Source organism: Neolamprologus brichardi, chromosome 23 (assembly GCF_056152115.1).
Source record: "Neolamprologus brichardi isolate AB-2024 chromosome 23, ASM5615211v1, whole genome shotgun sequence".
Lineage (NCBI taxonomy): Eukaryota > Metazoa > Chordata > Actinopteri > Cichliformes > Cichlidae > Neolamprologus > Neolamprologus brichardi.
The window spans coordinates 32,195,415-32,334,617 of record NC_142125.1 but is presented as its reverse complement, the minus strand read 5'-3'; the positions used below and the strand labels follow the sequence as shown (position 1 = coordinate 32,334,617).

Here is a 139,203-nt window from a genome sequence, read left to right as displayed (position 1 = left end):
AACATCACAAGGATTTGTATAAGAATATTTGCTAAGAATATTTTGAAGGTAATTATATATTTAAAAAACAACAACAACAACAACCCCTGATCAGATCTATTTAATGAAGAAAACTCACCTCTCCACTGTTGCTGCTCCCACTGCTGAGAGCAGCAACACAAAACTCATTCCCACACAGTCAAGCATTGTCTCTTTGTGAAAGTAAAGTCCTTGTCTGTACTGGTCTGCTTTACTGATCCCAGGGAAGCCCAGTAAAGAGATACACGTGTTGCATGCTACCACTTGTTAATATTTGATCTGAAATGACTAAGTGAATTACTTTACAATGGAAAGTAATGTATCCGTCATCTATTTATATCATTAACTGCCCATGATCATGGCCAAAAAATTCGGTGATTGTGCTGAAGTGTAAAGTCGCTCTGTTTTCTAAATGCAAACTTCTTACTCTTCATTCTTGACTGCTGCTATCAGCTTATTATCTTGGCCACTGTCATGTTTTGTCTGCATATTTTCTGCAAGAACTGACACATTTGTGGAAGTTATGTGGAAAAAATATAACACGATGGAACTGAATGAAATTCACCCCCTGCAGAAGTAATAATGAGATGTAGAGAGAAATATCTAGGACATATAGATGTATATAACTAGATGTCAACTGTCTGTCTTCCAAAGTTTATCTTCCTGCAGAGTCTTTTTAATCCTACAGAAAAAGAAACAGAGTGAGTTATCAGCTAGATTGCCCTCGAGTCCCTTTGTAGAGGCCGAATGAAGAATCAGGTCAGCATTCTTTCAGGTATAAAGTGGGATCACAGTGTAACACACACCTGGCAGGTGTCTCGTCTGTTATAATTCAGAAAACAAGTAAAAGTAGTATCTGGTGTTTTATATATTTACCTTGAGTCTGTCTCTTTAAGAACAGGTTATAATGTGTCAGTCTGGCAGAGAGCTGCTTGAATGTCATTGTGTAATCAAGAAGTTTGAGAGTTAAGTTTTACTATCCTGATGATAACAATCTGGAAACTGTAATGGCTCTACAAACTGATAAAAAAAGAGCAAAGGTCTTCAGAAATTTCACAATAAACCTTCAGAAAACACAACAGTACATCAACAAGAAATTACAATGTTACCAGGGACTTCCTTCCAATCCCAAACAGCACTGGACAGAAGAACATGCCTGTTCATGTCTGGAAAAGTCCTGTCACACACTTTCAGTATCAGCTGATGCATCAACAGCTCCAGAGTCAGAGCTGGCTGATGTTTCACAGCTTTCTGATGATGCTACAGTTTTTATGTTTGATGTTTTATAGGTATTCAGTTATCTGCCTTGTTCACAAACATTAGGCAGCTTGTGTCTTCTAGCGATGTGTCGGTCGAACGAAATGGCTCTTAGAGCCGGGTCTTTGACGTGAACGATGCGAGCCGGCTCCTTATCGCAAGCCGTGGGTTATTTTTTGGTTTTTTTTCTTCTTTCTCTCAGCCTCTCTCTCGCACTTTTTTTCCGCTTCACTCCGCACGTGACCCTTGTGCTTTGCGCTGGGCAGAGGGGGGAGGCAGTGGTGTGTCTAGAAAATTTTTGTTGGGGGGGCCAGGTAGGGGCACAGATTTGGAGAAGGGTAGCAGATGTAATTGGCAGATAATGTTAAAAACAATTCTACCAACCGTTAACCATAATTCAATAACCCTATAAACCTAATAACTGAATGCGCTTTTAACTCTTATTAGAATGAGATTTTAACCACTACGGTGCAACATTTTTAGATACTGCGTTGATAAAGTACAAGAGATACAATCAGTCAGTGTTTATTCAGCAGTCAAGGAGAGCAATATTTGCATAGTATTTTTACTGACATATAGTGCACATATGTTTTGGGCAAAAACATTTTTGAATATTAAAATACGAACATTTTTAACATACAATTGGCAAATTAGCCAATGCCAATGTAAAACTTTATCTGCCTATTAAAAGAAAAGAAGATAATCTTCCACAAACTGATGTTTGATTTTGAAACAGGAAAAAAGTGGGGAAACAACTGAAAAGACTAACATTTGAATAAAACCTGAAAGCAAGTAAATACTTTATATGCTACCTTATGGTAAACTTTGGTAATATTGATGTATAAAGAACAACACTGGCTGATGATGAAATACAGTCAGCTGGCATGGTGACACTGCCACACTGTTCCAAAAAATAGTAATGTCAAAGTATCTTACTGTATATTTTACAGTTTTGTACTGTCTTTCTAGGATATCATTAAATTTACATAAGTAGACTGTGATCTTACATGTCAAAGGTAAAATAACGTAACAGCTCTGTAAATATAGTAAAACACAATTTACTTGTTTTTTAAATATATTTTTTTGTACATATGCATATTTAGATTGTAAAAATACATCCAGAAATGTATCATAATTTCACAAATATTTGTCTGTTATGTGAGAGAATGATCTGTTAAATTCAAATGTAATACTATGGAAAAATATATAAAATGATCGGAAATTAATGAGAATAATCAATAATTAAAGGAGTATTTGAATTATAATTTTGCTGAAAATTTCATGTCACCTAGGTCTGATTCAATAATTAAGAGGTAACAAGTGAAAATATAATTAATAGGAATAAAATAGGAGAAAATATATAGGAATATGAATAAAAACTAAAAAAAACATATTGTGGTGTGTTGGGGGAACAGCTAGTTCTCTCCCATCATGCGTTGGGACATGTGCTGCTTAGATGTTCTTGTTTTATTGTTTATGGTTACGTTACTTTTAACTGTTATCTTGAATGTTGTGTTTATGCTGTGGTGCAGAGTCACTGACAGTTGTTGTTTTGTAGAGGGAGTGCTGTACCATGAGTGACTTCTGTTGTGCTGTTGTTGAAGCTTGAGGCACATCGTAGCACCAGCAAGTGTTTTAATAAAGAGCTCCCCCCTGCCAGCTTGGGGTTGGATGACAAGCTCAATCTCTCTCTGTGAGCTTTTTTTGTTAAGATTCCTTTGCATGCCACAATGTAAAACATTGCATGGCCACGCTGTGCTAATTATAAATTTTGAACAAGAAATGTAGAGTTAGGAATTGCAATTAATATTAAATCTCAGAACAGAAATAGGCCTCTGCACCTGGGGTGAGGGTGTGGCCATGAAAACAATGTGACATGCCATTGGATGTTGGGACACATAATAAAATGACGCTAAGCATCGGCCAATGAATGTGAACTAACAACAACCAGGAAAAAATCGTAATATGAAGGTATTTTACTGCATTTTACAGTAATGTTCTGTTTTTCTAGAATATCATTAAAGTTACGTAAATAGACTTTGACTTCACATTTCAAATGTAAATTAACGTTAAATCACTGTAATGTAATGAAACATAATTTTCATGATTATTAAATGTATCTGTCTGTACATATGCATATTTAGATTGTTAAAATACATTCACAAATGTATCATAATTTCACAAATATCTGTCCGTTATTTGAAAGATCGAACTGTTGAATTCAAATGTAATGCTATGGAAAAGCATATAACATGATTCCTATAAGCTTGTGTTACATCACATAAGTATTATTATCATTGCTATTTAGGGCGATCGTGGCTCAAGACTTGGCAGTTCACCTTGTGATCAGAAGGTTGCCGGTTCGAGCCCCAGTTCGGACACTCTCGGTCGTTGTGTCCGTGGTCAAGACACTTCACCTACCGCCTACTGGTGATGGCCAGAGGGGCCGATGGTGCGATATGGCAGCCTCGCCTCTGTCCCAGGGTATGCAATCCATTATTATTTAAACCAACTGTTAACTGTATATTTCTGTACATTTACGTATTATGATTCATATTGCCACATTCATTGACCTTGTTTATAGGTAATTTCATTGTTTGATCACGTTAAAATGTCCCTAATTTAATGTCTAAAAGCACTTGGAAAAGGCAGAATCCCATGTAAAATTAGCACAACAAACTCTATTTTCATTACTGAAAATGACCGTATTTTTATGGGACAGTTATTTTCTGTTATTTTACGGTCGTATTTTGGCGCCCCAGCTGCAGGAATATTACTGTTTTTTTAAGATGTTTTTTTTTTCCTATTTATAGATGATTTCATTGTTTAATCACATTAACATGTTCCTAATTTAATGTTTAGTGGCACTTGAAAAAGGCGAGATCCCATGTCAAATTAGCGCAACTAATTGTATTTTCATTACTGGAAAAAAACGTATTTTTATGAGGAATTATTTTCTGTTATTTCACGGTCGTATTTTGGTGCCCCAGCTGCCGGAATATTACCGTTGTTTTAGGGTGTTTTTTTTAACAGTGCAGTATTAACCTGCAGGGCTGGACTGGGACAAAAAATTGGGCATTTTCACTACAGACCGGCCCACCAGGTATTAAAGCCATAAACCCTTTGAATGAAAACAAACGCTGTTGTGACAGTGATGTACACTGTCTTTTTGGTATATGTATGATTTCTATACATTTTACATCAGATAAAAACTTTGTTCACAAGATAATTATTTAATAAAAGCTAGATATTTTAAATGAGAATAAGAAAGAAAAGTATTTCTTTGTGCCCCCCTCTCCCTGTTAATGCCCTACCTGGCCCCCTGGCAACAGTTTGCTAGATCCGCCCCTGCACAGCTATCAGCTGTCAGTTACATAGAAAAAGGATCCTGGTGTTATTTGTCTTTCAGAAACAGTTCATAACTTCCCTTCAACTCATTCATGTCACCTAAAAGGTAAACCTGTTTCTCCATCACCTGTTCAGCTCTGATGATTCAGTAAGGACATCTCCTGGTTTTATCTTCATGTTTCCCTCTCACGACATATCCAAACCGACATCATGACCATCAGCTTTACAGCTGTGGCTCCAGCAAACATCAGCTGATACTAGAAATTAATATTAAATAAATTCTAACAACAGCTGATCAAGCTTAAACGTGCTGCTGTTGTTTAACGCGACATCCGCTGGTTTCCTGTTTCGTGCGCAAAGTAGATGATAAATAAACAAGAGAGAAAAGCCGATCAGCTGATCATTGATCAGTTTCATGATTAAAGTAGGAACAGGGGGGGCGGGGGGGGGGGGGGGGGTGAGAGAAGAGGCAGCTGTGCAGCAAAGACAGAATAACTCCAGCTTTGTGTCTTTTTCCATTCTAGCTAAACTCCGGGCCCACCTGCGTCTCTTCTCAGCTCAATACAAACGCATAAAATTTTCTCTGAATGAGGGACCATTCCATTTTTAAGGAGCCGTTTGCAACTCTACTAACTAACCTTATGAATAAAATAAAGTTCAGGAACAGCTGTATAGAAATGTTATGCTAGCTCACGCAGTACGAGTTATTGTAACTGACTGTAAAAAGTCAGCACAACGAAAATACCCTCGACCTAAACTTGGTTTATATCTGACCCAGATAGACCGCAGGTCATAACTTCTTACCTGAAGTTCAGTTCACCTGATCCTTGGTCCGGCGGTTGCCTCGGGTCTCTGCTCCTCCTGCCTCCCCTTCCGTCATCCACCTGTTGCCTCTGTGGAAGCTCCGCCATAGCCACCACCAAAGACCTGAGTTATTTTTACAAATCGGCCAGCATCTGGCTAATCCACCACCTCTCATTGTTCATGCCGTTACAAAAAAAAAAGAAAAAAAAAGCCATCAGCCCACCGTGCAAATGTCCGATGGCTAGTCCAGCTATGTTAACTTGTTAATCTTTCCCCGAAAAAATGTTTTCTGCTGTGCCGTCTTTCGTGCTTGGCGCTCTCCTACCTTTGCTAACATGATGCTCATAGTGCAGAAGATGATTTATTTATTACATTTTATGTGGAGTGAATAAATAAAAGTATATTTACGGTGGCCCCAAGAGACAAAGGACGTACAAACGCCAAAACACGAATGAACCCTGAAGCACGTACAAACTCCAAAACACGTAAAAACTCAGAAGCACATAAAAACTCCAAAAAAATGTACAAAACACAACAGAAGTGCTCCAGGATGCTAGGCGCAGTGTTGAGCTTTTGTTACCTAGTGGCTACACAAGTCAGCAAGTACCAACGACCGGATTTGGTGTGTCGTAGTAACAGGTAAATGAACTTTTTTTTAAAGTTATTTGAATGAGTGCTTGTGTATAAATACACAAACAATACACATATGCTTTCAATTGTGTAATTTAAGTGATTTAAGTAGCTCTGTTTTGGAAGTTCAGTTAACTCTAGGAATGTGTTTTGTCTCTAGGGGCCACCACATATATTTATATATAAATAAAACCACTTTTTTTTTTTACATTAGTAATTCCTTTTGTGCATAATTTTATATTATTGTTAATAATAAATTAATTAAGCAACAAAACAACCTGAAGAGCCGGTTCGGAGCCGAAAGAGCCGGCTCTTTTTAGTGAGCCGAGCCAAAAGAGCCGGTTCTGTAAAAAGAGTCGGAAATCCACCGCATCGAGTTCACAGTTAGCAGCACACTGGAAATGGCTTCGGTTCAACATTTCCAGTTTGAACCAGAGCAAACCGAGAGAGAGAATGAAAATAGTCAATCAGTACTTAGTTTAGATGAAGATGAAAACAATCTGTCACACGAGGACGCGAGAGTGAGGGAAAACTACTGGTGTCTATGCCGCTACTGCTTGCCAATGGCGACAGGTGTCGTGCCAAATTATGGATCCCCGACAGAATTTGTTTCCCCTGCATTGGGACCTTGGCACAACATCGGACGGGATTATTTAAATAAACCAATGACATTTTGACTGATTATTATTTGTATCTTTCTGTAACTGTACAACACTGTACTGAGCTAAAACCTCACAAATTTCAGGAGCGTTAAGTCTTTGGACAGGGGAACAAATTTGTGGCATGATCAGCCTGATATTATTTGTATCCCACTGTAACTTTACTGTATAAAGAGCTAACATCTCCCAAATTTCTGGAGTAGTTAGTCATTATAAGAAGTGTTTATGAACTAAAAATCACCAACGTGGGATACTGTTAGTCCATGATTTCGAAAGGCCAGTGTATGCTCCCCGATGCAGGGGAAACAAATTCTGGCGGGGATACCTAGTTTGGCATGACGGCTTCAAAGTTTTGGTGCACTGTGTTGCATGGAGAATCTGTAAAAATAACGATATCGTAATTTCACTGTATAATAAAACTTAGAATTCTAGTAATGTTTTTATCATGCAGTTATGTGATACCATGGATAGCTGCTGCCATAAAATTGAGCTCTTTGCAACAAACGCTCTCAGTCGCCGTTGCCACTGGCAAGCAGCCGCATAGACACCAGTAGTTTTCCCTTACTCTCGCGTCCTCATGTGACGGATTGTTTTCATCTAAACTAAGTACTGATTGACTATTTTCATTCTCTCTCTCTGTTTGCTCTGGTTCAAACTGGAAAGGTTGAACAGAAGCCATTTCCAGTGCGCTGCTAACTGTGAACTCTATGCGGTGCAAAGATGTGACGTCACTGCCCGGAGTGCATTGAGAAGTAAATAACAATGGCGGTCTACTGGTAAATCGGTTTTATATAAAATGTGCTTAGAAGGAAAACATTTGGTGTATTTTAATACCACATATATGTTATTGAAAGCAGGGGCGATTTTAGCCCAGTTTTGGAGGTGCTTCAGCACCCCCAAAATGAATCAAAGCACCCCCAAAGATGTCTTACTTTTTTGAAAATATTTGCTGTTTGTGGGACACACTACTAAAAGTATAAAAAGCATACAGTACTTAATTGAGATGGAACATTTTAACAACAAAAGTATAGATAACCCCCCCACCCCCAAATGGTTTGTTCCAGCTCGGCTCTCTCCTACTTGCTCTAGCGCCGTTGCTGCCAGAGCGATGGTGGCTGAGACACAGCAGAGCGGAGGTGGAAGTGACTGGCTTAAAACAGGACATATTAGCTGCATTTCACTTTCAGTTACTCTTTATATAGTTAGGTAGGAGTCAGACCATGTTTCTTTTTAACTGAAAAACATTACACCAGGTAACCTGCTGTGTTGAAAATAGGGCTGCCACGATTAGTCGACTAGTCACGATTACGTCGACTATCAAAATCATCGACGACTGATTTAATAGTCAACACATCGTTTGAAGCTTTGTAAGATCACAAAAGACGCAGGAACAAGTAGTAGGATTTAAGAGTGTAATAACGGACTGAAACAGAAGATGGCAGCACTGCATGTACAAGGATGCCAGCTGCCGTTAAACCCCGAAGAAGAAGAAGAAGCTGTGTCCCAGAATTCATAGCGCAGCCCAGCTCAGTTTCCAACAATGGCGGCAGCTAGTTAGTTTTAATATTACTCTTATTATTCTTTCTGGGTCACAAAATAAACGTTTAGCATATTTTCAGGCGAGAATGTAGCTGTGTAAACCTCAAATATCTGCTCAGTTTATCAAGACACCACATATTTTCAAAAGCGCTCCGACGTTTTCGGAGACGTCTGTTACCCACTAGCTTGATAGCTAGCCGGGGGCTAGGCTCACTAGAGCCGTGAGAACACCGGACTCCCGCAAATCGTTTTCAAACCCACTGCCGTCTTTCGCTACTCGGGTTAAACATATATAAGTCACTTAGATAACTTAAAAATGTTATTGTTTGGCTTTTTTTTAGTATTTTATTTGTTCCTGAGTAAATCGGTTAGGCTGAGATTAAAGTTATAGTTTTACACAGCTGAATAAACGTCAAGCAGACAACTGATTATCAGAAGTGTGAGATGCTCGAGAATATACTCCGGTGTCCCGTTATATTTTAGATAACAATGAGTTTATTAAACTTCACTGAAACAATCTGCAAATTTCATTCAAATTTAATAAATTATCATCTTGTCTTTATTTTTAGTTAGCACATACCTTAAACACTTAGAGCTGTAAGCTAATGATAGTTATATGAGAGCAGACGCTGCTGGTGCAATAAGCTGTACGCTGTACATCCAATGGATGCATGATCTGATTAGTCGACTAATTGCAAAAATAATCTGTGACTAGTCGACTATCAAAATAATTGTTTGTGGCAGCCCTAGTTGAAAACGTGTCTTCCGACGATGTTTGCTCTGTAGTAAAATTAGCCATATTTGACTGCCCTGTTGATCTCATTGAAATGTATACAGCCTGTTTAAAATGTAAAACTTAACATTGTCCGTAGCCTGCTGTTGTTACCACTGTCCTGTTTGAAATGTAATGAGAGAAACTGGTTATTTTGCCATATGTGCCGATATTAAACCCAAGGTACTAACTAGCTAACTGACTGGATGCCCATTAACCTTATAACTCCTGTTGTGTGTGTGTGTGTGTGTGTGTGTGTGTGTGTGTGTGTGTACAGATTGTCAGTCCAAAGAGGGAGAGAGGAAAGAGGGGAACATGAGGACAAAGTACAAGATCAGGAAGTACCAGGTAAGAAAACAGACAGGGAGTACTAACAGGCAAAACAGTAACTGTTAAACTGGCAAAGAAAAAGAAAGACAAACAACTAATACAAACAACTCATACAATCTGGAAGTTGTGTTCTCCCTATATTAAAGCTGGTATACAGAATCTGCAAAACAAACTGGGTTGTCAGCCCTGGCACTGCATTACCATATTGAGCTTCAGTCAGAGGAAGTCACGGTTGCCAAAGACTTTATAAAGCTCAAGAGTGAGGCTGGTGCCATTCCAGATATGTTAACATTGTACAATCTTCTGGATAATCAGATCTTCCCCACACTGAAAACTGTTATTCAGGTTGCCCTAACAAACCCAGCTAGCAGCTGTAGCTGTGAGAGGTCTTTTAGTGTCTTGAGTCAGCTCCATACCTGGCTGAGAAGGACCATGGGTCAAAGCAGACTCCAGCACCTGGCTGTGATGTCAGTTGAGAAAGAGATGCGTGAGAGACTTGACCACCAAAATGTGACAGACAGATTTACCAACCTCAAGGTGAGGCGACATAGGTTAAGGGAAAAGAAAAAATCTGCAGAGCCACAGTAGTATCTGCAGTAAAGATATTTTCATACATTGTATACATTGTACCAAAGGCCAAGTGTCTCCATTTTCTAATAATATTTTGTATATTTCAAGGACTCTTCTATTTTTGGAGTGTATTTTTTATGTATCTGTATTGTATTATACGCACACTTTAGAAGTGAATCTCTGTCCAAAAAATGCACACAGTTTACTTTTTACTCACTATGATCATCATTCATCATTTTTCCCCAGTAATTAAGGTTAGGATATGTATTTTTTTTTTTTATTCCAATCCATTCTTCTTTGGCAGCATTTTAATAACCTTGATCAGATTTGATGGTTTTGTTACAGACTTTTCAAAAAAGTGTTTTGCTATTCTTTCAAAAATGTGGGGATTAAATTGTGTTAAAATGTACAAAACAGTGATGTCATGTTTTGTGACGAGGACCCAGGCACAGAGAGACTTGATGAATTTAAGAAACTTATGATTTAATAAAGAAATTTGCAGACTTGCACAGAGGGTAAAATTATGATGACTGATAATGGAGATGAAGTCAGCAGACGATGAGGACAGGGAGGAACAGGGGTTTAAATGCACCAAGGAGGCAGTCAGAGAGAACTCGGGACAACTGGAGGCATTTAGGGATGCAGGGACTGACAGAGACGGGGAAGAAGTCTCATTGTGATGAGTAAAGTTTACCTTGCCTGGATGGGCAGCTCTCTGGGTGCTCAGCACCCCCAATGCTCTGATCCTAGAATCGCCCCTGATTGAAAGCACAGTACATATTTTAGCGCAAATATGTGTTAATAGCTGTGGTTCCCTTTAAGTTCAACTTGCTGTTTCTGAGTCCTTCATATGGGCCCTCCCTGCTGCCTGCCGCGTAGCACTAACCATGACATTCTTCTGCTTTTGTGCAATCACACAATTGAGTGGATTGGTGGAAAGGTATTCTGGAGCTATATGATTGGGTGTTCCAATTTTTTTCCCATTAGGATTTTTTTTTCTCTTAAAAACATCTGGTATTTAAAGTGCTGCCTGCACAACAGTTGCATTACTCAGGCCAAAATGCATTGACCTCTGTAGACCCTTTTCTTCTCCATGCACCTCTGAACGTAGGTGAAGTTATGCTAGAAGTCTCTGTTTTGTTTTCAGTAGGCAGAAGACTATAGAATATAGAATATAAAAATGTTAGCATCATAGGTGAAAGGCACAGTGGATAGGTAGGACTTCCACAGATGTATGAACCTGCATGTTCTTGACAGACTGACCGCTGTCCAGTCCTGTTTGTGACTGGAAGAAAATCCCTGTTAACAGGGTAATGTGGTGTAATACTTACAGTTGTGTTTTTTAAAAGTTCATTGGGACATTTCTGAAAAGACCTTTGCTCTTTTTTTTTTATCAGCTTGCAGCGTCATTGCTGATTCCAGCTTGTCAAGAGATTTATTCAAAAGACACTTCTTCAGCTAAGTATCTAAAGGTAGAAACACACAGACGCTGCAGTTTTTACTTGCAAGGGCATGATCACAGAACGCTCACACCAGAGTGCGAGCCCTGTGATGTGCGCTTTGTTCCTGCACTTGCCTTTATTTATATACAAAAGTAATACAACAGTGAATACGTCTATTCATTAACAGATGAATGTTAGTATGTAGGGAGTGAAGATAAAAGTGGTTCAGGTGTATGTGTGTGTGTGTGTTATTCTGAAGGACGTGGCCCCTCTTCTTGAAGATAAGAGCTTCCAGCTCCCCTCTTCCTGGCAGGAGTGAAATGATAACAGCTTGCTCAGCTATTATCACTGTGAGAAAGAATTTATAAAGCAAGTCTTGATTCCAACAACAGTAATAAAAGGGTCATCATGCAATATTCTATAATATGCAAACTTATATATCACAAAAAGATTATACTGACTACTAAGTACAATTTTATATTGACACACCTTTTCCAACAGACTCAAGTTAAAAATATAAACCAATCATTGTTCATTCGTGAATAAAGGACAAACTAGTTAACTGGTCACTCTGTGTCCTTTTCTGGGGAATCAGGAAGACTCTCTGCATCTCATTACTGCTTCTGTAAGAGGGTGAAGTCCATTTTATTCCATAATGTTTTGTGCACATATTTCACTCCATGTTTAATATTTTTTCCATGTTACTTCTGGAAAATATGTGCATAAAGTATAAAACTGAGAAAGAACGTGACAGTATGCTTACAGTGGTCAAATGTGTGTCTTTTTATAGGGCTTTCCTGCGATCAGTATAGCCGACTGTTACAAGGACTTTTTACTTTCACAAAGATGCTTATCTCTGTAAGGCTGAGCTTTGTGGTGCTGCTCTCAGCAGTGGGCACAGCAACAAAAGAGAGGTGAGTTTTCTTCATTAGATAAGTTTGATAATTTTTGTAAATAGATGAACTACCCTTAAAATATCAGTTACTGTACTTTCAGGTTCTTAGCAAAAAAAGAAAATCCCACTCGCCCCTGTGGGCGGTCAATCCTTCAAGCTCGGGTCCTCTACCAGTGGCCTGGGAGCTTGAGGGTCCTAACTAAACATAATTCATAATAATTAATAATTAGTATGTATATATATATAATTATATATATATAATTATACTAATTATTAATTATTATGAATTATGTTTAGTTTCGTAATGTCTCAAATGTGGGTCACATAGTCCTGTTTTCTCGCCGAGCTTTATCAATCCATGAAGTCCAACGACACTCAAACTGCAGAGATGTCTTAAAGACAAACACCTGAATGAACTCTTTCCTGAATTTTCTGCTTCTGAAATCAGATAAAACTGAGGTTATTGTACTCGACCCCAAAAATCTTAGAAACATTGTCTAACCACACTGGATGGAATTACCATAAACTCCAGTAACACTGTGAGGAATCTTCTAGTGATCATTTATCGAGGATATATCATTCAATGCGCATAAACTGTATATAAAAATATGTAGGACCTGTTTTCTAGTGTTTATTTAAGGAGCTTGGAAAGAAAAGCTACGACTTCTTAAAATTTCTTGAAGACATTTGTGTGACCTATTGAGATCAACTGACGCAAGGTGTGAGTGGGCTTTAAGGCGCCTGGGAAGGAATCTCAGAACTGGATTGTAGGTGGCAGACAGTTGGTACCGTAAACTGTGTTTGTGCAATATCTCTACAATTGGAAGCATCCTGCCTCACGGTGATGCTGAAAAACTAGTTCATGCATGTATTACTTCTATAGGCTGGATTATTGTAACTCACTATTATTAGGTTGTTCGAAAACCTCCATGAAAAGCTTTCAATTGATCCAAAATGCTGCAGCAAGGGTATCTGCGGATGACAGCTTTTTTTTTCAATTAATTCTAGGTTCTAGAATAATCAGAGTAATCAACAACAATATTTGGTATTAGAAGCTGTAACAGAAATCTGCCTTAGAGCTAATATTGATGACTTTACATAGTGCTCATCTATTTAATCTACAACTTTGAATCATTTATCATTTACAACATCCCAGAAATTTGAAATAGTCAAGTAAGTTTCTTAACATTAAAATTAAGAACAGTACCTAATGTAGAAATGTATGATATTTTAATGCCTTTAAAACTGTTAGAAATTGAGTATTGCAGCCTTGTAACTAAAAACTACAATATTGATAAAACAGCAGACTATAATGAGGTATGATCTGTCGAAGGTTACTTTTAAAATGTATTCCACTACAGATTACAGAATACATGCCCCAAAATGTAACGTATTCCGTTACCGGAATACGTTACAAAATATTACTCAGTGAGAGTAACATATTCTGAATACCTTGGATTACTTAATATATTATCATGCTTTTTACAACTACACGAATGTGCTATTGCTGTGTGATTTATTATCGCCATACCGATACCAACTAGATTTTTAAATCTTAATATAAAATGAGTAACAGCATGGTGGACATTAGGTGAGGCTGCACTTTTAGCAGCGATCTGGTATAGAAAACAAATCCGCGCATATATACAACAGGGACCTCTGGCTAATACGTCGGGTTCCGTGTCAGGCTCGTAGCTGAAAACTAGCTTTACTTTGTTGTCTGGGTCAGTGTTGCCAACTTCGCGACTTTGTCGCTATATTTAGCGGGTTTTCAGACCCCCTTAGCGACCTTTTTTCTAAAAAGCGACTAGCGACAAATCTGGCGACTTTTTCTGGTGTTATTGGAGACTTATTTATGATGACTTTTTGACGTGAAAGGGCGTGTTGCTCTTACTCTCAACAAGCGTGGGCACCTCACCCGTGCTAAAGCGCTCACGGGCGGAGGATAGTCCTCCCCCAGCTGCAGGAGATGTTCACACTTACGCGTCCAAACTGCAAATGAACCGCGCATGAGCGAAGCCGCTGCTTCACTGCACTGACTGTAACGCAGTCAGTTCTTCTTTTACTGTTATGCTGTTTTGTGGATCACAAGGTTTAAAACTACTTATAAACACACACACATAAAGTAACTCCACCACAGTGCCTATTTCGGGTCACTTTTGCCAGTCGAAGCCCGGATAAAGGAGCAGGGTTTGAATTGTGACATTAAAAAACAATAATTGCTAAAAGAAATTTAATTTGTAGTTCTAAATAAATTCTAAATGTATTTAGGACGTTTTTTGCTCACTTTATGTCTCTTCCACGATGTTATTTCTCTTTCCAACAGCATAGGTTACAATTACATTAGCATGACCAATTATGCAAATTTGGTGATGACGCCATTTAGCGACTTCTAGCGACTTTTAGGACAGCCAATAGCGATTTTCCTTACTGAGGAGTTGGCAACACTGGTCTGGGTATGGCAGTCCATTCTCCCTGCAGCACGGACTACACTGCAACATCAGGCTACATTCTTTACTGCGATGCCTGTAACACTCTGCCTATTGCCTTCATATTAAATAGTCAAAGGAGCTTGCAAAGAAAAGCGTCTGGACTTCTTTAAGTTACTTGAAGACGTTTCACCTCTCATCCGAGAGGCTTCTTCAGTTCTAAGGTCAAATGGTGGGGAGTCCCAGATATAACCCTAGTGGGAGTGTCCCCCCACAGAGGGACAAAAGGACCCCCTGATGATCCTCTAATCGCCTGAGCCAAGGTGTGGAACTGGGTGTGGGTCCCAATCAGCCAGAGTTTCGGGTGAGTTCATTGTGAAACCTGGCCCCACCTTATCATGCGAATTCCTGAGGTCAGATGGCCCAGGGTGTGAGTGGGCGTTAAGGCGTCTGGGAAGGGATCTCAAAACTGGATTATAGATGGCAGAGAGTTGGTGTCGTAAACCACCGCCTCTGTTCAAAGATGGTCGCTCACAGTGGACATAGATGCTTCTTTCACTCCTCTTTCAAACCATCTGTCCTCTCTGTCCAAAATGTGAACATTGGCATCCTCGAAAGAGTGACCTTTGTCCTTTAGATGCAGATGGACAGCTGAGTCTTGTCCTGTGGAGGTCGCTCTTCTGTGTTGTGCCATGCGCTTGTGAAGTGGCTGTTTGGTCTCTCCAATGTAGAGGTCTGGGCATTCCTCGCTGCACTGTACAGCAAACACCACATTGTTAAGTCTGTGTTTTGGCGTTTTGTCTTTCGGGTGAACCAGTTTTTGTCTGAGTGTGTTGCTGGGTCTGAAGTACACCGGGATGTCATGCTTGGAGAAAACCCTCCTGAGTTTCTCTGATACACCGGCTACATAGGGGATGACAATGTTGTTGCGTCTGTCCTTCTTATCCTCCCTCGCTGGTGTCTGATCTTCTTTTCTGTGCCTCTTTGCTGACTTTAAGAACGCCCATTTAGGATAGCTGCATGTTTTGAGTGCTTCCTTTACATGTGTGTGTTCCTTCTTTTTCCCTTCAGGCTTAGAGGGAACATGTTCTGCCCGGTGGTGTAGGGTCCTAATTACTCCAAGTTTGTGTTCCAGAGGGTGATGGGAGTCAAACAGGAGGTACTGGTCCGTGTGTGTGGGCTTCCGGTAAACTTCGATGTTGAGGTTGCCATTCTCTTCAATGTGCACAGCGCAGTCCAGGAAAGGCAAACAGTCATCCTTCGTGTCTTCCCTGGTGAACTTGATGTTTTTATCCACAGCGTTGATGTGCGCAGTGAAGGATTCCACTTCTTGTGTCTTGATTTTGACCCAGGTGTCGTCTACATATCTGTACCAGTGGCTGGGTACTCTTCCTTTGAAAGAGCCAAGAGCCTTCCTTTCCACTTCCTCCATGTAAAGGTTGGCTACAATAGGTGACACGGGGGAGCCCATGGCACAGCAATGTTTTTGTCTGTAATAGCCTTCGTTGTATTTGAAATATGTAGTGGTGAGGCAGAGGTCTAACAGTGTGCAAATCTGATCGGGTGTGAAGTTGGTCCTGTCTTCCAAGGAGCTGTCTTCTTGTAGTCGTTTTCTGACAGTCTCCACTGCCTCCGTGGTGGGTATGCACGTGAAGAGAGAGACTACATCAAAGGACACTATGGTTTCATCTGGATCCAGGGTAAGTTTCTGGACCTTGTCAGTGAAGTCGGTGGAGTTCTTGATGTGGTGTGGGGTGTTCCCCACGAGAGGAGCAAGGATGGTAGTGAGGTGTTTTGCAATGTTATAAGTGGCTGAGTTTATGCTACTGACTATGGGTCGGAGTGGGACAGCTTCCTTGTGGATTTTTGGAAGTCCGTAAATGCAGGGTATGGCATCCCCTGGGTAAAGGCGGTGGTAAGTAAGGCGGTCAATGATTTTGTCCTTTTCCAAGTCTTGAAGGCAAGCTATAACTTTCTTTTTGTAGCTGCTTGTGGGGTCTCGCTTTAAGGCTTCGTAGGTATTGTTGTCACTGAGGAGAGTAGTGATCTTTGTATGGTAATCTGTAGTGTTTAGGACCACGGTGCATCTTCCCTTATCCGCTGGTAAAACAGTGATGTTGTGGTCTTTGCTCAGGGAAGCGACGGCCTTCTTTTCCTGTATTGTGAGGTTGGACGGAGGGACTTTGGCACTGGAGAGGGTGGCTGAGACTTTCATCCTGATTTGTTCTGCTTCTGTCTGTGATAATTTATTAATCCGTATGGCAGATTCTGTGGCTGTGATGAGGTCCACTATGGGCAACTGTTGTGGAGAAATGGCAAAATTGAGACCTTTGGCTAATACTCTCTTTTCAGGTTCAGTGAGATTCCTGTCTGAAAAGTTCTTAACCCATTTCTCCTGACTGTCTTCAGGTGTGTTTTCTTCTATGGGTTGTGTAGGTTCAGATTCAGAATGAGGAGTGTGTGTTTTTGAAAGCAAGGTGTGAAATTTCCTGCGTTGTCTTTCTTTTCCTTTCGAGTGTTGGGCCCGCTGAGCCTTGTCCACAAACTTGTAAACCTCTTCTAAGATTGGAGAGGGTAGAAGGGTTTCCAGTTCCTGCAGAGTCTGGCTGATCTTGATCTGGAGGGCATCTATAGTGAAATGGACCTGTCTTATCCTTTCACTTAAAAGGTGATTTTGCGCTCTCTGTAGAATCAAGTCTGCTCTGTATCCCCTGACAGTGGATCCAAGGCGCAGGCTCTTGGGAACAACTCTGGTTTGTCTGCATCTTAGGTTGAAACGGAGATGGTTCCTATAATAGTTTCCTTGATTCCCTTTCATACTCCCGCACCAGTTGAAGGGTGTTCCTCCCTCAACCTCAACATCGATTGAGGTTTTGCTAAAAATAGAGAGGGCATAGCCTAACATATCAAACAGGAAAATACCGCCGTGTAATCCATTTATTTCAACAAAGTATCTGTATTCTGAATACCACCTTTTTAAACGGTAACTGTAACGGAATACAGTTACTCATATTTTGTATTTTAAATACGTAACGGCGGTACATGTATAGACTATAGCTGTGTCCCAATTTAGGGTCTGCACGCTTGAAGTACAGGCACTACACGTACTACGTACGGTGCGTACTATAAGTACGAGAAGTGAGGAAGTGAGAGGCTTGTGAAATGGGACAGTCTAGCCTTCGTCGCGCTGTTCAGGTTGCCTAGCAACCATGATACTAACCGCAAGAAACACGAGATTGTGTGACATAAATGAAGGAGAAAAAAATGTTTTGTTGGTCATTCATTTTTGTCATGACATCACTGTGATTAGTTGAGTATCTGAGGCTGAAACCACAGGACTGTAAAACATGATTGTTGGGCTTCATTTCTGTACTGAACAGTTATTACAAGAGTAGTTAGTAAATAACAATCAGCTCTTGTTGTTCATGAGACTAAAGTCATTTCACTGTGGTAATGTAAATATAATATGGCCAATATTATAGTATTGTCAGATTATTATGATATATATATATATATGTATATATATATGTGTGTGTGTGTGTGTCACATAACTTTGCCAACATGTGGCCAACAGCAATGTTTTAATGTTCTTCGTTATTAAACATTCGCACATAAATAAGTGACGTCATATTCAGTACTTACTTTTGACAGTTCACTCTTCGGCCGCTCCCTTCTTGCGGCAAAATTATCCACACCCACTGCCGCGCTATGAATTGTGGGATATATGGGACCACGAAGCGTGCACTGGACCACGCTTGATATTTGGGGAAATCGACGGCGCATTTGGAGTATGCATTTGAAGTACACTTCGAATTGGGACAGCCATCGTCGCGTGGCGGTGACGTAACCGCACTTAAAATGCGTACTTCAAGCGTGCAGCCCCTGGGGGCCAAGATGGCGGCGCTGTGAACGGTCTGTTACAGAACTCGCTCTGTCTTAAAATTCCTTTATAAGCAGCAAAGCAACCTCTAAGGTGCAAACTTCTAGTTGTATGTGATGGCAAAAAACCTGGGCTCAAATAAGAGAGCTCTTATCACTCCTACTTCCTCCCCGTCAAAACATTCTGGTAAGAAAAGAGTGATGGAAACTGACACGGCGGAAAGCATTATTACGACGCTCAAGATGGCTATCGAAGAGCAAGGAGCTAGCATCGAGAAGAGTATTAGCGACCTGAAGGTTACTATTAACTTTATCTCAGAAGATCTCAGGGAGCTAAAAGGAAAAGTGTCTCGTACTGAAGTAAGGGTGGATAAAGCAGAAGAGAAAATTCAAACACTGGAAAACAAAGTGCTGGAGTTGTCTCGGTATAAACGAAGATGGAACCTGTGACTTCACGGGCTACCTGAAGAAGAAGGAGAAAACGTACGCAGTAAGGTTATTGAAATCTGCCAAAACATGGATCCTGACCACCGTGATAAGTTCCCGGAGGTACTTGATTCAGTCCACAGGATCGGTCAACGACGTGAGACCTCTTCTGCGCCACTGCATCGCACCATAATCTTGCAATTTACCATGAGACACTTTCGAGACATCATCTGGAAGGCGGCGAAGCGGTCTGACTACCTGAAGACAAGGAAGCTCCATTTCAAAGAAGATCTCTCTCCTGAGGACCGAGAGAGACGCAACCAGCTATGGCCACAGGTGGAGAAAGCACGTAAGGAAGGGAAAATTGCCTACTTCGTGGGAGCCCGTGCTTTCGTGAACAGAAAAGAAATTCACTGAAATTTCTTCCAGTCCTGTTGTGGATATACCTCAAGGTCTCGTTTCCCTATTGTTCTGAAGACTTATAGTATACTGTTGCTGCTAAAATGTTTTGTGAAGCACTTTTTAAGACAGAGTAGTTCTGCTCTCTCTGAAGCTTACACACTCTTCTCAGGGTAAAAAGTTAATTTACTTTTCAAAATTTCATCTTTATCCTTTATTTCTTTTAATGCTCGAGGACTAAGAGACAATACCAAAAGGAAAGCTCTGTTTTTATATGCTAAAAGTTTGAATACTGACTTTTGTTTCTTACAAGAAATGGTAAATGGCCTGCATTTGTATAGCGCTTTTCTAGTCCTTAAGGACCCCAAAGCGCTTTACACTACATTCAGTCATTCACCCATTCACACTCACATTCACACACTGGCGATGGCAAGCTACATTGTAGCCACAGCTGCCCTGGGGCGCACTGACAGAGGCGAGGCTGCCGGACACAGGTGCCACCGGGCCCTCTGACCACCACCAGTAGGCAAACACGGGGTTAGTATCTTGCCCAAGCAAGCAAGATATTTGGCATGCAGCCAGGAGGCAGCCTGGGATCGATCCACCGACCTTCTGATTAGTGGCTGACCTGCTCTGCCACCAGAGCTACAGCCACCCCACAAGAATCCCATTCTGAACCTAAGGACGCTAACTTCTGGAAATCCCAATGGGGCGAAGATTTATGGATGTCTCATGGCACAAACCATTTAGCGGGAACTCTGATTTTAAAGCACAGATTTAATGGAAAAATTATATCTTCAGAAACTGATCCAAAAGGACATTTTATTTTGCTAGTTGTTTTTTTAATGATCAGACCCTCTTACTGGGTAACATTTACGGCTATAATAACAAACAGGAGAATATTGACCTAATACTTGATGTAAATGAGAGTCTTTAATAAATAAATTTGCTAATCTAAAGATTATATTAGGAGGAGACTGGAATCACTCACTCAATAACATGATAGATAGATGGCCAAGTAAAAGTCAGGAAAGTAGTAATTATATGGTGGATTTTATAAATGAAAGAGACCTAATTGATATTTGGAGATTCAATAATCCAACAACTAAGGAATTTTCGTGGAAAAATAGATCTGGCTCTTTACAGTCTCGTATTGATTATTGGCTAATTTCTGATCCTTTATCCGAATATGTTTCTACATCAAAAATGTTGCCAACACCATTGACAGATCATAAAACAATTTTTTTGGAGATATGTTTGTATGCCAGTAAACCGTCTAAAAGAGTGAATGCTTATTGGAAATTAAATAATTCTCTTTTACTGAATGATTCTTTGGTAAAGGAAATTAAAACAAAAATAGATGAGTATTGGAACAAGGCATGTATTGAAAATGCTTTTTGTAAAAATTGGGAGCTTATGAAATTTGAATTGAGGTCTCTTTTAATGAAAAGGGGAGCTGAAACAGTTAAAAATAGAAAAAAAGAAGACTCAGAAATAATTTCTGAAATTATCACTTTGTCTAGATCACCTGATAATTTATCTGAAGATAACCGGAACAGACTTCAAATTCTACAATTAAAATTAGATAATATATATATTTACAAGGCAAAAGGTGCCTTTGTGCGGTCAAGAAGGAAATGGCTTGAAGAGGGAGAACAAAACTCTAGCTATTTTTTCAAATTAGAAAAACACCATAATGCTTTTGCCAGCATGACTAAACTTTGTTCAGATGGAGTCATCACACAAGACCCTCAAGTGATTTCCAAGACTTGTGAACTTTTCTATAAAAATTTATATAAATCTAATCTTTCTACAGAAGCCATGGAAAAATTCTATAATTCCTTAGGTAATATTAAAAAAATTAGTGACAATAATAAAACTATGTGTGATGCCCCCATCACAATACTAGACATTGAAGGTGCTATTAATAAAATGAAACTTAATAAGAGTCCAGGGAATGACGGTTTGACTTCTGAACTTTACAAATTATTTTCAAAGGACTTATCACGCTTTTTACATAAAGTATATATTGAAAGCATTGATAATGAAAAACTCCCTCCTTCTTTGACTCGGGCTAATTACTTTGATTCCGAAACCTCAAAAAGACACCCTTTTGATAGAAAATTGGAGACCTATTTCACTGCTGAATAACGATTATAAAATAATTGCTATGTGTTTGGCTAAAAAGTTAAAATGTGCACTTAATGATATCATTGATGAAACACAGTCTGGTTTTATGACTGGCAGACACATAACTAACAACATAAGAGTGGTAATTGATATTTTGGATCATTCAGATTTAATCACAGATAATAGTTTCATTCTTTTTTTGGATTTTTATAAAGCTTTTGACTCCATTGAACATGAATTCATGTTCAGAGCACTTGATATTTTTGGTTTTGGAAATATCTTTAAAAAATCAATTCAAACTTTATATACAGATGCAAATAGCTCAATCAAACTCCCTTTGGGTACAACGAAAAGATTTGATATCAACCGTGGGATCCGGCAAGGTTGTCCAATTTCTGCATATCTTTTCCCTTCCTATGCAGTTACTCTCTATTCATTTTAAAAACAGCAGTGTAGTGGGTCTCTCTATTGCTGGCAGAGCATTATCTATTACTCAACTAGCGGATGACACAACACTATTTTTAAAAGATAAATATCAAGTTGATGAAGCTCTCAAAGTTGTCAATAATTTCTCAAAAGCCTCTGGTCTTAAACTCAACATCCCAAAATGTGAACTTCTCCCTGTTAAATTCTGCACAGATACTATTATATCAGGTGTTTCTGTTAAAAATAAGGTTAAATATCTTGGTATTATCATTCAAAAAGACCAAGATGCCAGATTATCTGAAAATTTCGACCCTCTTATAACTGCAATACAACAAAGATTTAATCTATGGCTTCAAAGAGATTTGTCCATTACTGGACGATCCTTGGTAGCCAAAGTCGAAGGCCTCTCCCGACTTATTTATGCAGCTATGGCACTTGATGTTTCGAAAGAATTATGCACAAAAATTGATAAAATATTATTTAACTTCATTTGGAAAAAGAGAATACATTATATTAAAAAAAATGTAATGATAAACAAGTTGTGTTCTGGTGGCCTAAATTCTTTAGATTTCACTTCCTTAAATGCGTCTTTTAAAATCAAATGGATCAAACTCTTTTTTAAAAATCCCAGTTCAATTTGGAATTTTATTACCAGCCATATCTTTAACTCACTTGGAGGAATGCACTTTCTGCTAAGATGCAATTACAATATCTCTAAATTACCGATTAAACTCTCCAACTTTCATAGTCAACTCTTATCATCTTGGTTAATGATATACTCTCACAACTTTTCTCCCCATAAATATCTCATTTGGAACAATCAGGATATTAAATTTAAGAACAAATCATTATATATTCAGAAATGGGTTGATAGAAATATTTTACTTGTGAGTCAATTACTGAATGATAATGGTCAATTATTTTCTTATAAGGAATTTTTGTCTGTTTATGATTTTCCTGTCACTCCAAGAGAATATGCTGTAGTTTTTGATGCGATACCAGATGGAGTGAGAAGGTTATTGGTGTCTGCTCCTAAGGGTAGAAATTGTATTATTCCAGAACTAAATCCCGGTAGCATATACATCGGTAACATCTGTCCTTTATTGAGTGATAAAGCCACAAATCAATGTATTAGACAAATCATTCAAAGAGATATTGTTTCCAAACCTGCAGCTGTATTTTACTGGAACAATATTTACAATGATATAGACTGGAAAAACACTTGGATTCTATCAAGGAAATTTATTATTACTAATAAGATAAGAGAAGTTACTCTTAAGTTGATCCATAGATGTTATCCGGTAAAGACATATCTGGTTAAATTTAAAAAAACTATTGATACTCTTTGTACTTTTTGCAGCAATGCAGAGGAAACAATATGTCATTTATTTTGGGAATGCACTTATACACATGTATTTTGGATTGATCTAAATAATTTTATAAACACCAAAATTGATTCCTCATGTAAACTGAAGTTTCAACATATTCTATTTGGACTCTCACATACCGATAAAATAAATCCAGGGAAAAAATATATTATTAATCTTCTGATTATTTTTGCCAAATTTCACATACATTGTACAAAATTTTCTCAACAGCGTCCAAACATATTTGCTTTTAAAGCCTTGTTTTCCATTTATCTGGAGAATCTTAAGAACAGTACTAACTCCAAAGCATGTAAAACACTAGAGCTGTGTCAAATGTATAATTTCACTTGACTTACGTGTTGTTTATTTATACCTTGAGCACTTCCCTTTTTCTTTTTTTTTCAGTTATTTTGTTTATCTGTTTTCTTCTAAAGTATACCTTTTTGTTTACGTACTTATATACGTAACTTGTTCAAGACACTGCAAACTGTGGAATTTTTCATACCCTTTCTATATTCTACATTACTATGTATGTTTGTTGTTCAATTGTCTAAATAAATGATGGGAGAAAAAAAAAAAAAAAAGCGTGCAGCCCCTGAATTGGGACACAGCATATGTGCACGTTAGCATTTGCTACTTCCGGTGCGGAAACTCCTGTGGGGAGCTTTGTTTCCGGTGTCTTATTCGCGCCCTGTTTACGGTCCAAAACAAGTTAAGCAAATGAATGAATCAAGCAGCGATTTACATTTCTATAGATGTCTTGGGCATTTACCCAACATATCTGTAAATGATGTTCATCGACTTGTCGATATTTTTTCCCCGTGCCTCAGAGCAAAAGAGAAAAGGGATTCAAATGTTATATTTCTCAGCTGTCCCTCGTTCATCGCAGGTGTTATGTTCTAAAAATAACCAGCGATAGGTGAAATCAAGTAGCCAATTTTATTTTTTGACGGTGCAAAACGTGTCGTGGACATCGTGGACATACAGCACTGCACTTCAGAGTCACACTGCTAGCATCGATGCAGTGATTCTGTACGTACAGGGGAGACGTCAGGGAGGAGATCGTCTGCAGCGATCAGCACGCAGGACACAATGTGATGTAAAAATAAGCATGAAAACTTGCACTAAAAAATCCGCGAAACAGCGAGGTGAAAGGTGAACCGCGTTATAGCGAGGGACCACTGTAATTTTGAAGGTAAGTCACAACATACCCTTTGTAAATACTAATGTATAGAAACCCTTACCAGCAATCATTCATTTCTTGTGTGGCTTTTTTTCACGGTTTGTTAACATGCTGTGTAGGTGTGTACTTGACTAGCTGATATCGACATAACGGGAAACATCTGGTTTGATTATTCTTCACCTGTAGTTTGAATGCTGAACATTTGCCTGTTTAAATCATAAGACCAGTCACTATACAGAGATGTGCTTCTGAATGTGGACGATGTGTCTTCTGCTGCAGTTCTGCTTGTGTTGAGTGATGTAAACAACTGATCGATCTAAACTCTTTAAACGTCAGAATTGATCATTAGATTTTTTTATGACACAACAGTGGTGAGTGTTCCCACCTTCTGCTCTTTGTAACTTAACGCCATCTTTCAGTTTTCGAGTTTTGGACATGATTGTGGAGTATATCTTCGCAGTAGCGATTGACCGCAAAGTAAAGCTACCGGAAATGTACAACCCCACATCCGGTCTCAAACCAGGAAGTTAGCATTTTCTCGTGCACAGGGTCTCCGTTACTCCCCAACACTGGGTATGATTAGGGATGGGTATCGTCAGTGTAGGGACTAACGCGTTATTAAGTAACGCGTTACATTAACTACATTATTATTGTGGTAACAAGCACCGTAACTAGTTATTATGCCAAAATCAGGAACGCGTTAATCGTTACTGGGATTTAGGCTCGTTATTCGTTACTTCGTGTGGTGGCTATCGCGGAGCTTCCACAGATTCAGTAACATTAGCAAGTGGTGGAGGCCAGCAGGTGGATGAAGGAAAAGGGAGGCAAGAGGAGAGACCCGAAGCGGCCGCTGGTCCGAGTGTCAGGTGAACTGAACTTCAGGTAAGAAGTTATGACCTGCAGTGTATCTGAGTCAGATATAAACCAAGTTTAGGTGGGGTTTATTTTCGTTCGTACTGACGGAGTTTCTATACAGCTGGGTGGGTGCTATGATGTTACTGATGTTGAACTTTATTTTGTTCATAAGGTTAGTTAGAAGAGTTGCCAACCATCCCATAAAAAACTGAATCGTCCCGCATTCAGAGAAATTATTACGCAGTTCGTATTGAGGTGAAAAGGAACACAGTTTGTCCCGTACTTCAGCTACAATGAAAAAGACACAAAGCTGGAGTTATTCTGTGTTTGCTGCACAGCTGCCTCTTCTTCTCTCATTCTCCCCCTCCCTCTCCCGTTTCTACTTCAATCATGAAACTGATCAATTATCAGCTTGTTTATCGCTCACTTTGCGCCAGAAAGAAGAAACCAGCTGATGTCGCGCTAAACAACAACAGCGCGTTTAAGCTTGATCAGCTGTTGTTAGAATTTATTTAATATTAATTTCTAGTATCAGCTGATGTTTGCTGGAGCCACAGCTGTAAAGCTGCTGGTCATGATGTTGGTTTGGTTATCTGGTGAGAGGGAAACATGAAGATGAAACCAGGAGACGTCCTTACTGAATCATCAGAGCTGAACAGGTGATGGAGAAACAGGTTTACCTTTTAGGTGACATGAATGAGTTAAAGGGAAGTTATGAACTGTTTCTGAGAGACGAATAACACCAGGATCCTGAAATAGCTGACAGGTGGTAACTGTGCAGGGGCGGGTCTAGCAAAGTTTTGCCAGGGGGGCCAGGTAGGGCATTAACAGGGAGAGGGGGGCACAAAGAAATACTTTTCTTTCTTATTCTCATTTAAAATGTCTCGCTTTAAAAAAAAATAATTATCTGAATCTTACAACAAACGATTGATAGATTGATACATATATACCATCAAAACAGTGAACATCACTGTCACAACAGCATTTGTTTTCATTCAAAGCCTTTATGATTTTTCCTGTAATGGTGGGCCGGTCTCTAGTCAAAATGCCCGGGACGATTTTTTGTCCCAGTCCAGCCCTGTAAGCAGCTCATCTGCAGTCTGGTGTTACCTACATCTTCATATTTAGAAGGCAGAATTTCAGAGCTGTGAGTACAATCAAAGCACCACGACTGCAGTTTTTGTGTTGGATGTAAAAAGTACACATGACGCTGTGACGTAGGCTAGAATCATGGCGGCGGTCAACGACGGTCCAGGCGTGGGATTTCTCTCGTGGAAATATGCACATTATTTTTTTCCTTTCTATTGGTAGTTGGCACAATGCACTTCTGGCAAGTGGCAAGAAGACTGGCAATCTCGCTGGGTATCCAATTACGGAAGCAAGTTACTTGAAAGTAACGAGTAACTTGAAGTAACTGAGTTACTTTTGATAGAAGTAACTAGTAATGTAACTAAGTTACTAATTTAAAGTAACTTACCCAACACTGGGTATCGTTTAGGTTTTATCCAATACCAGTACCAAACCGGTAATTTTGAAATGGTGCCGGTGCTTAAACGGTGCTCGAACCGGTGCTTAAAGAATAAAGAACACAAACTTTGTCAAAAAACCTCTCATGTTCAGCTATTTTTGTGTAAAAAGATAACAATGTTAGCCTTTTCTCCAGCCAAGAGTGATACATGGTATCACTCTTGGCTGGAAGCAGTGCTTAAACAATGGAAAAAACACAAACGTTGTCCCAAAACCTCTCATGTTTAGGTGTTTTCCACTTTTTCTTTGGTCATTTTAGCCTTTTTGGCCAGGGTGAAGGGAGTATCTGCCATCAAACAAGAAGACAGCCGCATGTAGCTATGATGATGTTTGCTAGTTCACCTTACATACATTAATGTAATAACGTGGTTAGCCTACTCAGCGTAAATTCAACACGAACAACATTAAGCTACTCACGCAGAGAAGAACGGCTACTGCTGCTATCATCATCCGTCACCCTGCTACACTGGCAGGGCTAGGGGCCAGGATGTTGCTAACTCCGGGTTCGAGGCACCACACCCGCAATAGATGTGCCCGATGTGAGGTCTCGCAGCAAGCTATCAAATACGGTGCATTTCTCGGCATTTAAAAAATGCTATGCGTCGCCATCGCCAGGTTTGTCGTCAGATTTGAGGTGTTACCTCCTTTGCACAGTATCACAGTATCAGCTTAAAGCACTTGTTGCAGACTGCTGAGTTTGCATCTTTTGCTGTGAAGTACAGCCAGACTTTTGACCGCTTCGCCTTGGGCATTTTTAATCTGTAGCGCTGCTCTAAAAGAACGTACGTACCTGGGCCCGCCTACTATCCTCGCAAAGGTAAAATGATTGGCTAGAATCCAAAGTGTATGACATCTCAGGAAAAAAAAAAAAGCACAGAAATGTGCGCTGCTTTTCGGTCTGGTTGCTACCGTTTATGTCAGAGCCCACCGGTACCTATCCCTAGGTATGATCCACTTCCACTGCTTCTCATGTTTCTCTTGTTTTTTATGTGCAGCAGAGTGCAGTACGACCACTATAAATACCACCCATTGACAGAGGTGAGGTGGCTGTTACACACACACAGACACACACTTATAAATATATATAATATCATTTTATTTCTATATACGTATATATTGCAATAGAAGTCTGAATATATTGAATAAAAGCTAACTACAGAGGCTCTGGTGTCATGCTGTATTTTAGATGTGTATTATAGCGTGTTATGTCGCACCCCCCCCCCCCCCCCCCCCCCCCCCCCCTTCATGAATAAGTAAACAGGGAAGGAGTATTCAAATAATAATAATAAGAATAATAAGAATAGTAATGACAGGGTTCATTGTTGTACTACTGGTGATGAAATTTAGTCAATAAATCAGTATATTCTGTCAGAAGACCAGATGTACAGATTTATTCCCAGTACCTATAACTAACTGGCCGTTGAGCAGGCTAGGGAGGGTCCAGCTTTACATAGTTCTTATTTTTGCATGTTTAGCACTTCCCTCAGTAAGGTAAACAAAAGGTTCAGTACATTCGGTCTTCCATGATTAAACAGCACCTAAATTCTGTCGTCTGCAGTACCATACTGTACCCTGTTACTCGTATTAGTTTGTACATTACAAGCATTTCTATAGATTTATGTCTTCTTTACATAGGAATACTGATTCCCTGCTAACTTATTCACAGAGCTACTTCTTGCAGCAACATCGCATGCTATAATATTACACATCTAAAACACAAGATGGCGCCAGAACTGCTGGAACATCAGTTTTCATTCAATATATTCAGACTTTCATTCAATATATTCAAGATTATAATAACTTCCTAAATGGGATATACAAACACAAACAGGCTTCCGTGTGTTCTCCAGGCTTAACCAAAGACATTTAAAGCTCTTCTTCGGATGTTGGTTGTCTTTTATTCCATCAAGATGATTCCACACTGCTTAAATAAGTTTCAATTTCAGGGTCTGCGGACACTAGTCCATGACCGATAGTGTTCTATTGTGTATTTGTCTATCCAGGTATGCTTGACTGCATTGGCACTGTGTTCGGGATTATTTGGGGGCTGAAAAATAAGTTTTTTGATGCTCCTTTTCTGGATTTAGATGTTCATTCAAATCTGACTAGATCACCAATAACACTGGCTGAAATACAACTCCAAACCACAACGGAGGCTCCTTCACATTTTTCAGATAGTCCAGGACTGTTGCATCTCTCTCTTGACCTCCTCTGTATAGATTGATGACTATTTGGCTTCAGCATTCCATAAGTTTAGTTTAAAACTGGTTCTTTGCTAATTTGTTTATTCTAGAGATGCAACACTGGTTTACCCTTTGAGTTAGGCGTCTTGTTATACTTGAATAATTTATAGTGGCTTAGACTGAAAATGAGTAAAAAAAACAAAGAAACCATTGTCCAAATGAAACTTTGAAAGACCTTTGGAAAGTCTGCAGAACTATTAGTCAAGATCACTCCAAAAGTTTCAAATAAACTCTTGAATCAAAATGTATGTATGATGGATGGGCAAATTCATGGATAAATAACCAGTGAAAATTTAGTAGAGTTTTCATATGCTGTCAGTGTTGGTACTACACTTTGCAGATCACTGGCTGGATGGAACAGATGGTAAAGGATCACACTGATGTTGTAACCGTGGTGAAATATGGAAAGACCTATGAAAGCAGGGATATTAGCTTGCTCAAGGTAAACAAAGTTTCAGATCACAAGCTGGCATATGCCAAACGGATACTGATGCACACGGATGTTTGATATTTGTTCTCCAGATTGGCCTGAATACTGGAAAGGAAAAGAAAGCTATCTGGATGGACTGTGGAATACATGCCAGAGAATGGATCGCTCCAGCCTTCTGCCAGTACTTTGTTAGAGAGGTAAGAGAGCTGCTGTCAATATACCTCCACCAGGACTCGTGGGATCCTTCTAGGGGTAAAGTTAATGCTAGGGGATTTTGTTAGCCACATTTATTCTAGAAACAAGAAAATTTCATTTTAAATAATGTCTTATACATTTTGGTATTACAGGTTTTCCAAACAGGCCAAGCTTCTTTCTACTTTTAAATGTTCTTTGAAATATTTGAAAAAAATTAATATATGAACATATGAACTTATAGTTTGGTCGCCAATGTGGATGTGGTGGACGTTAAAGAGTGAAACAAAATAAAACACACACACACAAAAGAGAGATGAAAAAGAAAGAGGAAAAAAGAGATTTAAAACAAATCTCGTTATTCCATTTGTTGTCCTGATTTTTTTTTCTGTTGTGAGGAGAAAACATCCTGTCTGACAAAATGAATATAATTTAATAACTAACTGTCCTCCAGTGTGTCAGCCTGCCCCTGATGTGTGTTCGTCTGTTCCAAACAGATTCTGCAGACATACAAAACAGATGCCAAAATGGAAGAGATGATGAAGAACGTGGACTTCTACGTCACTCCAGTGCTCAATATAGACGGCTACATCTACACGTGGGAAAATGAGACAGTCAGTCCTCGTATTTAATAGATATTTATCCAATTACATTTCTAGGGTTGTGCACTCAGGATCTCAAACCACAGATGAACAGGATATAATAGGATGATTATCTGAGTAACTGAAGATGTAACTGATTAAATGAGCCATAATTCAATCTTTGAAGAAATGTATTTCTTGTGCTCAAAAAACCTTCAAGTGCAAAATAATTGAATGTTTTACAGTAAGACATATGGAATAATAACAAATAGCATCAATCACAGGAAGCATTTAATATCTACAAAAATGTTGCGCTGCCATTTTATTTATGACTGACTGAACATTTTGCTCCACACAGACTCGACTGTGGAGGAAGAACAGGTCACCAGGTCCTGAGGACTGCAGCTGCTATGGCACCGATCTCAACCGCAACTTTGATGCCAACTGGGGAAGTGAGTGATGTAGCTGTTCTTACTTTGACTGAACCATTGAAACATCTTGTTTCTTTTCTTTTTCAGCTATTTTTACTAATTTGCTGATGTGCTTGGAATCACTGTCCTGTTGCATGACCCAATCTCATTCAACCTTTAGCTTTCAGATAGAGGTCTCATTTTCACTGTAGAATACTTTGGTATACAGGCGTGTATGGCTGACTCCACTCAAACCATCACCTCCCTGACCATGTAGTGAATTAGTTAAGATGACTACTTCTGGGAAGATGCAACACTTATGAATGTTTTCCACTTGAATAACCTTTCTCATTGTGTAATGATGGATTTCAAATTATGTGGAAATGGCATTATAACTTTTCTCAATAGATAGGAACAATTACTTCTCTAAGCTTATATCTTAGCATTTTGTTAACACACACATGAATGCTCCAGCAAACTTCCAAAACCTCTGCTTCTTTAGAGGTGTTTGCACTTGCTGATGATCAGTGTGCATTTGAGTAGCAGGACCTTGGTGCTAGTTACCCTTCTAATTCCACAGAAGCAGTAAGACATGCTTCTTATTTTTACACACTGCTTCTGCATTTTGGCTTATTTCTCATAAAATAAATAAAATGTAATATGTTGTGTATTGCTGTTCATCTGAGGTAGGTAAGACACTGTTTAACTACTTGTCTCTTTAAAAAAAAGGAGGTGGAAAAAGCCAATATGGTTTTTAATGTTCTGGACATTTTAATACAGGAGTCACACATGAAGCAGCCTTTAGTGGCTATTAGAGGAACTGCAGCTTTTGGCCAAATTTTACAACCTAACGGGTCACACTATGTAAAAAGGTTAACCTTTGTTAAAAGAATTTGACAACAGAGGTATTATTGTTATATGTCTGTCATATCATCCTCCTTGGCCTCTATTCACAGCTGTTGGGGTTTCATTTAACTGCTGCTCAAAATTCTACCCTGGAAGCAAAGCTATGTCTGAGCTCGAGATCAGGGCTGTAACTGACTTTGTAAGAAGCCGAAAGGACAGCTTCCTGTGTTTCCTCAGCATCCACTCCTATGGCCAGAAGCTCCTGATTCCCTACGGACACCCCAAATACACCGCTCCCAACTATGATGAACTGGTATTTATGGCAACAAATGCAATGATGCTTTTTTTTTAAATTAACATACACACATATGCATCTTTATAGCCTGACGATGACTAATCGTGCATGCATTTATATTAAAAAGGCAAACAGCCAGCAGAATGAGTAATTATTGTTAATTCATCTAGTAAAAGAGTAATAGATAAAAGTGGAATGGCAAACAGGTAAATGGACGTTCAATAATGACGATAACAAGATTCCACACAAACTATAGAGTTTAAAATATACATAAGGCCTAGTGCAATCATGTTTGAGTGTGCATGCGGACCAAAACACAGCAGGCAGGATGAAAACATAACCAGTGCCTCTAATAAGTATGTGCAGAGCAGCTTTTTGGAATTTCTGGACTGGCATTTTGGAATGCCGGAGCACCAGTAAAACACAGAAGCAGAAAAAAAACTAACGAGGAAACAGCACAGGAGGGATAACTATGCACCAACAGAGACAGATGGAAAACTACTAAGACAACGGGATACTCAAGGAACTGATAACATTTAAATCTGTATTTATTGCCTACTGAAATCTCCATATCACCATTACATTTTTCATACAGAACAAGAGTCTGGATCCATATTTCATTGACTGTATGACAAGTTCTTTGTGATTCCTCAGATGATGGTTGGTCAGGGAGCAACAGAAGTAATGTGGATGGTTCACCGAACAAACTACACTGTAGGAACCCCGCCCGATATATTATGTGGGTTTATATATCAATTGCTAGACAGTTAAATTTATTGCCAGAATCTCTGTGTTTTTAAAAAACATATAACTGCTGCTTTTCTTTCTCCAGACCCCATGAGTGGTTCAACCACTGACTGGGCTCGGATGCAGGGGATCACTTTATCCTACACCTTTGAGCTGAGAGACAATGGGACATACAGGTTTGAGCTTCCTGAGGATCAGATCCAGCCTACATGCGAGGAGGCCTACAGAGGAGTTTTGTACGTCATCACCTACGCCCACGACAAGACATTTAACGGTGCTGTAGCCAACACTGCTGTGACCCTTTCAGGCATACTGTTAACAGCAGGCGTCACTGGAGCCACCCTGAGATGAGAGCTGTTTGATTTCAGTCATTCTGCAATTTGTGGCACTCATATTTAGTTCTTCAAGTAATTTTTCAGAAATAGAGTTTTAAAGTTTCATTGATTTCTAAAAAAGTGCATTTGATGTACAACTCTTTGTGCTCAAAAATTCTTATAATCCATGAAGTGTACTTGCAGAGCATCTCTTCAGCCACTGTACTTTTTCACATAGTTTAAAGAAAATGATTAGAAGTTATAGTAGTTTTAATTAGTTGCCAATACTTATTCCCAAGACTATCAGGACTTTTTTTGTGTCCATCTAAGGCTACGTTCACACTGCAGGTCTTGATGCTCAATTCCGATTTTTTGATCAAATCAGATTTTTTTGTCTGCTCGTTCACACTACAAATAAAATGTGACAGCAAACGCGCTCTAGTGTGAACGCTCAAAGCGGCCCGCATGCACAAAAGAAGATGTCGCACACAACGCGCTCTGTTTAGACCCAGAGCAAACAATATTGTTTGACTGATGCCCTTAATATAAAGACTTCGGACTTCACGTTTCCCAATTTTTGCTTTAAGTTATTTTGTTATTTACATAATAATGTAGATAACCTAATAATGATCCTTATTGCTGTTTTAGAGGAGCGGTGCTTCAAAGGATAGTCAGAATCTGCAGATTATGCAGTACAAATAAAATGTTAACGTTTCTCCAACGTTGTCTTCCCAGCATTTTCCCGGATGGCCAGGAAGCGTTCGCGATGTCTTCTTGGGCGCTTCTCCGGCGCTGATAATTGGCGTCTGTCTTGTGTAAGTGACGTAAAAGACGGATTTAATGCGACATGACCGTTCACACAGCAGTCGCTTTCTGAAACTTCGGATATGTATCGGATTCAGTACCACATATGAAAGTGACCCAGATCGGATTTGAAAATATCGGATTTGTGCCGTTCACACTGTCATACCATGATGGGATATGGGTCGCATAGGGTCAAAAAAATCGGATTTGATGCGCTTTCGCCTGCAGTGTGAACGTAGCCTAAGTCTTTTGAATGCCTTATATAAAAAGAATGTAAAACAAAATAAAACTACATAAAACTTATTTAACAACATTGATATTTACATGATATTTTCAGACAAAGGAGGGACATTTGAGACAACAACAGTTTTAAAACAATGTGCCTGTAATTATTCTTGATGATGGATATTGTTTTATAAAATGACATATAGAAGATATACAATTAATCTATGTATATTAAGAGGCTCCAAGTTCTTTCTGTCTCCTTCATGTATCATATGTTCTGTTCATTGAGGGACTAAGTCTAAAGGAATGCACAAATGATTAAAATAGACATTCTGTACTGAAAACAGATTTCAGGAGTGATGCAAGGGACAGATAACATAACCGTCAGCACAGTGACTGCAGATTTTTGTGTTTTCTTTTACATAAATACATTTTCTAACACAAAGTAAACAAAAGATAAATGAAGCATTCAAGTGAGTCAAAATTCTGCATAAAGTTTCCAGGGTGAGCATCCCTCTGGTCCCCACTTAATGCCCAACCTCCTAATGTGCAAACAAAACCTTCACCCATGGCTGAAGACAGTTACTAATTAATATGAATCCACAGCAACACTGTAAAAGCTTATTTGGCTTTATTTGAAATGTTCTCCCATTTTTGAGTTGATGAAACTGATTGTTGCTAAATAACTGAAGCTACTTTGTAGAGTAAACAAGGCCCACTTTAATGTGTGACTTCAGAGAATGTATTTGTACTGTGTGCATCGACTGCACTGTAGCGCTTCAGCTTTTTAAATGCATTTCCCTTCAACTTCCTATAGTGTGGAATTAAAGATTAAATATCATAGTTTATTCACTGAACAACAGAGTTTTTGCTCAAAATGTGTCATGTTTGATGTAAGCTGGTGGACTCAAAATGCACAACGATCATTCTGCTTGGAGCTTCAGTCACCGCTATCTCCATTAGCAATCATCTTCTTCTTGACTCTCCACAAGACAACTCTCTCACAAGGTCTGGTTTCCTGCGCAGAAAGAAACAGAAGGTAAGTTAGAATCAGAGCCAAAGCATACAAACATGCAAACACCAAGCACCAATCAGCACCAATCCCACTAACAGTTTCCAGTTTAACAATCAGGCATCAACTGGTTGTCTGGCAGTAAGTGTCTGATCGCACATTTAGTCACAGGTGGGTTAATTATTGTAGAAATGTTTAGCTTATTTTAGAGTTTAGAAATGTGTTAACATAGAATGTAGAATTATTGTAGACATACTGACACTGCCCTCAATGTAATAAAGGCCTGACTGTGTCATGAACTTAGGAGTAGATTGTAGAAGACCCCTCCCCCAGTTGAACTGTGAAAGGTCTCAACATTTGACCTGGATAACTGTGGTCTGGAAGGGAGATGGGTTTTATGACCTCTAGGGAGTCACCTACACCCACAGTGTTTTAACTGTCACGCACACTCACTCACGCGCACACACATGCATACAGGTATGCGTACACAGTCACACACGAGCACTCACATAGACACAGACACAGAGTTTGCAGCACACCGTAGGGGGGTTTTATGATGGGGACGCCTCTATAAAGCTGGCTGTAACTAACAAAGGGGTGAAGATTTTGCAGAGGGACACACCGGCCTCGTCTTCCCTTCTAGAAGTGCATGCTTAAATGAAGATGAATAAAGATGAATAAAAGTTTTGTGAAAATGACTACTGAGTTCCGGTGCCGTCTCTGGAAGTTTCGACGAATAAAAGAACCGGGGTGAAACTGATTTCGCAACAGTTTACAGAGAGAGAGAGAGAAAAATGGAAAACTGAGTGAGAAGCTGGGTGATTAATTAAACACATGAGGAAAATTTATTATTTATTTATTTTTTAAAACCCTCCTGATTGCAAATGGCTTTGTGGTAAAAACACAAATCTGACACAGTGTGGGGATAATGATCCGTAGGTAAAAGTGCATTATTTAGTGTTCTGCATCATCTAAGTTAGGAGATGAAATTACATTACATTACATTAGGTCTACTGATTGCATTTTTTAACCAGGGAATTAGTCACTAATCAGTTTGTAAACTGAAGGGAAACAACACGATTAACACGAAATGAAAGCTGCTTTTTAAAAATAATCACTCATATTTATGAAAAGATCAATATTGAACAATATTGAAGAGGAACAAAGTTAATAATAATAATAGTACCATTAAACACAATAGGGTTTAACACCTTATCTGTTTATACCGGGTCTGGGGCCAGGTGTTGGTGCCATCTGTAGCAGTTTAACACCTCAGCCTGGATGATTCAGATGTGGAAAACTGTGTGCTCTTACCTCTGGCTCTGGCCGGTTTGCTGAAGACGGAGCGGTTCGTGTTGCTCACGTTGTAGTCGCTAACTTCCACGCTGAGGTTCCCCCACTCCGTCACAGTCCCGTTCCCTGGCCGCAGAGCCATCCTCTCTTCGCTTCTGGTTTCACACCTGCGCTGAGTAACTGAGCCGATCAGCCCGCCAACAGCCGGAGAAGAGGCGTTTAGGAGTTCTATTTGCTTTTCTTTTCCTTCTTCTTCTTCTCTTTTTATCAGATTTTTATAAATCTCGAGCACGATGGAATAAATGGAGACCAGGTGGAGTGTGACAGGGTTAACTGATGGGGAGCCGTGAGGGAAGCCCTGTGAAACGCGCAGCGGACTGAAGCCCGACTGTGGAGGACAATCTGCGATGGCCTCCTATATGCTAATTTCAAAGTTCACTGCTGTTCAAGTTACACTGTAGAGGGCCTGAGCTGGGCCTTTGTTTCTGATCAAAACTAAATATAATGTTTTTCCCCAGGTACAGGTTGTTTGACGTGTTAATTTACAGACTATTTTTTTTGTAATTGTATTGATGTTTCACATATTTTAAAAAATAATAGGAACAGTCTGTACAAAATTAAATGGGAAAAAAGTTGTTAATTTATGAATATTTTTTACAGCGTAGAAAATATATTACCAATTTAAACTTAAAGTGAAGCATTTCTCTTTTTAAAAAGTAAGGCCATTTTTAATTTGGCATCCAAAAAGTTGGAACAAGGTCTACAAAAGGTAAGTAAGTGACACTAAAAAGAGCCCGTTTGTGGAACATTTTGCACCTGCTTTGGTTTATTGGGAACAAGTAAGTAACATAACCAGACCTAAAAAGAACATCTTAGAGAGGCAGAACATCTGAGGAATAAGATCACCAATCTCCAAAAAATATCCATCTACAAATTGTGGAACAAATTCAAAATAATGTTCCTCAGTGTAAAATTCTGAATATCATTGTTGGGTCTGTGTTTCCACAAGCCCCGCTAATTCTAGAGACTTATTCATCATGAAGAAAACAAGACAGTCGATCGATCGATCACTTGCGCAAGGGAGGCCTCGTCTGTGTCCACCACGAGAATGACCCCAAATCTGACCTCCTCCTGCTGCCTTTTATTGAGAGACAGTTCACACAAAACACACCACAGCAAAGCAACGCCCACTTGGTTCTAAGACAAGGCAGTGTGAACTTCTGTATCTAAGTAAGAATGTGTGTGTGTGTGTGTGTGTGTGTGTGTGTGTGTGTGGCAGACCTCCTGCTGACCAAAGGGTCGTAAACACAGGAAGCTTGCATCAAAAAGCACAAGGATGTGTCTGTAATAAAAGACTACAGCCCCCCACCCAGAACCTCGAGAATCTGGGGGGAAGGACAGTGGAATTCCTTTCATCAGAGTTGGCAAGCATAAAAATGACAACATTTAACAATTCACTCTAACAATCATCTACCGCATTAATATTATCAAAACATTCCGAAAATCTGGAGAAATCTCTTTGTGCAAGGGTGGAAATCAATATTGGATGTTTGTGATCTCTGAGCCCTCGAGAGGCACTGCATTAAAAACATATCCGTAAATGTTGGCTAAAGTTCTGTCATCTAAAGAAGAAACCATAAGTGAACATGATCAAAAAATGCTTCCTTCTTCTCTGGAACAAAGATCATTTAGAGGCACAACAATTTTGTGGACAGACAAATAAACTGACATTCTTTTTAGAAAACATGAATTCCACCTTCTCTAGATTTAAGGGCAAAGGGTCCATCCAGCTTGTTATCAATGTTCTGTTCAAAAGGCTTTATCTCTGATGGTATGGGGGTACACTGCCCACCCCCTGCCCCCTCTGAAGGACATCCACTGGTCCAGATGCGGCAGAAGAGCCACTAACATCATGAAGGACACCACATATCCCTGTTACAGTCTGTTCTCTCCTCTCCCCTCCGGGGAATGGTATAGGTAACTAAATTCATGCACTGCAAGATTGAGGAATAGCTTCTATCCACTGGCTAACACTGAACTGACTCAATGTTATAGGACTGAGGAGCAGCTGGCATCCTATTTCCCATTCCTTCTCAGATGTCAAGCAGCTGATCTCCTCGGTTCACAAATGTTTACAGACATTTTCAAAGAAGAGGGGATGCTACAGGTTAAACAGTCCTGTGCCAATTTTCTGAAAATTTGATGGCAGCAAATTCTAAATGAGCCAATATTTGTGTTAAAGAGGTGCATTTTGAACCTTTCATTGGTTTTCTGTGTGCTTTCATCAATAAAGTGTGTTCATGAGATTTGCAAATCATTGCATTCTGTTACAGAAACACTGTTGATGTTTTTGTCAAATAAAAACTAAAATTTATTTACTTGTGGTCTGTCATGTTTTGGCCCCAGTCTTTGGACCATGCAGTGATATAGAAACCTTTATATTTCTGCGCCGAAGGACAGAGTATGAAAGCATACCAGACACTTTTCCAAGTGTACATCAAAATAAAGATGATGACAGTGATGAGGAATGAGTGGGGTCAAATTATTGGTGCAACTGCTCCTTTATGCCAAGAGAGAGTCTGCTATTTAAAGAGGTTATGCTATGGATCAAACTATCATTTCATAATCTAATCTAATCCACTTACAATAATTTCAAATATCATCATCCACCTTTGTTCTGTGGACAAACACATACTTGCACAAATGCGAGTGCAGCTCGAGCAGGCACTTGACTTCCTAAAACTATTTGACCTATAAGAACCCTACGGCGTCCAGGAATGTGCATCAAAAACTTGCCCGTCTTCTCAGCTTTTGCAGGCTGCTCAGATGTTGACACAGCTTTTCTTCCCCACATGCACGCTCCAAATTAATCCCCCCACATAAAGCAAGGCTGAGATAAACTGTTGGAGTGACCAGAAAATGTTTGACAGAAAACTGTCAGGCAGTGCAAACTTTGGCTGAATGTGCCTCCTGAAACGAGTCCCAAATACCCTGAGTGTTTTATCCAACTTAATGCAGCTCTAATCCTCAAGATTAATCTTTTTTCTCAGCTCTGCACGAGCCAAACTTTGACATATCACTGGACTTGAGGTATCGTGTGTTTGCACACACACAGTGTTTTTAAAATGCTGAGGCTTGTGTCTGAGTCCAACTGAACTGCCTGCCTCGCTCATCCAAGAGTAGTGCTTTCATCTATCATAATGACGAAAGAGAGCATGATGTGAGATTTGATTCTCTATCTGGGACACACACACATACTGAGTTTGAGGCCAGAGCTCAGACAGGTCTTGTCTCTACATCTTATGAGCAGTAGCTCCCAAATAGACACAATGCACTTGTCAGCAAAGGCGCGGGAACAAAGGCTGGGGTTGCTGGGGTGTAGTTAACATGCAAACATTTTGCTGTCAGTGTATAACCACACAGCAGACAGACTGAGACAGAGAGAGCTCAGAATAAAGAAAATACAGCATTCCTACTCTACACATTGGTGAGCATTACACAACTTTAGTTCTTTATGACAATATAACAATTATAAACACTCAGGAGACCCTGTTTGAGAAACCTTTAACTTTTGAACTTCAGATGGTGATTTTAGTTTAAAAAAAAAAAAAAAAAGGTAAATTACAAATTTTCTCTGGCCTGCTGCAGTGGAGGGGTGGTACAGTGAACTCAAGGGACAGCAGATATAGCTATCTATCTATCTATCTATCTATATATAGAGAGAGAGAGACAGACAGACAGACAGAAAGACAGACAGACAGATCAATCTATGGGGGAGACTGACGGGGAGAGTGTGTGCAGTGGAGGAGCTGCGAAAAGACCTGACTCCTGGCCCAAGTGTGCCCTGAGCAAACTTTTTAGCAAAAAGAATAAAAGCAAACAAAGGAGACCTGCTGTTAATGAATATGACTGGAGCATTGTACTTGACCGTCAAGGCCACCCAGGCCATAACACCTTCAGAGGGAGCGGGATAAACATTTGGAGGCTGTTCAGGGGGGTTCGAAATCACGGCTCCCTCCAAGCTCTGTATTGCCTACTGGCTGATACTCAGAGAATCAGATCACCTGTGCCTGACACAGACATGCCTTTGTTCATGTGCATCATTGCTACATTAATAAATTGTATATTGCAACAAAATGCATTATTCTGCTTTTTTTTATTGTGAGAGTTAAATAAGCCATGTCTGTCATCTACATAAGAAATCATAATATTTTAGGGTTTAAAGAACAGCTGTGCTCACACTGTTGATAGGCTATTACTCATGATATGTAACCAATCAGATCCAAGACAGGACAGTGCTCGCAGCTACAAACAGAGAGAAGCAGCTGCATCAGTTCATTTTTTAATCGCTTTAAAGGGGCATCAAAACAAAACACCAAGTATGTTCCATTGCATTGCTAAAAATAAATCCAAAACAGGATGCAAACACTACATTGAGGACTCTACAGTGGAGCTTTCAGGTTATACTGAACCCCGGGGATTCAATAATGGCATTACTTTGAAAATGTAAAGCCTCACTGGATAAAGCCAAAAATGCCTTGTGTTCCAGCTGAGCTCTGCAGATGTTGACCAGCTTCATATCAGACATGAGGAAAAGGTTGTTTATGCCTGTGGTATACTGTACCTGAACTCTGCTGTATTTGAAAGTATTAGAACCTGTTTTATATGTTTTATCACAGTTGCTGCTGTGGTTTGTCAGTGTCTGCCTGCTAATGTGAGGCTGAATAACACTGAAGCTTAATCTTTATCCCAGGATAATGTTCTTATGTAACAATATTTTAACAACATTTTTTTTATTTTACACCTATTTTTTCACTTTTTTTTTTCCACTTTCATTTTTGTGTGTTCGTTAAAGTGGATGTTTGTAACATCAGATGAGGAAAAACTTGAAACTCCACCCCAGATTTATGCTCTTTATGTATAAATCTTATATCACATGACCACACACCCAGCCCATCTTTCTTGGTGCTCCATTGGTGAATAAATACTAATGACTGGGAGGGTCCGGGGCAGTATCCAGGACACACTGGAGAGATTATATCTCCTGACTGGCCTGGGAAAGCTTTGGTGTTTCCCCGGATGAGCTGGAGGAAGTGGTTGAGGAGAGGGAGGTCTGGTCTTCTCTGCTCAGGCTGCTGCCCCCACATCCTGGCCCCAAATAAGTGAGAGAAGATGGATGGATGGATGGGTGTTTAACATTTGTTTTTCTTTTTTCCAGTTTAATCACACAATTGAGTGGATTACTTTCTAAAGGTTAATTGTGAAATTTCTGAAAAGACCTTTTCTCTTTTTAATCAGCTTACACTGTTTCCAGATTTTTCTAATGCATTTTCTTATCTAACCTTCTCCCTGTTATGCTCATAGAGTGACAACATGTTTACCCGTGTAGTTAAACATCTAGTTAACGCTTTAACTTCTGAACTGAATAATGCATTTCAAAGAGCTCTCTTCTAGAGGGGAACGTTAAAATTATGATTTAGAAACTCAAGGGGATAGACTGACCTGACTTGATCGTTCTTCATTTGTGAGTAAAGGACAATCTAGTTAATTGGCCACTCTGTGTCCTTTTCTGGAGGTCCAGGAAGACTCTCTGCATCTCATTGTTGCTTCTGTAAGAGGGCGAAGTGCATTCTATTCCATAATGTTTTGCACACATATTTCACACCATGTTTAACATGTTTTCCGTGTTACGTCTGGAAAACATGTGCATAAAGTATAAAACTGAGAAAGAATGTGACGGAGGCTGATGGCAGCAGTCAAGAAAAAACTTTGTACATACATAATTCTGACTAAGAAGAGGTGTCTCTTTTATTGGCTACATCAACAACTGGTCCAATCAGGGCAGACGAATCTGCTCAGAAGGCATTCAAGAGACTTAAGGAACTGTTTGCTTCTGCTCTGATCCTCACTTAACCAGACTCATCCAAACAGTGAACTGTTGGTAGCCACGTAAGTTCTGGAGGAATGGTGGCATTGGCTAGAGGGCACTGAGCAAACTGATCACAAGGTCCAGACGGGCTCTGTTCTTTGCTTGGTTTCATTTTATCATCACTGACATGGGAAATTCCAAATTCACCTGTCATACCGGTAAAAATTGAACATTAACTTTTTGCTTGCATTTTGTTAGAGAATATCTGTCTGCTTCCACCATCTGTGCAAGAAAAAACGGTCTAAAACTCCTTCACCTGGTCTACTGCATCCATTTCCAACACCTGGATGCCCTTGTACCCACACTGTACTGGATTTCTTGGCCTGACTTCCACCATCTGTGGGTAATACTGTCATGCTTAACATAGTTGACTGTTTTTTAAAGTGAGTGCATTTTGTTGCTTTCTTAAATTGCCTTCTGGCTTAGAGACTGCTCAGTTGATCGTGTTTTCATCTGCATGGGATTCCTTGAAACACCCCACACTCTATATCCCGCATCTGAAGGAAGTTCTGTGCCAACCCAGTCTATGCTCTATTTTCAATCAACAGAATATCAGGCAGACAAAGCAGGTCAACGAGGAGTTGGAAGCGGCTGGAGGATGCAGTTGTAGTTTAATTAAACTGAAGTACATTTAAGTTGTTTAATACAGGCCTGGAGCACCAAATCCAGGTTTACTGTCAACGAGATCCAAGAATGCAAAATAGGGATTCCCATAGGAAGGCACTGTATGCATCAGAGAAGCTATGGAGAGATAAAACACAAAAGCTTAACTGGAACTCTGCAGCCACTTGTAATTCAGATGCACTGACATAAGGGGGCAGTGTTTCACAGCTAGAGCTAGTCAATCTCAGAAGATCTCAGAGCTTCCCGAAATACAGACTTTGCTATAAACAGCGTTTTAGCTCTGAAGAGAGCTCATAACCATTTGAAGAAAAAATTGGCAGAGATATTATATTATTAATACTGACTGACTACAGCCAGTGTTGTACATGAACTTGCCAGTTCTGACACAGAACATAGAAGACACTAGTGATGGGATTTCCGGCTCTTTCGGCTCCGAACCGGCTCTTCAGGTTGTTTTGTTGCTTTAATTAATTTATTATTAACAATAATCTAAAATTATGCACAAAAGGGATTACTAATGTAAAAGAAGTGGTTTTATTTATATATGTTTATATATAAATGTATGTGGTGGCCTCTAGAGACAAAGCACGTACAAACTCCAAAACACATTCCTAGAGTTAACTGAACTTCCCAAACAGAGCTACCTAGATCACTTAAATTACACAATTGAAAGCATATGTGTATGGTTTGTGTATTTATACACACACACACACACACACACACACATATATATATATATATATATATATATATATATATATATATATATATATATATATATATATATATATATATATGTATATATATAATTATTTGAATTATATATTCAAATAATTTAAAAAAAAAAAGTTCATTTACCCGTTACTACCACACACCAAATCCGGTCGTTGGTACTTGCTGACTTGTGTAGCCACAAAAACAAAAGGAAGATGCATATTCTCTGTCATATGGGCCTGCATGAATAAACTTTCTGAATCCTTTATCATCCGCAACTGAAAATAGTTGTGGATGATTACTATACCTTTCTAATGTGACGTTGTTGTCCCTGGCTCTCTTTCTCTTTCTTTCCCTCCGGCTCTGTTCCTGTGCTACTGCGAGTGTAACTACCGCCCCTCCCCCCTCTGCCCAGCGCAAAGCACAAGGCTCACGTGCAGAGTGAAGCGGAAAAAAAATGCGAGAGAGAGGGTGAGAGAAAGAAGAATAAAGAACAACCCACAGCTGGCGATAAGGAACCGGCTGCATCGTTCGTCAAAGACCCTGCTCTAAGAGCCATTTAGTTCGTGACCGACACATCACTACTTTGCTGCACAGCTGCCTCTTCTTCTCTCATTCTCCCCCCCTCCCTCTCCTGTTGCTACTTTAATCATGAAACTGATCAATGATCAGCTGATCGGCTTTTCTCTTTTGTTTGTTTATCGCCCACTTTGCGCCACAAAGAGGAAATGTGGCGTTAAACAACAGCAGCAAGTTTAAGCTTGATCAGCTGTTGTTAGAATTTATTTAATATTAATTTCTAGTATCAGCTGATGTTTGCTGGAGCCACAGCTGTAAAAGCTGCTGGTCATGATGTCAGTTTGGATATGTGGTGAGAGGGAAACATGAAGATGAAACCAGGAGATGTCCTTACTGAATCATCAGAGCTGAACAGGTGATGGAGAAACAGGTTTACCTTTTAGGTGACACGAATGAGTTGAAAGGAAGTTATGAACTGTTTCTGAGAAATAACACCAGGATCCTTTTCTAAGTAGCTGACAGCTGGTAACTGTGCAGGGGCGGGTCTTTTATTCTTTCTCACCTGTCTTTCTACACTGTAAAAAAAATATTCCGTTGAAAAACGGAAAATGTCCTGGTAATTTTCTGCCAGTACATTTTCTGTTTTTTTACGGAAGTTTGACGGACTTTTCTGTAAATGATAAAACGGAAAATTCTGTAGATTTTGTTACGGATTCAAATATTGGGAATGGATACAAGAGGAAAACCCAAAATAACCACACTGGTCCGGCCGGGTCAAGTCAAACGATGATTTAATGAACACACGCGTGGGAGATGGACACCATACAACAGACAGCATCAGATCTCAAAATGGTGGAGCCTTGATCAAACTCTTATAGCCTCTAGTGGCCCCCACCTCATCATCAGAGCCTAAACATTCTTTCTCACACAGCGCCTAAGCTACGACCTTGGCTCCCTGTTTATCTGCTCCTGATGAAATGGGGCAGTATGCTCTGTTCTCTTCTAATCAGACAAATGAGACGATGACTTTCTGTGAACAGTATTTCTTATAACCCAGCAGTATAATGCATCATAAAACAATATCATTCATTCACAATAAATCAACAGTCTAATGTAATGCAAATCAATTTACCAAATGTAATAATTATCACCTTCTTCTAGTTCAGGAGCATAATGCAAACTGAAACTACATAATAATTCACAATCTTTAATTAGGGGTCTAACATGGCATAAAATAATATCATAATCCCACAATTCCCCCTGATGAGCTCTTTAGACATAAAGAGCTCACTTACACCCTGCAATCCAGTGTTGCCGGGTTCATTTCTCCTTACTCCTGAGGCCCTTTGTCCCCCTGTTGGGTGAACCATATGTGAGATGACCTCTGTGTTTACGCAGTTCAGATGCAAGAAAAACTTTTATTACAACAACAACAGTAGGTACAGATGATACTCCCATCACTCCCCAGTTCTCCCACAGCTTTATTTCGGTGCTACCTTATACCCTCCAAACATACTCGGACTAGAACCTCTGTCCGAGGAGCTTTTAACCTTTATTTTATTGCTGTAGGCACCAGTGTCTTCCAGTCGGGTGATCCTCTGCTCTTGTTTCCTTCAACCTCAGGGGTTAGACAACCCTTCAGTCGTTGCACAGATCAGGGGATTATTCTGCCCCGATTTCAAACAATGATCTGTGTATTCTGGGATCACAGCTGTGTTCCCCAGGAAAAGGAACAGAAAGGTGTTCTCCTTATGACCAACAGCCTCTCGAACGTCGTTGGTGTGGTGTTCCTGGATTTCCGTTAACCCCTTCGTGGTTATCGCTGTGTTTATTTGATCCATCCTTTTTAGGTGACTAACTGGAGCCCAAAATGCCATGACACTTGAACCCAGTTGATGTTTCCGCAGTCACCGTAACTGTCTCTGCTGCCAAGGATCCTCGTATATCTGTGACCTCGTCTGGTGTCTGTTCCTTTCTCTGTAAGAGACAGAAAACCAAAACACCTCTCTTCCCAGCTCTAACAATCTAATGTTGCTGTCTACTGATCTTTTGGTGATTCAGAATTTGTTTAGAATATTCAGAATGTCCCAAGGACTTATCCTAATTTAGTGTATGTGTGTGTAAGCGTGTTTGCATTTAGCCCGCTGCACTCAAGGCATTTCTTACACTTTATCAGTCCGGACTATCGCCGAACGAAGCTTATGACCTTCAAAAGACCGAGTGCCAACTCATTATAAGCACATTTGCAAGATATATATAAAAATGATTAAAACCACTCATTCTAATAAAAGACATAAAAAACAAATTAGCCATTTCTAATTCTAACATGTGTCCATTCAATTAAGCTAGAAAATTAAAAGAAAAGGTTAGTGACCTCATGTCTTAGAAAGTATCAGACTTTCTCCTATCCAGTGTCGTTGCTCCAGTCTTGTTATCCTGTGTTAGGGAATGAAATCAATTTAATTGTCATGTTAGATCTGTTCAACACCTGGCTCCGCCCAGAGCCTGCGTCTTCACAATCGTCTACAAACAAAACCTGTATTATTATGAACTTCACTTCAACATGAACTTGTTGACTACTTTTGACACCTGTAGATAGAAGATTAACATGGGGTTATAACAATCACTGTAATACAAATGTTAATATGTCAATAGCTTCAATAAATGTTCAATGCAATGCTTGTTATATGATTCTGATGTAACAATAATGCTGATGCTAAAATAACAGTAAAACACACCCTTTTTATCCCTTACTGACCACAGCAGGGGCCTCTATGTTTTGATTCAGCCATGAAGCTCACCTGATTCATCACTGAGCCCCACCGGCACTGACATCTGACAGGGTGGTGCTGCATGTTCTTCCTTTAATGTCACTATTTTCAATCTGTTAATTAGAGTGCTTAAACATGAAGTAGACTACATCCACTACAAGTCAAGACAACTGTGAATGTGGCCAATTATCAATCTATTACCAATCAATAACAAACGACAGCTTTTATTTTATGCAGGCTTTTAGTCAACCACTCACCCACAGGATCTCCAATCCCAGAAAATTCCTTCTCTTCCTTTAATAAGTCTGTCCTCCTTCCATGCCCTGGTAACTGGTCCATCCAGAGCTGTATCATCTTGAAATATACATACAACAAGCCAAACCACACTTTGGTCACACCAACCCTTTTCCGCCCTGAAGATGTCCAACGCCATCTTAGTCTGGACTGTCAAAGGTGACTTTAACGCTGACTGTTCCGACAATCCATTTATAACATTTCCTGGTCAGATTAGCCAATCCCTACACACTGGAATAAACATAATCAACATGATCAACATTTTTCCTGCGTGTTTTTCACCATCTTATTTATTCCAACGCTCCATCCTTATGTGGTTTGCTACATTATGTTTATCTAGAACTCCACTCTGTCTCTAAATGTTTTTAAGAATTTTTCATGTTTGGGGTCAAGTTTTAAGAATTTGACCATACGTGAAATTAATGGTGTTATTGTAACATGGTAGACTAGTGTGCCTGTGTTAATTCAGCTCCATATTATTGTGTGAAGTTGCACTGGGTTGGGAGTGGTTTTTTGTGTGTGTGTCACATTTTTGGTGAGCCAATGGCTGGAATGGGGTTGGACTAATTAGAGGCAGGTGTACTTGATTGCACTGATACACTGGTCTACTTATAGCCCACACTACAAACACTGCTGTGTCATTTTGTCTCTCTGTGCATGTATGTAATGTGATAATCTGATATGTTTGGGATGGATGGGTTTTGCACTATGAATTTTATACTGAAGGTGTCATTTTGTCTCTCTGTGCAGGCCAGGGCCTATTATATGCCACAGCCTAAAGGCAGCAGAGTTGCACAGGCTGGAGTGATCACTGGCTATATGCTTGCAGGGTAGTGGGTCTCCAAGGACAACTTCTACCCCTGTTAAAGGCAACATGTGGAGTGCAACTGGCCGTGTGGCATAGCTGGCTCTGGCCTTGGGACTGTGTGTTTTTATTTGATTCATGAATGGGACACTGGACTGTTTTATCTTTTATCTCTTGATATTTTTTTTTTTTTTCAATAAATTATCTTTTAGAATTTTATTGACTGTCATCGTTTTGCCCACGACTGAGACGGTTGGTCAGACCTAAAATCTTTCTTTGGGTGTGTTACATTATCACCCCCATCGGGGCTTACCTTTCCCACTTCTGATGATATTCCTCCCTATTCTTTGCAAGTACCCCGTTTTGGTGGCGAGAAACTGTTGGTGTGGTCAAGTGGGCGCTGTAAAAACAAAAGCTCAGGACAGAACAGTTATCAGTCATGTACTTCATACAAAATTAGCATATATTGAATTTCATATTGATCCTCTGAGTGTAATGGTACATTTTAATTTTAATTTATCAAAGCTAAACACAATAATTTTTCTTTATTTTGCTCTTGTTCTTGTGCAGCACCACATGCCCCTGTCGGTTCTATCTTACTTTTCTAAATTATTCACTATTTCAATGGAGAACCTAAATGACGTGGACCAAGGTTTGTCATTACATATCTCTATTTTGAATGTGACAAGTCTATCATTCCCCTGTTATTAGGTATCAATAGAGTTTTTTCTTGCTTTTTCTATCAAAATTGATTGACTTTTTACAGTGGCCTGCTATGGTTAATAATAACATGTTCAGTCATGAGTGAAATCAAAGCTTCTCTTCACTTTAGCATTTAACATTCCCAACAATATAATGTGCTGCATTAATCGAAACACAGCTAATAAAACACAATTTTCTTGATGGAAACATCAGTAGCTCAAAATTAGCAACCAAAGGGTTAAGTCTGCAGTTCACACTCATGTGAAGCTACAGCCTCCCCCCCTAGTCTCTGTCCTCCTACTCCTGCAAAAACAAAACAAAGCGAGACAAAACATCCACCCTTCTTTTACAAGCTGGGTGAATTGTTTGTAGACATGCACTAATCCTAAAGTCGGTATCGTTTTTGTCTCAGTGTCAAGTCAGTTTAAACATTTAGTCGTCAGTCCATCACAGTCCAGTCACATGCATACATTCACACACATTCTTACCAGATATTGCTGATAATGGAGTCTCACACGCAACCTATTCGAGGCTCCATCACCAGCAAGATGACGTCATCATTTTAAAGGAAAACAGTTCCTTGTTTTTTGGACTGGATTGACTCGCTGCAATCCTTTTAGGCTCAGGACTTCTCATGTGATCAATGTCCCATATAAGTGAATTTCTCCCAAGCCCATTATAATTATGGAGAAAAATACTTTGCGACTGTTTCTAGTAATCATGTTTTATAGCGCTTTAAAGTTCAATCTCTCAGGCCTGGATTAAAGAGCTGATTTGTTAAATCAGGAACTCACAAAATACCAAAATATCACCACCGGTGGATCACTCCTCTCAGATGTTCTTATTTCAGTGCACTGTAACAAAAGCAAAGACAAACGTAACCAATAAAATACTCATATAATAACAAATACTGGGGCCCGTTGGAAACATGTCCAAACATAAAACCACCTTTCTCTCTCTTAGAGAGAGAAAACAATCCAAACCTCACTGATAAAATCAACCTAGTGTTAAGCAAAACCCAAAATCAACCAAAACTTCACCAGAAAGTTTTTCTCCGTCCCGGGACAATATTGTGTAAGCATACAGGTACCGTAACTTCTTTTTGCACTGACAAAAACATGTTGGACTTATTTCAGTCAATAGTGGACACTAGTTGCACACAAATGTTTTGCTTTGGTAGAAACTTAAACAACTGAGTTAAATCAACACAACCTTTTCATATTCAGTAAACCTGTGCATTTTGAGTTCATATTACACGATTAAGACATGTTCAGATGGAGTAAGTTGAGCTCCTGGAATATTTTAATCCTTCACAATTCTGTCATTTTTTCAACACTATTCACTAACTTTTATCCAAATTCTACTTGGTCCCTTAAATACTACATGTTGTCTTCATATTGCCTACGGTTCAACAAAGTCTAAATTCTGATTACCATAAAAATTGAATGGGTCTACAACAACTACCATCCTCCTATCTTTATCCTAATTGCACGAGGGCTGGGAAATAACTCTAAAGTGATAGGTTACGAGGCAGGGTGCACCCCGAACAGGTCACCAGTCTATCACCTAGAAACAAACAACCATTTACACTTACATTCACGGATAATTTAGAATCATCAATTAACCTAGCTCTAACAGCTGCATGACTTTTCACTGTGGCAGGAAACCAGAATACCCAGAGAGAAACCACTGCAAACTAGCCAGACTGTGGACTTGCACCCAGGACCTTCTTACTGTGGAGCAACAGCACTCACCAGCATGCCAACAATGTAGGAAATACAGGGAAGCTATGATTTCCTGTTGAATTTTGTACAGATCTTTAAAGCCTGAGGCAATTGTGTTAAATACATGTGGGATGCTTACATAAATCCAAGGGCTGGCCCCCTTTTCTTTTTTTTTTTTCTTTTTTTTTTCTTTTATTTATTATTATTATTTTTTTTTCTTCAGTGTGTTCCTCCTTCAATTAAATCTCAATCACAAACATGTGACTCTCCGAAATAAGGCTCACACCGTTAATTCATCATTTTCACTCTGTACCACTGCTCCTTATCAGGCTGTGTGAAGCACAGTAAACAATTCAGTTGAGGCCTTGAGCCATAAACAGACATCACTCACAGACATTGTTTTCATAACCAAACTGCTTTAGACCCTGTCCCCTAAATCTACACAAATGCCCTCTGGGTGACATGAAATGCATTTAACCAATTAACAATCAATGGCTTCTTGTTGTTGTAACAAATTCTGTATTTGGACGTTTGTGTGCAGCATTTTGCGTATCAGCATAGCATTTGATAGTAAAGCATTCTTCATTGCAACAGCGTGTGTGTGTCACTCTTCATTGTACAAACGTGTATGTGTGTGTGGCTCACTTCTCAGTGAATTGAATCAGCATTTCGATTTGTGTGCGTGTGTGTGTGTCATTTCTCAGTCAATCAACGAGTGCATATGTGTTCATATGTGTGTTTCTCTTGCTTCTGAGTCAGTGTATGTAGATGTGTGTGTTTGTGTGTGTGTTTGTGTTCATCACTTTCCTGTTCTGGTGTTCTGGGTAAACCATGGCCTGAAGCGTGCTCTGGGGTCCTGCCCTCCCCCTTTTCAGTCCGTTTGGGTCCATTGGTGCTGCTGCCCAAAGTTCTCTCCATACTGGTTCTGACCCCAATTGAGGCAGTCCTTTTCTCCAGTGTCCTGCATCTTCTCCTTGTCCAGCTTCTCCTTAACTTGACCCTTTTTGCTTCTGTAGGTCCTTCAGGGTTTGCTCCTGCTGTTGGAGCTTCTCGTCAGGTTTGGCAACCTCCTGCTCCAGCAAGCTCCGGGCTGATTTCAAGTCCTGTATCTGGGACTCTAAGCCTGACTGATGGGTTCGATTAGCAGCCAGCTCCTCCTGAGCCATGCTCAGTTTCTGCTCTGATGTCTCGAGCTCTCACTGAGGGCAGAAACCTCAGAGTCTTTTCCGTACACGTCAGATTGACGTTTATTGATGTTTTCCTTGCTTTGCTCCACGGCCTTCTGCAGCTCTGCTGTTCGGCTCTTCTCAGAGGTCAGCTCCTGGCCGAGCCCCGACACCTGTGCCTTCAGCTTATGTTCTTCTGCTGCTTTTGTCCAATCTGAGGTGCCTTCTGACCTCAGTCACTCCTCATGTCTCTGGCACGCCCTTTTTGCTGCCCGATCCTCCGTGTTGGTCCATCACTGTCCTGCACAGTTTTAATGCAGAGTTGTTAAGGTCAGCATTCTTTTGCTCGGCCTCACTTTTCATCCGGGCTTAATAGGCGTCTCGTCACAGCTCTGTCAGCTGAAGCTGTCTGGAAATCTCCCCCGTGTAGTGAAACGGGCCTTGGATTTAACGTTCTCCATCTCCGCTGCATGAGATCTCTTTCCTGCAGCACTGTTGACATTCTCAGGCTGTTGTTGTGAGTCCAGCTGCTGTAGCATTTGGTCAGGGTCACATCAAAGATGGTAGAAGGGAGAGCCAAGATGGTAGAGGGGAGAGCAGGAGTCCAGGTCAGTCTCGGCTTTCCGGGCCGACAAAGCAGCCTGTAATTAAGCATAAAGAGAAAAAACAAAAACAAAACAAAAACAGACGAACAGGAAAATGATGTTGTTTGAAAATAATGTTGTTTTGGCTATGTTATTCAGAGAGGGGCCAGGCCCTGTGTCAGCCTTCTCCCCCCCTTTTTTTGTTTTTTCTCACTATATAATCAACTCATAACCCACCAAGTTGACAGGACAACACAGGTACACGTTAAAATTCTTAAGATCATGTTTAATAATTCAAAAAAGGAATTTTATTTCATTCAGTAATCTCTTGTATTATTCAATCAGAAAAAAAAAAACATGTCACAATTCGACTCTTTTAACCACTAAATTTGTTGTTTCATCACTGGTTTGTGATTTACCAGTGTCTGTCATTTTGAAGTCAAGTTGTTGTCCTGCAACCCAGAGAGTTTAATTGTTAGTAGTGGATAGACTTTATCATTTAACATCAGGTGTATGTTAAGTTTCGCTGCTTTAAACTTGCTGGAAAATCTTCACGTGTTCATGAATGTAAGCTGTTTCTTCATTGCGTGTATGTGCGTTTGTGGGTGGGTTATTTTAACTTTTTTCTCAAACAAGGCATTTCTCTAATTGTGTATGTTTTTAATTTTGTTTCCCAAATTTTGATTTCCCACCTTAAATAACAGCATTCCATGTCTTCAGCCAGGAATTAGAGCTTGCTTGTGAGATTCAGGGACACATGGTGCCAAAAACAATTCAGTGAAAAACTTGCCTGAAAATTTCCAGTGATGGTAGCCGATAACTGGAGGAGAAGATATCCTTTAAGCTTCTTTTTCGGGTGGGGACAAAGTGAGAGGTCAGACTGTAAAATTTTGAGCCAGAGCTTGGCCTGTGTGTCGTCCCAATTTTATTAATCTATCCTTTTGCCGCTGTACTCAGGTCTCCAGGTTGAGAGAAATCCACCTGTATTAAGAGACTAAAACATTCATTTACTATTTTTCTTAAAACATCCATTTGGTTCATCTGCCTAGATTTTACTCTCTCTCTTGGTGCATAGTTCACACAGTCAGGCAGTTGCCTTTTATGGGCATGCAAGTTTCCGGTCACTTACCCCCAACAGCTGCGAAGCCGTCTCTCCCATATCAAAACTCAGCCAAACATCAAACATTCACCGTAGTCATTCAAAACTTTATTTGTAATATTATAATCAGCAAAATCAGCGTTTTAATTACAGGCATGTATCATTGTTTGCAAATTATACTTATAAAACTCAATAACACGCTAAACAGGAAGTCCTCTGTGGGCTTCACAGCAGCCACCTCATTTGCATGTTCACACACTATCTAAAAATAGCTTGCAGCGCTGCAGCGCACTGTCGTCACACACAGCCTCGTTTCACACTCAACTCTCTATTATATTACAAAGACGTCTTATATTTACAATCACTCTCAGGCCTGAAAGTTTTAGCGCCTACACAATTTTGACAAATTTAAGATAACGGGTCCAACCGAAGAAAGTCCAACTTTTTTGTAATCAATTAACCAGTATCAGACTCTAACTGTATCTGGCCTCATCTCTAAAATCCCTAAGTCAATTTACAGTGCCCAAAAAAGCGCAGATAAGGAGACTCTAACTCCTAGCTTGTTCCAGGATGCCCTGTACCCCACAGTCAAGCCAACTGAACTAACCCTGTTCGCCGACAGGTCAAGGTCGCGCGTCCGCGGCCAGGAGGGAGCGTAACCTCCGGGCTATGCGCCTCTTAGTGGACTCTAACCACCGTTCTAACAAAATTTATAATACTTTTAAACAACAGACAACACCCAAAAAACAAGAGTATGACTGAGGCAGATGCAACGTTATGGACATTGGAGACTCTAACTCGCAAAATGACCAACACAGATGCAATCTTTAGACCAATGGAGACTCTAACTCACAAAATGACCAATTCCCTATCCAACTACCTGAGACTCTAACTCAGTATTATTTTCCTTTACCTTGGGACTCTAACCCAGTATTATTACCTTTACCTGAGACTCTAACTCAGTATTTTTACTTGTAACCTTACTTCAAATTTCAACAATCATGAGATTTTTCTTCAAAATCAAAACAGACACCCACCGGCAACTTTTACTGAATAGACATTTAATTTCATCGTCCAATTCAGCACACTTCGGATAAAATCAACAGGCCTGTGCCTACCTCTTTTATAAAGGCGCCTGTCCACTCACTTCGATTGGCGGATAATGTCTGCCCGTCTGACCACCTCGGACCGTCCAAGCCTCCAAAACTTCCATCCCAATACCACAGGACGAGCCCCCAAAACTGTTACGGATTCAAATATTGGGAATGGATACAGGAGGAAAACCCAAAATAACCACACTGGTCCGGCCGGGTCAAGTCAAACGATGATTTAATGAACACACGCGTGGGAGATGGACACCATACAACAGACAGCATCAGATCTCAAAATGGTGGAGCCTTGATCAAACTCTTATAGCCTCTAGTGGCCCCCACCTCATCATCAGAGCCTAAACATTCTTTCTCACACAGCGCCTAAGCTACGACCTTGGCTCCCTGTTTATCTGCTCCTGATGAAATGGGGCAGTATGCTCTGTTCTCTTCTAATCAGACAAATGAGACGATGACTTTCTGTGAACAGTATTTCTTATAACCCAGCAGTATAATGCATCATAAAACAATATCATTCATTCACAATAAATCAACAGTCTAATGTAATGCAAATCAGTTTACCAAATGTAATAATTATCACCTTCTTCTAGTTCAGGAGCATAATGCAAACTGAAACTACATAATAATTCACAATCTTTAATTAGGGGTCTAACATGGCATAAAATAATATCATAATCCCACAATTTACAGTATACTCTCTGTACTATTTACGGACATTTCCTTCAGCTATAAAACAGAAAATTACGTTTATTCGCAGTATATTTTCTGTATCATTAACTGATATTTTCTGTTAATAGAAAAATTGAAATTTCTGTTTATATTACTATTTCCAAGCACTTCTTTTCACTGTAATATTACGTTGAAGCACAGTACGTATCACTCCGTGAGGCTCCTCTGTAGCCGTAATGCTCCGACAATCCATCAAGCCGGTGCAGCTCCGTAGCTTACCAAAGTCGTACTAAAACATTTTTTGACAGATTGCTGAGCGCCGTGTTCTACATAAAATCAGTTCGCGGTCATCAAGCACAACCAGAATTCATACATAAGACGCACTGTTGATTTTTGAGAAAATGAAAGGATTTCAGGCCATGCATGGCGTTAGCGTGGTTAGCTCGTTAGCGCGGTTAGCTCGCTAACACGTTGACGCCGTCCAGCTCCACGCACGGGGCGATGCGCAGTAACTCGTTAACAGAGATTTGCCGTGTCCATCTTGTCGCTGCCTGCAGGTGAAGCGATGGGGGAGGAGGGGGAGGCCGAGTAACGTTGCGTAAAGACAAAAGCGGACAAAAGAGAGGCAAACTTGTGGCTCCACAACTATAATTATAACGTAACATAGACTATATCGATATAAAAGATATTGTCACATCTTATATCTCGTATAAAAATATATCGATACTTTAAAAAAACTCGATATATCGCCCAGCCCTACCATGTACTCAAAAATTCATAAATTAAAACTTAAATTAATTTGTGCTTCGTACACAACAACATTGGTACAATTAATGTTAAATATTCTTTTATTCTCCTTAACTCAAACACTATACTAAAATATAACGACAGCATCCATCTTGTCATAAAACAACTAAATAGCTGATACATGAACAAAATAACTCACAAGCCTTCAAATTTGAGCATTTTTATTTCATTGAAATCAGGTTGCCCTCATGTAAATGTGTTTATTTACATTCATTCAAGTGGCTACCAAGTGCTTTCTTCAAACAGGACACCTGACAAACAAAAAATGTCATATTTAACGATATGTTCACATTTAATAATATCCAGAGTACCTTTTAGTTAGGATCACTGCCTTGTGGTAGTTTTGCCTCAGACAAATGGTTAAGGTGTGGTTTACATCCATGTCTGTCCACTTATGATACAGTATACATATGTAGTCAGTTATAGCCAAACACCTTTGATTACTGAATTACATTCACTTCATTAATGAAGTGAATGTAATTCACATTTGTCTGAACATTTGTCTGAGATTAAATCTTTGGGGTCTTTACCTTACATACTATAACATACTTGAGTCAAAATTTGTTGACTGTTTAAGTGGTGCCACATGAATAAAACTGAACAGATCTAAAGAAGGGTTCCTGAACTTTGGGTTTATTCGAACAGGACGGATGGATAACCACGGGACTTTTCCCCATATGATAACTACAACACAAAATAAATTAAGACAGATTACTGTCCCAAACTTAAAGATAAAAGTGTATTTACTGGACTTGTTTTGTCAGTGAGGAGCAAAGTACAATTAGAAGTGCTTGTTCTGATGAAAAGTTAAACTGTAAACAGCAGCGTAGTGAATAAGGATCTGTGTCCACGAATCCTCAGCAGTGACAAGACTTAAACATCATAGTTCAAAATCCTTAATGCACACCTTTTTCTCAACGGTGTTCAAATGCTCTTAGTTGTTGAAGTAGAGGAAAAAGTCTGACATATTTCATGACCATTAAATGTTAGACAAGACTCTGAAAACGAGGTTACGGTTACAAACAAAAACCTCTGCTTGTGCGCACACACCCTAAATCACAACAAATAAGACAATAGTAAGACAAATTACTACAAAGTCTTGTTACCACTCTTCATGTACCAGTGTGACAAAGTCCTGAATGCAGCCTGCATGTTAGTACATCAAGGTCCATCTGAGCTTTAAATAAACTACACTCAGCTTTTCCTTGGATTTTTAGAGTTGCGCAGTTCATACAGGAACTGCAGCAGTCGGGGTTAACGTGTCGCTGTGTTGCTCCTCCATGTCAGCCATTGAGACTAGTCGCAATTTATTCTGAGGAAAAAAAGAGAAACAACAAGACATTTTTAAAAAGTTTGTATTTTTATAATTTTTTTACCTAGAACATAAACAACATAAACAAAAAAAGGATTAGGGCTGTGCGATATGACGATATATATCAGATGACGATGTAAAAATGTCTATCGTTTCATATTATACACTATTGTTTGTTTTGTGGTGTTGCAAAATAAACTGTTTACGGCAATATTTTTTTCATGATTTTGATGGTCACTGTAGTTGCTATATTATTTCTTAAAGTTCTCTCTTTCTCTTATACTTACAATAACCACACTATGGACAGACAAGTGACTGTTTTTACGCGTACTTTCGTTACCAACAATGACGGTAAAACCATTGTGTGGCTCCGCCGTCCGCTTGTTTATTTTCCACATAAACCTTTTACAATAAAGCTCAAGTTTCTGTTGAGACTTTTCAAAATAAACTGAAATGATATACATTATTCTCAAACATAAAATTTCAGAATATGCATCAAACAAATGACCTCAAATAAAAACATCAAGTAACTATAAATGGCGCTTACAGTCACCACGCAGGTGAAGGCACAGAGAATACCAGCATGGCCAGCAAGGATGAGGCAGAACCAGCTAGCTCCAAACAGAAGGACCAGTCAAAAGAAATCGAGGCAGGACATGGTTTGGTTATGAAATGTCTGACACGCCCCAGAAAACTGTACTATGCAAATTATGCCACAAACTGGTCCCCACCACCACTCAAACACGACAAACCTCTTTAACCACCTACACAAGAATCACATGAAAGAGTTTCAAGAGAGTTTACGAATGAAAAGCAAAAAAGAGCTGTCAGGTGCTCAAAATAATCCTTAGACTCAAACGTTAGAACAAGCTTTTCCTCGCAGCACGCCGTGTAATAAATACTCAGAAAGAAAATGGCGGCCATTTAAACTCATGTCTAAAAATTTATAGTTTCATGCATCGGTCAAAACACTCGACTCCAGGTACACGACGCCCAACTGAAAACACTTCACATAAGTCGAGTTGCCCGAGAATCACAGATTTTACAGAAAATGCACTATTTTGTGATATATATCGTTATCAGGAGAGATATGTCTTATATTGGGATATGAGATTTTGGTGATATCACACAGCCCCACAAAGGATTATAATTCACGTAGAGTTGCATAAACATAACAGCATTCTGTTGCAACAAAAACAGCTTATAATTAAAGTAACATACATACCTTGAAAAACTAAATCAACCACAACATTAAACTCACCTTGTTTCTGTAGAGAAGGTGATCAGGGTTTTTCTTCATTTCCTGAGACTGTTAGGACGCCTGGGTCGTTGACCCAGGGTTTTGAGTTTATTGTATTATTTATCTTTTCTATTCTTTGGTTTCTTCGTTAGAGTTATGTCTTATGGTTTGTCTCTGTGTAATCCTTAGTTGCTGTCTCCCCTGTTTGCTATATCCCCGTGTCCAGTCAGTGTCTGTGTCTGCCCTGGTCCCACGTCTCTGTTCCCTCTGTTGCAGTGCATGCGTGTTAGTCTGTGTCTTTAGTTCAGTCTGTGTCATGTTTCCTGTCTGATGTTAATGTATCTGGTTTCGCTTCCCCTTGTCTCATTAGGCCTGATTTGCCCCAGCTGTGTTTCCCTCCTGTTACCCATTCCCTGATTGCTCCCTCTGTGTATTTAAGCCCTGTGTTTCTCTGTGTCCGTGTCGCGATCTACCGGTTATCTAGCTGTGTGTTCTGTCAGTCTTCTGGTGTAAGTTTATTTTGTTATTTTCAGTTATGTTATATTTGAGTTTAAGATTAAAGCTGTTTTGAGTTCAAGTGTTGCCTCTGAGTGTCTGCACCTTGGGTCCTATTCCTGTCTGCACACAGCCGTTCCATAACAGAGACCAGCTGCTCTGGATTATCACCAGCTTGTATCTTCATCTTTTTTTTACTGGGGGAAGTCTTTCCTTTTCTTGGCCATTGCTCTGCACTGGAAAACCAAAGTGTGTGATCAAAGGTGAAATAAGGGATATTTTTCCACTGCAGGACTTAGAGTGCTTCTAGTAGTGATAGCTGTTGATCCATTTCTCAAATAATATGTAAGGATCTGAATTTTTAAGAAAGATACAAATATCTCTGCTTATATTTGGCTAAAAGCTTGATATAGACACAACAGTTTATAATATGTCAGCATCCCCCACAAGGCATATAAAGCCCCTGCACACCAGCACTGCGCTTACATTATTGTTCAATCAAGAAATTGTTATTATTGATTTATTATTGAATTTTTTTTAGTAATAATTATTAGTATTTGATCACATTAGCACAGTGGGGTGACAAAAATATTCCACATACTAGAAATGCTGCTCAGCATTTCATAAATTACATTTTCAACAAATGTTGGAGTAAAAACACAGTTACAGGGAAAATGTGTCTGTCTGTAAATACTAACTAAACATTTCTATGTGCTACAAAATAGACATAATTGTAAATGTGCTGAGGTGAAACTATACTTTCAATAATATTACCACTACAGTCTGTTAACCACAGAAATAATCTATGCTGGTCAGCTAGCTAAAAGTATTTACTTTAGCAGCCCAAATCAGAGGCTAACATTAGCATTTGCTAGCATCAGCCAGGAGGGTCTGAGGCTTAAACTAGGGTTAGTGTAACTTTGCCTGAAACCCTTTAAAGTGTACAGTAGAGCCAACTGTAAAACACAGGTATTGATACAGTACTTATTAGAGTCCTAGAATAATTTGTAGAACCATGAAGTTCTCACTTTTCCCAGTTGTCCACATCGCTGACTTTCGCTAATTAGCTAGTTAGCAGTCACAGCTGTGTAATACCCAGAGAGACACAGACAGCTAACTGTAATATTTATGAAAACTGGTTCAGCCACTGAAGGGCAAAACTGGTGGTATCACAGTAAAAATTATTTTAACATTAACTAAAATGGAAAGCTTAAGTCATGTTAAACCTAAATAACAATTATTTTAAAAAATGAGTCAGCAAAATATTCCTGACTTGTCTGGAGACAGCCGAAACCAGTTAACAAATAAATTAACAATTCTTTCTAAATAAAAACGCAGAGTCTTTTGAAAAACATTATTTTACTAAAAGAAAACATGAGTTTTAATACTTACCACAAAAATTTGAAGGCAGTTTCTCCAACTTCAGAGTCCAAAATCCAGATGAAGCCTGAAAGAAGCCTAATGGCTGCTCTTGCGCTTACTTTTCCCTCCTTTTCGGGTTCTTTTTCCCACAATGCATTGCAGTAGTTGAGAAATACAGAAAAATACCTGTAAATGACTAATACGGAAAATTCCTTCACGTTTATACAGTAGATTGTACTGTATTTTTGCAGATTTTTTTTTTTACAGCGTATCTCCTTTCACTTATTAAAGATTGCTATGTTAGAAAAAATATTTTGCCCTGCCATGCTGTTTATTGATGTGGCAAATGAATGGTTTATGAAAATATATCTAAATCTGTCATCAGTAATCAGTAATGATCATGTCTCACCTCTAGTCTTCTCTGTCTTAATTTCAGGTTTTCACCAAGTCTTCTAGATAGTTCAGGAGGTTATAACTCGACCAAGCAGTCTACTTCCGGGTGCTGTTTAGAATACCAGAATAGGGAGGATGGTGTAGGTTTAAGTTTATTAGACTGATATATACCAACAAGACTGTGTACATCACTGTGACAACAGCGTTTGTTTTCATTCAAAGGATTTATGGGTTTTCCTATAATGGTGGGCCGGTCTCTGTATCGGTGCATGCGTCGCTTTAAGAAAACGTCACGTGATCGATACAGCTGCTGTATCGATCATTGCCAACGCGCCAAACTGTGTTTAAAAGGTACCCCATCCGCATCTGCCAACAGAATGAGTCGCCATCAAAAAACAAACAAACACAAAATTACTCTCGCAAAGATAAAAAAAATTACATATCTCTCCATAACAAAATGGAGCCCGAAAGAAAAAAAAATGTTTCTGCTGTGTGGGATCATTTTGATCTTTTAACTGCAAATAAGGTAATAGTTTGTCTGTCTTTGTTTCAGTGTAATCTATCAGAATAGGAAAAACAGCAATGTGACTTCCAGTGTAAATTATTTATTTCATTTTATGCAGGCTAAATGTCACATCTGTTCTGTGGAGCTTTCTTACACAAACAAAAGCACCTCCTCAGTGTTTAGGCATTACAGAGCCAAACATGAAAATGAGGAGACAAACACACTGAGAATGAACACAGGTCGGGCTATATTGACACTGAACAGCTTTATCATTTCTTTTTTTTTCTTTTAAATTAATATGTGTTTTATTATTTTGAAATCAAGCATCTAGGAAGACTGTTCTGGACCAGGCAGTCCTGAATTTTATTATAAAGGACTGCCAACCCCTTAGTATTGTGGAGAGTGTTGGAGAGAAACATTCCAAGATCAGAGGATCCTTTAACGTACTGGGGGAATAGGAAGACATCTTATCCGAACCTTTTCCACCTGGCTTTACAGTTTTTGTGTACCACAGCTTCATCTATGCCTGTGAGTTTTCCAAAGCTGGGAAAATGGTGTCAGAAAAACGCAATAGATTGAATGCAAAAACATTGGATGAACTTATTTTTCTGAATAGAAATTTATAATAAACTCTTGAGTCAATTACATTTAAATGGGTAATATTACATTCACAATACTTTCATTTAAATTTTCACTTAATGTCATTCACAATACATTTTAAAGATGTCTACAATATTTGCAATGTAAAAGATATAAAATGATTCCATGGAGTGTACAATACCTTATAGTGTATACAAGTATGACTAGGTATTTGAATCAGGGTCTGTTGAGTCTCAAGTAAGTTGCCTGCAATGATATTTAAGGTCCAGCAGGTGTCAGTATGGAGCAAAACAGCAACACTGTGTCGACACAGTATGGATACAGTTTGGGGAATGTGCTGAAACGCTTCACGAGGCCTCATCTACCCATCACTACTGCAAACCGAGCAGCATCACTGATTTTCAGCTTGTTGTGTTTGTGGATATATGACTGACTTTAATTATCCATAAAATCATCACATTCTCTGTAACAGGTCGACTATTGAACGGCGTATATTTTACAGTAAAGGCTTTAAAACCAAGTTAGTACAAACATCGCTAATGTTTTTAACTTTGCCGACATGTGGCCAACAGTAATGTCTTAATGTTCTTCATTATTAAACATTTGCACATAAATAAGTGACATATTCAGTACTGTACTTTCTTTTGAAAGTTTACTTTTCGGCCGCTCCGCTTCAGCCGTTTTATTCGCAAAATAAAATTATCCACACCCACCGCCGCGCTATGAATTAGTGATGGGATTTCCGGCTCTTTTTAGAGAACCGGCTCTTTCGGTTCGGCTCACTAAAAAGAGCCGGCTCTTTCGGCTCCGAACCGGCTCTTCAGGTTGTTTTGTTGCTTTAATTAATTTATTATTAACAATAATATAAAATTATGCACAAAAGGAATTACTAATGTAAAAAAAAGTGGTTTCATTTATATATGTTTATATATAAATATAGGCGGTGGCCCCTAGAGACAAAGCATGTACAAACTCCAAAACACATTTCTAGCATGAACTGAACTTCCAAAACAGAGCTACTTAAATCACTTAAATTACACAATTGAAAGCATGAAAGCATATGTGTATTGTTTGTGTATTTATACACAAGCATTCATATATAGTCAAATAATTAAAAAAATGTTCATTTACCTGTTACTACCACACACCAAATCCGGTCGTTGGTACTTGCTGGCTTGTGTAGCCACTAGGTAACAAAAGTTCAACACTGCGCCCAGCATCCTGGACCACTTCTGTTGTCTTTTGTACGTGTTTTGAGTTTTTATGTGCTTCTGAGTTTGTACGTGCTTCGGAGTTTGTACGTGTTTTTACGTGTTTCTACGTGTTTTGGAGTTTTTACGTGTTTTGGAGTTTGTCCGTGCTTCAGGGTTCGTACGTAATTTGAAGTTTGTATGTGCTTTGTCTGTAGGGGCCACTGTGAATATACTTTTATTTATTCACTCCACATGAAACGTAATAAATAAATCATATAACACAAAAATCAACTATTCACATTTCAACTTTTAACTATTTAAATTTTCAGCTTTTTCTTTTTACAAATTTAAAGTGAAACAACACAAAACACTGCAAACCACAACACAATTAAATATAAATTATAATATGAAAACAAAAAGAACATGCATATTCTCTGTCATATGGACCTGCATGAATAAACTTTCTGAATCCTTTATCATCTGCAACTGAAAATAGTTGTGGATGATTACTATACCTTTCTAATGTGACGTTGTTGTCCCTGGCTCTCTTTCTCTCTCTCTCCCTCCTGATCTGTTCCTGTGCTACTGAGTGTAACTACCGCCCCTCCCCCCTCTTCCCAGCTTAAACCACAAGGCTCGTATTCTGAGTGAAGCGGGAAAAAAGTGCGAGAGAAAGAGGGTGAAAACAGGGCTCGCGATAAGGAGCCGGCACGCGTCGTTCACGTCAAAGAGTCAGTTCTAACGGTGTGTTCACACCGAACGCGATGGACGCGAATAGAGCGTCAGGTTTACATGTAAAGTCAATGGAAAGGCGCGATGACGCGCGATTGTGGGTCCCGCGAAAATTCGGAAGCAGATTTGCGTCGCGAAAACGCCAAAACGCGTGAAACGCGCGTCAGTGTAGCGCGTCTGGCGCGTTTGACTCGCGAATAAAACCACGCGCGTGAGTTTTTGTGTTGCATTTTGTGCATACGCGCGTTTCGCGTCTACCGCTCGAGTTGGAAAAAGCTGAACTCCAGCGTCAAATCGCGCCGCGACAACCAATCAGGAGCCTGGTGACGTGGCTCTGACCTAGGTCAAAGGGGCAGATCCAGCCAAAGCCCTTCATTCTTCATTCAGTATGGAGGAAAAGCTAATCAGAGCCTGGCTAATCACCCGGAGTTATATGATGCTAGCTACTACTTCTACCGAGACAGGAATAAAAAGGACCTAGCTTGGAGACACATAAGTGAGGAGATCGGGCAACCTGGTAAGTTCATTCCTTCTTCTTTTTAATTTTCAGACTGACCCGATGTACCCGCGCAAAAGCTAGCAAGCCCGCCTACTGTCCCGCTATTTTCCCACTGATGTACAAATACCTTTCCGCTAACAAGATAATGCGTTTATTCAGAGGACATCTGCAGGAGAAAGTGGAAGAGCCTCAGGGACACGTATAATAAGGAGAAGAAGACAGAGAAGGAGAAGGGGAGTGGGTCTGCAGCAGGATCAGGGAGAAAATGGAAGTTCTTCACGGTCATGGGGTTTCTGGACCCCTTCCTCACCCCGCGGGAGACTAGCGGTAATATGGTGCGGACCGTGGAGAACTTCTCCCCCGAGGACCAGGGACAGCCCGAAGAGGCAGCAGGGGAGTGTCAGTCAGAAGGTATGTTTACAATGAGTTAATGTAGGCAGTTAATTTATGCGTGTTGTCATACAGGAACATATTTTGTTTATTAATAAACAGTATACAGTAGTCCCGCTGTTCGTCCGTCACTGCCTCGCCTTTTCGCTGATTTTATTTATTGCACCGTACAGCTTTCAACGATGCGCATTGCATTCTGCAGCCCAAATGACAAATCTCCTCCGTGTTGTGTCTCCTGCGCTTGCCAAACTTATCATGTTTGGTTTTGATAACCATCACGTCCAATAGAAAAAAACAGCACAAAAACACTCATAACTATGACCCTCATTCGGAAATAGACACCTGCACCGGGAGCAAAAAAGGCGCACAAAAGTGGCGCCGCAGACGGAGAAAAAGCGCGGCATAATACTTTTACGTTTTAAAATCGACAAAGGTTTGCACTTTGAGAATCAACTTGTGAGAACTGTGACTACTGTTCATGTGCTGCAATAAATGAGAGACCACTGTATATAATAATAAGTATATAAGTATATAATAATATAATATTCTCTATGACTGTTGTTTTCAACCTGTTAACATCTAATATTGTCTTGATAGAGTCAAGTAATCATGCAGCAGAGTCCTCAACTGTCTCTTCTCCTGGCTCTCCAGTCCCTGGTCCCTCAGCTCCTGCTGCTGCACCCACAGGTATGAACATCAAGCACTGACAGCTTTTTACTTGCTTGAATTCCCTTGTGATCACCTTTACTAAATATCTACAACCAATCTGTTTATATCCTGTTTTTTTCAATTTTGAAAATGAAAATCTAGTAGCAGCCTTCTCATTACTTTGTGTTGTTTTGTGCTGTGTTTTACAGGCCCACAGAGGAGGACAGTTCGAAGGCGGGCGAGGGACGGGTCCCAGGACGGTCCATCGGCGGTGGAGCTGGCCATCCTGGAGTCCCTAAAGAGGCCACGCCCGTCTCCAACAGAACATTTCCTCCTCGGCCTTGTTCCTGTTCTGGAGAGCATGCCGCCTCAGACACGAGAATTCGTGAAATTTCAAATTTATAAATTAGTTTTTGAAAACAGCACAGCTGTGTTAAATTTGGAAACATTGGACCCTAATGATCAGTGGTTTTCTGATGAGGCAGCAGCTCTCCAGGGCAGAAACAATGTTCTTATTTTTCTCCTCCTTCTCCCTGAGGCTCTTCCACTCCAAGCTGGGTCCTTTTTATTCCTGTCTCTCTGTAAATAGTTAAATTTCATATATTTATGATAAATGTTTTTGTTAATGAATTTATATATTTTTTCAAATAAACATTTATAATGACAAATGTCTCTGTTCTACTACACAGCAAATATTGGCACCCGACTTGACACAAGTAGAATTTATTTCATATTATACTAATGACAAAACATACTAATACAGTGTGATGCAAAAGTTTGGGCAACATTGTGAAAAGTAATTATTTTCCTGTACAAATTATTGGTTGTCACAATAAAAATTGTCAGTTAAATATATCATATAGGAGACACACACAGTGATATTTGAGAAGTGAAATGCAGTTTACAGAAAGTGTGCAATAACTGTTTAAATCAAGCAGGTGCATAAATTTGCGACGCAAAAAAAGAGAAATGAAATAAATATTTAGTGTATATCAATGTGTGTGTCTCCTATATGATATATGTAACTGACATTTTTCATTGTAACAGCGATTCATACAGGAAAATAATGACTTTTAATAAGGTTGCCCAAACTTTTCCACCACACTGTATATAGGAACATAGTGAAGACAAGTTACTTAAGAGAGTAAAAAGAGGTTAGTTTATTTTGGAGTAGAGCTCCATTTATTAAGAAAAAATTAAAAGGACAGGAACACTCTTTAGAGGTTTGTGGGTGGCTCTTAAAAGAGCCGTTGTGGGGAAGTCACTCGGACTTCAAACAGGTTACTCCTTTGGTTGCCAAGACACAGCTCCCTCCACCGAGAAGTGAGCCATGAACTCTTCCCTCACCAGGACAGCCTCTCTGGAGGAGTTGTTTGCTGGCAAGGAACCTGGACAAAATTGTTTAAAATGAGTATTATGTGTACTGCAGTTACAAAATACATTATTGAAATTACAAAATTACAAATTGCAAAACATAAATCTTACATAAAACCTTTTGTAATTATAAGGATAATTACATGATATATATTAGATATAATCTAAAACAGTCTGCGGGGATTATATACAAATATTCAACTATCCCAGAATTAAACCAGGTCTAAATAAAAAGGAGTGAGTATCACTACAAAGGTTAACTCAGTGGTCCTAATGCTACAGTTTGATATCAGCAAACACCGAGCGCATACATTGATATGACACCACAGCCATGCTATCATTCAAACACTGATAACAGCATAAATCGAATTAAATCGGGACTTGATGAGACCTTCTGAGTATCACTAGAAATATTATAAACAGTCGTCTCCGTACCACATTCACTGTTAGCATAGCACATCCATGTTAGCAGTGTAAAAATGGATGGTTTAGCATGTATTAGCACAGGTATCAATAAAGGACTACCGTATTAAATACTTTTACTAACCTCAGGCAGATGGACAGGCGCTCTGCAGGTGGGATTGAGCGCCTGTAATTGGTGTCTAGGCGGGCGATTCTGGGACCGACCCGGGGAAGCAGGTCCTCAAACTGGCCGAGTGAAAGACGGTGATGTCGCTGGAATCGGCCGTCATCCAGGCGCAGCTCCTGGAGCAAATGGTGAAACTCACCAAACTGCTCACGCCTCTGGAGGACCTGATGGACCCAGGTACGGCGAGGGCGTCTTTTACGCCGCTGCTCTGCTCTCCACAGTACATAGAGAAGGGAGACTCTCTCTTCAAGCGCTAACTCGACAGCTGCCATCTTGCAAAGATACCGGTCTGGCACAACTTCCTCCCACATCCCTCCCACATTTCCGGTTCACGCGCGTCAAAATATGATATTTTGACGCGCGATGGATTTTTCTTGGACACGCGTTGAGGCGCGAATGTGCACGCGTCAAATTAGGGGCGTTTGGGGCGTTTTTGTTCGCGTCCATCGCGTTCGGTGTGAACACACCGTAAGAGCCATTTCGTTCGCGACCGACCCATTACTACTATGAATTGTGGGATATATGGGACCACGAAGCGTACACCGGACAACGCTTGAAATTTGGGGAAATCGACGGTGCATTTGGAGTACACTTCGGATTGGGACAGCCGTCGTTGCGTCGCTGTGATGTAATAGGCCTCAAAATGCATACTCCGGAGCGTGCGGTCGCTGGATTGGGACACAGCCAAAGACACGGCTTCACACAGAGACATGACTGACTAGGAACCAGAGGGAACAAAGAGACAAAACCTAAGGACTAGAAATCACAGAACCATGAACCAAAAGACTAGTAATGATAACCAATGATGAAATCAAAGCTTAATAATTGTACAAAAAATCAAAACACTAGGTCACCCACCCAGGAAAAAAAAATTAAAACACCCAATCATCAGTATTTATTCCCCAAAGGAGCACCAGCAAGGATGGGTTGGGTGGCAATTACAATTACATTTTTAATGGACAAATGTCATCAGACACAAATAATTGTTGTTGTTAAAATATTATTGTTACATAAGAACATTATCCTGGGATTAAGAGTGAGCTTCAGTGTTATTCAGCCTCACATTAGCAGGCACACACTGACAAGCCACAGCAGCAACTGTGGTAAAAACAAACAGCTTCTATTAGTTTAAAATACAGCAGAGTTCAGGTACAGTATACCACAGGCCTAAACAACCTTTTCCTCATGTCTGATATGCAGCTGGTCAACATCTGCAGAGCTCAGCTGGAACACAAGACATTTTTGGCTTCATCCAATGAGGCTTTCCATTTTTAAAGTAATGCCATTATTGAATCCCCGGGGTTCAGTATAACCTGAAAGCTCCACTGTAGAGTCCTCAATGTAGTGTTTGCATCCTGTTTTGGATTTATTTTTAGCAATGCAATGGAACATACTTGGTGTTTTGTTTTGATGCCCCTTTAAAGCGATTAAAAAATGAACTCCTCTGGCTCGGATGCAGCTGCTTCTCTCTGTTTGTAGCTGCGAGCACTGTCCAGTCTTGGATCTGATTGGTTACATGTCATTGGTAATAGCCTATCAACACTGATGGCTACTGTGCCACACAGGGGTGCAGGGGAGGGGCTTTGGAGACCGAAGCAGCTCTGGCTGGTGAGCACAGCTGTGCTTTAAACCCTAAAATATTATGAATTGTTATGTAGATGACAGACATGACTTACTTAACTCTTACAATTTAAAAAAAAAAAAAGCTGAATAACAGATTTTTCTGCATTTTACAATTTATTAATGTAGGAGTAACACAAATGAACAAAGGCATGTCAGTGGTGGAAGAGTTGGTTGCCTTCCAATCGGAAGGATAGAGGATTGATTTCCAGATTCTCCTGTCCATCCATGTGTCGAAGTATCCTTTTGCAACATCTTAAAACATAACGTCATATATGAAAGAATGTATGAATGTGTGTGTGATTTGGTGAATGAGACTTATAGTAGAAAGTGCTTTGAGTGTTCAAAACTGAATAAAGACACAGTGTAAGTATCAGCCCATTTACCATTTTTCACTCTCATTCTTCTTGAGACTAATCATTGATAATCCCAGAAAAGCTGTATCTGTCAAACTTGAAGTCAACATTTACAGGTGCTAGAAATCATCAGAAGTGAACACATGGTGATTTACATTAGAACAGGAGTACCTCATCCCAGTGTTGGAGGAAACCAGCATGGAAAATCATGTGGAATTATGATGTAAATGAAAGTGAGTTCAGTATTATGACCAGATGATCGATAAAAACCATGGCCATAAAAAGCATGAAAATGTGTGGTATTCAGCATTTGTGGCAAAGTGTTATTTCAAGCTATTGCATCATGTTTTGGTATGTGAAGATTTTTTTTAAATCATTTTGTCCTTGTAAAGTGAATGTTATGTAAACGATGTTGCTCAGTGCTTTGATCTCAGTGTTGTTCACTACATCACAGTAGTGCGGGATGGGTATTGATAAGATTTTCACGATTCCGTTTCCATTTTCGATTCTGTTTAACGATTCGATTCTTTATCGATTCTTTTTAAAAAAGGAGAACACTAAGGTCGATTAGCTTAGAACTTTGTTTTATATCTTCTCTTTGAACACGATAGAAATTTAGGAGTATATGGCCTTACAAACCCAACTCTTCAATGTGGTGTCACAGGGTCCCCAGGATAGAAAAATTGTAAATGTAAAATAATAAAATAAATATTCTTCTATAGCAATAACAAAGTATAACATAAATTATTCCGTAGGAATTACACAAGAATATTCAGTAATCTCCATGCCTACAATTAAACACATTCACTTACCGAAAATTGGGGGCATCTGCTGTGGCAAATGGGTTCAAGCCTTTTACCACAAACTTAGTCACTGCTCGGTGACATTCATCAATCCTGGCCTGAAAGGAGACGCTACCGGTCGACTGCAGCGAGAACTGCCAGCATCTGAGCCAGCCAGACTCTGTCTTAGGGCTGGGTATCGTCACTGATTTCTAGAATCGATTCGATCCACGATTCGATTCAATTCGATTCGGGGAAATTTTGCCTCAGACAGTCAGAAATATTATAATTCAGATCATGCATCAGTACATTTCCATATTTTTATATCTATAAAAAGAAAGCTGACACTTGCTACTTTGTGTCAAAGTAGCTGAGGATAGAACACAGAAAAACGTGAAGGTGATTTTCCTGGCCTGGGATTTTATAAAAATATTCTAGATCAAAAATGAAAGAAAGTCATTCATCAACATATGAACAGTACCTGATGCTGCTCAAGTGAAGCAGAGCAAAGTTACAGAGGTTTTAGAGACACAGCTAAGCGTTTTGCAATTTTGCATAATTTTAAAAAGTTTAAATTTGTTCAGTAGCCTATTGAACAGCAGAAATTAGGTTTTCTTTTCGGAAGTAAGTAAAAGGAAAAAAACAGCGGCCGACAGCGCTGTAAATAATGGAAGACTTGTGCATAACAAGCGAGCGAATAATGCAGAAAACAGATTTTTAGATGGGAAACTGTTCTTGAAGTATACTGTGAGTGAGTGAGAGAGAGAGAGAGCTGTGCATGAAGTGTGATTTTACCGTGGTGGAAGCAAAACAGCAAAAGTAAGAGGGAGTCCATGACGATGTTTATGTGAAGTTTGGATCTTCTTTTGCTGCTCGTTGAGTCAATATTGTCTGGAGAGAGATAAAACCTGCAGCTTCAGAATCTAGCGCAAAAAGGGGGTAAACACAAAGCATGGACCCGCCGACGGACCAGAATCAGCGAGCTGTCGGCTTTCAGCCCCGACCGTGTCCGTGCCATCGGGTGAGAAAGGCAACATCTGATTCTGATCCAGGTCTGCGCTTTGTGTTTATGTCTTTGTGCAGAATCCGTGTTCCTGCTCTCATTTATTGTTTTAGCTCTTTGGTGGTTGTTGAAATTTAGTGAGGTTTAACCTGAGATTCTGGCGTTTCGGGCAAAATAAATTTCTATAAAAAAATCGATTCAGGATTTTAATGAATCGATATCACGTTATCCAACCTAGAATCGATTTTAATCGATAAATCAATAATCAAAACCCACCCCTACTCTGTCTGTCTCACTCATCATGGTTACCTAAATGCAGCGCTGTTAGTTGATTATTTACCTGCCGCATTAACGGGAGAGGACGTGCAAACATTACCGCTGCTGCTGGGTTGAGATTCACGAGTCCGGAGCGGAATTAAAAACACGACATTCATTTAAGGTCATTGTGTGTTTTGTGAGCAAATGCTTTTGCATGTTCGTAGTGTTTCCTCCCTTAAATGAAATATACTTTGCAAGTATTGCAAGTTGCCCTGTTGCCATCCGTTCAACCAAACTTTTGAGCGTTTGAGCCGCCATGTTTTCTGTCAGGTAAATGACGGTCCGCAATGTGGTGACGTCATTCGGGCGACTGGAATCGATAAGGGAATCGTTGGCAAAAATGGCAAACAATTCCAAGGAATTGAAACAGTGGGAACCGATTCTCAACAAGAACCGGGTTTTGATACCCATCCCTACAAGTGAGAATTTGGTAAAATTGTAAATATCATCCATGAAGATTATGCTGTGAAAATGAGAAACTAAACTTTGAACATAACCTGATTGACTTTAGCTGTTATTTCAACATGAGCATTAAAAATAAAAACAACATGTGGTCTTTAGGCGCTGCTGCAGGGTAGGGGTGGTGCAGGGGCACTGCCAGGGAGGCTGAGGGGGCAGGTGGAAGTAATTTTCTTCCTCTTCTTCAGAGTTAATAATTGAGTAATTGAATAGATATTTACATTTTTTTCAAGCAATCTTTACTTTATGTCAAATGTTGCAGATGACATATTAGCTGTTTGGCACTTTTTGCATGAGAACAGAATTTTCTATTTAACGATAACAACTTAGCCAAAGGCTTAGGCTATGTGCATTAAATTCTGTTCACCTAATGATAAAATACTCTAAATGAACAGTTTTTCTGACTAAAATAAGACACATTTTGAAATTATGGTCTGTTTTTTACACAAAACACTTATCATACATGCAGATTCTGACCAGCAGAGGTCGCTAAGATGCTTATTATAGAACACAGTTTCTATGACAAGCTTATATGTGATGAGGCAGAAGTGCTTTCAAACAACAGCACCTGTGCACCCAGTACAGAATGATGCGCACACCATCTGAAGTTCAAAAGTTAAAGGTCTCTCAAACAGGGTCTCCTGAGTGTTTATAATTGTTATATTGTCATAAAGAACTAAAGTTGCGTAATGCTCACCAATGTGTTTTTTAAATTCAATTTTAAGCCCGCTGAGACTAATTAGAGTAGGAATGCCGTATTTTCTTTATTCTGAGCTCTCTCTGTCTCGGTCTGTCTGCTGTGTGGTTATACACTGACAGCAAAATGTTTGCATGTTAACTACACCCCAGCAACCCCAGCCTTTGTTCCCGCGCCTTTGCTGACAAGTGCATTGTGTCTATTTGGGAGCTACTGCTCATAAGATGTAGAGACAAGACCTGTCTGAGCTCTGGCCTCAAACTCAGTATGTGTGTGTGTCCCAGATAGAGAATCAAATCTCACATCATGCTTAGGGATGGGTATCATTTAGGTTTTATCTGATACCAGTACCAAACCGGTACTTTTGAAACGGTGCCGGTGCTTAAACGGTGCTTGAACCGGTGCTTAAAGAATGGAGAACACACACTTTGTCCAAAAACCTCTCATGTTTAGCTGTTTTTTTGTAAAAAGATAACAATGTTAGCGTTTTCTGCAGCTATAGGGGATATATGGCATCACTCTTGGCTGGAAGCAGTGCTTAATCAATGGAAAAAAACACCAACTTTATCCAAAAACCTCTCATGTTTAGGTGTTTTCCACTTTTTCTTTGGTCATTTTAGCCTTTTTGACCAGGGTGAAGGGAGTATCTGCCATCAAACAAGAAGACAGCCTCATGTAGCTACAACGGTGTTTGCTAGTTCACCTTACATGCGTTAATGTAATAACGTGGTTAGCCTACTCAACGTCAATTACACACGAACAACATTAAGCTACTCACGCAGAGAAGAACGGCTACTGCTGCCATCATCATCCGTCATCATTTCTGCTACACTGGCAGGGCTAGGGGCCAGGACTCTACTCTTCGGGTTCTTGGGGGATGTTGCTAACTCCGGGTCCAATAACAGGCACCACGCCAGCAGTAGATGTGCTTGATGTGAGGTCTTGCAGTAAGCTATCAAATACGGTGCATTTCTCGGCATTTAAAAAAAACCCCGCTATGCGTCGCCAGGTGTTTCATCAGATTCGAGGTGTTAACTCTTTTTCACAGTATCACCTTAAAGCACTTGTTGCAGGCTGCTGAGTTTGCATCTTTTGCTGTGGAGTACAGCCAGACTTTTGACTGCTTATAATGGCACCGGATACCGGTACCCATCCCTAATCATGCTCTCTTTCATCATTATGATAGATGAAAGCACTACTCTTGGATGAGCGAGGCAGGCAGTTCAGTTGGACTCAGACACAAGCCTCAGCATTTTAAAAACACTGTGTGTGTGCAAACACACGATACCTCAAGCCCAGTGATATGTCAAAGTTTGGCTCGTGCAGAGCTGAGAAAAAAGATTAATCAGTATGTATTAATCTTGAGGATTAGAGCTGCATTAAGTTGGATAAAACACTCAGGGTATTTGGGACTCGTTTCAGGAGGCACATTCAGCCAAAGTTTGCACTGCCTGACAGTTTTCTGTCAAACATTTTCTGGTCACTCCAACAGTTTATCTCAGCCTTGGACTCTTTGCTTTATGTGGGGGGATTAATTTGGAGCGTGCATGTGGGGAAGAAAAGCTGTGTCAACATCTGAGCTTGAGCTGCACTCGCATTTGTGCAAGTATGTGTTTGTCTCTAATTCTGTGAAACACTCGAGGCTTCATTACTTTAGCAATGGGCCCCCATTTGTATTTTTTTCCTGTTAGGGGAGGTGGTTATTTACTTTGAGAGAAAACAAAGAAGGGAATCTCCCAGAAAAACAAAATGGTTTTATTTGCTTGGCAAAGACTGAAAAGCAAAGACAAACAGCTAGTGAGAGTTTATAAAAAGGTAACATAGTCTGTACATAAACTTAGTAAATTGCTGTCAGGACCACTTTAGTTGAAATAAGATTGTTTTTCCATCTGCAGTTATCCCTTCCCTGAACAGAGCAGGCATCTGTGACACTGGACAGAACATTTATTAAAACAGAAATGGTAACTATTGTGCACAGGCAGCAGCAAATGTACTGTATATCTTTCAGTACTTCTTTGTATTTGCTATATTTGTGAATGTTCAAAGGGGTATTTGCAGTGCTCCGTCTACCTGATGAAGTTTAAAGGTTTTGGTCTGTGTTTCTAGATAGAAGCCAGTCTCTGTCTGTTTTAAGTTAAGGTAATTATGATAAGAAGAATACCTTTGGGTGAAAAAGAAAGTGTAGTAAAGAACATGTAAAACGCTTTTTGTGTTAATAACCTTTAAATACACACACCTAAGGCAATGCACACCTGTACACCTGTTAGATAGATGCTCTGTTACACAAGAGGGATTAAGTCGGTCGTTATTTGTCAGCTACATCGATGGAAGGAATAATACTGGCCATAATGAAATCAGTAATTATATCACTATGGAGGCCATATTAAAGAATTTTGATTAAATTCAATCTGAGGAGAGAATCTGAAACCCTTTAAGGATCCTGGAAGTGTAAGAGATTTTAGTTTCAGCTGGTGTCGTAGCTAGCTTTGGCAGCTAAGACACCTTCTCAGACCTGTGAATGTGAGAAGCAGAGTGCAGAGAATACATTTCACATCATCTATGACAGGGTTTCCTAACTGATCACTTGCCAGACAGCTATAAATAGATAATTAGTAGAAAAAAACTCGTTGTCATTTTTGATTTGGTGTTAGGTGTTTAAACAGATTCCAAACATTGTCCACCAAAAACTGAAAGGGCTTAGATCTAAATGAACTTTTGGTTTTTATTGAGTTGACAGGATGTTTTCAGTATCATAATAGTGATTGTGAATTCCTGTGCTGATACCAGTATTTACAACAATCTGTCCGATAGTCGACACTTTTTTCGTTTTTCTTATTTTTGTTTTATCCGAGGGATACAAAGAAGTCTTTAGTGTAACAAAAATAATTAGAATGTTTTAAACTCTTTTAGCTTTTAAAGATTTTGCCAGCACAAAATTTGTGTAACATAACACATTTCGGTCACTGATCCTGGTAAATACCACTATATTTGCCTATATGCTGGTATCAACAAAGGCTATATTGGTCTATGCTGATATTTCTCTAAAATATCTTTGTGCATGCATTCTATGAAACATATATTTTGAACTTGCAAACATAACGGATCTACCAGCAGAAATAGCCAACAATCAACTGTAAAATGGTCAGCAGGAAGAGAAATGGTTCTAGGATTGATCCCTGTGGAACACCAGCTCACTCTTGGATCTAAAAGGTACCATTAACATTTATTTACTGAGTAATTAAATAAATATGTTTAACTCATTTAAAAACAAGATTATGACATGTTTATATGACTACTGTTATGTACTGTACAGGAGGTTTTGAAGATTAGTTACATGGTTTTATAAACTGCTGTGAGTAGATCTGTAACTGGAAAGAAGTAAAGAAAAAAGAGCGCTCACAAATGCTGCTGGTTTTAATTGGCAACTAAAACCAAATGTTTTGACTATAACCTTTTCTACAAAGAATCCAAACACACTTAGATGCAAAGCAGGTGAAAACTGATTTAAGAAATACAAAAGGCTGGAAATACTACATGTTCTCCTGCTATTCAGTAAACAATTTGCTCTGAAAGGGAACCCGTGGTCAAGAACTCATTATAGAGAAACCAGACAAGCTGTGGTTCAGTGAGTTTAACAATCTGTAAATACTCTCCAAATAAGACCAATAAGACTGGTAAGACCCAGCTGCTCAAATCCTGGATGCAGCTGTACAGTGGGCAGCAGATGTGAATGAGCCAGTAACATGGCTAAACATGAAAATACTTGGACAAATAAAACAGAAAAGAACCACATAATGAAGGTGGACGATGATCTCTGAAATTACTGTTAGTGGATTAGATTAGATCATCAAATAGCAGTTACATGGGTAACTTTTAAATAGCTCTTTACAACAAACTCTCTGTTTTTGTTGGTATAAATGAGCAGTTGCACCAGTTTAACCCCACTCATTCCTCCTCATCACTGTCATCATCTTCATTTTGACGTACACTTACAGTAATGTCTGGTATGTTTTCATCCTTGGGCTTGTAAAGTAATCCATGCTTATGGATCATTTTATGGAAATGGTTTGGACCAAAACTGCTCAAGTCATTATGGATACCTCAGACTGAATTGTGACATAAACAATAACAGCCAATGATTGAAGGGATTTTAAAACTAAGACCTCCTCAGTGTTTCAATATCAGATTTAAATTTCAGGCGCTACGATAATGGTAATATAAGCTTTACAAGCTATACAGGGTTCCATTTTAATACATCACACTGATCTCACACAACAAAAATACTGGCTCATTTACAATTTGATGGCAGCAACATGTCTCTGAAAGGTGGCAGAGGGCCATGTTTACCACCCTGTGGCATCCCCCCCTTCTTTGAAGATGTCTGTAAACATCTGTGAATTGAAGAGACCAGCTGCTGGACTTCTGGGAGAGGAATGTGGCTCAATTCTTGCTTTTGCAACCATGCTGTTGTAATAGCTGTAGTATTTGGTTTGACAAAGAACCCATCTGGAGCATGTATTGCTCTAAAACCTATATATACCGTTCAGCATTGATAGTACCTTTCCAGTTGTGCAAACTGCCAATGCCAGGTTTTGATTTTTCTGACCACAGAACAGTTTTGCCTCAGTCCACTTTTAATGAGGAGGTTGGTTTAGAAAAGAAGGCAACATGTGTAGATCATGTTCACTTATGGTTTCTTCTTCACATGATAGAACTTTAGCCGGCTCAAAAGCTGCAATATAAATAAACACCAGAATACCACGAAGAAGAGGTTTTATTTTAAATTACATAATAAGTTAGCTAAAACAGCTGGTACCACTAAGACAAAGACCGGTGCGCCTTCCTGAAAGCCTGCCTCAGGTATGCCTTTATCCACACCTCACCAGGTGTGGTCAATTAGCAACAGCTGAACACTGCAAAGAGGTTAGGGGCTGCAGAGGGGCGTAACAGACAGCATACCAACTTTTTCAAATTGGGATTGTATTATGACATCATAATCATGCTTCATGCAAAGTTTGTTTCACCTTTTGAACATTGAACTTCACAGACTTCTGGAGGTGTTCTTAAGCCTATGTGATGATGTATGTGACAGGATCATGTCTGTTTTTAATGCAGTGCCACTTTAGGGCCTGAAGATCACAGACATTCAACACTGATTTTCAGCCTTGTTCCTTGCGCACAAATATTTCTCCAGATTGCACAATTTGTAAATGGATTTCTTTTTAAATTGGTGTCTTTCTCCCCATCTTTACTTACCAGAAACTCTGCCTCTCTAAGATTTTTTTGTTACACCCAGGCATGTTACTGATCCTTTCCATTGACCTAGTTAGCTGCAAAATGTCCCTCCATTTGTTTCTTTTTAGTACCACTTACTTACCTTTTGTTGCCTTTGTCCCAACTTTTTATGAGACTTTTTGCCGCCATCAAATTCAGAGTGACCTTTTTTTTTTTTTTTAAATGGTACACTTTGTCAGTTTAAACATTTAATATATTTTCTATGTTCTATTTTTGATAAAATATGAGTTTATGAGATTTGCAATATTTACATTTTAGACGTGTTATGACCTGGCTCAAAAGCTGCAATATAAATAAACACCAGAATACCACAAAGAAGAGGTTTTATTTTAAATTACATAATAAGTTAGCTAAAACAGCTGGTACCACTAAGACAAAGACTGGTGCGCCTTCCTGAAAGCCTGCCTCAGGTATGCTTTTATCCACACCTCACCAGGTGTGGTCAATTAGCAACAGCTGAACACTGCAAAGAGGTTAGGGGCTGCAGAGGGGCGTAACAGACAGCATACCAACTTTTTCAAATTGGGATTGTATTATGACATCATAATCATGCTTCATGCAAAGTTTGTTTCACGTTTTTTTTTTTTTAGCTTTAGGGAAGATTGGTCTATGCTCGTTAATATTCACTACGGTGTTTTCAGCTACTTATGAAATCTTACAATAGGTGGAATGACAGAGGCCTGTTTGCATTTCTCAGGAGCTTGAGTGCTTTAGCTGAACTGCATTTTCTTTCAGTGAATTTTCACCACCAGTTTTACTAAAAGGAAGAGGAGGTTCTGACACTCCCATGTATCAAAAGGCAAATTCCCCATCTCATCAGACAGGCTGATCATGACCTGCGTGAAGACCTTTATCTAGTGAAAATCAATACAGAGCAGCTGCCAAACTCTCAACACTGAAGGCTCCAGAGGAAGAGGAAGGGGGAGACTTTTGGCATTACTGTAATAAGCCGTTATCCTGCAAAATGTGGAAAACCACCAACACATGTTAGCCAAGCTGGAGCGCACACACACCGCCCACACATAGGAGCAGCACAAAAGCAATAAGAGTACTTGTAAAACCATCCCCAGGACTAACAGCAACCACATAACAAATCACAAACACAAATAGTGTAGTCTTCCTCCCCCACAGTGCAAACTAAGCCCCCCTCCTCCCCCGCTACCTCCAGACACTTTTCAAAGCATCATTTCTCAAGCAGCAGCACATGAACTAAACAAAACCCAGAGGTGCTTATAGATTGTTCCTCATAAACAAAGCCATCACGCTGCCCATCAGGGGTCTCAGAGTGTCTCACCTTTCTCCTGCAGGTTAGCCAAACAGCTAAATGGAACATTTAAAGTTGTTCCACAGGCTACGAGAAAATACCGAGACACTCGTTCGCTTTAAACAATCACTTATAACAGCTAATATGTAACCAAGACAGTAACATTTACAGTAATAAGTTCTCATCGCGAACACAGGATGTGCAACATGTAATGTATACTTTATTGATCCCCGTGGGGAAATTCCTCTCTACATTTAACCCATTCACTCAGTGAAGCAGTGGGCAGCCATTGGGCGCCCAGGGAGCAGTGTGTAGGGACAGTACCTTGCTCAGGGGCACCTCAGGGTAGCCGTTCAGTGGATTTGAACCCCTGACCTTCCGATCATGGGGCCACCACTCTACCTACTGAGCTATCTGTTCTTTGGCAACCAGTTCATTTAAGAAAAGGTGTCCTTTACTTCTACTGCTCGTGGCAGTACTGATTGACCCTGGTTGGTCAGGAAATCTTTGATCCAGGAGAATGTGGCAGAGGGGACCTGAGGGTGGTCCAGTTTGGTGGTGAGGATGTCTGGGATTATGGTGTTGAACTCTGAATTGTAGTGCATGAAGTGCATCATGTAGCTCTTCCAGTTCTCCAGATGGCTCGGTGCTATGTGATGGGTGATGGTGATGGAATCCTGCGTGGACCGAGTTACTCGGAGAGAAAGGTAAGCAGTCTCTGATGTGGTGAGAAAATATTGAAACACCTCATGACTACAGATGTGAGGGATATAGGTCTGTAGTCATTGAGACTGTCTATTTCAGACCTTTTGGGGATGATGATGATGGTGGAGGCCTGCCAGTTGGTCTGCCCGTGCTTTGACCACAGCCCCAGCCCCAGGGATGTGGACAACGCCTGGGCCTCTCCTGGGGTACACCGCTCTCAGTCTCCTCCACAAACACTTTAACAATGAAAACACTCTTTTTAAATTATAATAATTAAGCAGAAGCATGGTCTTTCCCCATTTTTTATTATACAGATGTACTTATGGGAGCTCATATCAAACAAGGCCATAGTTTGAAAGAGTGAGACAAGTGTATGTACAAGTGATGCAGCTGAGCCAAACGCTGCCATGCTGGTTCACACTGATGTTTAAACCTTCTACCTATGAGGGACAGTAGATCAGGAAAAAAAGCTGACATTGCTGCACCAAGGCCCACATCTAAGAAAATGGGCTGTGAATCATGCAAAGTTAATCTATAGAGTCCAGAATTGAAAATATAGCACTGGATGCAAGCGTAGCAGTACCTCCTCTACATGAGTCCTTTTGTTTTTTGGCCAAATCAAATGACAAATGTGAGAGACAGGTGTGGGCGCATCATTCCAAATATCAGTAATCAGTATTGATATCTGATGACTTTGTTTCTGTCCTCTAAGTTCAGCATGCAGTCCACTGATCTGTGTTCAACAAATTTTTTCTGGAAAAGAAAAAAAACCCCTCAAACACACACTGTGAAAAATGTCGGAACCTTTTCAAATTATTGATGATTCATCCCACAAATCATGACATACTACTCTCCCCTACATAATCTGCCTATAAAGCTGAAAATATCGATATCTGTATTGGCGATAGATACTCATATTTACTTGGCATCAGATCAATACCAAGTGAATAAGTATGGCACAGAACTAGTGAGTGATAAAGTAAATGATTGGTTTGGTCAGGTGGATTTATCACAAATTCTTAATAAATCTTGTTAAAATGGGTGGAGATCCAACGTCACCCCAAGCACGTAGCCCTGCAAGGACACCCCCATATAAACGGTGTCTCCACCACTGCTGCGGGGTCCCTTAGAAAAGGAAGCTCTGGAGCTGATCGAGCTTGAAGTCAGTCCACCTACGGATGAGCAGCAGCCAGTTTGTTAGATTTCTCTAAACTGTTGCAGTGACGGTGGTGTGAACAGAGAGGGAGAGAGGAAGAGAGCTCCTCAGTTGCCTTAGCAGCGCAGCCTCATTCCTCCACAGTCGGGCTTCAGTCCGCTGCGCGCTTCACAGGGCTTCCCTCACGGCTCCCCATCAGTTAACCCTGTCACACTCCACCTGGTCTCCATTTATTCCACCGTGCTCGAGATTTTAAAAAGAGAAGAGGAAGAAGGAAAAGAAAAGCAAACAGAACTCTGGGCCGCCTCCAAGTTTCCTAAACGCCCCTTCTCCGGCTGTTATGAAGGAAAAGGTGGCGGGCTGATCGGCTCAGTCACTCAGCGCAGGTGTGAAACCAGAAGCGAAGAGAGGATGGCTCTGCGGCCGGGGAACGGGACTGTGACGGAGTGGGGGAACCTCAGCGTGGAAGTTAGCGACTACAACGTGAGCAACACGAACCGCTCCGTCTTCAGCAAACCGGCCAGAGCCAGAGGTAAGAGCACACAGTTTTCCACATCTGAATCATCCAGGCTGAGGTGTTAAACTGCTACAGATGGCACCAACACCTGGCCCCAGACCTGGTATATACAGATAAGGTGTTAAACCCTATTGTGTTTAATGTTGTTGTTATTATTATTATTATTATTATTATTATTATTAGTCTGATTTGGCTTAAATTGCCAACCTTGTTCTTCCTCAATATTCATCTTTTCATACAAACTAAATGTGAGTGATTAAAAAAAAACAGCTTTCATTTCTTGTTAACAGTGTTGATTCCCTCCAAGTTACAAACAGACTAATGACTAATTCCTTGGTTACAAAAATGCAATCAATAGACCTCATGTAATTTCCTCTCCTTACTCAGATATGTAGAACACCAAATGATGTTTTACCTACAGATCATTTCCCCCCACACTGTGTCAGATCTGTATTTTTAAAAGAAAGCCATTTGCAATCAGGAGTTGTTTTCTTTCTTCTTCTTCTTCTTCTTCTTCTTTTTTAAAAAAAAAATCAGCTCTCCTCATCCTCATTGTATGTAACCAATCACCCGGCTTTCCAATTTACTGCTGCTTCTCTCTGCATCAATAACGCCCCAATCAGAATGAGCAGCAGCAGCAGCGGCAGCCTTGTGCACAGTGAAAAGCAGCTCTAATTCTGAGTGTTTGTTCTTCTCGCTCTCAAAGTGGGCAGGAGATTAAGCCCAACACCAGAGAAGATAAGGCTCTCACAATAAGTCTATCAGGACACCAGTTGAGCACACAGGCTGATTTGGAAAATGAGGGTGAGAGGCTCTTTTTAATCCCCCCCCCCCCCCCCCCCCCCCACTGCAGTATCGAGAAAATTTCAAATCTTTCCTCTCTAAATAATTCACAGCCATTCCTGCTTGTGTGCTGCATTACTTTTATTGACCTTATATGTGAGGCAGGCATCAACATCAGTGGGGTGATCTACCCAGAGAGCAATCTAACACTGTGAGAATTGTGGTCACATTGCTACGTCCACTACTTCTTTTTATTCATCTTCCCCACCCCGCCACTTGAATTCCTGATGCAAAATGAACAGAAATGGTTTGTTTTCATGTTGGGGTGAAACAAAGGAATCAATTTAATATTATAAATGGACCTTGATGATAGCTTTCAACATAAAGTGTTACATTTAAGGTTAAATTCCACATCAAAAGTAGTTTAGGTGAAATTCATTTAAAAAGTTATTACAGTAGATGAACACAGTGCAAATATATTCTCGGAAGTCACACACTGAAGTGGGTTTCATTTACTCTAAAAGTAGCTTCAGTTATTTAGCAACAATCAGTTTCATCAACTCAAAAATGGGAGAACATTTCAAATAAAGCCACATTAGTTTATACAGTGTAGCTGTAGATTCATATTAATTAGTAACTGTCTTCAGCCATGGGTGGAGGTTTTGTTTGCACATTTGGAGGTTGGGCGTTAAGCGAGGACCAGAGGGATGCTCACCCTGGAAACTTTATGGAGAGTTTTGACTCATTTGAATGCTTCATTTATCTTTTGTTTACTTTTACTTTGTTATTAATATTATTTATGTAAAAGAAAACACAGAAATCTGCAGTCACTGTGCTGACGGTTATGTTTTTTGTCCCTTGCATACCTCCTGAACTCCTGAAATCTATGTTTCCACTACAGAATAATGAGCAGATCATTTCCTCTCCCACTTGTTTCTCCTATAAGACATCATTGTATAGTGACAGATCCCAGTCACAGCTTTCTGTAGCCCAGAATGGGATCTTTAAATAAATTCTTTTGTCTAATGAACAGTCAGAAGTGATGGGCGGGTGGTTTATAGCTGTATTTCTAACAATTACAGGGTGCTGTATTCAGCTTTATATCACAACTGCAGCCTGCGTTGTTAAGCATTTCCTTTTCTCTTAGTTACTATAGAAGTCTTCAAGTCGTGAGGTTTACCTCTCTGGGCTGGAATGGAAGTTAAAAGCATGAGCAAAGAGAGAGACGTGACACAAACTGTACAACGTGAAAGGAATGGGAGCATGCTGCTGTTCTAAAAAACTGGCGTACAGTAGATTCCACACTCACTCAGGCAGGTCTGAACATGAATATACGATGAATGTATTTTTAGAAATTATATGGCGTAAGCTTTGCAGGGATCTCATTATTAAACTAAACATCTTGAAACGCACTTAGAAGGTGTATTTAATGTTTTGTTCTTTTTTAACTACAGAAGAAACAACAGATTTCAGTCAGGGCAGCTCAAAAGAAGACTTCTGTTGTTATCTGCAGTCATTTATGTGCCTCTGTCCTGGATTAGACATGCATGTGGATGTGCATAAGTCAGCGAGTGCAGCAGAAAAGCTGGGACACAGAACAGAGCAGGCGTTAGTGACAAGAGATGTGACAGTGATTGTGTCAAAGGCAGCAAAGAAGGAGGCCCTCAGGTCGAGATGGGTTGCAAAGCGACAGCTGAACAGAAACTGTGGGTAGGTTAATATATCTTAACCAGCCTACCCTATTTAAGTAACCGGCAGGATGTGAAGGACTTATGCTATACCTGATTTTAAAGCTTTAGTATCAACGTAATCCAAATGTAGTTGTTTGTACATCTGTGGTTACACTGCAAAGCAAAGCTGCCATTTACTAAGTCTCTAAGATTATGGTTCTGATCTTGCTAATTTTCACATGTGTTTCATGGATGCGTCTGCCTAAGCTTTTGGTCTGCTATCTTAATTATGACTATTGTATCAAGAAACTCAGGATGTCCACACTGAGGTCAGTGGGAAGAATACATTGCTTTCATTCACTTGCACCTTTTTCTTTCTGATTTTGATTTCTTTGTATGGTTTTCTTTTAAATTTACATTCTGCAGATGACTGACATGTTTTTACCGCTTGTCGGAAGAGTTGCTCAACAGATAGAGCAGCTGTAAAACACCGACTGCACAGAACTAAAACAACATCTGACATGCAACATTTCAAAATAATCCTTCTGGACTCCTGAGAGCAGTTCAGTTCAGACACGGTGCTGCTTATGTGGAATATCTGTAGCTGCACCTTGGCTATGCTTAGACACTCTCCGCTCTCCAGATGATTCAAAGTGGCACTCTGCTGAGCTCACCCTGTCTTGCGATGAGTTATCTTGAAGTGGATCTCATGAGCATTAAATGAACACTTGTTTTTAGAAGGAATCCAACAAGTCGCCTTGGGCACTGAGCAAAAGTGGAAAAACCGGAGAGCGAGACAAGAGACGTGCTGCTGCAGAGTAAGCTGTGCACAGTATACACAGTAAAAGAGCTGGGAGTTTCTAACATTGTACCCATTTCTACAATGTTGTGTCTTGTGGAAGAAATTAGAATCTTGTCCCCTTGGGGTGTTTACATAGTGGTGTTATCTGTCATAACGCGATCACAGTAATCCGAGCTAATAATTGGAACATTTTGAAGCAACCTGTTGAGGTGAAACAAATTGCATGCATGCACTGTGAGTATAAAGATTTGAATCATCCTGATAATGAGAAGCTGCATCTTGATAAAATCCTGGTCTCTTAGTAAACAGTTCCTGCCTTTGCCCTCTCATCAGGTTACTCCATTAAAACAGCACATACAGATGAGAACAAAGTTATCAGGCCACATATGAATTAAAGCTTTTGTCAAAAAATTTCTCAAGTGCTTTTTCTGCAGAGTGAGGGATTTTTAATATAGCATTTTTAAACATACTAGCTTCCATTAGAATTTTTTGTTTGCACACAAGAACAGCATTATTTTAGAAAAAGCAAAAAATCATTCCCCCCCTTTTATTGAGCCATAACAAAAACCACCGCTGTGCAATGATGTGCTTTACCTTTGTAACGCTCAAAGCTTGTAAAATCAAGTTAAAACAGAGGTTTTTCTTCTCATTTACACATAGTATAAAAACTCAGCAAGGATTTTAGTTGTCTCTCTGGAAAGCATAATGCCAGAAACAAAAGAAATCAGTTTAGACTTGAGAAGAAAGCAGGATACAGATATACAAAGTTATCAGAGCATTTCTGAGTGTCAAGACCTGGAGTGAGAAGTATGAAGAAATTCAAAGAGGGTCACAAAGTTTAGAACAAGCCTGGCAAAAAGAAACTAGTGAGAGATGGGTATAAAGACCCCAGAAAAACTGCCAAGACACTAGTGAGTGACTTAGCCAAAGAAGGCAATCACTAGAATCCTGCACGGGATTGAATTGCAAGGCTACAGATCAAGACAATCTCCACTTCTGCAGAAGAGACATCTTCAAACCGCTAAGAACAACCTGGAGTCAAATTATGTATACTGAAAGTGTGTCCTTTGGCCACATGAGATGAAACTAGAGCTCTTTGGCCGTAGAAATGCTGCTTATGTTTGGAGAAAGAAGGGGCATGCAACGTGAAGAACCGTCCCTGCAGTGAAACACGGCGGTGTGAGCACTATGCTGTGAGGATGCTTCAGTGTTTCTGGAACTAGGAATCTTGTCAAGGTGGAAGGAATCATGAGAAAAGAAGGATAAGTGAATTTTCTTTTAAAGGAAACCTCCAGCAGTCTGTAGCAAAACTGATTCTGAGTCATTGCTTTGTCTTCCAACATGACAACAACCCAAAACATACATTGCTTCTGGAGAACTACCTCCAAAAGACCAAAGAGAATGTTATTGTATGGCCTGCAAAATGCTCTGGCTTTAATCCCTTTGAAAATCTTTGGGATGAACTGGAAACTAAGGTCCATGCAGGAAGACCATCAAGTCTGGAGGAGTCTGAGAGACTCACCCTAGAAGACTGGACTGGCATTATTCAGGAGACATGTGTGAGACTTGTTGAAAACAACAACAAGTGTCTGCAGACTGTTATCTAGTAAAGGATATACTGTTAGCATCAAGGGGGCTAATCATGAGCTTTTTGGTTTTTGTGAAACAATTTTGTTTTTTTGCACAAAATATAATAATGTAAGGATCCAAAAATTCCCTGCTCTATTTAAAAGAATTTTGGAAATGCTTAAAAAAAATATGACATTTTTAAGGGGGACTAATAATTTTGTCCTCATCTGTATATCACAGATCTACAGGGTGTATAGTGACACCAGGAGAGTATGAGCGCACTAATGAAGATCACATCAAACAGGAGAACGGTTTCAAATCCTTGGAATAGCTGTATTGATCAGTAATGTTCTCTGTCTGCACTCTGGCTTTATTAACTCACGACAGCGGAAGAATGGAATGAAGCCCAAGCCACAGTCATATAAGGTTACCCAATATCGGTTAGGCTCAGTGCATATAATGGGTGGTTAATGTCATTCTCAGTTAATCCTTTGTCATGCGATTCACCAGAGTGGTCTTAGAGACAAAAGAAAGACCGTTTACAGCTGTGGCACATGAAAAAAGAAGTTTATTGAATCTAAAATATGAGCTTTAATATTTGATTGATTCTTACTTGGTGAACTTTAGGTTCCAATTAGTAGTTGGGCTGTGTCGTGTCTCCTGGTGCCTCGCTGCTGGCTCAGTTTACAGCGTGATTTATAGAATTTCATTGGCAAACACCTTGACTGAATGTTTAATTCAACACAGAAATCCCTAAAGGGGAAGCTCTTGTAATAGCTATGAGTTGCTGGCTCCAATTAGCGAACACAGAAGCAAATGAGAATACCACTGAATTAGTTTCAGTAAATTGGGGGTCAAACAGGGAATTCCCCTACTTTTACCCCTACTGGTTAACACTTCATTGACAGGAATTTTACTCCATAGTGATCAGCAAGTTTTCTTAATGGGTCTTCAAACAGAAAGAGACTAGCAGTCCTGTAGCAAACACAAACCTTGGAATGGCAGTAAATTTCAGTCACTTTTAGTGATGACAGGCAACATATCTATTAGGGATGATCCTGAGCAGACTCTGAGTTAAACGTTGGGTAAAATCTCACTATTAGACATCAGTAGATTACAAATTGCAGTTAATTTAATTCTGGTTTTGTACCCCTCCCAATTCAAGTTCATAATCCCAGCTATGGTGGCTGCTGAAGGACAAACATCTCTGGTCATCTGTAGTGAGTTCAGGCTGTAAGTCTGCTGTTTGCCTCAGCTGTCAATATGACTGCAGCGTCCGTATCCCGAGTGCCACATCTATTTACTATAGAGAAAGCTGTACATTTTTGTGAAAGGAGTCCGATATGAGTCAATGTGCTCACTTCTGACTGATGACAGTGATACTGGGGTTGCAGCTGTTTGTTTGTTTGTTTTTTAGCTCTGTTAGCTGCTGTTGAGCATTGTTAGCTGGCATTAGTAACATTTTCTTTGAAGTGGATATAATATTCTTTTACACGGACACTTAAATTCTCATACAATGTAAGAATGTTATCAAGCTGTTTATCAGAGGGAATGTGTGATTTTCAGGGCACTCAGCCTAACACTTAACAACAGGTTGCATGTCTAATCTGCTGACAATAAGCAATTGCAAAAGGAAGGGAAAGACATAACCACAAAGAGACAATGAAAATAAATGCAGGAATGTTAAATGGTCATATCTAGCTTGAAAGAGCTACTTGTGAAATTCAAATCTTTGAATTAAAATAATCTCCTAAGGTGTACTACGTATGTGGCCGACTCTAACCACTTACATAAAATGTGATTAGGCAGAAGGCAACGCCCAGCTTGGCCACGGTCCAACGCGGCAACATGGTGGCTTCCATGAACAGCCTGCTTATATGTATTTGTAATGGAATAAGTCAAAGTTTATAAGCAACTTGTACAATGTAAATAGTCATATATAGTTTTAAAAAGCTATTTGTAATCTTTAAATTTAAACTAAAAGTAACTTATAAGACGTACTACATATGTGGTCGGTCTCTAGCCACATACATAAGAAAAAAGATTATGAGAATACATTAATTTGTAGTTACACAGTAAACAATGTATATTTGAGTACAACAATTTTTTTTCTATTAAATAGCCTCAAAAATGATTTACTGTGCCTTAAAACTTATATAAGGTTTTTTGCAATTAATTGACATGCGTACAAGTCACTGAAGAGAATGAAACATACCATTCATTGATATATGGTTAGTAAATACATTAGACTGTTGATTAGCCAACAGGATCCTGGAATGTTGCCTAGCGACCATGGCTGGTCGCTAGGCGTGCTATATACAGTGATGCCCGATGAGCGGTTCTGTGGACAGGGCTTTAGATTCACCCAGAGCACAAAGAAACACGTATTTATATAGCACCACACAAATCAGTTTTTAAGAGCCTATTTACAAGAAGAGACAAAAAGAAAAGATTAAAACTAGCCTATATGGAAACACTTAGAATTTGGGTTTTAACTCAAGAAATGTTAATCAATCAAAGAAAGCTATATGAAGAAAGTAGGTCTCAAATGTAAAGTATGAGGAAATAAACTTATTCTCATTTTTTGAGCAGTTAGATGAGCAAACTAACAAGGAGTTTGGCTGCTTTTCACTAGCCAGAACAAGCAACCCATCCAGTACCACAGCGACTTAGAGATGCACCTTTCTAATAAGCTAGCTAGCCACTGGACATTAGCTGAAAATGTCAAACCTCCAAAGTCTCATTTGGAGAAAATGGAGAAAAAAAGTAATTTAATAAAGAGTTCATTCATCATTGGCTGCTGTGTAGTACTCAACATTTGTCTGCCTGTTAGCGGCTTTTCTTTAAATACACACATACTGCTACTATGGATGTGCTGTTTCCATTAAGTTTTTCTCACACTTTACATATTCCGCTGTAATGAATATTTCATCTGTGGGTTGGTTTGCTTGGATGATTCTAAACAAAAACATTCAATTAATGGCAATAAAACATGTTAGTGATGAAAAAAGGAATCAGTGGCATCAAATGAAAATATCAGAGACAGAGAGCATTGTGGGTAATTGAATACATGCTGAGTTTGTTCTTGCACTACAAACAAGCTCCTTCCAACTTCTGAAAAAAAATCTAAGTAATGTAGGATCAATATTCCTCTCTCATGGGGAGCTATAGTGGAAAGACTAATTGAGTTGAATTGTGCTGACAGTTACAGTAACTCACCTCATTACAGTGGTAAAATGCAACACGTCGACTGATTTCTGCACATTTAGCTAAATTACTGTGAAAGGATTCATCTGCTGCCACTTTTTTAAAGCTAAGCATCGCAGTGTGGTAATGTGTAGTGCAGAGGTTAAATATGAAATCAGTCAGGCTTGTGTAAAGCTAAAACCCATCCACCAGATAATGTGCACCAAAATGCAGGGATCCATTTTTATCAATTCAGACAAGTCGAAAAGAGAATTACATACTTGTCATTGGGTGACATCAGTCCTGGGGATTCAGTGATTTTCTTCTGTCGGTAAAGAGAAGCGTGGAGTGTGACAAGCACCCTGTCCTGATCCTTATCTCTTTAGTGAATCTTTTTGGATACGAGACAGGCTGTCAACTCTTTGAAGCAACCTTTGCAATTTCAAGGTGGCAGATTAAAGAGACAGGAAGTCAGTGATGTAAGATGCTGACCTACTGGCTGCGTGGACACAATAAACGAGGCATTAGAAGGAAGCACTCTAAAGCATAAACGCCAAGTGTGCTTGTAGTAGTTTATTCACAGTGTGGAGTGTTTACTAGTTAACAGCGAAATGATGCCAAAACGCGGCCATTTTTGGTTATAAGGAAAAGGAGGTTTATATGTGATAACCAATAGGGTCTTGTGCCTGGAAAGCCTATCAGACCAACATGGATCAATTTCAAAACAGCCTTTTCTTACATGAATTCAGTCAGTTGGTTTTTCATGCAGTCTTTAGTGTAGGAACACTATAAATGGGAAATAACAGCAAAGAATGCAGAAAGGCTCTTCATTCGAGGCTAAGGTTACATGGATTGATTTGGTTGTATCTGACTTCCTGCCAAAATGATCAAATCGGATGGGTCGAGCAGATTTTCTTTGTACCGCATGAATGTAAAGGAACCAAATGCAAAACGACAGGGCCAAGAATCCTCTTCAGTTTCTCTGATGTTACAGTGAGCACAGAGCGCACCTTTATCATTTCATAATGTTGGCTCAAAGGGAACCCAACATTTGAGACGCCACCATGCTGCTGCAGTTCAACAAACTTTGTATAATGAAAGTAGAGTTACTTATAAAGAACACAGCAAAATAATGAGATAAGAGCCCTCGCTACACCAAAGAAAAGAGGAAGAAGACAATCAACAAACCAAACAAAAGGCCATCAGATTCTGGCTTTTCCCTGAATCAATATTAGTGAGCTAAACTAATAGAACCAAAACTGAAAACAAGACTGGCAGAGTCTCCCAACTCAACTCATAATTAACAAACAAAACTGCAAAAGCTACAGAAAGAGAAAGTTGATGGCAGTGAGGAGAGAAGAGAGAGGGACCAAGACGTCGACTGGCAACCTGTGCATGTATGTCCTCAGTCAGATACCAGATACACTGTGATCAGATCCTTCGTTTCTTCTGCTCACCAAAACTAATTTTGAACCCTTGGGTTTGCTTGCTAGCTTTTATTTTTCCCTACAACCTAATGACACATTACTTAATGACTTAATTAATTAGTGCAGTCAGTGACTGTTCCCATGGAATATGCACTGGAGTTCAATAAGGTAGTTCTTCCACAAAATGCACTGAAATGCTCCGAAAATTTGAGAAAACTGGTAGAAACATGTTCTGTCCGTCATTCTGTTGTTCTAGCTATGATAGGTATTGAAGGTAACTGTGATGTTACATGTTTATAACACAGAAATTAAACCAAAATATAAAAAATAATTGTGTAATTGTGTAATTCTACAGGTGTGTTCATAGAGTCTGTTTTGCATTTTGTGGGAATTTGTCAGAAAACAGGACACGAGATGAACGTTATTGGAGGTAAACATACTTTTTTTTCAGTTGATATAGATATTCTATTATATGTGTAGCTGTGCGCTCCATATTGATTTTTTTATAGTCCATCAAAACAGATGTTGTTGGTGTGCTTCCCATGATGCCTTCAGGTTTTCAGAGCATTGCAATCACAAGCAGAGATGGAGTGTTGTTTGCGTGCAGTGCGAGCACTCCTCAATAAAGCTACGTGAACATGGCAGGATGTGAATTGTGCTATTTTAGTGAATGATACAAACATAACAGAGACCCATTTATTGAAGACCTTTACCTGAGGGCTGCTGGTTTTTCATATACGTGGCTAAACAGAAAAATGGGAACTAGGAACTACGGGTTGCACACAGTAAGTAGAGGAGCTTATGTTAGTGCAGGAAAGATTAGCCCAGTAATTGATGAGCAGTAGACGTTAATTAACTAATTTAATGCTCAGTGAATGCGGCAAGTCATTCATCAAGCAGATCTGGCAAACCATTACTAAAAGCTCATTCGTGACCATGAAACAGGCTTTGGAAAAGAAAAAACAATCTTAACTCAGGGTCCATTTACTGGATGTTTGCTGTTTAGCCCTAATGCAAACTGACTGGGTGAGGAATTGGACTAGTGTGTAACACAAGTCGTTTGAAGATGTCCTCTTGGTTGATGGAAAATTATTGTTTTTTATTGATTTGTGAAAATCCACTCATGAAATTCAAGTAATCAATTAATCAACTGAAATAACAAAATCTGTTGCTTTTTTTGAGTGTTGCAAATTGTTGCAAATCCTGTTGTTGCTGATTGCCGCAAGTTCCTTATTCATGTCTGTGGTTCTCAGGTTCACTTCCAAAGGGTTTTCTACCCCTTTGTAATTAGGAGAAATATCATATTTCGATAGAGATGACAGCAATTTCTAACAATTTGGACTATTTCACCATCTCACTGGGACTTTCTACATGAATTGCAGCCTTACGGTGAGGTTGTGATTAAAAGGATAGTTCAAAACCGCAGACCTGCAGATTATTAGCATCCATTATTCATGAACTTTGTGGCGATTTATTCATGTATCGTGGTGAGACCCGGCCCCATCACTCAAGTGAAAGGAGAAAAAAAATACTCCTCTCACTGCACAATCCACAGCCAATAAATGACAACACTTTTAAATGGCTTGCTGTGCCTATGAAGTTGTGCTCATCCTCTCGTAAAGATAAGACAACGTGAAGTGATGTGATGAAACTTTAATGAACCTTGTGGGAAAACATAACATTACAGTTTGCATCGCAGCAGCCAATAGGATGCAAATAGAGCAATATAAAGGTTAAAGAAACAGACCCAGCCCTGGGTCAAGGCTTGAACATTTGTCCTTTCATTCACATGTTTTTAGATGCCTTTTGATTTGTGGACAGTTGTCACGCTTGAGGGAGTCAAAGGAAGCAAAGTGAATTGTCCTGCAGAGCCAGTATACCGCTGGTGCTCAATGAAGACATAATTCCATTTTCATTTGGTTGGATCACGTAAAATCTAACACGATAGAGGCTGCTGAGCCAGTGACAGCTTACTGCTTGGAATTAATGATGAAAGCCTCACAATGTAGTGCTGATTCTGAATGTGAAAATCAAACGCATGTTGCAGTTACATCTTATTAGTTACTGAAAGTGGATGTCTTTAGCCCCCTGCCAGATTTATTTTAAACCCTGCTGATTTGTTAAGTCTGCCCTAACTAACAACAAAATGATCAGTCTATAATTTCAATGATTGGTTTATCTGAACAGTGAGACACAGAACAATGACAAAAAATCCAGAAAAATGCATTTCAAAAAAGTTACAAACTTCTTCGCATTTTCATGAAGGAAATAGGTAGTTGATCCTCAATATCAATCAGCAAGATTTCTGGCTCACAGGTTTATTTTACGCAGGTATCTATTCAGATTCTAAACTCTGCACCATGTACAAGTCCAAAGCACTTTCCAAGGATGTCAGTGACAAGAATGTGGACCTACACAAGGCTGGAATGAGCTACAAGACCATCGCCAAGCGGCTGGGTGAGAAGGTGACAACAGTTGGTGCCATTATTCGCCAGTGGAAGAACCACAAAATAACTGTTAATCTCCAGCGGTCTTGAGCTCCATGTAAGATCTCATGATAATGAGATAATAAGAGCAGTGTGGAACCAGCCCAGAACTATTCAGGAGGAACTTGTCAATGATCTCAAGGCAGCTGGTACCATATTCACCAAGAAAACATTTGGTAACACACTACGCCGTGAAGCACTGAAATCCTGTAGTGCCTGCAAGGTCCCCCTGCTCAAGAAAGCACAGGCCCGTTTGGAGTTTGGCACTGAACATCTCAATGATTCAGAGGGGGACTGAGTGAAAGTGTTGTGGTCAGATGAGACCAACATTGAGCTATTTGGCATCAACTCAACTTTAGAGGAGGAAGAATGCTGCCTATGACTCCAAGAACCCTGTCCCCACCGTCAAACATGGAGGTGGGAACAGTATGCTTTGGGGTGTTTTTCTGCTAAGGGGACAGGACTACACTGCATCAAAGGGAGGATGGATGGGTCCATGTACCGTCAAATCTTGGGTGAGAACCTCCTTCCCTCAGCCAGGGCATTGAAAATGCATTGTGGGTGGGTATTCCAGCATGACATGACACGACCAAGGCTGAAGAAGAAGCTCAAGAAGAAGCATAATAAGGTTTCGGAGTGGCCTCCAGACCTTAATCCCATAGAAAATCCGTGGAGGAAGCTGAAGGTTCCAGTTGCCAAACATCAGCCATGAAACATTAATGACTTGGAGAGGATCTCCAAAGAGGAGTGGGACAAAATCTCCCCTGAGATGTGTGCAAAACTTGTGGCCAACTACAAGACACATCTGACCTCTGTGATTGCCAACAAAGGTTTTGTCACCAAGTGCTGAAGCACGTTTTGCAAAGGGGTCAAATACTTTTTGAAGTTTTTTGAAATGTATTTTTCTGGATTTTTTGGCTATTGTTTTGTCTCTTACTGTTCAAATAAACCTACCACTGAAATTATAGACTGATCATTTCTTTGTTAGCAGGTAAACTTACCAAATCAGCAAGGGTTCAAATTATTTTTTCCCTGAGTAGTATATGTTCCCCTGATGTGATGGGATCTGAATGCGTTAGCTTTGTGTCTGACTGAACACTTTAAAGCAGGGGTGTCCAACTCCAGGCCTCGAGGGCCGCTGTCCTGCAGGTTTTAGAGATCACCCTGGGTCAACACACTTGAATCAAACGACTAGTTCATTACCAGGTCTCTGGAGAACTTCAAGACAAGTTGAGGAGGTAATTTAGCCATTTAAATCAGCTGTGTTGGATCAAGGACACATCTAAAACCGGCAGGACACCAGCCCTTGAGGCCTGGAGTTGGACACCCCTGGTTTAAAGGTCACGACAGCAATCACAACTATCCATGCCTCACCTGTCAAATCAAGTAAAAAAAATGCAATAAGATTAAAACAATCCTCTGTGATCCAGAAGAAGGCTTCTTCCCTTTGACCCTGTGTGAGAGGGGCATAGCAACATCTGCAGCATCCGACATCCACACATTGCTCAAATGATGAAGAGAATGGAATTTAACTCAACTCAACTCTACTCAGTTTTATTTATATAGCAGCAAATCACAACAACAGTTGCTCCAAGGTGCTTTATATTGTAAGGCAAAACCCCTAAAATATTAGAGACAAACCTTAACAATCGGATGAGAGCTATGAGGAAGGACTTGTTGGAAGGAGGGGAAAAGTCCCTTTTGAACTGGAAGAAAACTCTGGGCGAACCAGGTTTGGATGGAATAGAATGTTTAAAGGTATGTTTACCCTCCTGTAGTTAAAAAGTTGTTATTATGAGGAACATTAATGTAAAAGTAGCCCATGTGAGCATGGCAAAATGCTGTCACATCTCTGAAATGGGCAATCTTTGGCTAATGAAACAGCTTCAAAAAGCAGAGGACTCTTCTCCATCAAAGGAATAATTCATACTTGCAGTTAAGGGGGACAGAATCTCTCACGTGGCAGAGGTGATCAGCATTAACCTGCAATGTCTTGGGTTCAAAACCGGACCGTCTAATCACTCTGTACTTGTTACTGCAGACAAACTTTTTTCATAGTTTGCTTTAAAAATGTTATTTAATTTGTCTATTTATAGGGAGGACATTACTATGAATATGCCAGCTTGAATCAACTTTCATCTTCACTCCTTTGGCAAGATGCTCTCCAGCCAATTAAGCTTAGAGTTAAGTCACAGAAGCAGGATAAAAGCAGCGATACAAAGAAGTTTTTTTTCTCACACTAAAAAGTAATGTCATGCTGCACACACTCATAAGGCACAATTTATCCCACAGTGTTTCATAAAATACTTGTAAATACACCCACACAGAGACAAGCACAGCTATTAGGCAAACAGCAGAGGACATGGGGCAAGTTGGTAATAAGATAGCAAAACAATAATGACAAAAGATCAAAAATACAGCATTTTAATGTGCACACTGAAGTCACATAACAGTAGCAGCTGCGGTTCAACAGCTTGGGCAATAGGCTTTCAAGTGTGTAGTTAAATTAAATACTATCAAACACACCTTATTATTAAAAGCACTGTGTCAAATTCTAAAATCTGGGTCATTTATGTGGGTCTTTAAGTTTTGCAAACATTGAAATTCAAAATATGCATCTGTGTGGGAGGACAACAGTCACTTCAAAGTGTTTTAAATTGCAAGATAAAGACCCTAAAATATTAGAAAGAAACCCCCACAATCAGACGGCGACAGTGGGAAGGAAAAACTCTCTTTTTAACAGGATTCAGTAAGGGCTGTCTCAGTGTTCACTGTGGCACAAAGATGCGTTTTAAGCCCGCTGTTTGTGTCCTGCTTCTACTCCTGATGAGCAATGCTTGCCTTAAAGGTGATGTGCTACATTCTGTGCGCAGGCTCTGCTGTAAACCTCCGGACTTCTCGCATGTCTCTGTGTTTAATCAGAGGACTCAGTCAGCACATGGCCAGCCCCGACCTTGTCCTGTCAGATACTCTCATTCTCAAACAGACTCGCTGTGGCAGGCTGGTGTTAGTGAAGGGAGCATCCCAAAAACCCTCTGGCTGGGCCATCCAGCACCCACTGATGCTTAGCTGTATGGCAGCGCTGAAAGAAGGAAATCTTATGAAACACACTGTAGATGACTGTTTCATTATATTCTTTTTTTAAGATCTCAGTGCATGCCACCACATGTCTGTATGATCAATTTGTATAATTAAACCAGTCTACGTTTTTGCTTAACCCTGTATCTGTATCTGAGCCTTTGTAGTCACTATGCATTTTGGGTCTTTGTTTTCATAAGCATGTAGTCATTATCTTTGTTTTTGTAGTCATGACAATCTCAACTGATATTTTTTTTCCTTTTTTGTAACTTTGTTAGCATCGTTCAGTTGTCATTTACCTTCTAATCAGTGACTTTGTGTCTATTTTCAGTCATTATGCATCAGTTTGTAGTCATTTATGTCTCTTTATGATTTTTTTGTCATTTGTATCTCTTTTTAGTTGCTTTTGCGTCTCACTGTAGTCGTTTTGATGACTGTGGCCTGGAATTACATCTGGCTGTTGCTCAAATCTTGCTCCTCCTCCTGCCCCTACAAACTGAAAGGATATTATTGTTGATGAAAAGAGAACTGTTTAATTTTGATCTTGTTTTTCCAGTTTGGGTTGTATTCCCAAGTAAGCCACCTGACACGGTCGGCTCCGTGCTTGTGATATTGTCTTCATCTTTTTCTTGAAGACTACTACTAATGCTTTCATTCACAGGGTGAGGAGAGGAATATTGACATTAGCACGATTTAAGATGTTGATTAAGCCAAGTTATTCTGCCTTGTAATAGAGTCTGGTGTTGTTTATGTGCTCAGTCTTATTTCCCAGGGGAACAACCTGATCCAGGCTGTTGTCTTCATGTATTGATGCAACTATCTCCTTTTAAATTTTCTTATCTTGATGTTTTCTTTTTATTAATTCATATCTAATTTAATACAAGGGTTGCATGAATAATTAAAGTATTACTTGCATCTGCATGCAAATGAATAAAACTGCTTTTGAATTAATTTGGGTGTATAGATCCTGGTGAAAGACGTTTGTCAGCCAGCCAGTTCAATTAATGCACCCGTGTTCATCTTATGCTGCTTTTATTTGCTTTTATTCTTTGTTTATTACTGTTACAAGTACAGTTTCTTCTCTCCCAGGACTAAAGTAGCACAAAATAGCTCCTCCTGGAAACTGAGCTTTTGTTAAGAGAAGCTTACAATATTCCTCCCTATAACTGAAAATGCCCTGTGTCTCTTTGTGTCTATCAGAGATGGACTCCTTGCGTATTTTGCTCTACTCGCTCATCTTCCTGCTCAGCGTCTTCGGCAACCTCCTGATCATCGTGGTCCTGATGCTGAACAAGCGCATGCGGACGGTCACCAACTCCTTCCTGCTGTCGCTGGCGGTCAGCGACCTGATGATGGCCATTTTCTGTATGCCCTTTACACTCATCCCCAACATGCTAGAGGACTTCATCTTTGGAGCCACCATGTGCAAGATTGTCACCTACTTAATGGGTGAGCATGAGACTTTTGATACCAAACCTGAGCTGAACTGTACACTTTTAGTATATGAGGCATTTAAAGAGATCCACTTCCTGTGCTGTTTTTCAAAGAAGGGATCATCTGACCTGTGTGTTTGTAGGGACTATTTTAGGGTCTTTATCTTACAGTATAACATGCTCTGAGCAACTGTTTTTATAAACTGGTGCATAACTGAACTGCAAAGCTGCCTCATTATAAGAGCACAACACATCAAAAGCCATGATTGACAGTGAGGCGGATTGCTGTAGGAAGGGAAAATGGATCACTGTCTTGTGTGCAGCAAACAACAGCAGCTAAACTCCAGTGCAGAAGTCTCACACTCTAAAGAAATTAGTAAAAACAAAACCCACTGTAGTCACTACAATAAATGCTACCTGTTTAATGGATTTAGCTGAATGGGAGATGTGACATTTATTTGCCTGTGATGATCATCTATCGGCAGAGTGGAGCTTGTAAACCAAACAAACCCTCTGAGAGTAACTTGAAAAAGAGTTTTACAAGATGGAAGCAAGCCATATGCTAGCAGAGTGTAATCAAAAGCAGAGGAAAAGAACCAAAGAAGTTGTTTTAAGCAAATATGAATACAGGTGGGCCTTGGCTCTATACTCATTGCTCGTGCTCCAGAGTTGCTGCCAATTTTTTTGGATGCTTCAGCCATTGTGTGCTACTTGGAAGGTCAGTGGTTTATTCCCCAGCTCCTCCAGGCTACATGTTGAAGTGTACTTCCGCAAAATAATAAACCCCAGACTTTATGAATGGGTGAATGTGGTTTGTAGTCTAAAAAGTGTTTGAGTGTTCAGTTAGAGTTGAAAGGCACTCATATATATATATATATATATATATATATATATATATATATATATATATATATATATATATATATATATATATATATAAATAAATAAAAGCACCAGTTCATTTACAATTCACGTGCACTACAGAAAAGGAGCCTGATGTTAATGTGACAGCTGGTAATCAGGGGATGAACGGCATCTGACACCCTTATTAAGAGTTATTAAATCAGCCAGTGTGTTGTATAATATTGGTATTCCTTCCGGGCAATCCCATGCACTTACTCGTCTAACAAATCAGAAAGTAATGTCACCCCACAGTCTCACCTGCATACTCTACACATTCTTTTTTTCTCCTTCTCATCCCTGCCATGCATTCATATAGACCAATAAAATTGTGATCAAGTAGCTCAAGCAGGGTTTGATTTATTTTCCAGGAAAGAAAGATGTATGAAAGAGAGGACAAGAGAGGATACTGCATACATATTTCTATGTCTGTTTCTTCTTTTAGAGGAGAACTTCAGGTTGTTGGTTCACACAACAGAATTTTGATCAAGTTTCAAATGGTGACAGAAAGTTAGGTTAATAACACAGCGTGAAAAGCTGTGGTATAAACAATTCATGAATTCAATTACTTTATGCAAATGAAAAGTTATTGATTTATTTATTTTTGCATGGAATAAGAAAAGTAAAAAGGCCACTTTTGTACGTGTAACTGTTGTGTTCCTGCTCTGTGTCTGACAATGAATGGTAAAAGAAACACAGATCTCCAAGTCATTAACTTGCCCGCTCCAGGTCCTACAACCAAATACAAACAGTAGGGAAGAGGGTTAGCTTAACCCACCACAACTTCCAAGCCAGCAAGAATGATCTATTCATGCTAGCATAGACTGTGCCTATAACACGTATGTGGCAGACATGTACTACACATTTACAGCATCTAGCAAAGACAGGCACAGTGATGACAATAATTGAACTAAAAACACAATCAGAAACATCAGGGTGGCTAAATATAAATTATATGTGTGTTTTACAGTGCTGGTAAAGAAATGACACCAACCTCTCCCACAGGGGAATTGTAGAAAAGGGGAGAGGCCAAAGGGGTACCCTGTATTTATAGGGTTGCACCGAAGAAGAAGAATGAGGAGGGGCCCTAACTGATAATGAACATAACTACAGGCTTGGAGGTCCTAAAAATCAGGTATAAAAGGAACGGTTTGGGGTCTAGAACACATTTTGTGTAATTATAACAACATGTAATTTATGACCTGGTTACATACGGATTGGGCTCATTATTTCAGAAATCTTACACAACTAGCACAACCAGAATAAGGGAGAGTTTACATTAATGTGATTATTATCATGTTCTTTTTTTAAATTAAATATATGAGATCCATTTGGTCATTGGGCTTTATGTGTTTTATTCTTCTAAAAGAGAAATCTGGCCTTCTTTTGTGACTCACAGCTGATCAGACACTGTGATCCTCCTGCCTAAAATTGCTTGATATTTAACAAGGGTCTGTCTTGCAAAGAGGCTTTTCTCTGGGCTTCTTTTAACCATCACTCTGAAAGTGCTCGAACAGTCACACATCTTCAGGAGTGTGACTTAGCGATGAGCTGGCTCTCATCAGGCCAGAGTTGAGGTGCCACGTGAGGCCTGAGTCAGACTGAAAGCAAAAGAGAGTGCCACGAAACTGAGATGGACTGCAGTACTTTGTCTCTTTGCTCCACTTTGAGCTTTTGAATGGTCGAGAAACGATATCGAACGGTCAGGATCGCAATCCTATTATTGTTTCAGAAATGCAACGCTCCATCTGTGAGGACAGGCTTGCCGAATCTCCTTTTCAATTACTGGGCTCTCTCAGCTGTGATAAGGAGGAAGAGAGCAGGAGGGGCAGCTGCTTTGGACTTAAAATACAAACTTTTGGGTTTTTTGATCACTTTTTTATAATTTTATGCTTGTTTTAGTTAAGCTACAAAGTAGTTTCATAATGAATGAGTGAAATGATGAAGCACTGGACCAAAGGAATTAGCATGGTGTCTTCTTCTGCAGATGTTGATCATTCTTTGCTGCATCTATGCAAAAAAAACCTGTCAAATAATTTCATTTTCTCCCTATGAAATGATTAAGATGTCTTAAAGGATGATGAGGGAACTCTTCTAGCAGGGTAATACATTTTGTCTGCCGGTGTTTGCAAAATATGAAGGAATCACTCTTGGTGAGATAACCTCAAATGATCTACAGAGTTACCACTAGTCTTTCTAGATCTGGATTGGACATGGTTGCTAACATGTCACTATACCTAGTCAAAAAATATGTATTGTGTACACGTTTGTACACCCACCCTTCATAATACTGCTCATTCTAATGCACCGATCAGACACAACATTAGAACCAGGTGAACTGAAAAACAGTGATCATCCTGATACAAATTCAGCTTTCTGCTGCTGATCAGTACAGCACAAGCTTTTTTTATTGAAAGGTGAAGACCATAAAATATAAGAGCATAACTGCAACAATCCAAAACTAGAGACAGTGGGGGGAAAAAACTCCCTTTTAACAGGAAGAGACCTCCAGCAGTAAAGTAACTGCTGGCACACCAAGAGACCATCTCTTATTCATACACGCCAAAAGTATTGTCTGCCTTCAAACTCACATGAAATCGAGTTAAATCCCATTCTTAATCCATTGAGTTTAACATGATGCCACATCACCCTTTGCAGCTATAACAGCTTCAGCTCTTCTGGGAAGGCTTTCCACAAGGAAATGTATGTTTATGGGAATTTCTGGCTATTCTTCTAGAAGCAAATTTATGAGGTCAGACACTGATGTTGGACAAGAGTCTAGAGCAGCAGTCCCCAACCCCCGGTCCGTGAGAGTTGAGGCTCAGGTGTGAAATGTATAGTTGTCAGGGTTTTTATCGGTTTTCAGCGTTATTTTGTTATCGTTTACTTGGTTTTCCTGGGTCTTTTCACGTGTGTTATGAATAAATTTTCTTTTTTTTGGTACCGGTACTAGTTTTATTTTGTTGTATTTATCCACGACACCTTAAAGGCTGGTCCATGAAAATATTGTCGGGCATAAACCGGTCTGTGGCGCAAAAAAGGTTGGGGACCGCTGGTCTAGAGTCCAGTGGCAGCATGCTTTGTACCAGTTGGTCAGCCATGGAAACTCGTTCCATGAAGCGCTCTACCCACTGTTCTTGAGCTAATCTGAACTCTACATGACGTTTGAAGGTCTGTAGTGATTGACTCTGTAGAAAGTTGGTGACCTCTGCTGACCCCGCTCTGTGAATTTACATGGCCTAGCACTTTGTGGCTGAGTTGCAGTCTTTCCCAATTTCTTCCAGTTTGTTATAATTCCACTAACAGTGGACTGTGAAATAGTTAATGGCAAGGAAATTTTATGACTCATGACTGTTTCATGACAGTATTCACTGAGCTCCTGAGAGCAATCCAATCTTTCACAACTGTTTGTAGGAGCAGCTTGCATTCCTAGATACTTTATTATATACACCTGTGGCCATGGAAGTGAGGGGGACACCTGATTCAATGATTTGGATGGGTGATTTAATATTCATAGTGTAGCAGCATAACTACAGAGTAGTTTAAGGCCACCGGCTTCAAGTCCAACTATCTAAACTAATTAATCTTTATCAAAAGACTGATCTTAAAATTAGAACTGAGAGCTGGTTCCACAGGAGAAGAGTGTGATAGCTGAAAGCTCTGCCTCTCATTTTATGTTTGGAAACTCAAGGAAGTCTTTTATTGGATAATATGAATTTAATAAAAGATAACATTAATTTATCAGAACATTGTATTTGAAGGGATGATTTTTCATTTTTCAAGGAACTTTTACGACACCCCAACTCAGCACCTAATCTCTCCATTTAAATTGTGGTCTGATTGGATTATTGCCACAGACACATGACTGGACTGACAAGAAACCAAACTTCTGTCAGGCCAGTTCATATTTTATGCAGTACAATTGAAATCCCAGCAGTCATAGCCCTGGTCTCATCAGGCAGTGAGATCAGAAACTAGTGAAAGTTAGAAAATGGGGACAGATATTGAGAGAAAGGGAGAGGAAGGACCTGAGCTCAGTCTTGAAAAACAAAGTGGTATTCATGATTTCATGTCTTAAAGAGTCCTATTACTACTAACTACTAACAGTCAACTTTCTTTTTGGCATTTCCTCTATCCCCCTATTATAGTTGCTTGTCATATTGAGAGCTGTAGTTTTGTTTTGTTTTTTGTTTTAAACCTTTGACTTTTCTGCCCTTTTTGGTTCATGTGTTTGACCTATGGTTGTATTGAATAATTTCTTAAACCAAGATTCTGAACCCTGCAATGTCTAAGAAGATGGCAAGTGCTCTGACCCTGTATTTAGGGAAGAAGGTTTTCAATTTACTGAGGGTTAGAATCCATTCATTTTCTATTCATCTCTGAGGCCCAGTGGCAGCAATCTAAGCAGAGCTGCCCATGCCTCCTTCTCCTCAATCACCCATCATTTAGGATAAACAAGCTGTTTTCAGGGCAATCGAGAGAGATATCTCCAGAATGTCCTGTGTGTACCCTGGGGTCTCCTCCCTGCTGGACATCCTTGAAAAACCTCACCTGAGTGGTCTCCAGGAGGCATCCTAGTCAGCCGCCTCAGCTGGCTCCTTTCCCATGTGGAAGATTAGCAGCTCTACCCTGAACTTCTCCCAAATGATCTCACGTCCTCCTCACAATGTTCATATACAAACATTCAATTCAATTCAATTTTATTTATATAGCGCCAAATCACAACAAAAGTCGCCTCAAGGCGCTTCATAGATACAGAGAAAAGCCCAACAATCATATGACCCCCTATGAGCAAGCACTTTGGCGACAGTGGGAAGGAAAAACTCCCTTTTAACAGGAAGAAACCTCCGGCAGAACCAGGCTCAGGGAGGGGCGGCCATCTGCTGCGACCGGTTGGGGTGAGAGAAGGAAGACAGGATAAAAGACATGCTGTGGAAGAGAGACAGAGATTAATAACAGATATGATTCAATACAGAGAGGTCTATTAACACATAGTGAGTGAGAAAGGTGACTGGAAAGGAAAAACTCAATGCATCATGGGAATCCTCCGGCAGCCTACATCTATTGCAGCATAACTAAGGGAGGATTCAGGGTCACCTGGTCCAGCCCTAACTATATGCTTTAGCAAAAAGGAAAGTTTTAAGCCTAATCTTAAAAGTAGAGATAGTGTCTGTCTCCCGAATCCAAACTGGAAGCTGGTTCCACAGAAGAGGGGCCTGAAAACTGAAGGCTCTGCCTCCCATTCTACTTTTAAATACTCTAGGAACAACAAGTAGGCCTGCAGAGCGAGAGCGAAGTGCTCTAATAGGGTGATATGGTACTACAAGGTCATTAAGATAGGATGGGGCCTGATTATTTAAGACCTTGTATGTGAGGAGCAGGATTTTGAATTCAATTCTGGATTTAACAGGAAGCCAATGAAGGGAAGCCAAAACAGGAGAAATATGCTCTCTCTTTCTAGTCCCTGTCAGTACTCTTGCTGCAGCATTTTGGATTAACTTAAACATTAACATCTCCTGTCAAACTCCCCACGAGCATCTGATCCATTACTTCAATGAGCAACATTTTCTATCTAGCCCAGGGGTCGGCAACCCTGGGCACGCGTGCCACAGCTCCGGGCCGGTGGTGATTTTTCTTTTTATGAGCCAATGTTTTGGTTTTTCTGTAACTGTATAAACAATGAAAGGTGGTGTATTGGCAAGATGCTGGCCGATGTGTAAAAATAACTCAGTTGTTTGGTGCTGACCATGGTGGAGCTTCCACAGAGGGCAGCAGGTGGATGAGGGAAAGGGGAGGCAGGAGGAGGAGAGGCCCGAGGCGTGAGGTGAACTGAACTTCAGGTAAGAAGTTATGACCTGCAGTCTATCTGGGTCAGATATAAACCAGGTTTAGGTGTAGTTTATTTTCATTGTGCTGACTTTTTATAGTCAGTTACAATAACTCGTACTGCGTGCTAGCTAGCATGACGGAGTTTATATACAGCTGGGTGACAGACAGACAGGTGACAGTCTCAGGTGTATACACTGCTACAAAACAGCACAAGAGAAGGAGGATTTAGTGTTAGTGTTATTACGAGTGCTAAACAAGAAGAGTTCCAGTGGACACATGTGTGACTCCTGTGATTAAAGCATCTTTCTTTCAGCTTAACGAGTGAACCGTCAGCTCGTTCAAACACACGTTAAAGTCCGTTTGGCTCGACACCACCGAACAGAGGCAGCAATATAACATAGCTAACATTAACAGTGCAGTGAATCCTGCTTGTGCTGTGATATTCAGGACCGCAAACCGAGCAGCATCACTGACTTTCAGCTTGTTGTGTTTGTGGATATATGACTTACTTTAATTATCCACAAAATCATCACATTCTCTGTAAGATTAAGGTCGACTATCTATATATTGAAGTAAGAGGCAATAAAAAACAAATTAACGCTGAAAGTACAAACATTACTAATGTCACACAACTTTGCCGACATGTGGCCAACTGTAATGTTTTACTTACTTTTGACAGTTCACTCTTTGGCCGCTCCCTTCTGCCGTCTGCCGTATTTTGCGGCAAAATTATCCACACCCACCACCACGCTATGGATTGTGGGATATATGGGACCACAACGCGTGCACCGGACCACGCGTGATATTTGGGGAAATCGATGGCGCATTTGAAGTACACTTCGAATTGGGACGTAATCGCACTCAAAATGCGTACTTCAAGCGTGCAGTCTCTTAATTGGGACACAGCCACTCACTAGACATATAATACACCATTTATCCTTCTACTTGCCCATTCATCTAAGCATCCACGGATCTGCCCCAGCTCGGTAATCATATGAATAATAGCCCCTGTGCTGTTTCCATGGCAGTTATGAGATTGATGTTGTAATATTCAGAGAGTACGCTTTCATGTACGAGCACAATCTTCAATCATATTTAGGCATCCATGTTTGTGTTTTTGCTGCTGGCTGTGTGATGCAATTCCTCTGAGGTGCACTTTGCATTAATGCATTAGAGTTTGGGACGTTCGTGGCTTACAGTAAACTTCTGAACAGAAACAGCTGCAAGGATATCTGGCACCTGTAACACACTAATTCCACTGGTACAGTTTTAAGACCTTTGCACTTCTTGAGGCCATCCTTCAGCAGAAAATTAGGTGTTACTAGAATAAACAGGCATGGTTTCACCTGAGGAATGCAAATCTTTTCTCCCAGGCTGAGGTGTGCCGAGAGATCTGCAACAACAAACTTCAGAGCTTCAAAAGCCAGTTATCAGGCTGTGAGTGTTGACTCGAGTCAGGTTTAATAACAATTTAAAAAAAGGATTAGAGCATCTTCATTTGGAGCAGAGCAGAGACACTGCAGGGGGAAAATGTAAACATTTGGTTCGGTTAGTTGTCTAGTAATTAATTTGTCAGCACCTCATCCAGAATTGCAGCAGAAAATCCTCTCGTCAAACAAAATCCTCACAATTCTGCCAAGTTGCAGAGAGTGAAGCTTTGATCAGTGCATCTGAAAACTCTATCAAAAGAAGCAATAACTAAGACACATGAGACATGCACTTAGAAAAGAAAGAAAATATCTCCCTGTCATTGGCTTTCGTTTGAAAATAAAATTAGAATGACAACATTTTAATACGCCCGAGGCCGCCTCAAAAGAGAAAGGACTCAAATGCTCGGCGCCGAACAGCACGTAAGTAGTTTCAGTGACAACGTTTATTTTCACAACAAGTGTTCACAACTGGAATGTGAGTTTAACAAATGCTAAATACAACAACTAAACCTAAGGGGTTTATGCAGCCTGCAACCAGTGAGCAATCTGGTCATTCGTCAGTGGAAAACAGCTGTTCCGAGGATTGGGCTGGAGGGAGAGTCAACCTGGGTCCGGGGAAAGGGTCAGAGTCACTGAAAATAGAGTATAGACGTTCAGGTATGGTTCGGGAGGAATACGGGCAAGCTGTTTGTTCTGAATCTTCCTAAGTACTGCCTACTTGCCGCGGGTGGTCTGTAGTGGCGTGGAGGGGTGAGTGGTCCGAAATTCCTGGCGTTGAGGCAGGGAGGCAGGCAGGTGAACTGGGTGAACAACCTGTAGGACTGTCAGGAGGTCCAGCGTCCGGATGGGAGCTCTTCGGCGGAGATTTGCATCCGGCAACTTGGTGAGAATCTGGCGAAGAGAGGTTGAGTGCGCTGGCCTTAGTCCCCGGCTTAATCACCCACCGGTGCGAGCAATCAGCAGAACACAGAGGCCCCTCCCAGGGGCAGTGTTGCCAACTTAACGACTTTGTCGCTATATTTAGCGAGTTTTCAGACCCCCTTAGCGACTTTTTTTCTAAAAAGCGACTAGCGACAAATCTGGCGACTTTTTCTGGTGTTATTGGAGACTTATTTATGACGTCTTTTTGACGTGAAAGCGTGTATCGCTCTTACTCTCAACAAGCAGCGGTGCTGCCGTGGGCACCTCGCCCGTGCCAAAGCGCTCACGGGCGGAGGATAGTCCTCCCCCAGCTGCAGGAGATGTTCACACCTGTGTGTCCAAACTGCAAATGAATCGCGCATGAGCGAAGCCGCTGCTCCCGCACTGACTGTAACGCAGTCAGTTCTTCTTTTAGTGTTACGCTGTTTTGTGGATCAGGTTTAAAACACACACACACACACAAAGTAACTCCACCAGAGTGCCTATTTCGGGTCACTTTTGCCGGTCCAAGCCCGGATAAAGGAGCAGGGTTGGAATTGTGACATTACAAAAAACAATTATTGCTAAAATAAATTTAATTCGTAGTTCTAAATAAATTCTAAATGCATTTAGGACGTTTTTTACTCACTTTATGTCTCTTCCACGATGTTATTTCTCTCTCCAACAAAGTAGGTTACAATTATATTAGCACGACCAATTATGCAAATTAGGCGATGACGTCATTTAGTGACTTCTAGCGACTTTTAGGACAGCCAATAGCGATTTTTCTTACTGAGGAGTTGGCAACACTGCCCAGGGGTGGAGTTGCCGGATCAGAGGGAGACACACTAGCACACACCCGGACCATGACAACACTTGCAAATTATGTTAATGGTTTTATGAAATAGTTTGATAAACATTTGTGGAAATGCCGATGTAGGGCAGGACGCCTCCTACACCTGTGGCATGCACTTGTGTCTCTGTAAATGAATTGATTAGATGAAGCTTTTTCCACAGTTGTCACAGCAGTATGGTTTTTCTCCCGTGGTAGTACACTGGTCTTTTCAAGTTACCTGAGTGAGTGAACCTTTTGCCGCACTCATCACAGGGGAATGTTTTTTCTCCTGTGTGGGTGTGTTGATGTCTTTTCAAAGGACTTAAGTGAGTGAAGGTAAGTCCACACGCTTCACATAGGAATGTTTTTTTCCCCACTGTGCCCAAACTGATGTACCTGAAAACAAACTAATTGAGCAAAGCTCTGGCCACACTTATTGCAAGAGTAGGGTTTTTATCCAGTGTGCAGACGCTGATGGACCTTCAAACTTAATGTTTTGAACATTTTCCCACACTGCTCACAGAGATATTGTTTGGTGTCAACTTTCGTGCGCAGATCCAGCTGTTCTTCAACTGAATCTACCCCCTTCTCATAATTGGAGTCAATTATGCAATTTTAGTGAAAGGTAAGTAAAAATATATCCTGGCTGTACCTGTAATCCCAGAAATGCTAAATTAACCGTTCCCCTGGCCCCTTTGGCAACATTTTTATGTCACTGTTGACCTTTCACCTTCACATAAGATAAGATAAGATAAACCTTTATTAGTCCCACACGTAGGAAATTTGAGAGTAGAACAAGATAAAATAGAATAAAATACTATGCTGCATCAGAAAAATTGCACTTAGTGATATTGCACATAAGGGGGATAGGTAAACATAATGAGTAAAAGCTGTTAGCAATAAAGAGAGTTTGGCAAATTTCAGTCAAGTTTATTACTGTGTATCACACTAGGGTTGGGCGATATGTAAAAATTTTCCAAACGACAATCGTCAGTCCAATAATCGACGATGGGCGATACATTTGCACATACGCAGACTTTTTGATAGGAATGTAATCATGCACAGACTGATTTGCACGTTTACAACACAGAGGAAATCAATACATGGAGAAACTTAATTTCCCCCCAAAATTTAGGGCTGTCAGCATTGCGGCTTCGTAGCTTACCAAAGTCGTACTAAAACATTTTGACAGATTGTGTACCACATAAAATCAGTTCGTGGTCAGTTAGCACAACTAGAACTCATGCATAAGGCACACTTTTGAGGGAATGAAAGGATTTTAAGCACCCCTTAAAGTCCGAAAAATACCGTCAAAAGTCAAAATTAAAAAAGTCAAAATTTTGTAATGCCTCAAAGGATTCGAACCTCTCAACATCTCAATAACATCTCAATATCTGAACATCTTACCTTGGGCATGGGCATCTGAGAGGTTCAGCCTTTGACTATCTTTGATTGGTTTAGACCACGATATGGGCATAATATGTCTGTTGTGGATCACACAGAGTTGCGGAGACTTTTTTTTTTTTACTCGAGCCGGCTGGTAGCACCGGTGCGACCTAGGATTCTTTTGGCAGCACATTGGCAGAATGTGCGGGTGTCGCCGTGCACTACTGGATATTGTGGTAATTCCCTATGTTATTTCCCCTTTCTGTGCGTCTGTGCAGAGACACGCGCGTGACACACAAATGGATGAAAGTGCAGCAGCACGGAGTCGGTGCTGCGGCACTTCAGCAGCGTGTTCATATAGAGATTGAAAATGTGACATCAAAACCGCAAAGGATTGTAGGTACGAGTGGCAAATGGTAGTAGCGCACACAGGCTTTCACAAGAAAGCAGTCACACAGCAATAAAAAGAAAAAAAGAATCGCCAAAAGCTGTTGTATTATTAACTGCAATATCCGGTTGCATGACAGTGACGGGAAGCCGACGGGTAAAGAGATCGGTTGTTATCGGATTACATTGTGGAAGAGAAATTGTTCAAGTCATGTTTCCAAAGTAACAAAGCGCCAACGGATGGCCTGGATTGCAGCCATTCAAAGACCAAATATAATATAATATATAAAATAGATTGCGCTGGCCTGTACAGGAGGTAAAGAAAAAAAAATTAACAACAGCTGTGAAATGGAATTGTCCAAATCACCAAAGTAAACTGGACCTGGGCTTGTTGCAGGGGTCTGAAGTTACTTAACATTTTTTGAGTGTATGCACTCACACTTAGGACCATATAATAATAAATATGTGCGTGATGAAAGTTGGGCAGCACGCTAACGTCTTTACTCCATTCTGTATGCTCATATGGGTCTAACCCAGTGGTTCTTAACCTGGGTTCGATCGAACCCAAGGGGTTCGGTGAGTAGGTCTCAGGGGTTCGGCAGAGCCTCCACCGTGACATGCACGGCTCATTTTGTGAACCAATAAAAAACATATCTATGTCTTGAATTTGAAAAAATATATATATATATTTTTCACTAAAGAGGGGTTCAGTGAATGCGCATATGAAACTGGTGGGGTTCGGTACCTCCAACAAGGTTAAGAACCACTGGTCTAACCCTTTCACTCCTTTGATTTTTTTTCCTCGTACTTTGTGCTTGATGCAGTGTTTTGGTTTTGCTGCCACTCGTACCTACAATGCAACACGCGAAACTCACGTGGTCTGTCGATCTCTAAGCAGCACCTTCATGTTTGGTTTAGGCCACGATGTGGGCATAATGTTGTCCGGTGTTGGCTACACAGATACTTAGGCTACGTTCACACTGCAGGTCTTAATGTTCAATTCCGAATTTTTGATTAAATCTGATTTTTTTGTCTGCTTGTTCACACTACAAATAAAATGTGACAGCAAACGCGCTCTAGTGTGAACCCTCAAAGCGGCCCGCATGCGCAAAAGAAGACGTCACACACAACGCGCTCTGGTTAGATCCAGACCAACCAGTATTGTTTGACTGATGGCCTTAATATAAAGACTTGTTTCAGACTTTACGTTTCCCAATTTTGCTTTAAGTTATAAAGTTATTTTGTTATTTGCATATGGCCTAATAATTATCCTTATTGCTGTTTTAGAGAGGAGCGGTGCTTCAAAGGATAGTTGAAGATTTCTGTCAGAATCTGCAGATTATACAGTACAAATAAAATGTTCACGTTTCTCCAACGTTGTCTTCCCAACAGTTTCACTGGATGGCCAGGAAGCGTTCACGATGTCTTGTCCGGCGCTGATAATTGGTGTCTGTTTTGTGTCAGTGACGTAAAAGACGGATTTAATGCGACGTGACCGTTCAAACAGCAGTCGCTAAAACATCAGATATGTATCGGATTCAGTACCACATACGAAAGTGACCCAGGTCGGATTTGAAAATATTGGATTTGTGCTGTTCACACTGTCATACCATTATCGAATATGGGTCGCAAAGGGTCAAAAAAGTCGGATTTGATGCGCTTTTGCCTGCAGTGTGAACGTAGCCTTTCAGAGTTGCGGAGACTTTTTTGTTTTTACTCAAACAGCTGGTCCTAGGATTTTTTTCTTTAGTGGCACCATTGAGAAATTAGGTCGCATTTGCGACCAAATCTCATATTTTGTGAACAGCAGTCACATTAATACAGCTCCTACTTAACTGTGAGAATGCACCTTATCAATGCATGAGGGAAGTGCAAAATGTGGTCGCAGTACTATTTATCCAAAGACTGCTCATATTTATCATCTCCTTACAGGAAATAAAACGTACTTCCTATCTTTCAGAAAAAACCCATCAATTGGCTTAGATTATTCACAAGTGAAAAAAAAGGATAATACAGCACTTAAAAGGAACACATAAAATTTACATTACATTTAGCTAATGATTAGCTTGCTATGCTAGCAAAGTTAGTCAACTCACCGGAAATGAACAGGAATCATAAAAACAGAGGTACATCGGCATCAACAATGCCACATTTCCCAACAGGCGGAAGAGTAAAATCCAACTTTGTGTCTTCACACATAACTTTTTTTTTTTTAAACAAGGACTAAGGAAAAACTCCCAGTGAGTTGCTCCGACGAGCATACGCCTTAACGTTGTTTTCCTTCGCTACTTCGCTACTCAAGTTCACAAGCACTACATAATCTCATAGCACCACCTACTGGCATTCCTCGGGATCAGCAGTTAATTTTCATGAGGCAATTTTAGGTGGGTTACACTTGGAATGCCATGGCTGTATCCCAATTCAGGGTCTGCAGCCTTACAGTACGCAGTCTCAACGGTCCACAAGGGCCGCGTACATAAAGACCGCTAAGGCCGGAAGTGCGAGGCTTGTGAAATGGGACGGTCTAGCCTCCGTTGTGCTGCCCAGGTTGCCTAGCAACCATGATACTAACACCTGGAAACGTTTCATACAGCTTTGTTTGACAGAAATGAAGGAGAAAATCTTTTGTTCATTTGTTTGTTTGTTTCTACATGAGCTTTGATCATTCTCTGTAAGATTAAGCTCAGCTATTGAACGGCGTATATTTTAAAGTAAAGGCTTTAAAACCAAGTTAGTACAAACGTCACTAATGTCACATAACTTTGCCGACATGTGGCCAACAGGAATGTTTTAATGTTCTTCGTTAGTAAACATTTGCACATAAATAAGTGACATGATATTCAGTACTTACTTTTGACAGTTTACTCTTTGGCCGCTCCCTTCTGCCGTATTTTGCGGCAAAATTATCCACACCCACCGCCGCGCTATGAATTGTGGGATATATGGGACCACGAAGCATGCACCGGACCACGCTTGATATTTGGGGAAATTGACGGCGCATTTGGAGAATGCATTTGAAGTACACTTCAAATTGGGACAGCCGTCGTCGCGTGGCGGTGACGTATTTGCACTTAAAATGCGTACTTCAAGCGTGCAGACCCTGAATTGGGACACAGCCCATGTCTCCTCCTTATCTAATGTGTCACGTTAAAGTGCCTTACCTCTGCCGCTGTCAGCATTTGGCTGCTGGTGTTACTCGGCTCCACAAATTCCTCCATCAGTGAATCAGCTCTGACAAACATAAAGATAATAAGTTTAGAGAAAAATGATCCAAATACTGCCTTAAAAACAGCACTGATGTTAAGACTTCTCATCCAAGCACATAAATGAATAACCACATATGTACCTTTAAAATTTAGCTTGAAAATATGATGAAATACTTTAAAGTAGCAATAAGAAAGATAATCAATCAGAATCAGAATACTTTATTAATCCCGAAGGAAATTAGGGCAAATCAAGTTAGATACTTCAAATTTACAGACATTTCATCTTGTGTTTGTGCCTAGTATTAAAGATATAACACAATAAAAAGTAAAAAAAACACTGTAAATGTCCTTTGATTTACTATAACTACCACTGACCACCAGTTTTTTTCTTACCCTTGGTATGTGAGGGACATTTGTTTTGGTCCTGCTTAATGCTTGCCTTCACTGAACTCTGAGAGATGTACCGATGGTTTCCATGGTATCCAAAGTTGACTCAATTTCATAAGGTCCCAGAAGTGAATTTAATAATCAACACCAAGTAACTCCATTATTTTGGGCTGCAGCTGGTAGTCCTTCTTTACTTGTCAGCCTTTGTGAGCTTGGCTTACCCATTTTGCTATTTGCTGCAGGTTCTATAACTCATAGCACAGATCCTCTCTGGAGTAGGGTCTCTGGCTGAATGATACCGAGCACAGCTAAAACCTGGCTAACAAGCCAGCTATTACGAAACCAATATAAGCAGTGCTACCTGGTTAGGAGGGACTGAACTTTAAAAATAAGAAAGAGGGGGCCACTGTAGGTAGCTTTGTCCTGTCAAAAACCTGAAAAATGCTAAATGAAAAATACACCTCAGAGGCCAGTGTTATACCTGGGCAGCCTGTGTGGGGGAACCCCTTCAGTATTGGTTGGAGTTTAATTTTCTTTAGAGGTTTCATAAATCGGTCCATCAATGGTGCTGATCTCATCTCAGTGTTGACTTCTAGTGGCTGTAATAAAACAGATGGTCTGATATTTTTTTCTCTGAATTATTGAAAGGGTTGAAGAATTAGGGCCAAACTTTCCGACTAAGAGCACATTAGTCTGGTCTGAATTTCCTTGTGCTGTCTGTGTAACAGTGTCATGAGTTTAAATCACTGAAGGATCAGTGCTGTACATCACCTGAAAGTGCATTTCCTGTCAGTATGGATCTACAGAGCCTCACGGCCATCAGTTACTATAAGTGTAGGGTTTAAAAACATCACTCATGTGAACGTGTGACTCTACAAGCCTCAGTAATCACTATAAACCTACTTATCTTTATTAATATGTCCTCAGAAGTCCTCATGCAGTTTACAGGCTATATATGAAAGTGTCACTGCTGCAGTCATTCATTCCTAAAACCTGCATCTTCCATGTTTGTTGGCTTGGTCTCCAACCATGTGTTCATTTATAACTTACATCCACAAACACACACAACATAATACAAACTTGATACATTTGACTTCAAATGATTTTTACTGCCCTTTCTTTTAATCCTGCTGTTTGTTTGCTTTCTAATGCACCATTGAATGTGCTATATAAATAACACTTGCTTTTCTCCATCATTGCATTGTTTATTTGATTATACCTCTTCTTTGCCTTGCGGTGAAAGAATGAATATAACAACATTCCTCCCTTTCCATGTTTCCTTTCTCTGCAATCAGCGTAAGCCGGTGCCGTGGCTGAGCACCGCCGACTTCAAGCAATAACAAAAGAAAACCCCTGTGTCCGATTTGATCTCTCTCCATGTCTGTGCTTAGCACTTGAAAGAGACATGTGGGCGTGAGAGACTTACAGTGTGAGACGACTTTCAGTGTCTGTGCTCTGTGTTAAGATTTGCATGTGCTGACTGTGCCACCCACCTCCTTCTGCGTAGACATGCAGTGGACAGTGGACAACAATGATGGCAGTCAGGATTGTTTCATGGAAACAGGCTGGCACAGTCAGAGTCTCTTTGACAAAAAGTGTAACGGCATATTTAGCACTCTGGTAACAGGTCATACTGCTCTTCTTGATTAATAGAAGAAAAATCCATGGACACAATACAGGGTACCCTGTAAACATACATTATGTTTGCACATTGTGCAGCATATGCAGTTTCTACATATTTTGGTAAACTGGCACCATTACAATTGGGATCAAATTGCCTGTTAGCAACTCTTTTTGTAATGCTCCTGGCCCTGTTGAATGAGCTCACTGACTCACCCAAAAGCAGACAAAAGGGCAACAGGCTGCCAGTAATTTCAAAGATTGTGTATTTAAACAGAAGGTCTTACACAGACGTGCTTGGAAAGACAAAAAACCTGAAGAAATCTAAAAGAGAAGTAGAGCAACCAAAAGGTGCAAGCCAGAATTAAACAAAGTGGAGACAAAAGGAATGGGAAACAGACCAAGACTGAGGAAACTGAGACACACCAAATACACACCATAGACAGAAAGAGGCAATAAAAACAGGTGAACTCACTCAAACACTGATGAGGGTGGGAAAAAGAACAAAAGAGGAAGGCAAAAGTAAAAAAAACCACAAGAAGAACTAACCAAGAACTAACAAGACTAAAAGGGTGAACCAAGTAAAGTCAACAGATAAAACAGATAAAAGAGTAGGGGAAAAACCATCAAAGAAACAAAATGAGAAAAAACAGGACTTCTAACTAAAAGTGTAGTTTGTTACAAAAACCATGACATACACAAAATTAAGGATGCAGGAAGATGTTCTACAGCTATAATGTGAGTCTGACAGTATTAGTGATGGGCCAAATCAACAAGCTGCAGTTTTTACAAAGCAACGCACATTTCTTACACTGCAGTATTTTCGCACACCCCACGGGAGAGGAGTACCTTATAGTCTGAATGCCCCCACTCGTGCTAAGCCAAAGTATTCAAATAATCATTGCATATTTATGATAATAATTTCACTTTTCATATAGTTTTCGAGGGTCATAAAAAATCAAGTTCAAGTATTAAAACGAAGATTACATTTTGCTAGAGGAGCTTTGCATGATGAGTATTCTTTCAAATATCCGCTTTATCTTATACCTTTGGCCCTGAAGTAGTTCAGCTCTTCTGTCCCGCGGTGAGGTGCTCCTTCTGGCACCTCGCTCCAACCAAGTCAGTATATCCAATTCTGTTAAAGGTATTTACCCCCATCCTGATTTCTTAATAATTGATTCCTCATGGATTAATGAAGTATTCTGATTCTGACTGTAATCAAGCTCAGTGTTTATGATTCAACAATAAGAAGGAAACTGGGCAGACTGGGCATCCATGGGAGGGTTCTAAGGAGAAAACCACTGCTGACTTAAAAGAACACAAGAAAAAAGACAAAACCTTAATGATCCCTACAACTTTCGGGAAATTGTTCTGTGGATTGACGAGACAAAAGCTGGATGGTTTGGAAGGTTTCTGTCCAAGGCCAAGTCAAAGACCGTACTTATGCTTCTCCACGGCCTTCAACGGGCCTTTAATGCTCGACTTCTGCAAAGAAGAGTGGGCCAAAATTCCTCCACAATAATGTGAAGGATTCATGTTGCAGTTATTGCGGTAAAGGGTGGCAAAACTAGCTATTAGGTTTAGGAGGCAAGTACTTTTTCACAAGGCAACAGTCAACTCAAGGTGCTTTATACTGTTAGGTAAAGACCCTACCCTTCATAATATTTAAAAAAGGCATTTTCAGAATATCTTTGTCTAGAGTTAAATTTGTTTGATGATCTGACAAATATACCAAGAAACTAGGAAATCAGGAAGGGGAAAATACTTTTTTACTGCACTGGGTTTACTGATTTGGTTGGACTAATGATTGCCTGATTATCAAGGGGCAGCTTTGTTATCCCTTCAGGTTTCATGCAAGTGAAGCAGCAATCAAAAAGTTTCCCGTCTTGCAAAGAGCTGAAATACTGTTTTTTCTACAGCTCATGGAACAGAAAAGGCATTCAGACGTCTTTTTGTGCAGCTGATGTTCTCTTTGTTGTTGAATATCTTTGCCAGTCAGCTCCTTTGTTCTGGCGGCGCAGGAATAAGATACAGCTCCTCCCTGCTCCCATCAGATCCACATCAAATCCAACACCAACTATCCTTGCTGTTCCCCCCTTTTTTTTCTCTGGGTGTTTCAATCCTTGCGTTTTTCACTCAATATATACTTAAATCCTTAATCTTTTACCTTTGATAAGATAGAAAATCTTATCACAATAGAAAGGAACACAGTTTTGTTTTTTTTAATCACAGGTTTGCAGGAAAAGCCTGCACCAAAGGATGAAGGGAAACCGTTTCTGACCACCACTCAAAAGCTTAGTATTGTTCCTGTAAATTGAGTTGCACCGTGCTCACAGGAGAATGCAGAATGACTTCCTCCCATGAGTGATAACGTAAAGCCCTGGTTTAGGCAGGATATGTTCTTCCGTCCTGGAGGAACAATGAATGGGGATTAATATGCTGCGTGACAGAGAAATGGAGGATTGAGGTTGCTGCCTCTCGTAGCAACAGAGGTTCAGCGCAGGGAATTTATTCCTGCTTGTGACACACAGGTATGTGCGTGTGCTTTTTGTCTCATCTGGACTCACACTTCAAGCACAGACACTCAACAAGTTACTTCATTCCCCCTCAGCTGATTATGGATATAAATACATGCAAATTCAACTTGGCCTTGGTTTGTGTCTGTGGGAGTAAGGATGGACCCGACCACATAGTTCACACTTTTGACACACTTTTTTCCCCAGTTGCAGCTTTTCAGCCGTCAACCACACATACACACAACAACAAACTCATCAGCTCCCAGCACCTGATGAGTATGGGAGGCCTCCCTCCCACCCCCACGTGGGGGTCGCCTCCCTTTCTTTGTTGTGTCATAGGGTCTACCTTACAATATAAAGCACCTTGAGGCAACTGTTGTTGTGATTTGGCATTGTATAAATAAAGTTGAAATGAATTGTAAACTCTAAATATCCACCAGGTCTCTGGTGACCTGGGTTAGGCTTCGTGGTAAAGTTTGAGTTTAGCTGATTCTCTCTCTTGGAAAGACAAAAAACCTGAAGAAATCTAAAAGAGAAGTAGAGCAACCAAAAGGTGCAAGCCCGAATTAAACAAAGTGGAGACAAAAGGAACTTAATTGGAACTTACAAGATTTAATTGAAATGTAACATCCTTTAGCCTTTTTAGCTGTTTCCCATGTGTCTAAAACAAAATGTGACCGTAACTTGGATTTTAACACCAGCTATTTAAAACTCATACCAAAAACCTGTTAGACTTGTAAAGATCCTTTCATTCCTAAGCTACAATTCTTGCTTACATTGGAATGCAGTCTGGGTAGCGATGTCATTGCCTCTCCAGGCAGTGAAGATGGCATCACTGTTAACACTGTTATCACATAAATTATGCTCTGTATGCTTCACGTCTAAAGTGCGTAGTGCATTCACATTTCTAAAAGTGTGCTTAAAGCCCCACAAGTTAAATTGGCTTTCTAGTCTGACTGATATCCAGATAGCAGAGACATTTAAACCTAATCTGGGCGATGTTTGCCACTTAGTTACAGCATTGAAAAGTATCCTGTTGGATCTGTGGCTGAACTGTTGCCATCAGTCAGTTTTGGTCCATAGAAAACTGAGCCACATTGCTACTGTTGATGGAGCAGCCTGACATTTATTTGACTTTGAACTGGGAGGCTCTTGTATTGCAAGGGTGTGTTCTTTCACATACTTTTCTCCTCTGTAAATACTCACGGCTGCTTTTGACATGTTTAAACAAACAATTTGTTTATTAGTGTTAACTAAAAGATGAGCAAATATTAGACTTAAATGTATGTGCTTAGTACTGCTCTATTTCCAAAATGTGCCATTAGTACGTGGACATGTTTCTTGTCAACAGGTTGATATTTGTTATACTGAGTAATAGTGATGGCACATTTTGTGAGATATTCCAAGGGGATGGGTTATGTCATAAAAATAATTCAGGTAATATTCTCTTTCTCATGTTTTCCTCTTGTGGACACAGGGGATCCAATTAAGCATAACAATACAAAATGTTAAATGCAATTTTAACATGATGTAGAGCGATTTTGCCAGGTGTGCCACTTAAAAGTCAGGAGCAAAGCATGTTTTCAGTCAAATGAATGAACAAATATGTCTGCCTTCTTTTTCACTTTATGTTTTTAGTTCAGTTCAGATATTTTTCAGTATCTCAGGGTGGCACCCAGAGAACCTTGTGGAGAGTCCAAACTGAAGGATAACCAAATGATTTATCTATTGAGGAGTACGAATGTAGAATGTAAATTTTGCAACAATGTGTCTCTTTGTGTACAAGAAGTGAGTCGACTGGCTTTGCAAATGTTTTCTTAGTCTCCTTTATTTTCTCTTCCAGGAGTCTCCGTCAGCATCTCCACCTTCAGCCTGGTGGCCATTGCTATTGAAAGATACAGTGCCATCTGTAACCCACTGAAATCCCGTGCATGGCAGACCCGATCTCACGCCTATCGCGTCATCGCTGCTACCTGGGTGGTGTCATTGTTAATCATGGTGCCCTATCCGGTGTTTAGTACTCTCAAGTCTTTCCCAAGGCATAATGGTACTGTGGGCCGCATGTGCCGCTTGGACTGGCCCAATCCACAATCTGAGCAGGCCTGGTAAGTGCTTATTAACATGTTATGTTAAACTATTTGCTGCCAGAGAAAGACATATAAAAGATAGGTGAAAAAAAAATCATGGTCTGTAATCAGTTTATCAGACATATCTTTATGTAAAGAAAAAAATATCTGGATGTGGTGTGGGCTGGATGACTAGTTTGGAAATGATGACTGCCAGCTATTTTAAAGCAATAATATCTACCATTCTCAATACATAAACTCTTGCCAGCGTCTGTGAAAAGCAAGACTTCACATGCATTACAATTATTTGGTGTGATGTCTTCACAACCTTGACAAGGATAAATGAGTAAAATGTGAATGCAATGGAAATGGAATACAGTTTCCACGGCTTTGCTTCCAAAAGTGTGGAAATTCTTGGATTCTGACTTACATTAAGTGGAATTATGTAATTTGTGACCAAGAAGAAGTAACTAAAAGTTTATTTTACTGAAAACGCTGCGTTCAGATAAACAGAATCAACTTTTTGGGATTTCCTTACATCAAGATATAAACTTAAATAAACAAGTTTTCGACTATAAATTGATGACATTTCAATACAATTTTTCTGTCAACTACAAATCCACCTCCTGTCAGTATAATCTGGTCAACTATAGATCAAAGTCTTTTCAGTAGCTAATTATAACAGGACAACTTTGAATCAATATTTTTCCTATGGCATTACTATTACACTGTCAGGCTTCATCAATATTTTAACTTTGATTTGATATTTAGCATTGAGATTTCAATCTTGACCATAATGATGATTTGGATGAAAAAACAACATTCATTTAACATGATTTTGCTATTTGGGCAGAACCGTATTAGATTTTCTGATATGCTAGTTGTGCTTAGCAGACATTGCACTGGACCTCACTCTCATTTATTACTTCAGAACGACTTCCATAAAATGTAACGACTCTTGTATTCCCTGCTTGCATTTTGTTTGTAAGCTAGCATCTAAACTACTTTGTAGTATGTGTTTATATTTTCATATAAATAGCTTTTAATATCGGTGTGTTACTTACATCTAAAGTTATAACTACTGTGGAATTCATAACAATAGAATGACATTACAAAAAAAAAAAAAGAAACAGAGAAAATCATGGCCATGCTTTCAAGCTAGCTTGTTAACTGTCTATTAGCAAGGCAGCTAACAGACATTAAACATGTCATCACCCACTGGTTTGTGAAATTCTGTTCTGAAGCTTTGAGACTGGAGTTTTGTATTTCTGTACTGGCTTCGCTTTTCAGACCAGGAAGCAAAATTCATCTTTCATATAGTGTGAATAGAACAAGCTGCTTTGTTAGCTTGTTTGCTATTATAACAATTCTTTTTAACACTCGAGACACATTTCTATTATAAACTCCTGTTTTCTATCTTCAAACAATTCTTCTCCTATGAGCAAAGCCACAGTTGTGCATAGTAAATTTCGATGGTGCCAATAAAGTACAGTGTTACATTTTTTGAACTTTTTCACAATTGAATTGCTTTTTGAAAAGTCCCCCAAGCTTGCTAACTGGATTGTTTTTTTTATAGCTTGTTTGCAAATCTGACAGTACTTTAGCATTATTGATTAAAGATGAAAACAAAAACAAAAAAAAACATCAGGTCTAACTGTCTTTAAACATTTCTTCTTTCAAGCTGCAAGTGTTAATTTTAAACATGAAGTCAAACTGGACACAATAACTTTGTACAAATCTACTTTAACCCTGTGAACAGATTCACAGAATGTGAGGGTGCTTAAAATGAAAATAATTTGTTGATCAGTTTCACAGTTATAAATGCTGCTGTGTCCAAGCGTTTGGTGGATTTTCTCTTTGGCCAGAAAGAAATGTGAGAGGGATGAAAAATTAACAATGGAGAGAAGGCTCTTAAATTCTTGTCATTTTAGAAATGAGCCCCCGGGCTGAAGTTGCTAAGGTGGCTATGGAGTTGGTGTTTGAAAAATGAATGAAATCAGTAGGTGAAAGTTTTATAAGACAAAATTAGTGAGCAGGCAGTTCCTGTTGAGAGTCAATATGAGAGGGATCACTTTTGTAGCTTAGCAAGGGTTATACCAATAAATGGAGGCACTAGGAAAAAAAGGAAAAGACTACATTATTACACAAATATTCTGCAGATAATGTGTCTACCCTCAGTGTGATCATTTCACTGTCTTTTTAAATTAATGCAATAATTTCTTCATTCCCTACTCTTTGCTGAGAAAGAGGGAAGAGCAAATCTTATGAGAAGGTCAAGAGAGAACCGATTATTGCCGTTACAGTCTGGATTGCTCCACGTTAGGAAATTCATCTATTCATCTATAGCTCTCTAAAGGCCAGTAAAATCAGCTTTCTTGTTCAAAAGCTCCCCCAAATAGATGGATACCACCTCAGATAAGACACGTTAAATCCTCTTGGGATATACTACTCAGGGATTTTTATAGATCTGTCTGTGAAAACTTTGGGTTCTGTAGGATGGTGCAATTAAAGCGAAGAAGAAGATGAACATGGCCAAAACTTGTACATCTCTTTTTCTCTTTTTTTGACAGCCTTTTGTGGTGGAACACTGACGAATTCTCTTTTCTCTGACTGTCTATCAAGCTCTTAAGCTTCACTGAGAAAGATGAGGCAGTGGGAGAGCAGTTAATTAGTCTGCTCAGTGAGGAGGTGGAGGAGGAAGGAGAAGACAATCAAGACTCAGATGTCAAAAGTTTCCATGTCACAGAGTACAAGCACATTTCAAGTTTTAATTCATTGACAGGGGTTAAAGCTTGCTAAGAGATGACACAATCTACCTTTCGCTAGATGAAATGGACACCTAATCACAGAAGCAGCCATTTTTAGGCTGAGATCAGAAATCATTAGCGAATGGCAGCAAAGCAAAAAGAGCCATAAAGTGGTTAAAAGTCAAAGTCAAGCAAAGTATATATTTGCACTTACACATCATGTTCACTGACAAAGTTGCAAAAAGTACTGTGAAACGATGACAAATCTTATTCATTATTCACTCCACGTTTTGATCTGAGCAGATAACATTTTGCATTAAAAAGGAAACTGTATGGGTCTAACATTATGAATGGAGTGTCTTTGACTCTATTGATTTTTCATTATCAACGTCGGACCTTCATTTAGGCCTAAAATACATCTAAATCGTATCTAAATTACAGCTGATCAACTATTCAAATCAGAGCTCTGATTTTCAGTAGATAAACGAGTGCAAGATTTGGGTCTAAAACAGAAGCCTATGTTAGTGTTGCACATCTGCATTCCTTTTAATAGCTATCTGTAGGTGACTTAGGTGACTGGTAAATGGACTGGTTCTCACATTACATTACTTTTCTACTCTACTAGAGCACTCAAAGCATGTTTTTCATAAAGGCACTCTTTTCTATGCCTAAGTGCTTTCTATCTAACATTCAATGCAACTGCAAAAAAACTGTTGTTGTTCTGTTGTTGGCCTTTCAATTTAGCTCTTGCCACAGCCAGAATAAAAGTCACGAAAGAACAGATTTTCTCTATCGTGAAACTGTGTTAATATTAATGACAGCTCTTCACTATAGCCAGTGTAATATGTTGATCTTTATTATCATTTTGCACTTCTTCCTCATGAAGGTGTGCGCTGTCACTCCCTTTCCTGTTCAAGCACTTCTTCAACCAGTTAGCATTCTACCAACGCAAAGCATTATCAATGGCAGGTTAAGCTCTGCACACAGGCATCACTCTGGGAAAAACTACATAGGCTAATGTGGTACCATAAATTCTGCTGGAGGCTTCGCCACGGGACTTCACTTCCTACTCAGTGAAACTATGGTGGATTTCTTTTTATGTACAATCTCTGCGTCTATCTCAGACTTAATAAAGCAAAGCATAGCTGGATTTTACAATTTTATTTAAAGTTGACTCTTGCAATTTAATTTGTTAATTCTGCTTTTTATTGTTTTAGTAGTTTTCAGATCCATAACCATACAGCTAAAATCCACAACCTTAGAGACAATTTGAAGATGTATTAAGTTCTCGACCTTATCGTCCCACTAAAATCTGAGATATAAATAAAGCTGAACAAATATCCTTTGTAGCCATTTGAAGAGTTTTGAAGAGCCCCCTTTTGATCTGTGTTAACATAAACTACTGCTGGAAAGCTTGGGATCATTCTCAGATGTCCTCATTTTTGAAAGAAAAGCATATTTTTTTCTCTAATTTAAAATTGAATTGACCAAAAATGTTGTGAATGGAAAATAATGATTATGACACAGTGGAACAGTTGTTCGCACTGTTGCCTCACAGCAAGGGTTTGAATCTGCCAGCTGGCCGGGCCTTTCTGTGTGGAAAGGCCCGGCCTATGCTCTCCCTACGCTTGCATGGGTTTTCTCCGCGTGCTTCCTCCCACAATCCAAAGACATCCATGTAACTGCTACATCAGCTGTAATGGTTTCTTTGTGTATGTGTTGGCCCTGTGATGTACTAGCAACCTGACTGGGACAGACCCTGGGTCTTGCCCAGAGACAGCTGGGACACGCTCCAACCACCCCCAACAACCCTGGATTGAGTGAGTGGCTAAGAAAACAGACAGATGTAACCAATCATTATAAAATCATTAATGGTTTAATCTGTGTAGGCCTAGAAACACCCATCACTCCTTTTTTTCAGTGACACATTGGGTTCCCTAATGCTATTTGATCACGTGAAAGACCAAATTAATCATGATTGCACAACTGAAAACTGTTGTGCTAATTAAAAAGCAATAAATTTGGCTTGTTAAGTATTCTGGAGCATCAGCCTCTGTGGGTTCGATTATAGTATATAAATGGGCAAAAATAAAGAGCCGTGAGATATGCTAAGTATTTTTGAAGAATATTCCCAAAGGGAAAACTGCCAAAAACAACCCTCAAGATGGTAATGATACCAGACATTTTTAGTGACTCCAACTTTTAAAACACTGCAAACTGTAAAGCACTCTTTGACTCTTGTCTGTGGAGTGCTATATGACTAAATATTGTGTGCTTACTTGAAAGGATTCATGCACTCAAAATAGTAATCATCATCAGCCTCATCATCGGTGCTGTGCCTGTAGATAATCTGTCTGCAGCAGGTGTCTTTTGCCTAACACAGCATATTTCACTGTAACTGATGGTGAAGAAAATCCATACGCCATGTTGTGAGTAAAAATCTGGGACTTCAGGACTTCAGCATTCTGGGGTAAGGTCAGTCTAAAGCGTCAGCTCTGATCACGTTGACCTACATGGGTGAGAATGCGTTTGAGGGAAAATAATTGCTTTTAAACTATATTTTGTATCATTCACAAATATTCAATTAGCTTGACAATCTTTGATCATTTATGACTGCGTGCTGCATTGTAAATGCAACATTTAAACATTTCAAAAGGGCTCTTTGTTTCATTGTAAATCTGTTTTAGGATTTACTGTCAGGGTCTAGGATTGGCCCAAATAACAATTTATCTGTTTTGTTTTTTAAAAAATTGCCTCTAATTGCCTTCCCTGGAATCCAACTGAACGAGTCATTAATGCAAGCTGTTATTATGACCTCCATCCATCAAACCATCCAACCAATTCCTCAACTGCTTGAAACCTTTCCCAGCTGTCATTAGGCAAGAGATGGGGCACACAGGTCAACAGAGTGACCTGCAGTTACATTTTAGGAAACTGGTTTCTATTAATATTGAATTGCCTCGGTTATTGTCATTATAACATCAGAGTTTTTGGTTTCAAAACACCAAAATGGTGACAGAAAAACGCCACGCTGAGCAAATGAAAAGCAAGCGAGTTGAACCCTGAAACATGTAGGTTAGAATCTTCCTTTATAGAGTCGGTTGTTTAGTTTAGTTGGAGAACTTTTGACTTGACTGCATGCTGTTGTTACACGTGTTAGTTTCTGATAACCTTCAAGTTTTTGGCGCCGTGAACACCTGTAAACGGTAAATGGCCTGCATTTGTATAGCACTTTACTTAGTCCCTAAGGACCCCAAAGCGCTTTACACTACATTCAGTCATCCACCTATTCACATACACATTCACACACTGGTGATGGCAAGCTACATTGTAGCCACAGCTGCTGTGGGGCGCACTGACAGAGGCGTAGGTGTAGTCTGACTTAATCCAATCAGTGTTTTATTTTCTGAACACTGCTATGCTTTGCTCATTTACTTTCTGGTCTGAATAATAAAGCCTTTTACATTAAAAAAAGAGCCTCCTGCTTTGTGGCGACCCTCCAGCAGGTGCACTATTAGCTGAGTTAGTGCTTTCCAGCTCCGACTGAACAGGACTGGAAATTAAAAGTGCAAAAGAAATGTATGACATATGCACCATCATTTTCTTTGATGATTAATGCGAGCCAAACACATCTTTCCTGCTTGATAATCATGTTGCTTTCAGGTGATGTGGGAAAAGAGGTAGCTATGAATATTCAACATGTTTTTTTCCCTCTGCTTCAGCTCTACCCATCTGGGTTTTCCCTTTGAGGCAAAACAAGCGCAGATCCACTTCTGCTGTTTTTAAATGCTGTTTCCACACTCCCGCGTGGTCACTTCCACACGGCTTTTGTCTAACAGATTTTCCACAGTATTAAACTGCAAGCTGATAGACGCCTTTATTTATTTATTTATTTTTAATGAGAAGTGCTGAGTTCAGAGAGTTGCCCAAGCAGACATTAGAATATCAGACAATGAATGAAACATGGCCTCTTCCTGTGTGCTGTTGCTTTTATGTGCTGACTGATGTGCACCGCAGACACCGGCAGTTAAGAAGAGCATACTCTCATTACTACCAATCAAACGGGAGATCTGGCTGCATCTACGCAGCGTCGGTCCAGTTTTATTACCTTGCTTGTGCGTGCTCTTGTTTTGCTGTACTTGTACACGCCACCTTCTCCTCTCTCTCTAATACACACATCCGTTCATTCGATTCACTAATACAGTCTCTGGTTTTCCAGTCCCAGGTGGGAAAACTCAGCAGCTTTCAAACAAAGCTCCAGAGCGTCGAAGGACTTCCACAGAATATGTGTGGAGGTGTTTCCGCAGTCAGATACTGTGACAGAGCTGACAGAGGCTCTAAGCCCTTTGAATCTTTTTGCACTACTCAGAAATTCCTCTGTCAACATTTTGCTCTGCTTTTTCCTTTTTTTTTGCTCTACACTCAGTTCATAACATTTTCTTTGATGTGCCACCAATCTAAGCACTGCAGAAAGCTGGGATTGGTATTCTTTGTCTGTGATTAGAAAACATTCGTATACCCAGTCTAAATCAGTTGAAAACATCCCCAATAATTAGATAATCTTTTAACTGTATTTGTAAATGTTACGTGCACATTTACGTACAAACCGGTTTAATAGTTTACAGCCTTTTTATCAGCAGCATAAGAGCCACACAGAAAGTTCTAATAATTAACTCTCACACATTGGTTTAAAGTGGAACACAATTAAAATCATTGGCGTTATTCAGTGGTTTGAGTGGAGATTCTTGCTATTAATCTCAAATGACCAAGTTATCTAACTGCAGCAAACAGCTGATGTGTACTAAATGCTCATTTACAACTACACGCTTCTACCTGGACAGCATTAGTAGCTTATTTATCTAATTGTCATTCGACTCATCAACGGTCTGATTCAAGCTGTTTAAGGTCACTTTACCCTTCACTTAAGACAGCTTTCCAGCTAGTTTGTGTTTAGCAGTTCTGGGGTACTGAGTATTAGACACGATTGAGACATAAGTGTGTTTGGGACTTTTTAATCCCATTGCAATTATAAAAAAGTGTTAAACTGGGCTGAAATGATCCAGAATGGCATTCTGCCCCTTCGATTAGTGAGCAATAGAAACTTGTAGACAGGTTAATAATGCGAATGACTGTCAAATGAACCCATTCTTACTTGTGCTGCAGACTCTTGTTGCTTCCCGCGGCGGTATGGAAACACTTGCACAGTAATAAGAAAATATTGTTAGCCCACGGGCTGCTTACATCTTCAGTGAATTCATTTGGCCTTCTCTTCCCAGTGATGCGTTTATGGTGCAGATGTAAGAAAAAACGTTTCAGTCATGCTATGATACTCAGCATCCAGATAAGAGCTACTGAAGAGAAGCAAGCATAAATGCATTTTTTTTAGGTGCCAAGTCCTTTCCACTGGAACTTTTCAAACAGTTTGACAAACATGACCAAACACACAAACTGTGTCGGTGCAGTTTGTTGCACAGCGTGCCTGCTAGCGAATGTTGAGTTTCCCACTCTTAGTGTTGCGCACAGGAAAGGAAGATGAGAGGTTATTTTCAAAAGTTAGGACTGCTCACCAAATCCATTTTTCTAATTCGTTTTAAAGTTTTTAAGTCAGATATTGAATCTATGCATGCTGTGCTGCTGAATTATGTTTTTGTGAAATGTTTTGCAGAACAAATTGAAGTAGGCCTAAACTCATTTTGTGCTGTGCTTTGTGTTGTGCTTTGTGCATACTGTACTAGGCAGTTTGGTGCTGATTAGATTTACTCACCAAATTCTACCTTTTATCCTTATAGTATCTACAGGTTGGATCTCATCTTTACCTCTCAGAACAGGCTCATCCATTGTCTGCCGCTTATCCAGGGCTAACACACAGACAACCATTCGCACTCACATTCACACCTATGGGCAATTTGGAGTTTCCAATAAACTTATCCCCACTAACTGCATGTCTTTGGACTGTGGGAGGAAGCCCCGGCCTGAGAGTGGAATTGAACTCTTGTTGCTGTGAGGCAAACCACTGTGGCACTGTGCTCAATTTAACCCCGAATTATGTATATGTTGTTGTTTAAATATAGCAGTTGAAACAGTGTGAAAAAGTAGTTGCAGCCTTTTGTCACATTTAAATGTTTCAGATCATCAAAGAAATTTTAATTCTAGACAAACATAGCCTGAGTAAATACAAAATTCAGTTTTTAAATTATGATTTCATTTATTAAGGAAAAAAAAACTATCCAAACCAAACTGATCCTAGGTGGTAAAGTAATTAACTTCCTGTTTAAGTCATAAATTAACTGCTATTAACCACTATTTTTTTGAAACCTGAATTCAGTTTCACTAGCCTCACCCAGGTCCGATTTCTATTTAAACAGGACCTGTCTGACAAAGTGAAATAGGCTAAAAATGTCAAAAAGCAACACATCATGTCATAATCTAAAGAAACAACTGAAAAGCATGCCACTGATATCTATCAGTGAGGAAAGGGAAAGACATCTCTAAGGGTTTGTTGAGCCATTTCTAAGCCCTGTGAACCACAGTCAGAGCTTTAATCCAAAAAGTGAAAACAATTCGAACAGTGTTGACCTTCCCAGGAGTCGTCGCCCTACCAAAATTACTCCAACTCCACACTGATGACTTATCCAGGAGGTCACAAAAGAACTCAGAACAACATCCAAAGAACTACATGCCTCACTTGCCTTAGTTAGGGTCATGATTCAATAATAAGGAAGAATCTGAGCAAAAATGGCGTCCATGGGAGGGTTCTAAGGAGAAAAACACTGCTGACTGAAAAGAACTCAATCACATCTTTGAGGGGAAAAAAACATCTGGGATACTCTTTGGACTGGTGAGACAAAAATTGAGCAGAACCAAAAATGGGCTTTTGGGACGTTTGCATCATTTGGCATAAAACTCACATCAACAGTCAGACATGGTGGTGGCAGTGTGCTAGTGGGCCGGGGCTGCTTTCTTACTTCAGGACTTGATACAAATTAGTTATAATCGATGGAACCATGATTTGTGCTCTCTATCAGACAATGATATAAATGATTCTCCTGAAGGAGAATACCGAGCCATCAGTTCATGCCCTGAAGCTCAAGTGCACTTGTGCACCCACTTATGCAGTGGGTCAGTGATCTGAAATACACCAGCAATGGTGTGAATGGTTTGAAAAACAAAATGAAGGTTTTGGAGTGGCCTTGTCAAAGTCGGAGTCAAATCAGATTGAGATGCTTTGGAAATGATTTATATTTTAGTGTGGCTAATGTGCAAAAAACGAAGAAATAAAGAAGCAAGCAAATATCTTTTCACAGTGCTGGAGCTACAAAAAAAGACCTTAAAAGATTTAACTCAAATGTACTATATTTTATACCTGGCAGTATAGTGGTTGGCAATGTTTTAGACACCACCCATGGCCATAAGAATGGATGGATAGTTTTATAACTTGTAATATTTTATATTTTTGCCTTTTACCTGTAGAAAATGTTGAGAAACTGAGAAATTTGTCTTTTGAACAAGTTTTTGCTGGGTGAGCTGTGATCATCGTCTTTTTGTAAGCAAAGCAAACATTTTTCTAAGTAAAGCAAAACTAAACATATAAAATACATTTTTATGCAGGTGACATAGTCCTGTATGGACAGAACTCTTCAGCGCCAACTTATCAAACTAAGGATTGTATTTTTCCAGTGTTTTTCAGACATGTCTTAAGATCCTCAAACTTGTACTGATTGATGACAAAACAAAAACAGTACTTTCTACACTATGATCTTCTAATCTACATATGTTGGGATATTGACACTGAAAAAAGCATGGTGCAAAGCCCTGTCGTGTCATGCATCTTAAAAAGGTGCTTAAGGAAAGAATTTGTAGTAATTATTATGCCAGTTGGTCTTCATGTACAGTAAGTAAGTTAAAACTTCATACTGTTGTTCTGGTCTTCCATTTAGGCTGTGGCAAAAAACAAACAAACAAAACAGTACTGGTGATATATACAAACGCTGCAGCATCAAGAGTTTCACCAGAGGTAAACAGCTAAAAAAAAAACAGAGTGTAAAGGCGGGTTACACTGCAGGGTGCTGAGGGGGCTCATGGTCTGCAGAGAGGAGCTGCAGAACTGACCTGAGATGCTGCAGTACATTTTGCTAAGAAGCAAAGGGGGTAAAGATAACTGTTGGGAGGAGCATCTGTAGGGCCTTTAGCCCATCTCCTGGATGTGCATGGCAATACAGAGGCAAAGAGAAAAACTGTTACGCTCACAAGCAAATTTTTCAGCTTGATTTCTTCAGCTTTGAGGACTGATTTAGTTGCAAATCTGTGACTTTTACACCCCTCTTATTCCATTCTGACTGTTTTCAGGTACGTGCTGCTGCTGCTCATTCTGTTCTTTATCCCGGGAGTGGTGATGAGTATAGCCTATGGTCTGATCTCCAGAGAGCTCTACCGGGGCATTCAGTTTGAGCTGGGCCAGAGCAAGGAGGCAACTGGTGAGATCCATTATACATTTAATCCAATTGTGAAAGGATTGTTGTTTGCATTGATTTAACTTGTAGTGAAGATGAAAAATCACTTTCTCCAGACCCAAATGGGGCTGTCGTAAATTACAGGTGGAAGGCAGGAAACAATCAGAAGGGCCAGTAAATGTTCCCCGACTATAAATGGCTAGTAAATATAAGACATATGCTATTGTGAAAATAAACATGTGCCTATTTAACTTTTATTGTTATGCACTTAGATAGCACACTGTCATTTCCAGGCAACAGCAGCAAATAAATATTTCTACACACATACAAAGGGACATTTGTGTAATCTGCCTCAAGCAGAGAATGACATATTTTGTTGCTACCTGGAGGTTCTGCACCTGTTCCATCCAAAAATATACCCCACTGTCCTTGGACCCACTCGGGTTGTTGTCTTGCGGCTGATATTTTCCATTTAAACAGAAACAGAAAAAAATATATCTGTTATGGCTGAAATACGGTCACTTTAGGTAAATTATAACTGCTGCTATAACTGTGTGTATCAGCAGCACCAGTTTCCATGGAGTCCAGTCTTGAGTGTGATTCATCAAGGTGGGGAACATGTGAAACAGAATTCAGTAGTGATGGTAATTTATTACTGAAATAAAATTAGAAAATAGATCGTAGCAAAATAAACTTCCATCCTTGCATGGAATTCCACATGGAGTTGAATCGTATAGAGTTGGGTTAGGGTTATTTTAAGCTACAGGATAATTATGTAATTTTCAGACACTAGCAGACGGTGCGTTGCAAATCAGGTTTTACATTTTGGTTGGCATCACAGTCATTTTGTTTAAATGTGTTTCATTCAGGTGTTCTAAAAAGGTGAAAGTGAATGAACCTTTCAAAGCCATTGCCACATTGTTTCCACTGTAGAAGTGTGAACAAACAGAAATGAAGGTTGAAGTGCTCCAAGCAATTTGTTACATTGTTACACTACTGAGAAATCTAATGTCATTAATGCTTAACTTTGGAAACGTTACACCCAACACTGCATGTGAAGTAAACCCAAACACACCTGCTAATCCATGATTAAGATCAGAGGAAAGCCTGGTGTCTGCCTGACGTCTCTTCCTGTTAAAAGGGAGTTCTTCATCCCCGCCGTTGACTAGTTCTTGTTCACATGGGTTATACATAGAGTGTTTGAGGGTAAGATTTAACAAAATAAGTATTTAAGATTAAGTTTAGAAATGTTATTTCATCCATCCATCCATTTTCTTCCACTTATTCAATTCAGGGTTGCAGGGAGGGGTGGAGCCTATCCTAGCCACAATTTTATTCATTTTACAAATTATTAGATTATTTCATTAAAGATCATGAGGTAGAATATATTTTAGAATCTACTAATAAACAAATAGTGAAATTAGTTCTCCAAACTGTGGACATACTGACGCTATGTGTCAAAATGTCGGTATGTTACGCTTTCAAAAACATGAGAACCATTTGGAATGAATCCACACATGTACATTTATTTTACCTTCTTATCATGAATCACTTTGGAAAACACTATCTGATACGGTTAAGGTTAGGATTAACCTAAGTTTGGGTTAGGCCTGGACCGTGTGTTACGTTGGTATGTGACACGTTGGGAATGAGAATGCTCTGGTTTTCCATTCGTTTGTAATCCATTTTGTCAGGGCTCAATAACTAACCCGTGACTCATACAGCCTCATACTCATACAGCCTGCATTAATAATTCATCTTCTATCTAACTACAGTCTGCTAGCCGCTATGTTTATGATAACAGGTAACTAATGTGGCTACCGGGTAATTGCTAATAGCTAAACAGCTAACCGCGTGCTGGCCAGGATAGCATTTATGATAACTGTTTAATACTTAAATGTTGTTGAAACGGGAGATTTATTGACCCCTGAAATTCCTCCTAAAGGGTTTGTTCAGTGTTATGAAATTTATCCACTTCAGTTGTTAGTGAGGGAAGGTGGGGTGTTTCTAACTGTCTGCAGCTGTGTCAGCTGGAGGAAGCCAAGATGTATTGTAATCATGTGTCACCTGTTTCTGTTAATGACACGTGATTTCAGGTGAATCAAACTTACGCTTTCCCCCTGTACTTCTACAGGCCAGAAAAATGGTGTAGACAGACCTTTGACAGGGCCGAATGACGATGATGATGGCTGCTACATCCAGGTATCCAAAAAGCCCTCCTCTTCTGTGGAGCTTCCCACCCTCTCTGCCTCATCTAGCACCGTGCAGGTCAAGACTGAGCGCGCCCGCAGCAACACCTCCGAGGCTAAGCTGCAGGCTAAGAGGCGCGTCATCCGCATGCTGATGGTGATCGTAGCACTCTTCTTCATCTGCTGGATGCCCTTGTTCACAGTTAATACCTGGAAAGCCTTTGACATGAAGTCTGTCACCAAAGCCCTCTCGGGAGCACCCATCTCTTTCATCCACCTCCTGTCCTACACGTCGGCCTGTGTCAACCCCATCATTTACTGCTTCATGAACACACGTTTTCGCAAGGCTCTGCTGTCCACTTTTGCCTGCTGCGGTCGCAACCGTCTGTGCCGCAAATGCTGTTGGTGCAGCGGGAGGGAAGGTGGGGAAGACGGCATCAACGCCACCTCCATGGGCGCATCGATGGCGACCTCAATGTCCAAGTTCAGCTACACCACTGTAAGCACCACCGGCACCTGCTAAGCCTCGAGGAGGGCCGGGTGGTCGAATCAGTGGCTGTGGTTACAGTGTATGTGCCATCTGTTTTATTTTTTCCCTGTTTTTTTTTATTTTTAATCTTCTGTTTGTCACTCTTCATCTTATTGTGGTGTGAGTCATGTGCTGAGTAATATCCATGCCCTTGCTTAGAGGTCTTTTTCAAAGGTCTTCTTTAAATTCTTCGTGCATGGTTGCAGAATGTGAAGTGGAGAAAATACTGTTTCTTTTTTGGTGACATCCTCCAGTTTAACTGGCAGCATCTGCTTTGTTGCATCCTGAAAAGAACATCAAGTGCCTGTGCTCTTTGTGTGGCTTTGTTTGTTCGCTAGCTGGGACGGACATTTTAGTGGGAAAACTATGTTGAAAATATAAATTCTGTGTACATATTATTCTGTCTTTAAGTTTTGATGGAGACTGCTAAATAATGAAGACCCGCTAACCTACAGCGAATGGAAGGATTTCGGTTCCATTTTTGTTCATCTTCAGTCATTCAGGGCATCTCTTTCTGGTGCCAGTATTATTATTACTATTATTTTATTTTTATATTCATTAATCATTGATCTTATCATTAATATTAATTCTAATTTATCACTAGCCTATTTGTTTATAATTTTTTCCCACTTGATATTATGGCTTTTGAATGAGTACCACCATATTTGGCCACAAGTAAAAGTTTTAATGGAAATGAAGTATAATATTGTTTTTTGGATGACATAATTGATCATTAACCTCCTAAGACCCAAACTTTTTCATGGCATGCATTTATATTTTCTCTTTGCTATTTGGGCTCATTGGGACCTGATGAATGTAAACACAAAGAATTACATGATTTTTTCTTTGCCTGATTTTTGTTTCTGAGAAAAATGAGATCCACATACGAGGACGTTCGCTTTAAATTCCGATAGAACAGTGGCAGTCTAACGTCCTCGTAAGTGGATATCAGGCCCTTGTAGAGCAAAATTTTATATTTTGGTCTAGACAACAAAAAATGTGATGTCCACACATGTGGACGCCAGGTCCTAGGAGGTTAATTAATTATTGTGCTGTTTTGGGTAAACTGGGTAAATGTTTCCCCCCACTACACTTTCTTATACTACAGAAAGGAGAAAGGAACACAAGTTTTTAATCTTTCTATGTAATTAAAAACCTCAAAGTGTACAATAAATGGCCCAAAAATCCATATCTCTTCATATACTTACAAATGTGAGAGCTTTAATGAAAGAGGCTGTTCGTCCGCTTATTCTGCTTGTTTGAGGGCTGGTGGTAAGTGCATATCAGAAAATGTGAATCTGCTTGAAATCTCTGCAGCACAAAGTGCAACAGTTTAGTTGGGAATATCTAGCTAGTTTCTTCTTAAACTCACCAAATCAAAAGCAACTACTGTAGCGACTCAGCAGCAGTTTTAGAGGCTTTGCGGCACCTTAGAGGTCAACCATTCTCATGTTTAACTAAACTAAAGCGTTACATGTGTAATATATAACCAGCTGTTGAGAAGGTGAAACAGAGAGAAAGCACAAATATTTGGTGAAAACCTTGCTAATAGCTAGCAAGAATGCTATAATGTAAAGCTGATCCTTCAGGGAAACAAAGGTATGAGATGGTCGGAGATAGTTGTTCAATGCAGAAGTTTACCTACCTGCTAAGAATGAAAGGGGACCTGTTATTCTTTGCCTTACTTTATGTCATATGTGTAATGTATTAATGGTTGTTGTTCATGTATAGCAAAGGATCAAATACTTAGGCAAACATACATAAAATTAATCGCTGAAAGCAGAATGCTCAAGCTGTAAACTGAAGAGAAAATGAATAATTTATATTAAAAAAATTGGCAGCTGACCCCCAAAAGGAACAAGAAGGATGTTTACAAGGCACTGGATGCCCCTTTGCAGGCTTCTGAAAGCTGGCCAATCAGAGGAAAGTGGGAAAGGAGGGAGCATAAAAAACATGAGATAAAATGCCCCACAATCTAGCTTGGACAATGCAAAGCTATATCTGTGCATGAGGATAACAAAAAAAGATTGGTAATTAGAGTAATAGGTCCCCTTAACAGAAACATGTTCAATGGGAAGCAGGAGAGGAGGGACTGGGAATGGGAAATGTTAATAGCTTAGAAAGTTTGCAAAGTGTGTTTATGTGTTGAAATTGCTCTAGAAACCTCTTCGTTCAGTGTTGTATTGTACATGCGGTCATGCTGTCATGTCCAGAACTGAAAATGAAATAAAAACTAAATGAAAAAATAAATCAAAGAGTGGAGTATTTTTCTCCTTTAAAATGTTTTTTTTCCAGTAAATCTTAATTACCCCCCCCCCCCCCAAAAAAACCAAAAAACAAACAAACAAACAAACTTTGTTATCATTCAGTTAATAATGTTACAATATAAGAAATTGACTGTACCAATATCATTGTAATTCCATCATTAGCAGTCAAAGGGCTATTTGGAGGCAGCATGAGAGAAGAAAAGGCAGGAGTGTAGCTGTGAGAGTGGGGACTTTAAATGTAGTCACTATGCCGGGTAAAACAAGAGAGCTGGCTAATATGATGGAGAGAAGAAAGGTAGAGGTATATTGTGTGTGCAGTTGACCAGGTGGAAGGCAAGCCAAGCCAGGAGCACTGGAATTGGATTCAAATTGTTCTACAATGGTAGGAAGCAGAAAAAGCAAAATGCAGTAGGAGTAACCTTAAAGAAAGATTGTTAATTGTGTTGTTGAGGTGAAGGTTACACAGGGTAATGAGTTTGTAGCTGGTAACCCAAGGTTTGATGCTGATTGTTGAAGGGAGATAATAAAGGCTGGATGCCAGAAGAAAAGGAGGAATTCTGGTGTAAGTTGGTTGAAGTGGTAGAGATTGTCCCCAGGAAGATAGAAGAAGGTGTTTGGTGGAATAGGAATATAGGACAGGAATATGATAATAAATAAAAAAGTGGGATGGTCAAGGAGATGAAGAAAGTCTACAGGAATACTGGGAGGCATAGACCAAAGATGGAAGTAGCAAAGGAAGAGGCTCATATTGAGTTGTGTGTGAAGCTGGACACTAAAGAAGGAGAAAACAGCTTGTTGGCCAGGGAGAGAGACCAAAGTGGAAAGAATGTGCAGCAGGTTAGAATGATTAGGGACAGAGACAAAAATCTACTAACGAGTTAATGTGCTGAGACGATGAAAGGAGTAGTTTGAGCAGCCGATGAATGAAGACAATGAGAGAGAGGAGCATGAATGGAAGGAAACTTGTGAATAATGAAGTGCAGCTAATTAGTAAGGAGGGAAATAAAGGTGGCTATGAAGGAAATAAATACTGGAAAGGCAGATGGTCCAGATGGCATACCAGTACCTGTTTAATAAAAGAAAACCAAGAAAACCCCACAACATTAAATACAATTTTGAAAAATAGAATTCAATCTTCCAGTTTAACTTTATATTAGCAGATGAACGACTCATTTTTATAGAGGTTCTAACAGTTTCAATTTAGCCGTTTAGTCAGAAAACACAGCTTATTTTTAAACCTTCACACCTCCCACACAATTCTTACTGTGGAACATACTCAACTAAGCTTTACATATGAAACTAAACACAATACATTCTGTCTTCTTGAGTTTCTCAAGAAGTTGCCAATAATGACAGTTTTTCAATAATAAACCACTAGAAAGACATTCATGACATTCAGATAAATATGTCATTTTTAAACATTTTCTATTTAACTTTGAACTTCCAAAGCAATTCTATACATCATTATAAGAAGAGTTGTTTGTTTTCAGATTATAGCCTGCCTACCCAAACATGTGGTAAAAGACCACAAACTGGAGAACACATGAGCAAAATGCTCGATATTAAACACTTCGAATTTACAGTGTTACGTTTTTCTGATGTCAGCTGAAATATCTTATATAATTAAAGAACTCAACAGTGGGCAGAAAATGTAATGAAGCATACTGAATATTCATCCACTTTAGAATCTTTGAAAACACAGATCATTTAAATAAACACAAGTGAAAAAAGAAACACAAAGTTCATACAAATAAAATTGGTAAGAATAACTGAACCAAATGACTAAAACCAGATTCTCAGCATACGATCCAAATATTGCAGTACAAATCAGCACTCATCATTTCATCTGTGACCATTCTCCTCGGACCTCTGGCATCAACACACAAAAAAAATCCCGCAAAGAACTGCAGCTCACTCATATATTTTTCTTTTTTGGTCATTAGGTTGTTGTATGAGAAAATCCCAGTTGACGACCAGCCTGTGTGGCACCAATAGCCATGTCATGTTGAAAGACACTCAGTTATATTTTCTTCCCAATTCAATGTCTAAATGCAGTGAGTTGGTCCAACAACTACCAAACAAAGTTGCCAATGTGTCGATATATAATATAAAATACATAGAGCTTCATTTTGCAAATCAGCTGACTTCATAAATTTATCTGCTACATAATTGACTCAGGTGTATTTCTACATTTATGCACATTTTATGCATTTATTCAGGGTTTGTTTTTGTTTGTTTTTTACCTTTCCCAACACCAACAAAACTCAAGTTCTCTGGACAGTTTTGCACCATCACCCTGTGATTAAGGCAGATGGGATAGGCACATCTGACGACTCTGTCTTAAACATTTGCTGATATGTATAAAATAAGCCTGGTACATAAAATCTGGCTTTATTCTTGTGTTGATCTACCATGCAGCAGAGAAAACTGGTATCAACCAAGATTAGTTAAGGAACTGAAATCAGTAGTCATTCTTGAAAATGTATTTTGGGTACTGATGCAAACATTAACATTAGGATGTGAGTTAGCAGGAGAAGTGCAGATTTCACCTGCTTGAATCCTCCAACCTGCCCTTGCTACGAGCAACACTGAAAAGAGTTCCATTATCTCTGTGGCATCTTTTACGTACCTTCTGCGGCAATGTTGCCAATTACAGTAAGCATTACCTAAGTACAAAGCTCTTGTTTCCAGGCTGAGACTAACAAGGTTTTTCTCAGGGATCTTCTCCTGCAGTGTAAATTTCATATTTTTGCCTTTGAAAACTGATGAGAAATGCCTCCAAAAGCATGACAAATGCACATCATTCAGGTCTTTCATAACAAGTTTGATTTATGAAGCCTACACAAAGGAGCACAGACTGGAGTAATAAGAATCAAGAGAAATATATAATGTGATTAATACCTAATGTAATGGTAGCAAAACAACCCATTCTAGTGTGAGAATGGGTTGTTTTGCGCCTTGTTCAGATTTATCTTGAAACTCTCTTTTTCCATTTCACAGCTGCAGTGGGGCTGGAGCCTATCCTAGCTGTCAAAGGGCTAACACAGAGGTACAGATAACCATTCACACATATGGCCAGTTTAGAATCACCAGCTAACCTGACATGGATGTCTTTGGACCATGAGTAGAAGCTGGAGTACATGGACAGAACTCACTCGGGCATGGAGGGAACAGGGAATGGCCAAACAGGACAGAAGAAGGCCCAGCCAGCTGGCAATTTCAAAGCAAGGACTCTCATGATGTGAGGTCACAGTGTTAATCATCACACCACTGTGCCACCCAATTGTTCTTGCATGTAAGTCTTTATAACCTGGTCCGCAGTGGGAGACCAGAATGGAGTTATAAGTTATATTATTAGTTTCGTTCAATTAATACACCTCGGTTCCTGACATTCTTAAAGAAAATAACCCTGCTTGACCGCTTAAGAAATTTATGTGCAAAGAAGTGTTGCCCAGGGCAAAAAAGTAGTTTTACATTATTATTCAATTCAATTTTATTCATATGGTGCCAAATCACAACAACAGTTGCCTCAAGGTGCTTTATATTGTGAGATAAAATAATACAGAGAAAACAGTGAAAACCCCAACAATCATATGACCCCCTATGAACAGGCACTTTGGCGACAGTGGGAAGGAAAAACTCCCTTTTAACACAAAGAAACCTCCCACAGAACCAGGTTCATGGAGACATGCCCATCGGCCATGACCAGTTGGGGGTGAGGTTAGGAGGACAGGAGAAAGACATGATATGGAAGAGAGCCAGAGATCAATAATAACTAATGATTAAATGCAGAATGGTTTATAAACCCATAATGAGTGATAAAGGTGA

At 39.8% G+C, this 139,203-nt stretch overlaps 3 protein-coding genes and 1 long non-coding RNA gene across 6 annotated transcripts; 3 read left to right on the top strand and 1 right to left on the bottom strand.

Annotated features, from left to right (window-relative positions):
* The first annotated feature begins 12,215 nt into the window (after positions 1-12,215).
* Positions 12,216-32,980, top strand: LOC102795988 (carboxypeptidase O-like). Of its 2 annotated transcripts, XM_087836369.1 has the most exons (9): positions 12,216-12,283; positions 27,884-27,923; positions 29,469-29,570; positions 29,651-29,755; positions 30,248-30,364; positions 30,690-30,783; positions 31,698-31,900; positions 32,537-32,621; positions 32,715-32,980. In XM_087836369.1, the coding sequence occupies exons 1-9, from the start codon at positions 12,216-12,218 to the stop codon at positions 32,978-32,980; spliced, it is 1,080 nt and encodes a 359-aa protein (XP_087692495.1). The 2 variants fall into 2 exon arrangements, with proteins under 2 accessions (XP_087692495.1, XP_087692494.1); XM_087836368.1 differs by lacking the exon at positions 12,216-12,283 and having other exon boundaries at positions 27,765-27,923.
* Positions 32,981-63,692: 30,712 nt separating this feature from the next.
* On the top strand, positions 63,693-65,830 carry LOC148096269 (uncharacterized). 2 transcript variants are annotated; one of them, XM_087836571.1, is made up of 4 exons: positions 63,693-64,142; positions 64,284-64,535; positions 65,112-65,201; positions 65,372-65,830. In XM_087836571.1, the coding sequence occupies exons 2-4, from the start codon at positions 64,409-64,411 to the stop codon at positions 65,749-65,751; spliced, it is 597 nt and encodes a 198-aa protein (XP_087692697.1). In that variant the 5' UTR covers positions 63,693-64,142; positions 64,284-64,408; the 3' UTR covers positions 65,752-65,830. The 2 variants fall into 2 exon arrangements, with proteins under 2 accessions (XP_087692697.1, XP_087692696.1); XM_087836570.1 differs by having other exon boundaries at positions 63,693-64,535.
* A 477-nt stretch (positions 65,831-66,307) lies between these two features.
* Positions 66,308-67,587, bottom strand: LOC148096268 (uncharacterized). The gene is made up of 2 exons (XR_015717217.1): positions 67,084-67,587; positions 66,308-66,550 (listed from the first exon to the last, which is right to left on the bottom strand). It is a non-coding gene; the product is annotated as an uncharacterized LOC148096268 (long non-coding RNA).
* A 13,184-nt stretch (positions 67,588-80,771) lies between these two features.
* On the top strand, positions 80,772-135,299 carry cckbra (cholecystokinin B receptor a). Its single transcript, XM_087836544.1, has 5 exons — positions 80,772-81,312; positions 97,499-97,747; positions 118,971-119,232; positions 130,287-130,414; positions 132,525-135,299. Exons 1-5 carry the CDS (start codon positions 81,192-81,194, stop codon positions 133,100-133,102), a joined length of 1,338 nt encoding a protein of 445 aa, XP_087692670.1. The 5' UTR covers positions 80,772-81,191; the 3' UTR covers positions 133,103-135,299.
* The last annotated feature ends 3,904 nt before the right edge of the window (positions 135,300-139,203 follow it).

Coding starts and splice junctions, on each gene's coding strand:
- LOC148096269 (XM_087836571.1), top strand. CDS start 64,409: ATGGGGTTTCTGGACCCCTTCCTCACCCCGCGGGAGACTAGCGGTAAT. Junction 64,536..65,111: donor AGGGGAGTGTCAGTCAGAAG/GTATGTTTACAA, acceptor TTGTCTTGATAG/AGTCAAGTAATCATGCAGCA. Junction 65,202..65,371: donor TCCTGCTGCTGCACCCACAG/GTATGAACATCA, acceptor TGTGTTTTACAG/GCCCACAGAGGAGGACAGTT.
- cckbra (XM_087836544.1), top strand. CDS start 81,192: ATGGCTCTGCGGCCGGGGAACGGGACTGTGACGGAGTGGGGGAACCTC. Junction 97,748..118,970: donor GATTGTCACCTACTTAATGG/GTGAGCATGAGA, acceptor TTTCTCTTCCAG/GAGTCTCCGTCAGCATCTCC. Junction 119,233..130,286: donor CCACAATCTGAGCAGGCCTG/GTAAGTGCTTAT, acceptor GACTGTTTTCAG/GTACGTGCTGCTGCTGCTCA.
- LOC102795988 (XM_087836368.1), top strand. CDS start 27,765: ATGTGCGCTGCTTTTCGGTCTGGTTGCTACCGTTTATGTCAGAGCCCA. Junction 27,924..29,468: donor AATACCACCCATTGACAGAG/GTGAGGTGGCTG, acceptor TACACTTTGCAG/ATCACTGGCTGGATGGAACA. Junction 30,784..31,697: donor CTTTGATGCCAACTGGGGAA/GTGAGTGATGTA, acceptor CTCTATTCACAG/CTGTTGGGGTTTCATTTAAC.